Here is a 141484-nt window from a genome sequence, read left to right as displayed (position 1 = left end):
TGTTTTGCTTGGGAGTATCATGAAATGCCTGGTTTGAGTCGTGATCTTGTTGAGCATCGTTTACCAATTAAAGCCGGTTTTAGACCATATAAACAACCGGTTAGGCGTTTCAATCCCATTATTTATGACCGAATTAAAACTGAAATTAATCATTTACTTGATGCTGGATTTATTCGGTCTTGTCGTTATGCTGATTGGATCTCTAATATTGTACCTGTTGAAAAAAAGAATTCGGAGAAAATTAGAGTGTGCATTGATTTTAGAGATCTTAATAAAGCTACTCCCAAAGATGAATATCCTATGCCTATAGCCGATATGTTGATTAATGAGGCTTCCGGACATCGTGTCATTAGTTTTCTTGATGATAACGCCGGTTACAATCAAATATTCATGGCCGAAGAAGATATATTTAAAACGGCCTTTAGATGTCCGGGATTTATCGGCTTATTTGAGTGGGTGGTTATGACTTTTGGTTTGAAAAATGCGGGTGCTACTTATCAAAGAGCTATGAATTTAATCTTCCATGATTTGATTGGTGTCATTTTGGAAGTGTATATTGATGATATTGTCATTAAATCGGCCGGTTTAGATCATCATTTAGCCGATTTAAGAATTGCTCTTGAAAGGATGCGCTGGTATGGTTTAAAGATGAATCCATTCAAGTGTGCTTTTGGTGTATCGGCTGGAAAGTTTCTTGGCTTCATTATTCATGAGAAGGGAATAGAGATTGATCCTAAGAGAGTTGAAGCCATGAAGAAGGTTGAAGCCCCTACATGCAAGAAGGATTTTCAAAAGTTTTTGGGCAAGGTGAATTTCTTGAGAAGATTTATATCTAACTTATCCGGAAAGATCGATGCTTTTACTCCTATTCTTCGGTTAAAAGATGAAACTGAATTTACTTGGGGGGCAAAATAGCAAGAAGCATTTGAGAAAATCAAGATTTATTTGTCTTCACCACCCGTACTCAAAGCACCTAGGAGAGGAGTACCTTTCAGACTTTATGTGGCTGCTGAAGGCAAGGTTATTGGGGCTGTTTTGACTCAAGAGACCAAAGGGAAGGAATATATTATTACATATTTAAGCCGGCGACTTATTGATACGGAGACGAGGTATACATTTATTGAGAAGTTATGTTTGTCTCTTTATTATGCTTGTACCGAGTTGAGACATTATCTACTATCTAGTACTTGCATAGTAGTATGTCAAACCGATGTGATCAAACATATGTTACAGAAACCGATTTTGAGTGGTAGAATCGGTAAGTGGGCTTATGCTTTGGTTGAGTATGATTTGGCTTGTGAACCTTTAAAATCTATAAGAGGCCAAATTGTAGCGGATTTTATTGTTGAGCATCAGATTAATGACAAGCATGATTTAGAAGTCGGCTATATTACTTGCATACCATGGAAGTTGTACTTTGATGGATCGGTTTGTGATGATGGTCAAGGGATTTGTGCTATTCTTATTTCTCCGAATGGTGCTGTTTTTGAGTTTTCAAACCTATTGGAAGAAGAGTGCACAAATAACCAAGTTGAATATGAGGCTCTTCTATTTGGCTTGGAATTCTTGCAATCCATGGGCGTGAAGTATGTTGAAGCCTTTGGAGATTCTCTTCTGGTGGTGCAGCAAGTATCTAAGGTATGCCAGTGTTATAATGGTTCTCTAAATGCATATCTTGATAAATGCCTCGATATTATTTCCTCTTTCGATGAATTTATTATCAAACATATTCTGAGGGAGGAGAATGGAAAGGCAAATGCTCTGGCGCAACAAGCATCTGGCTATAATGTTACGAAAAAATATTTCAACAATCGCAAGCCGATGCAAATGAAAGCCGAGTGTCTGGTTCTGGACGCACCGGTCCGACCGGTCAGCGAAACCGGTCTGACCGCCCAGACCGGTCTGAATGGTCTAGAGACCGGTCTGACCGGTGATACAGCTGTTAGTTCTGATTCGGCCAAAAAAGATGATTCAATCGTCTCGGCCGAAGCCCAGGATTGGAGGGTTCCTCTTATGTCGTATTTGAGAGATCTTGGTCGTGGCGCAGAGAGAAATATTCGGCGTTTGGCTTTCAAGTATGTTTTAATTGACGATGAACTTTATCGTCGAACTGCCGAAGATTTGCTCCTCAAATGTTTAGACTCGGATCAGACTCGGGTTGCTATGGGTGAGGTTCATGAAGGTATTTGTGGTACTCATCAATCGGCTCCCAAGATGAAATGGTTACTTAGAAGAGCTGGTTTTATTGGCCCACCATGCTATCCGATTGTTTTAAGTATTATAAAGGATATGAAGAATGTCAGTGGTTTGGTGATTTGCAATTGGTGCCTGCTGCGTTGATGCATCCTATTATTAAACCATGGCCGTTCCGAGGTTGGGGGTTGGATTTCATTGGACAAATTAATCCTCCATCTTCAAAGGGGCATCGCTTCGTGTTGGTTGCTACGGATTATTTCACTAAATAGACCGAAGCGGTTCCTTTGAAGAATATGACGCATAAAGAGGTAATTGAGTTTATTACTGATCATATTATTTATAGATTCGGCATTCCACAAACTTTGACAATGGATCAAGGTACTTCATTTATATCAAAAGAGGTGCGTGCCTTTGCCGAATCTTATAAGATTAAATTGCTCAATTCATCTCCATACTACGCTCAGGCCAATGGGCAGTCCAAGTCTACTAATAAAATTTTGATCAAACTTGTCAAGAAGAAGATAGAAGAAAATCCTAGGAGGTGGCATGAAGTGTTATCCGAAGCATTATGGGCTCATCGTATATCTAGACAAGGTGCTACTAAGATTACTCCTTTTGAGCTTGTGTATGGTCAAGAGGCCGTTTTACCTGTTGAGGTGAATCTGGATGCATATAGATTAGCAAAACAAAATGACCTCTCCGCTGTTGATTATCATGATATGATGATGGATAATATTGATGAGGTGACCGACAAGCGTTTGAAGGATTTGAAGGAAATTGAGAAGGACAAGCTTCGGGTGGCTAGAGCCTACAACAAGAAGGTAAAACTTAAGTCTTTTCAGGTTGGAGATCTAGTTTGGAAGACAATTTTGCCTCTTGGGATGAAAAGCAACAAGTTTGCCAAATGGTCGCCAAGTTGGGAGGGTCCATACAAGATCGTCAAGGTTATCTCCGGTAATTCATATATGATGGAGACGGTGCAAGGTGAGCGTCTACCTAGAGCTATCAACGGGAGATACTTGAAGAAATTTTATCCTAGCATATGGCAAAGTGCATGAAGACAAAGATGGCCGGTATTATATATCGCTCTTAGTTTTGTTTTTAAACTTGTATGCTCTGTGTAAAACATGTACATCAGGATAGTTCTTGCTTTTTGGCTTGTGAAACTCACCAAAAAGCAGGGGGGCACATGTTGACAGCCAAATTTGGCATCTGCTGAGGTCGACCGGTCTGACCGGTCGGGCCGACCGGTCAGACCGGTCTGGTCTGTACAGTCCGAGTAGAATTAGAGTTTTTGTAAAGAGTCCTCATGTAATCCTATTCGTGAAGGGGTATGTCTTCCCCGGCCTATAAATATAAAGGCTAAGGCCGATTGAGGTTATTCTCAATCGAATCAATCAAAATATCGCATTACTTTTTGTCTCTCAAACCCTAGCCTTTTCCAACCCTAGATTGCTTTCTTCCTTCGTCTCGACGGCGTTTGAAGACGTTCTGAGTGGACTGCCGACCTCAGGAGAACCCTACGTTCACGAGCTCTGATGGGGTCCCTCCCGAGCTCGCTGTTCTAGGTTTCCAGCGAGCCCCTGCCTGCACCGGTCAGACCGGTCGGCGGTACCGGTCAGACCGGTCTGCCCAGGGTTTGGCGGGTGCTGATCGTTTTGACGATCGTCCGCGCGTTCTAGCACATTCGAGTGTGTTGGCGCGATTCTGTGTCAACATGTAGTATACCATATGGAGCTACATAACACTAAGCCGACCAATTTCTACAAAGGATAGCATGAACAGAAGTATCAAAGAAGGCACCATGTGTGGGTCTCCTGCCAGCTCGTTGGATGGCTGCACCAGCGTTCTGCTCCTTGCTGAGCTTCATTTGCAGTTAACTCAGTATGCAAACACCAAGTTGAGAAAGTTAAACAGAACAAAATCAGATTGGATCACCCAAACGAACATCAGACTCAGGGCACCACCCACATTATCCTCGGGAGCACATCACAACCTGGCATCGATCTACTGCAGTGTGGTGTCAAGGAGAGTCCCACGCTGATGCAGCTCTTCATTCGCATGGACCTTCGGTCAGGTAGTCACCCAACAACTCCCCTCTAGGCACCTCTGCAAATGAAGTAGCTAGTAATCATGTACTTATGTTATATATCGCAAGGTGAACCAAACAATTAATGAACTAATCAAACTGTCAAATAAACACCAGAAAAGAGGTAGATAGCAACTGCAATAGCTTCTAGCAAAAATTTCATCAATTCTATCCTGCAATCAGATTGTAAAAAAATTTGAAATAAAAGAAGAAAGATGGAACATCTTATCTGAAACAGTAAAACAAAGGATGTATGACGATTATTTACCTGCAAAATTACACCATGAGATTTCAGCCGCTGTTCAATTGTGAGCTGTCACGGATGAAGAGGTTGGAGGAAGGATTATGGCGTAGATTATACTTGAAAGAGGTTACAGGACGGGGCCCTGGACCTTGCCGGCGCGGCGGAGCCGTGATGAGCTCGACGTCGCACCAGGAAGGCAGGGCGGCAGCTTACAGATGAGAACAATCTAAAGCCTAGCTTCCTTCTCCCTAATCCTTGGCTTATATGACGCCAGGATACTAACCGACTCCTAACAAATCTCCAAACTAACTTATCTCTTAAGCTAAACACTAGATCTTTCAAACCAACTTATCTCTAATTAAATCTAGTCCTTGGCGCCCTCTTGGTGCTTCTTGCGCCGGCCAAAGGTCAGGCCCCACATGACATCTCTCCCTCCCAGGACAAGCAGCTCGTCCCCGAGCTGGAATTCTGGAAACTGCTGCACAAAGTCGTCCAACTCCACCCATGAGGACTCAGCCGCAGGAGCCCCCTTCCAGCGAACCAACAGCTCACGACGCTCCCGAGCAAGACGCCCCTTCAACACCGCTTCAGGCTCCACCACCACCCGGCCGTGCTGAATTGGTGATAGCACCGGTGGCTGAATAGGCGGCTCACCATGAAATTGCTTGAACAGGCCGACATGGAGCACATCATGAATCCGAGCTCCTGCTGGCGGTGCGAGCCTGTAAGCCACATCTCCAATGCGCTCTAGAACTCGGTACGGACCAAAGAACTTCGGCCCCAGCTTTCCTCTCCCGCGCACCTGTAGCTACGCCACGGACCTGTGTAGAAAGCGAAGCCAGACCCACTGATCGAGAACAAATTCCACCGGGCGATGGCGCCGATCATAGATTGCTTTGTAGTGTTGCTGCACCTGCTCCAGCCGATCATGCACCTCTGCCAGAAACTCATCCCTTTCCTTCATGGCTTTATCAACTACTAGAAGCCTGGCGTCTCCCGGAGTGTACGAGCGGACGGAAGGAGGAGGCCGCCCATACACCAGCTCAAAGGGTGATGTCTTGAGGGACTGCTAATAGGACAAATTGTAGCAGAATTCCGCCCACAGTAACCACTCCAGCCACTGACAGGGCTGATCACCGGTGAGACATCTCAAGTACATGGAGATTATCTTGTTCGTCGCCTCTGACTGGCCATCGGATTGCGGGTGGAAAAGCAGACATCATCTGCAGCTTGACGCCCAACAGGCGGAAGAGCTCTCGCCAGAACTCATGGGTCCCGATCGCTCACAATGGATGAAGGAATTCCGTGCAGGCGGACAATCTCCGCGAAGAACGCACGCGCCACTGACGTCGCCGTGTATGGATGGCCCAGAGGGATGAAGTGCGCCGCCTTGGAAAGCCGATCCACCACGGTCAGGATGACCGTCTTCCCATTCACTTTAGGCAGCGCCTCGACGAAGTCCATGGCCACATCCTCCTAGACTGGTGTAGGCACACCGAGCGGTTGGAGCAGACCACCCAACTAAAGGTACTCACTCTTGTTCCGCTGGCACACCGAGCAAGCACGGATGAAATCCTGCACCACCACACGATCATTGGGAAAATGGAAATCGGCCCGCAACTGATGTAGCGTTTTGTGCACTCCTTCGTGTCGAGCGCCGTGGACGAGCTCCAGGATGGCCTAGTGCGAACTGGACAACGCCGCGACGTAGACGCGACGCTTGAAGAGGATGAGGCCGTCCACCACCGACCACGGCTCGGGCTTGGTGCCACCGCGGATGGCGTCTCGCAGCTAGGGCAAGGCAGCGTATTCATTGATCTCCTGACGGATGTCGTCGAAGAGCGAGAACTATGGGGCCGAGAGCGCCAGTAGCTCCCCGGGCTCCTCGTTGCGGCGGGATAGAGCATCTGCCACCACGTTGAGAGCTCCCGGCTTGTACTCCACGACGAAATCGATGCTGAGCAACTTGCTCGCCCACTGGTGCTAGGGAATCGTCGTCAGTCGCTGGTCGAGGATGAAGCGTAGACTCCAGTGGTCCGTGCCGACCACGAACCGGCGACCCCACAATTACTGTCGCCAGTACCGCACCGCCTAGACCAACCCGATGAGCTCACGTTTGTAGGCAGCGAGCTTGGCGTGGCGGGGGGCGATGATCTTGCTGAAGAATGCGATAGAGCCGGCACCTTGATGCATTCGACGATGAAGTCACAGTCGAACGCCGGGAGCTGGAGCACGGGCACCGTCATTAGAACGCGCTGGAGCATCTGGAACATGCATGCGGCGTCGTCGTTCCACCAAAATCCCTCCTTGAGTAGGGAGGTGAGCGGTGCCGTGATCGTGCCGAAATCGCAGATGAACCTGCGGTAGTACCCCGCCAATCCGAGGAACCCATGCACCGCTTGCGCCGACTTGGGAAGCGACCAATCCAGCACTGCCAGGACTTTCTGCTTGTCCATGGCGACCCCCTCCACGGAGATGACATGGCCAAGGTAGGCCACCGATGTCTTGCCAAACTCGCACTTGGACTTCTTGAGGCAGAGCTGGTGATCTTGTAGTGTGCGAAGAACGGTGCGAATGTGGTGGAGGTCATCCGACCACGAAGAGCTGTAGATCAGAATGCCGTCAAAAAATATGAGGACAAACCGGCGGAGGAAGGGCAGCAGGATGTCGTTCATCATGGCTTGGAATGTGGCGGGGTGTTGGTGAGGCCGAAGGGCATCACCAAGAACTTGAACAGCCCCTGGTGAGTGCGGAACGCCGTCTTCTCCACATTGTCGGGGTGCATCAGCACCTGATGATAGCCGGGGCGCATGTCGAGCTTGGTGAAGAACTTGGCACCGCGCAGCTCGTCGAGTAGTTGCTCCACCACCGGGATGGGGAACTTATACTTAATCGTGGCGTCGTTGAGGGCACGGTAGTCGACGCAGAACCACCATGTGCCGTCGTGCTTGCGGATGAGCAGCGCTGGTGAAGAGAACGCGGACGACCTTGGCCGGATGACGCCTAGGCGGAATATCTCATCGCACTGCCGCTCTAGCTCGTCCTTCTGGGTGTGGGCGTAGCGGTACGGGCGCACTGCCACGGCTCTGGTACCCGGCTTGAGGCGGATGCGGTTGCTGAGATGGCGGCCTAGGGGAAGCCCTTGCGGCTCTACGAACAGGCCGGCAAACTCCTCCAGCAGGGCGTCCATGAGGTCGTCTCCCGGACCAGACAGTGCTGCCGCAGACGAGCTGGCATGGTGTTGGTGCCGCGCCACAGAACGCATCTGTCACCACGCTTGAACGCCATGGTGTGCTTTGCGAAGTCCCATAGGATTGGGCCTAGCGTGCCCAGCCACTGAACCCGAGCACCATGTCGTACTCGCCGAGGGGGAGGGCGTAGAGGTCGATGTCGAACGCCTCCCCGCCGATGTGCATGGTTTGGCCCAAGACCTGGCCTGGAGACGCGACGCGCTCGCCGTTCGCCACGGCGACCGAGAGGCCTGCGCGTGTGAGCAGGTGGATGCCTGCCCGCCGGGCCATCTAAAGGTCTACTTAGTTGTGGGTGTTAGAAGATAGAATGTATTGGGCTGGTTTGGGCTATAGGGACCTGGCCGCACAGCCCCTTTGGCCTGTGCGCCAACCCTAGTTTCAGGATAGACACGGCTGATTTCCTTGTTAGGCAAGGATCCCTTGATTGGTCATGTTTCTATAAACCATCATGATCCTTGCCTATATATGTGTAACCCTTGTTCACCATATAAAAATCAATCTATTATTCTTGGCCATCTTCTTTCATGGTATCACGAGACCGGGTTCCTCGCCCGCCTCACCTTACGTTGCCCTAGGCCGTGCACCAGGCCGCCCCCTGCGCCAGCGCTGCCTCCTCTCCACCCTCCCGATGGCCGGGACACCACCTCCCTCCCACTCTGCGGCCAACAAGGCTGCTGCTGCTGATGATGCCACCGCCCAGGCAGAGATCACAGCCGCCAAAGCCAAGGCTGTCACTGAATCTGAACAGGCCACCGCTGCCGCCGCTGAGCGCCAGGCAGCGCGCAGAGCACAAAGCTACGCGCCAGGCAGCGTGCGAGGCCGCCTTGGCCCGCGCCACTACCGCTGCTCAGGCCGCCGCCGACGCTGAGAAGGTGCATGATGCCGCTGCCGCCCGCGCCCGCGAGGCTCTTGCCTGCGCGGAATAGGAGCACGCTGCCATCCCCTCCTCTGACGACGAGGACGGCTCCCAGGAGCCGCCAAAGCCCGCTGATCTTCGCCAAGTCCTGCTTCTCCATGAGGTAGCCGTCATTGTGAACCTTCACACCCAAGCGGTCGCAGTGCAGAACATCCAGAGTCTCATCCACGTCACCCTCGACGTCAACTCCGGTAACTACACCCGCTGGCGAGATCAGTTTCTTCTCGCCGTCGGGAAGTTCTCTCTCCAGGAGCACGTCCTCTCCGACGAGGCTTCCACCGGCTATCCAGACTGGGCATGCATGGATTGCGTTGTCAAGTCCTGGATCTTCAGCACGATCTCCGACGACCTCGCCAAGACGATCTCCGTGCGCGGCTCCACCGCTCGCGCAGCCTGGCTCGCCGTGGAATATCAATTCCTCGACAACCGCGAGACACGCGCCCTCTACCTCGACGCGAAGTTCTGTAGTTTCTCCCAGGGAGATCTCTCCATCACGGACTACTGCTGTCGCCTCAAGCAGATGGCGGACGACCTCGGCGAGACCGTCACCGACCGTACCCTCGTCCTCAACCTCATCCGCGACCTCGGCGAACGCTTCTCCAACATCAGCCTGCATCTTCGCCACAGTCATCCTTTCCCCTCGTTCCTCAAGGCCAAGGACGCACTGCTCTTGGAGGGGCCTTGGCGCACCAGTCCTCCACGCCGACTACCTTCGTCGCCTCCCAGTCGTCCTCCCTTGCACCGGTGACTACAGGGGGTGGTGAGTCCCCTGGGGGAGGTGGTGCCGGCCACGACGGCGCCCCTCCATCGTCCAAGGGTTGCCGCGGCAAGCACGGCGACAAGAAGGGTGGCTCTGGGCAGCCTGGCCCCGGTGGCAAGGGCCCCCAGACTGCCTCGGGTGCCCCCTGGCCCACCTACTGGAACCCGTGGACCGGGACCATCCAGATGTGGCCCGGTCCGCGGCCGCCCCTTGCGCCGATCCCGCAGCCGCGCCCCTCCCAGCAGCAGCAGGCACAACAGCAGGCGCAGCAGCATGCGCTGCTGGCCTCCTCGCCGTCCTTCCTGGCACCCCAGCAGGTGCAGCAGGTCGCCCCGGCGCCCCTTTCCGCAGCTCAGTGGGCACCGCCGACCCCCGGATCCTACAACCCCATTGCTGGTCTTCCATCTTGGGACCAGCAATCCCTCGCCTCGACGTTCAGCACTATGACGCTATCCCAGCCATAGAACAATGACTGGTACTTCGATTAAGGTGCATCCTCTCATATGACTTCACAGTTACATGCCCTGTCTCATTCCTCAGTGCCCTCCACCTCTACTCCTTCGTCCATTGTTGTCAGTAATGGCTCCTTGCTTCCTGTCACTGCAACTGGCTCGACTGATCTATCCAGTTCCCTATGTCTTAATAATGTTCTTCTGTCCCCACAACTTATTAAGAATCTCATTCAGTTCGCCAGTTTACTACCGATAACAATTGCACTGTGGAGTTTGACCCTTTTGGTTGTTCTGTGAAGGATCTTCTGTCCAGGAATCTGATCGTCAGGTGCAATAGCTCTAGGCCCTTGTACCCGCTGCACCTCCCTGCTGCTCACTCCTTGGTCGCCGTCTCCACTTCCTCCCTGTGGCACCATCGTCTTGGACACCCCGGACATGAAGCTCTCGCCAAGCTCTCCGCCGTCATACCCTCTTGTCCAGGCGCCGGCGACACCTCCCCCTGTCATGCATGTCAACTTGGGCGTCATGTTTGTCTGCCTTTTAGTGTGTCTTCATCTCGAGCGTCTCATAATTTTGATCTTATACACTGTGATTTGTGGACATCTCCCATTGTCAGTGTTTCGGGATTTAAATACTATCTTGTCATACTTGATGATTGCTCACACTACCTGTGGACCTTTCCCTTACGCCTTAAGTCTGACACGTACTCTACGCTCACCAGTTTCTTTGCTTTTGTGCGTACTCAGTTCGGTGCCACAGTCAAGGCAGTTCAGTGCGACAATGGCCGTGAGTTCAACAACTCCAGCGCCCGCACGTTCTTGCTGACTCATGGCGTTCACCTGTGCATGAGCTGCCCTTACACCAGCGCCCAAAATGGTAAAGCTGAGTGTGTCATCCGTTCCACCAATGACATTATCCACTCTCTTCTATTTCATGCGTCAGCTCCCCCTACCTTCTGGGTTGAGGCTCTCCATATAGCAACCCACCTCCTCAACCTCCTCCCCACCAAGACACTGAACATGTCTACGCCGCACCAAGCCCTGCTTGGCTCCCCCCCCCCCCCCCCCCTCGACGTATGATCATCTTTGTGTCTTTGGTTGCTCACGCTATCCTCTAACATGTCCGCCACAGTAGCTCATAAATAATTCTCAGTTTGGTATATGCCCCTGATCACTCCTTTGTTTTAATTAGTTAGCAGTAATAGCTACGCATGCATTTGGTAGGTTACTCCAAGGGCCACCTGCATGTACAGCTGTATGTGTATTTCCTACTCCAGCGCATGCTGAGAAATGAGAGGCCCAAGCACTGTGAAGCGTGCATGCTTATGCAACAAATAAAGCAGATTTCGTCACTGTTGGTACCTTGTAGGTCCTTTAGGCAAAATGAAGCATGATTTCTAATATACGAGGGAGGGAGTAACTATTTAAGCATCTACATAGTTTCACCACAAATGACTACATTATTAACAAACACAGCTGAAAAGCAACTATAGTTCTACAGTTTAGGAGGCACTATTTGTGAAATAAACTGATAATTGCTAATAATGGAAAACTATTTCAGAGAAGCTACTAAGAAGACTATCACCAAGACCGATACACATACTCGACACCCAAGAAAATGAGATGCGTCAACTTGGAACAATAGTGAGCACCATCGATGCAAATCAGAAATAGAAAATAATGTGCCTCAGACAAGGTACCTGTATGTTCCCACTCCTTGCACTCGCAAGTGTAGCAGCCTTCCTTTTTGTCTGCATGAACTTTGAACTTGTGTTGGCCTCATGTTATTCTATTGGAATCATTTGTGTGGCATATTAGGTAGTCATGCTGTCCCCCATCCGAATCATTCTCGATCATGTACGCTGTGCACTCTTTCATTTTGTCTTCAGACTCCTTGAATACCCCACGGGTATATATCCTACAGAGTTGCACCTCGAATCTCCATCTGCCCCTAATTATTGTCTTGCTCTGCATCACCAAAAAGTAAGAAACTACACGGTCAAGGAAATCGAACAAATATTATGCCATACACAATGAAATTTCAGGGTGTATTTTACCGTTGAAAGGTAGGTCTCCTCAGCCTCCTTCAACAGCCTTGAATGCATGAAATTCATGGTGTTTTTTACAAACTTGTGTAAGGCGTTACCATTGTTCACAAATCCCTTCTTCATTGTAAAGTTTGTACTCTCGCTCCGCTGCGTGGATGCCATCCTCCTGCAGTAATCTTTCTTAAAATATGCAGGGATAAAACTTCTCCGTTGCTGGTACAAGCTCTCCGTTGTAGGATCATTCTGTAGATCAAACTCACAAATCAACTCTTTCCATGCCGCCTGTCACACCCGGTTTCTAAAAGAAAACCGAATGCATAACTATATGTATGCCAGGATCAAGTTCCATATATATATATAGTGATGTCATAATGGAATAATGAGTAACAATGCCACGTAAAAGAGACTTATAATGACTAAAAGCCTATCAGAGATGCACAGCTTTATCCTGAAAACGTCGGCTCCAGACTTCACAGGCAATCGACTGGGGGTTGCGTACGCCTAAAACTCAACAATATCTTTAGTAGACTTCAGAGCAACTTTTCTTCAGAGCAGCATTTTTAGCAAGTGTGAGTACACTTATAGTTGGTACTCAGCAAGTATGTTAGAAAACAAATAACATGCAAAGCTTAAACAAGGAGAAGGCTGGCTGAATAAAGCAGTAATCATTTTAAATAAGCAGTTGAGCATTAATAACCTATTTATTAAGTCATGAATGAAACATTCCCAAATTTATGAAATAAAAGATAGTTGAGTAGTAAATAAACTTGGAACATTAAACAACTGAATTAAAGTATAGATTCCAATTAAGTTATCATGTGAGGATCCGAGCCGCTCTTGACCGTGAGCACAGCTGATATATCAGTTTCACACTCTGCAGAGGTTGCACACTTTACCCACAAGTCTTGTCTCCCTTGATGCCCGAGGTAGCTAGCCTCTTAAATACTTCCGAGGTGAGTGGCAGGGATTCACTACGAGGCTTTTACAAAAACTCTCTAACAAGTAGTAGCCCGCTAAAATTTCAGCTGCTAGGCGAGTGTACCTCCCCCAAGGGCGACAAGCGGGGGCGGGGGGCTCGCGACGCTCGGCTCCAGTAGCGGCGCTGCTTCTTGCGCCTGGGCGACGGCGTGCTGAACGCGCTGACGAGCGGCAGAAGCGATGTGCGGAGCCGGCAAAAGGGCGACCAAGCTAGGGTATAGGATGGCGGCGCGATTTGTAGCGAAAACAAAGACCGAGGGCCCCAAGTGCACGCCTGGGGAAAACGATCCAACCGCTGCGCGGTGTCGATTCCAACTCGGTTGGGCTCGAGCGCAGCAGGCGGATGACCTTGACCTGTCAGGCTAACCTCAGCAGCATACCGCGGAAGCCTCGAGATGGTTATGTGGCTGGCGTGCGGGCGGATGTGGCGAGGCCGGATTCGGGCCACGTGTGCGGTGCCAGCGTGCGTGTAGCGTGCGTGCGCCGGTTGGGGGGGTCTACTGAGGTCAGCCTCATGGACGTGAAGCGGCCCAGGGCAGGTAGAAAACGAGGTGCTTTGGCTTGTTCACCGTACCTTTGACGTAAGTGACAAGCAGCTTGCATTGTTGGGTTTGACCGAACTCATGCAAACGTGAGAGGAAGCTGCGAGAAGACAAAGACTTGGAGAGGGGATAAATGTGACCAGATTTCAGAATTTTGCAGGCTAAAGATAAAAGTCTCCAGGGAATAAAGTGAGAAGAGGCCTTCCGCAGATTAGCAGATTAGCGTAGACACAAAAAAATGAGATATAGATGCAAAAGCTCATGGAACTTCGACCATGGCCAAGGACCTCTGGCCGGCCGTCTTGCTGGTGCTGCATCAGCCTAGGGTCGCAGTTGAGTGGCCCGGGAAGAAGCAGCTCATCAAAGCGGATGCCGGGGTGCTGCAGGCTTCCCTACTGCAAGAATAATATGTAGAAACACTCTGATTTTTTTTCAGAGGTAGACCAAAATTTCACCTGCTACTACAAATGGAGCGGTGTTACTGTAGCATCCGACCCACCCCTAGAAAAATATTTTTAGGGGTGAGTCACCCACTCACCCGCCCTTAAAAATGAGTGGCATTTTTAGAGACGGTTCATGGCGTCACCCGCCCTTGAGTTTTTCTATGGGCGGGTGACGCCATGAACCGCCCCTAAAAATAGTGGCATTTGTAGGGGCGGATCATGGCCTCACCCATTCCTACAAATACATTTTTAGGGGCGGGTGATGGCATGACCCGCCCCTACAAATGGTTCCACGTAAAAAAATTCATAACTTTTTCATATGATCTCGAATGAAGTCAAACTTTATATCAAAATTGTAGAGAATGACGAGATCTAAAACTTTGTAGTTGATAACTTTTTCATTTAAGGTCATCTGTTGATCCGAAAAATTATTATATGTTCTCTAATAGCTATAACTCAATAGTATCTCAAATTACTCAAGTCATACTTTGGGGTTTCCACAATCTTAATATTTATATACACTAAAATATACTTGACATATTTTTTTTTTGTTTCTGTAGATCACAATAGAGATAGTGTAGAAGTTTCATATTTTTTTAATGTGTTTTGCTATATGTAAATAATTAAATGAAGTTTCATATAGATTCTCCTCAATTGGTGCCACCCCGACCCTATCCCGAATAACTTCGTTCCAGACTCTATCCCTCCTTGTGTGCCCGTAAAACCACCGCAACATCCGCATATCTGCAACACTCAGTTGCTGGACATGTCGCCTTTTTGTAGGCCAACATTCAGCACCGTATAATATCACCGGACGAATTGTTGTCCTATAAAACTTGCCTTTTAGCTTTTGTGGCACCCTCTTGTCACAAAGGATACCAGAAGCTTGACGACATTTCAACCAGCCAGCTGAAATTCTATGCCTAACATCTTCATCAATGTCGCCATCCTTTTGTAGCACCGATCCTAAATACCGAAAAGTATCCTTCTGGACCACCACTTGCCCATCTAGACTAACGTCTCCCTCCTCATGCCTAGTCGCGCTGAAATCACACATTATGTACTCAGTCTTGGTCCTACTAAGTCTGAACCCTTTTGACTCTAACGTGCGTCTCCACAGCTCTAACTTCCTATTAACCCCTGCCCTACTCTCGTCAATTAGCACCACATCATCAGCAAAGAGCATACACCAAGGGATCTCACCTTATATATCCCTTGTGACCTCATTCATCACTAAAGCAATTAAATAAGGGCTCAATGCTGACCCCTGGTGTAGGCCTATGTTAATAGGAAAGTCAGTGGTGTTGCCATCACATGTCCGGACAAGCATCGTCGCATCCTTGTACATATCCTTAATGAGGGTAATGTACTTAGTTGGGACTTTGTGCTTCTCCGAGGCCCACCACATGACATTTCTCGGTACTTTGTCATATGCTTTCTCAAGGTCAATGAAGACCATGTGCAAGTCCTTCTTCTGTTCCCTATATCTCTCCATCAATTGTCGTATTAAGAAAATCGCCTACATGATTGACCTTCCAGTCATGAACCCAAATTGGTTTTGGGTCACACTTGTCACTCTTCTTAGGCGATGCTCGATAACCCTCTCTCAAAGCTTCATCGTATGGCTCATCAGTTTAATCCCACGGTAGTTAGTACAACTTTGAATTTCACCCTTGTTTTTAAAGATAGGTACTAATATACTTCTCCTCCATTCTTCCGACATCTTGTTTGACCGAAAAATGAGATTAAAAAAATTAGTTAACCATACTATTATTATATATATATTATATATATATATATAACTTATGTTCTGTAGCCGGCCACAGAATAACTCATTCTGTGGCCACCTAATCCTTCCGTTGTTCCGATCAAACCGCATCACTCGGCCTTCGTTGCGCGGCTCGGCTCGACTTACGGCTCTCAGTCCCAGCGACTCAGCCACAATGGCCAGCTCATTGTAATGATTAATTACACGAAAAACTATCCCAAAATTTATCGCGTTCCCCATCACGCACAGATGCCCAAACATCGCCGCGATGATTCTATCGCGGAGCAGGAAGCGGGATGTGCACTCCACCGGATCAGACACCGCCGCTCAGGCATTGAAGGGATCCCCCGATTGCCAAAGCTTCATCAATCTCATCAGGTTTACGGCACAAAAATCTGATTCCCATCCACCACCGGCTATCCACAGGAACACCGCATCTTGCAGCTGGAGGTGCCCCCAATGGGATCTAGCCATCTAGGTGAAATGCCGCTATGTGTTTTCCCGATGTTCTTTTTTGGATCTATCCGGTTTTGATATGAATATTTTGATCCGCTACCTCTACGTTTCAAGTAGAATAGCAGATGACATTTACTTCGTCATTTTCTGGCCAGATCGACAACAATTGTTGCTGCCGCGCGGGGGTTCGTTGACTGCCGCAGCCCAGGTAAACCAGTCATGATTTGAGCCATAATCACCCGGGGTTGGACTATCCCCATTTTTTTCGTGCGTGCCCATTGAAAAGCCTAGGATTGCTTATTTTGTTGTTGAGTCATCACTTTCTCGGTGATTTTTACTACTGATAATCCCCAATTTTGCTCACCCATCGTGGGTATTGAAGATAAATTTATCCATGCAGGCAAAATGAGCTTCCGATCAACGACAGCAGCAAAGGGATATCTGTCAGTTGCCAATTGCTATGCTATAGATGTTCTATGAATTGAGATAACATTATCTGGATTTCATAATTTTCAGTATCTCATTGGGTTCGTGGAAAATAGACTGATCTGAGTATTTTTATACACTGGTAAATTGATGAATCCACTACCAATCTTGGATTCTAGTAATCATTTATAAAGATTATCATAAATCACGTATTAGGGACATATATTCTAGTAAATCATTTCGAGAAATTCGAGTAAATAGATTTTTTTAGAAATCATAATTGATATATTTATTATGGTTAGACTTGCTTTCTCGTAACACGCAGTTGTTTCGTGGATCTGGCAGTCGGCTCTGGGTTTCCTAATTTTTTAGAAATCAGACAGATGCACTGGGAAGGCCAGGTCCAGATCCACCATGCGCATGCGCATGCCTCCTGGTTTCTAGAGACAGGGGGTTGTGACGGTGTGGAGGTGACGGCTTGTGTTATTTCGTCGGGCAGGCACTACACCAAACTGGAATTACCTTGGCGGCCATAGATTTACTTGGTGGCCGAAATGGAACCGCCAAGAAAAATATAGTTTCCTTGGCCATTTAAGTTAACCGCCAAGGAAAAGTATAATGCTTGGCGGGTGAACAGATACGACATGAAAATTGCGAGTTTCCTTGGCGATTTTTGCTGGACCGCCAAGAAAACCGACTATTTCCTTGGCGGGTTAACTTGGCAGCCAAGAAAAATGGCGCATTTCCTTGCTGGACCACCGAGAATACTGACTGTTTCCTTGGGGGTTTGGTTTGGCAGCCAAGAAAATGACGCAATTCATTGGTGGTCTGGTGTTTTAATTTGAAAAAATAACTACAGATTGGTAAAATAATGGAGCACATGAGGTTGGAGCCTATGTGTTAGGTTCTCACACACAAACCTTACTACTGCACTATGCACGCGGTGGTATAAATTCTTGGTAATAAATTATTGACAGTATTCTCAAATATCTATAAAAAAGGGTGCAATGGGGATCGAAACAGAGACCACATGCTTAGGAAAGGTACTATTTTTTAATATTATGGCCAACATAAGGTTGTATCAAAATTTAAGGTACATACAAGTTCAAAAACATTATAAGATACTCAAATATTGAAGTTTGACATGAGTTGTTGGGATATATGTGATAGATATACCCATTCGTGAACAATATATGATATTATTAAAACCATTTAAATTTTTATGGTAAGCTTATGTGCCAAAAATATGTCACCATGTCAATTTGTAGAATTTTATGACAAAATTTAGATATTATTATAATTATGATGTGATTATGAAGAGATAGAAGTTTTAATTATCATTAGAAAACAGTTGCAATTTTCATCTATCTCTAGTACATGAACTAAAATAGAACTTATGAGCCTAAATATAATTTTTATGCAATTGTTTGCATTTTATTAGAAGCACATGTAGTTCAATTTGAAATTAATTTCTATAACAATGTATAAATTCATTTTTATACGGTACTTTGCAATGTTATAATGCACTGAAAAACAAAAAAAGAAAATGGTAAGCAGGGCAAGGAAGAAACGAAATTGGCCTGTTTTGGCCCAAATAATATAACTATTTCTGACCGTTCATCGCCGATCCGACGACTGTAATCATGCTCCTACGATATAAATCGCTCTCTCAAACCCTAGCAGCTCCATTCCCCACTCTCCCCCCCCCCCCCCCCCCCCCCCCCCTATCAGCCTCACCTCAGATCCATTCCCCTTTCTTCTCCCAAAAAAAAAATCCATTCCCCTTTCTCCCTTCCCTCGCGGCAAGCGCGGACCCTGCCACTGCCGGCCGGCCGTGGACGGGTGACTGCAAGGTGCCCCGTGCCGCGCGACCGCAAGCAGACCTCCGCAGCTTGGGTGCTCGCTGCGGCATCCTCGAATCAGGCGGTTCTGCGATTGAGGCGGCGGCGGCCGCTGCAACCGAGCTCCGCATCGGGCCCTGCGCACCACAACGACGCGGCCGATGCTGGCTTTGCTGCGACGCTCCTGTACCTGGCAGGTGAAGTGCAGGGCGAGCTGGAGCTGCCACTCACGGCCGTGCGGCGTTACTCCCAGGGCGAGCAGATGCGACCCCTAGCCTGCAGCTCGTGCTTGTGCTCATTCCGCATCCTTGGCCTTTTCAGCCCTCCTCAGGTAAGCTGTCATGCGTCTCTCTCTACTTGATTTCTTTATATGACTAGGCTATTTGTAAAATTTGGCCAATCTCGGATCTAATCATTGCCCGTTGATTGTGTTGTGACCTGCGCTGGTGATTGAGGCAGTAGGTACAAAGCACACTGCACTTATGGATCTGTTTACCATTGCCTAATCTATTACTGAACTTATGCTTTCCATGTTCTAATCACTAGGTATCTAGTGTACGTAGGAGGTGTAGGGATGATAGACATGACAGCCTAGCTATATCAGCACAGGTGAATCAATCTTTTTATTGGCAAGGTAATAACAAACAATCCCCTGTGCTTGATCTGCGAGACATTGGCTATAAAAAATAGTTCATTTGCTGTTAGCTTTGCTAGTACCTGTGCTGTTAGCATTGCTTAATCTGCTACTTTTCTTGCACACGACTTGAGCAAGCTTTGGTTGATAGCAGAGGTGAATTAATAGCATGCTGTCACGAGGTCAGACATAATGTTTTTTTGGTATGTCCTAAAAGTTGCCTTTCAAGTTGCAGCCCTGAAATCTACAGCCTTTAGTGGTCAATATTTTATCTGAAAAAAATATGTATTAGTGGTGGATGTGGTTAGATTATCACTAGCAAACACTTTGTTGCACATTGATAGGACTCTTACTAGCTGTCTTTTTGGTTGCACTTTGCTCTAATTATGTTTAATTTTTTTTGTGAGCAGACAACATTTCTAATGAAAAGGTCTTTGCTGAGCAGCCAGAAGTCCACATGTTAGTTAGTTGAGAAAATTGCCAATTTGACATCAAAAAAATTGAACCTTGTCTATTTAACACCCAATCTTCATTTCTTATCTATATGTCTCCAAGACCATTTTTCTTTGCCAATTTAACACTACCGTGATCTTCTGCTAGCCATTGCCGTTAGAATCCCGAGTGGCCCACACGTCAGTCTCTCTCCCTTTCTCCTCTCTCTCTGTTGGCGTGGGGCGAGCCGCTGGCGTCGCCGGCGGACGAGCTCTTCTACAAGGGGAAGCTGCTGCCGCTGCACCTCCCGCCGCGCATCCAGATGGTGGAGGAGCTCCTCGACGGCCGCGATGACGGGGCCCCGTGGCGCCTGCCGGGGTCATCGCCGGCGCCGGCGCCGGAGAGTCCGCCCGCCTCGCGCGCGAGGTGGCGCGGGTGCTTGACGACTGTCGCGCCTCCCTCGCCGTGCACCAATGGAAGCTACGGGAGCTCGTGGCGATCTTCACCACCCTTGGAGGCAGCGGCTGCTTCCTCCCCGCCTTCTGCATTGCCGTCATGCCGCTCTTCGAGCTCTCTCGCCGGTCCGTGGGATCCGACCGCATCGCCTGCTTCATAGCGGCCGAGCGGGGCAGGGCCGGCGCGGTCGTCGCGGCCGAGCAGGGCGGGCGAGCGCGGAGTGTAGCGGCGGCACACGGGGCAAGCGCGGAATGGCGAGGGCGCAGGGCAAGCGCACGCCGGCGAGGGCGCGCGGAGCTGCGACGGCGTAGGGCCAGCGCGGAGCCAGAGAGCTCGAGTAGGAGATGAGCACGAGCTTGATGGTGTCTCGCGGGATGAGCTACTTGCCGAACCAGAACATTTGGGCTTGCCGAACACGGACCTCATGGTCGCCTCCAGCGCCACCATGGGCAGGGCGGCTCCGGCCAGTTCCTGCGGCGACGGTGTGTGCGAGCTCCGTCGGCAGCACAGGCCAGCGCGATGACGCGCATTCACGGCCGCCCGGGTCAGTTCCAGCGGCGGCGCAGGCCAGCGTGACGGCGCGCACGCACGGCGGCTTCGGCCAGTTCATGCGGCGACGGCGACGGCGCGTGCGAGCTCTCTCCGGCGAGCTCACGCAGCGACGCGGCGTGTACGAGCGCGCAGGCGGCCGTAGAAACCAGTGGTTGCTTCCCAACGGCGGGCCCCGTCATCGCGGCCGTTGAGGAGCTCCTCCACCATCTAGATGCGCGGCGGGAGGTGCAACGGCAGCAGCTTGCCCTTGTAGAAGAGCTCGTCCGCCGGTGACGCCAGCGGCTCCCCCCACACCAACAGAGAGAGAGGAGAAAGGAAGAGAGACTAACGTGTGGGCCACTCGGGATTCTAACGGCAATGGCTAACAGAAGATCACGGTAGTGTCAAATTGGCAAAGAAAAATGGACTTGGAGACATATAGATAAGAAATGAAGATTGGGTGTTAAATAGGCAAGGTTCAATTTTTCTGATGTCAAATTGGTAATTTTCTCTAGTTAGTTTAGTTGAGGAGGAAAATTGATTAATGATATGACAGGGTCCCTGCTTATGATAAGGTGACACTACTTAATCAATTCTTATGTTTTTCTTGTAGTATTTACTTAATGTATTGGCTAGCTTGAGAAGAATGTGCCTTCTATATGCAGGTAGCACCTTTTTTTTGCAGTATTTGCTTAATGCAAGAAGAGTGTTCAGATGAAATGCAAAAAAAGCGAGAAGGATCTTGAGAATTGGAGAAAGCAGGAGTTGCTGTGTAAAATAGGCTTGCTATTAGTCTCTATTTGATAATGTATGAGAATTTCTGGTATTTCAAGTTGTTTAGCTGGTTAGTCACTTAGTCTACAAATTTGTTTATAATTTAATATTGACAATGTCCAATTCATACAGTTATATGAACAAGCCTGATTTGTATGTGTAGCATTCAATTTGATTGATAATCTTTGGATAAATAATTGCCATTTGCTTTACATTGGATATGATTGGATGATATTTAATTGTATTGCATTTTTTTTATGGTGCCATCTGTTTTCTTGGCTGTTGGTAGCCACGGAAATCACATAATTCTTGGCGGGCAAGGGCAGCCAAGGAACCATATATCCTTGGCGGGTGTGGGCAGCCAAGGAATATGTTTTCCTTGGCGGGTTATGGCAGCCAACGATTGTGATTTGCGTGACAGTTGTTATATTTTCTTGGCGCTATGGAGATTTTGCCGTTGTCCCAGTTTGCCTGGCGGTCATACCGCCAAGGAAACCATACTTGGCGGCCAGCAGCCAAGGTAATTGAATTTGCTTGGTGTTCTTGGCGGATTTTGCTTGGTGGCCAGCCGTCAAGGATCATTTCCTTGGCGGTTTTGGTACTTTTTTTGGTGGTTTTTGGCCGCCAAGACAATTCGGTTTTGGTGTAGTGAGGTGTGGGTCAGGTAGGGTGTGCGGTGTGGTGGGCTAGCTGTTGTTTTATTGGGTTCCGATGTCTGGGCTATTGGGCTGAGTACACCCAAGGTGTAGAATAGCACTGCCGTGTATACAATATGAGATTATTGTAACTCCCTTCCAAGTGATTTACTATAATATTATGCTAAATATTTACTTGAATTATAGTGACGCATACTCATTTTGCATCACCATTCATGGGCTTAAATATTAAAGCCCATTAGAGAATATTTCCTTTGTTTTGGAATTTCCTTTGGTTTAATTGCTAAACAAAATAGGCCAAACACAAAATAAACCCAACGTCATCTCGCGTACAAAGCCCCATAATCATACTGCCACCGACAGAACACCGACAAATTCTTTATTGATGTTGCAGTGGTTAAGAACAGTGAAGACAAAAGTAAAACTACAGCCTCCTACTGTGGAGTCATACCCTTTTTTGAAGGACACTGATCCGGAACAAAGAAAAGCATACAAAGAAAAAGGGGGAAAAAATCAAAGCACAGTCAGGATCGGATGCCTAAAAAAGCAGGGATCTATTATCAATAATTCCTGCAACTGACGAGGACTCATCAACGAGATTCCATGATGTCCAGAGTAGAATTTCTAATCGCAACTGTTTGAATAGACCTTGGATCGCGAGCATGAATATCAAGTCCATACTAATTTTGTCACGTTCATTCTATTTCAACATTTAATAAACAGTTCTTCTATCCTCTTTTTATTTTGTGGTGCTGTCGATCCGATCATAACTTTAAGAAAAATCAAATAGCATACTAAGTCTTCAGCACATTGCAAGAGGCTAAGAAAATTGTAGTACACTTTATCCAAAAGTAAAAAAAAAAATTGGGGCATATATATGAATCACGACAGCATGTGGCCATTTTCCATAGAGTGGTGAAGTGAATTTTCAGCTACAATTCTTGTAGGAACACTGTAATGACTTTTGTCTCATTGTCCTTTAGATAGTTTTTTGCAAATGTGGTTCAATGGATAGTAGCTTTTTACATATGCCACAAGCCTTCATATTCACAAAATCGTTAAAGGAAGGAAGACCTTGGTACATGTCGACACAAGATCAAATCTTTATGCCTCTCGTGGCGTGTTTCTGGAGGCAAAGAATCCATCTCCCTTGAAGAGAAGAATTTAACAAGGTGGCTCGGAACAATTTTGTTGTGGGCTTTAGTGAAGTGTACATTTGACTTGTTCACATACCCTTACCCATCGCAGCTGCTGACAGACTATATATGTGCCCATGGTCCATGGACATGGAGAGGAAGAAATCTTGCAGGTGCCAATATATAATCGAGAACAAGCATACACACAATCGAAACCATTGGTTGATCAATGCCAACAATGGCATCAGACACCACTAGCAAGCAGGAGCAACCTTCCAACTCGCAGGACGTGGCAAGTGTGGAGTTGCAGAAGCTACCTTCCAGTTCCAACTCGCATGACATGGTGAATGTGGCGATGCAGCTGCCTCCAGAGCTGCTAATGGCCGCAAAGCACGGTGACTGGAGGATGCTAGAAGACATTATTATGGGCAGGGAAGGTGCAACGGTGCCTCATCAAGTCATCGTTGATATCGGTAGCGAGGAGGCTGTTGAGCACTATGGGTCGGACTTAGTCCTCCATGCTGTCGCGTCTGGTGGAGACAGCGAGGATCTCTTGACAACCTCAACGGTGATTTTCGGCAAGGCCAAGCACCTTCTTGGCGCGCGCAATGCAAGGGGTGACACGCCTTTGCACTGCGCTGCTAGAGCTGGGAACATCAGAATGGTCTCGCATCTCATTGAGCTGGCGAGATGCGAAGACGACGGCACCTCGAGGCTGCAAGTGGCGCTGAGGAAGGAGAACAAGCAAGGGGAGACAGTCCTACATGATGCGATCCGCTGTGCCAACAAGGAAATGGTCTGTTTGCTAATGTTGGCAGATGCAGAGCTAGCACGTTTTCCACGCAATGGCGTCTCGCCACTGTACCTAGCCATCTTGTTAGGACATGATGATATTGCAGAGCATCTGTATGAAAAGGATAACCACCTATCTTGCTCTGGACCCGACGGACAAAACGCCTTGCATGTTGCAGTTCTTAGAAGCGAAAGTAAGTGTCTTTCCTTTTTCTCCTTCTACCGAGTACTACTTCATGAATATTAATTAGTATAATAATAGTATGATATTAATTATATGATGTCTTTGTGTTTTTTTCCTAAAGTAGTATTTCAATTTGAGTTATTGCATCTGGACCCCTTCTGTTTTTTTTAATACTCTTATTAGTAGTTGTGTCTGCATGCCTATCCTTACTGTACACATGTAGGGATGACAAAGAAATTACTGGAGTGGAACGAGAACCTTATCAAACAAGGAGACAGATTGAGCGGAAGAACCCCTCTGCACTTTGCTGCATCATGGGGGCCTGAGACCATAAGAATGGCCATGCTACTATTAGATGCTGACAAATCTACAGCTTATCAATCCGATGACAATGGATCATTCCCTATACATGTGGCAGCCTTTGGAAACAACCGTGCTGTCGTTCGCGTTCTACTGAAAAAGTGCTCCAACTGCGCCCAACTACGAGACGCCAACGGCAGGACATTCCTCCATATTGCTGCATTCAAGGGCTACTGGTTATTTGTTTGGTGGATTATTTCTGTTTTCTTGCGACGAAACCCTAAGGGCGCTTGTCAGGTGCAGAGGTTTCCATCCATCATGAATATGCAGGACAATGAAGGCAACACAGCATTACACTATGCTGCCATGGCAGGGCGGTCCTGGACTATGTATCCTTTTATTTGGAACAAGGAGGTTCAGTTAAATCTACAAAATAACAAAGGGCAAACAGCGCTGGATCTTGCACAGAGCAGGAGGCCTCCAGGGGTTTTCTTCGGATTGGTACGTATTTTTTTTTATCTGTACTTCAGAATCTATGCATATAGGTCGTGCACTACCGGATTCGCCTTGTTTGCTGAGTGCCTAGGGCACTCGGCAGCAACGACCTAAATGCACTCGGCAGCAACGACCTAAATGCACTCGAGTGCCACCCACGGCATCCCACACACAGCAACCAAAGACTCGGTAAAGCCGACTTTGCTGAGTGTTTTTTATCGGGCACTCGGCAAAGACTTTGCAGAGTGTCCTGATGGCTCTCGGCAACAAAAAGTAAGGGACACGGGCAGATGACGGTGATGGCGCATTTGCCGAGTCTTGCAACGGGAAGGCACTCGGCAAAGATTCAAGCTTTGCCGAGTGCCAGGTGCTAGGCACTTGGCAAAGATGGAATAAAAAACAAAAAAAGGGCCACACGCCAGCGCTGCTACGGTGGACCGTCCGCTGCCCAAAGGCGGACCGTCCGCTGCCCAAAAGCGGACCGTCTGTCGTTCAAGAAGTTCGGACTTAGTGCAGAGAGTTTGGTTGTCCCGAACGTCTTGACAGGCGGACGGTTCGCAGATGGACAGCGGACGGTTTGCCGGAAAATGTTTAATTGCAAAAAAAATTAAAATTATCAAATGGCTGTCGCCACTGTGCTCGCCTCGCCGGCGCTACCGCCGCCGCTGTGCTCTCCTCACCGTGCTTGCTACTACCACCGTCGTCCTCGCCGCCGCTGCTCATGCCGCGGCCGCCGGCTCAGCACCCGCCGCGGCCGCGCACACCAGTCGCTGCGCCACCACGGCCACCGCGGACCCGAGCAATAGTGGCCACCGCAATCCTGAGCCGCCGAAGACCAGCACGCCACCGCGGCCCCGAGCCACCACCACCACACCACCGCGGCAGAAAGAGAAGGCGAGGGGTGGCGGGGGAGGGAGACGAGGAAGAGAAGGGGAAGGGCGGCGGGGAGGGAGACGAGGAAGAGAAGGGAGGGCGGTGGGGGGAGAAAAGGGATCCACCATGGCACATGATTGGTGCAGGGGAGCGCGGATCGATGACGTGGACGCCGCACTGGATCGATGACGTGGACGCCGCGCCTTATCCGTGTCTGGTTTCGCCGGCGGACCGTCCACTGCCCAAAAGCGGACCGTCCGCCATTCAAGAGAGGGACTGGTTTGATCGGTCCAAGGACCCAGTCTGACCGGTCTGTGGAGGTTCGGAAGTCCTAATGTTTGATTGCAAAAAAAAAAATTAAAATTGTCAACCGAGGTTCGGACGTCCGAACCTTTGACAGGCAGACAATCCGCAGATGGACAGCGGACGGTCCACCGGCTAACGTTTCATTGCAAAAAAATTTAAAATTGTCAAACCGAGGTTCGGACGTCCGAACCTTTGACAAGTGGACAGTTCGCGGATGGCAGCGGACGGTCCACCAGCTAATGTTTATTTGCAAAAAAAATTAAAATTATCAAACGGATCCGAAAAATTATCAAAATTTGGCATGACAGAATCTAAGTTGTGTATTGCCTATACAAAAAGTTTTGAAGTCAAACCCCAATTCGCGTGTCACTTTGACTCGAAATCTTAACAAATCCTTAACAACTCTATGAACTTCTTTAGAGATTCTTCAATTTGTAAGCAACGTACGTGTCAACTTTTGCGAAACCTCCCCAATTTTTTTTATCGCAGTCTGTCAGACCCGGGTCAGCGGGACTACTCATAGGGATAGAATGTTCTAGAGTAAGGGATAGCGTATGGATGTATCTTACCTCTTTTGTAACTACCCGAATAGACGTAGAACTAGCTGTAGTACAAGGAAACTACCCGGTCCTGTTGTAGTTGGACTCCAACAGTACTCGGCTAGGACTTTCCATGTAACCCTGTCCCCAGAGTATATAAGGGCGGGCAGGGACCCCCTCAAAACACATCAACACCTAAGGCAATACAAACAACCACACAGGACGTAGGGTATTACATACCTCGCGGCCCGAACCTGTCTAAATCCTTGTGTTCCTTTCACCATCGAATTCGGGAGTAGTTGATCCCTTGCTTACAATCCTACTGCTAAGGGTATCCCTAAGCAGGCTTGGCGGCTAAACACCAACAGCTGGCGCGCCAGGTAGGGGATTCGGTGAGTTTATCGACGAATTTGATGGCAACTTTCGCTTCCACCACCATGGCGCTTCCTCAAGGCGTCACCCTCATCTTCAGCTCATGGGTCTGCGTCGCCAATGGTTCGGGCGGCTTCAATAGCCACCTAACCGATCACATGGGCCCAGAGGCGACTCCATCGGAAAGCTGCAAGCCCACCGCCGGATCAAGCAATCTCGGTGACATGCTGCTTCCCAATCTCGCCAAGGAGATTGAGCATAAACTTGACACCAACTCGGGTTCTACTCGGACTCAAATTGATCTCGACCCAAGTTCCACTCATATTGGAACCTTTGGGTTACGCAACTCATCATCCGCTTATCGGCAGATGATCGAATCCATCTAATCCTCTTGCGGAGCTAGTCAGGATCAGACCGCACACGTCAAAAACTCTCTTGCCACCGCTAGTCGGGAGGCACCCATTTTCGACGTATACTCGGATTCAGATGAGTCACCAGACGACAATCTGGATCTAATCATCGATGCTTTGGCAAAACTTCAAACTAAATCCTGCATGGGTCACGCACCCACAGAACTACTCGACACCCTACGAGAGGTCGCCAGCATCGATGACCTACCATATCAGCACGGTACCCCCCTTACACCTATACGAGCAATTGGATCTGGGGGAACTGAACTAGTTGACTATGGGTCGGACCTCGACAGTTATACCCCAGCGCGTCAAATCTCCGTGATCATCCACATCCAGCAAGACCCAGATGCCCCTAGTCAGCATGATCCCAACGAAACCCCAAATCAGATCTCAGAAGACGAGTTGACTATAAACGCTCCACCTGATGAGGACGAAGCTATGTGAACAGCTTGCAGGAGGAAGAACCAACGAAGGGAGGAACGCAGGGTCCGAGCAGCTAAACCCGCAGTCAATCAAGCTGCAAGAAATCAACCGAATCACGGCTAGAATAGTGGTTGTGGACATAATCATGAGGAAGTAGCCGATTCCGGGATGGACGCTCTGGAGATCCTCAATGCAAGGCGTCATGCGCATCTTTCGGACAACTCCGACAGATTTCCAGCCCTCAGCAGCGTCTTCGACAATGTCCAGTACCCGAAGGACTTCAAACCGACCAACATCCAAAAATACAACGGTAAGCAAGATCCTGCTTAGTGGTTACATTTATACTCAACAGCTATCAATGTTGCAGGAGGAGATACTACTACCAAGGCCCTCTACTTCCCCATGGTCCTGGAATCTGCGCCTCTCACCTAGCTGGAGAGCCTGAAGCACGAGTCCATACACTCATGGGAGGATCCCAAGAAGGTCTTCATCGACAACTTTCAAGGATCCTTACACCAGGTAGCTACTTGTCACACTATCGCCATGTGCAAACAAGAGCCTGGCGAGCCCTCGAGGTCCTACGTCAAGCGCTTCTTCAACACAAGGGCTACCATCGCCAACGTCTCCGATGAAGACATCATCCACTACTTCCACGACGGCATCACCACCCAATCACTCTACCGTGGCTTCGGACGAAATCGCCCCGACACAGTGGTGAAGCTACGCGATATGATGCAACATTGGACAGATGAGGAGGAACAAGAGTGCAGTCACTTCCCGCGCCGTAACAACGACAATAATGGGAAGCGCAACAACGACCGCGGAGGCAGCAGTAACCAGCGGGATCCTGCGCGTAATTGTAAGCCAGGCGATGTCGTCGGGGCTATTGATCGCAGCTCGCGTGGTAGAAAAGCTGGGCAGCCTCAGGATCAGTTCGACAAGATCTTGCACAACAAGAAGTGCCCGATTCATCCCAAGATTAACCACTCGATGTTCGAGTGCACAATCATCCACAAGTCTCTTCAGTCTCCTCTGCCAGACACACCCAAGAAGAAGCCAAACAAGGATGACGACAATGATGACAAGAAAGACCCCGACGGGTTCTAAAAACCCGAAAATGTGGTCAACGTCATCTTCGGAGGAGACCCAGTCGACCGTCAAACCAGACGGTGATGTCGGCACCAAGACCATACAGCTACAAGAGGGAGACAACTCCAAAACTGCCATCATCGGACCAGGGCTGAGCGACAAATAGGAACTCAAACTCGTCAACTTCCTTAGGGCCAACTGAGACGTATTCGCGTGGAAACCAGCGGATATGCTAGGGGTGCCCAAGGAGTTGATCGAGCACGCACTAAAAGTTGACCCTAAAGCCATGCCAAAGAAGCAGCGACTACGACTTTCTCCCTGGACAAGCGAGAAGCCATAAAGAAAGAACTGGCAAAACTACTCGCAGCAGGGTTCATCAAGGAAGATGTGCATCGACTACACCAATCTAAATAAGCATTGCCCAAAGGATCCTTTCGGGCTGCCACGCATTGATCAGGTAATCGACTCCACGGCATGATGCATCCTACTATCCTTTCTAGACTGCTATTCTGGTTATCACCAGATCGCCCTCAAGGAAGAAGATAAAATCAAGACGACATTCATCACCCCCTTCGGGGCATTCGCCTACAAGACCATGTCCTTTGGATTGAAAAATGCAGGGGTCACCTACCAGCGGGCGATACAGCTGTGTTTCGCCAACCAGCTACATCGCAATGTTGAAGCCTATGTCGACGACGTCGTTGTCAAAACCAAGACCCAGGATCAATTCATCTCTGATCTGGAAGAAACCTTCAACCCTCTCTGCAAGTTTCGCTGGAACCTCAATCCAACTAAATGTGTCTTCGGCGTGCCCTCTGGAAAATTACTCGGATTCATCGTCAGCTACCGAGGAATCGAAGCTAACCCAGAGAAGATCAATGACATCATGGAAATGGATGCTCCAAAAACGATTAAGGACATCCATAAGCTTACAGGCTGCATGGCAGCCTTAAACAGGTTCTTGTCTAGACTTGGAGAACGGGGCTTACCCTTCTTCAAGCTCTTGAAATGGTAAGACAAATTTCAGTGGAATCCAGAGGCGGCGGAAGCACTCAAGGACCTTAAGCATCACCTCCAGTCCCCGCCGGTACTCATAGCTCCACTACCTGGAGAGGAACTACTCCTCTATATTGCTGCGACTACTCACGTAGTTAGCACAACAATTGTGGTCGAACGCCCGAAGGAAGGTCACGCTTACGGCGTCCAGAGGCCAGTCTACTTCATCAGCGAAGTACTTTCTGAATCAAAGGTCAGATATCCTTCTATTCAGAAAATTCTCTATGGAATCCACATTACTTCCAGGAAGCTTCGCCACTACTTCGATGAATACAAGATCTCAGTTGTTACTGATTTCCCATTGGCAGACATACTCCACAATCGGGATGCCACTGGAAGAATTTCCAAGTGGGCCGTAGAACTGGGAGCTCTCGAGATCAAAATCAAGCCCATGACAGCTATCAAGTCGCAAGCACTAGTCAACTTTCTAGCAGAATGGAGGGAAAATCAAGTTCCGGCGCCTGCCAATGTCCCCGAACATTGGGTGATGTATTTCGATGGATCACTCAAGCTCGAAGGAGGCGGCGCAGGAGTCTTATTCGTCTCTCCCAAGGGAGAACAACTCAAGTACGTATTCCAGATCCTATTTAAAGTCTCCAACAATGAAGCAGAATACGAGACACTCCTGCACGGGCTCCGCCTGGCGGTTTCCCTCTGTATCAAGCAACTACTGGTTTATGGCGATTCCCTACTCGTCATCCAGCAAGTCAACAAAGAGTGGGACATCAACAAGAAAATAATGGATGCATACGTAGAAGAAATCAGAATGCTAGAGAACAAGTTCTCAGGATTGGAAATCCATCACGTGGATCGTGATGATAATGTGGGAGCTGATGTCCTTTCCAAACTTGGATCTACTCAAGCCAATGTTCCACCCGGTGTTTTTGTCCATGAGTTACATCATCCATCAGTCAAGATCCAAAATCAACTTACCACCAACGCGGAGGCTTCAGCCACAGTCAGGGAGGTTATGATGATCGAAGAAGAATGGCAGACACAATTCATTGACTTCATCAAGGAAGTCAAACTTCCACCGGGTGTCGAAGCTAAAAGCACCCAAGCGGCAGGTATCATCCGACGAAGCAAAGGATTTGTCTTAGTCGGTGACAAATTATACAAGCGCTCAGCTTCCAACATTCTCATGAAGTGTGTCACTCTAGAAGAAGGCAGGGATATCTTACAAGAAATTCATGAAGGCGTATGTGGCAATCATGCTGCATCTAGAACATTGGTTGGAAAAGCCTATAGATCAGGTTTCTTTTGGCCAACCGCTGTTTCAGACGCTGAAGACCTCGTCAGAAGATGTCCTGGATGCCAATTCTTCGGCAAACAAGCCCATGTTCTGTCAGACCCGAGGCAGCGGGACTGCTTATAGGCATAAAATGTTCTAGAATAAGGGATAGCTCAAGGATGTACCTTACCTCTCTTGTAACTACCCGAATAGGTGTAGAACTAGCCATAGTACAAAGGAAACTACCTGATCTTGTTGTAGTAGGACTCCAATTATACTAGGCTTGGATTTTCCATGTAACCCTGTCCCCCCGGATATATAAGGGCGAGCAGGGACCCCCTCCAAACAATCAACACCTAAGGCAATACAAACCACCACACAGGACGTAGGATAATACGCAACTCGCGGCCCGAACCTGTCTAAATCTTTGTGTTCCTTGCACCATCGAGTTCCAGAGCAGTCGATCCCTACCTACAAACCCTACTGCTAAGGGTATCCCTGAGCAGGCTTGGCGGTAAACACCGACAGCTGGCGCGCTAGGTAGGGCGTTCGGCGAGTTCATCAGCGAATTCGATGGCCGGATCAAGCAACACCAACAACATGCCTGAGGGCACAATCCTTGTTTTCGGCTCCTGGGCATACACGGCCGACGGATCGGGCGGCTTCTCCAGCCACCTTGTCACGCCTAACGCGCCTAAACCGAAAACCACCACCCGACTTGCCGACATCCGCGAGTCTGCGGATCTCGACAAAAAAGAGTTCTACCTGAACTCGACTCGGACAACCCAGAAAATGTGTCAACTCCAACTCGAACTCTTGGTTCAGTCGAGTTCGACACAAACTCTGATTCTGAAAAACCTCACTTTTCCGAAACCCTCGGAAAATATGTGACAGACCTCAAATTGATCAAACGCCCGAAGATCAAAAACTCAGATCTACTCGATGGAGTAGACCGAGTTTCACGATCAATAGAGGGCTGCATCAAACTCACAGACATTGCTCTTGGCTCATCTACATCACAGCAGAACCCAGAAGTATCGAACCCGTCATAGAAAAGATCGGTTAATATACTCTCAGGGATCGATCGAGTAGAATCCAAACTCGCCGACTGCATTGAGATAGCTGAAAGCACCCTGCAAAATAAGGAGCAGAAATCTGGAGGAGGAATCTGTGGGGGATCTGGTGAGACAAACCCCCGGCTTGTCCGGATGGGACCGTCTATCTCCAGGATACCTTAGAGCCCTTCACCGAAACCTGCTCACAGTCGGACTCCTGAACCAGTCGAGTCCTCATTCGATCAAGACTTTGATCAATTCATGAACGGTCTCGGCAACTTCGAACCATTCGATGATTTCGAAGACTGGTCTGACAACGTCGACTTGTTCATGGATGCTATGGCCAATCCACTCGAACATCTTGACACTCTTTGGGAATTGGCCAAACTTAAAAAGGGAAAAGCCAAAGCTCCAGAACAACCCAATGAGTCAATTTTCGACAAACCTTGGATCAAGGAGCCTGAGGGGCTGACCCCACTCAATCGTGGCTACACTGGATGAACGAGAACGCCCTCCGTGCAGAGATGGGCATCCCACTTCTCGCTCACCCAAAGCACACGTACTCTAAAATCGGTGGATTAACCGATTCTAATTCCGAGTACTCTTCCAACTCGGAGAACGAGCTGGATGACCTAATCCAGTACAGCAAGCAAGTCGAGTCCAACTCGGCTAAGAACTCCAAGTTCGATCAGGACTCCCTCCCTAACTAGGTCATATATGCAACGCCGCAAGGACGGAATGTGCACCTAAGGAAGACACAAGGTCCCAACGCTTCTAGCTCGCAGCCAACGGATCTGCCCTTCCAGCAGAGCAACCCTCTAGACCCGTCCTCAAGCAAACAAGACCAAAAGATTCAAGATCGTTGCCGCGAAATCCTCATGGTTCGCATCTCTAAAGTCCAGGAACCTGAGGGCGATTCCACGGAGCGTCTCAACCTCAACGACTATAACTCTGATGATTTTGACGAGTACCTTTCCGACAATATGGAAACTACTCCTCCCACAATCACAGAAGCCCAAGCTACCATTAAGCAAGATCCGCCTGCACCTCCTCCAGCGGTAATAGTCACTGTGCAACTGGAAGAGCAGCATCCAACGGAAGATCTCCATGAGCGTCATCGCCTGCTTAACAAGAAAAGGGCGTTCAGGCGCCAACGTCTAGCCAATAGTCAGCAGGAACAACAGGGCAACAACTACGACTACTCCAACTACGACCTCCTTAACGTGATTAATGTTGGTTGTGACACGCACAACGTCATCATCTCAAGGAGAAAGGAACACGAGGAAGTCGAGGCTTACAGCCCTTCTTCCAACTACCGCATCCCACCAAAGGCTCCCGGATCGTTCAAGAAGTACAAGCCGGCAAACTCCCGACCTCAGGGTAAACCGCACACCCCACATCATGGAGAAACATCTCTCGGCGGAGCCAGGGTCAACAAGACTCTATAGCGCAAGTGCTTCATCCACCTGAAGAGTTCTCACACAATCTTCGAGTGCGACTTACTCCGCAAGGCCCTGTGGGCACCCCTCCTGAAGGAGACTCTACCTACAATCTAGTCAAAGCACTGTATCGACTAGTTGTATCTTCGAATAAGTTTTGTTCAGTCATGTAAACCATTGCTCAAGTCTAACAAGCAAGGGGTAGGTCTTAAGAGTCAGAGTCTGTCGTTTTACAACTACTGTAATCTTGACAAATCCAAAATAAAAGTTGATTTCCTCCGCAAATCGACTACTTGGCTCTCGCTCGTATGGCAAAATACCCCATCTCAAGTACCACTCCGAAAAGCTGCATCAGAGCAGCTATCGAGTAGTCTTCATGGTTTACTCTGGGTATTCTTACGACACCTTCATCTTGGGCAACCCGATGGGGTTCGTACCTAACAGTTATGTCCTAAGAGTTACTCCAGTCCTGGTTGAGGACACCTTACTCACCTCGCTCGAGTAAGTTTTGGATATCCTTCTGACATTTACTTCTTGGATAACCCGACGGGGTTCATACCTAACAGTTCTGTCTTAAGGATTACTCCAGTCCTTTGTTAAAGGACACCCTACTCGCTGGCTCGAGTAGGTTTTGGATATCCTGCTGACATTTACGTCTTGGATAACCCGACGGGGTTCATACCTAACAGTTCTGTCTTAAGGATTACTCCAGTCCTTGGTTAAAGGACACCTTACTCGCCTCGCTCGAGTAAGTTTTGGATACTCCTTCGACATTTACGTCTTGGGCAACCCGACGAGGTTCGTACCTAACAGTTCTGTCCTAAGAGTTACTCCAGTCCCGGTTGAGGACACCTTACTCGCCTCGCTCGAGTAAATTTTGGATATCCTTCTGACATTTACGTCTTGGATAACCCAACGGGGTTCATACCTAACAGTTCTGTCTTAAGGATTACTCCAGTCCTTGGTTAAAGGACACCCTACTCGCTGGCTCGAGTAGGTTTTGGATATCCTTCTGACATTTACATCTTGGATAACCCGACGGGGTTCATATCTAACAGTTCTGTCTTAAGGATTACTCCAGTCTTTAGTTAAAGGACACCCTACTCGCTGGCTCGAGTAGGTTTTGGATACTCCTTCGGCATTTTTGTCTTGGGCAACCCGACGGGGTTCGCACCTAACAGAGTTGCCCAAAGAGTTACTCCAGTCCTCAGGTAGGACACCTTACTTGCCCTGCTCGAGTAAGTTTGGGATATTTCTTGAATATTTACGTCTTGGTTAACTCGACGGAGTTCAATCCTAGCAGTCCTATTTTAGAAATCAATCCAGTCCATGTATAGGACATGCTACTCGATATAATCAAGTAGTCCGGGATATTTTCACTACAGTTGTATACTATCTGGGTGACCAAGCAAGGTCTATCCTAACTGGTCAACTACGAAAATCCCTCAAGGAATTCGAATAAGTTCTTGATAATCTAAAATAAGTTAACAAGAACCTCTTGTGTACCTATCTGTCAAGAGACATCTTTTTCTCCTTCCTAAATACTCGATAAGAGTTTTCCCCCCATTGGACAACAAAGTCCATGTGAGCTCCGCTCTATCAAAGCATTTCCTGTGGAAAGGAAATCTGCTTCAAGCTACGACTTTTCAACATTATTATAGTGCTTTTCCCACTTGGTTAATCCTGCGGGATTCAACCCTAACCGGTCAGCACTAAAATTCTGATTCAGAACCATACAAACTCGACCCCATTCGAGAATACTTTGCCTTCTAAGGCACCTACGGATACAATCCCTTGTATCTACTATTATAACTGAGTAGGCGCGATGCTGCCAACACTCAGGACTTTCGAAGTACAACTACTCGACATATTAAAGGATTTCACAATCCTACCACAGAATAAGTACTTAAATATTACACAAATATTCAATATTTGTCTAACAGTACTTCCGGCACGCTTGCCAACTCAATTACACTCAAACTTCAAGGAGACTCAGGCTTGCTCAGGAACTCCACAATTTGGTTGGCCACCACGGAAGTTTCTTCCAAATACTGACCGAACTGTTCCTCAGTACAGTCAGCTTTGGCTCCCTTCCCAAGTGTGTCCAGACGAGTGGTTGGCCAATAAGATTTCACCAGCCCGAGTACATGACCCATGTACTGACGGGTGGTTGTGGAGACATACCTTTCAAAGGCCTCGGGTACTTTATGAAGTTTCCCCGCCAGTGAAAGTTGTTCGCCTTCATTCCCTTCCGGGATCTCCATAACCTCGACTACTTCTTGGGCAGCATCCCTGACTTCTCGTAGCATGACAAGCTCTTGTTGCATCGAGTCTCGGGACTCTGACAGTTCTTTTAGCTGCTTCATGACTCCCACCATCTCCTGATCACAGTCCTCCTTGATCTTCTTGAGCTTTTCAATCTCATCTGCGTTTCGGTACATAAGAATCTTTAAATCCAGTACCAAGCTTTCCTGAATCTTTAAAGATTTTGCACAAGCTGTGTACTCGATTGAAAGAAAATCTTATAAACACCAAGCAGATTAACTAGTCGAACGCATAGTATATGCTAAAGACTAACCTTTCTTGGATTGGGAGAGCTTCTTAAGCTTCCCTTGGAGAGCAGCCTTCTCGGACGAGAGCGTCTTCACCCTCTCTTTCAGGGCATTTAGCTCTGTATCGTCCTGGGCTTGGTCACTCTCCCGCCCCAGCGCTTCCTGCAAAAATAAAAAGATCAGTATACTACTCGATCTATACTAAAGTATTCGAAGTATTCGACTACTTACCTCTAGTAGCTTGAAAGCCAGCTCCACTTTCTCTCGTGGGAACTCACTTCCCGATGAGACCTGGTAAGTACTCGCTCGCACATCTTCAATCCTCCATACAGTATTCCCTGTAATTTGGGAATCTAGCGGAACAATATGCTACTTAATCAAATTAAGAGCAGACAAAAAAATACTTTTTCAACAAAAGGTGGCACAAGTTTACATGCAGGGCTTTCCTCAGGCAGCTTATCATCGCCTCCCTCAGGAAGCTTCCCGCCACCGTCTTCCTCCGGAAGCTTGTCGCTTCCACCTTCCTCTGGGAGCTTCTCATCGCTCCTCTCGGTGTCTGGCAATGGAGAATCCAGAAGCATGGAATCTACCATGGCTTCAGTCTCGCGAGCACTCATCTCAGGAGTACTCGGGGGCTTCTCCATCGCAGACTTGGGGGCCGAGTCATCCTCAGTATCCCCACTCACCCCAGGACCGTGTCGCTGAAAAGACAAAGTAGTTATAAACTACTTGATACACAGGCAAATCCTACAATTACAAGTTTCAAGGAACTTACGTAGGACCTCTTTTCAGAGCAAGCCCCTTGATACCAAATTTGCGGGTAGGCTTCATGATCATGGCCTGCTTTCCCGCATCAACGGCTTTATTTACATCGGAACTACTCACCGAAAAAGTAGTCCTGGTCTCCTTTGATGAGTCCACTGTGGTGGAAGGGACAGTTTGTCCCACCACAGTATCATCCCCAGATGCTGATGTCCGTGGCATTTTAGCCGCCAGACTTGAAAAAAGCAAAAACATAAACCAAAACTTGCAAGTCGACAACTAGAAGTACTAGATTGCAAAACAACTAGCTACTCACCTGTCACTAGTAGTTTGGGAGGAGCTGCGATGCTTCCTCGCTACCAACCAAGTACTCCTTGGATGCCCAGTCTGGGTATTAGTACTTGGAGTAGGGCTGAGCTCCCTATCACTCTCTCCAGCTGATTCCTCATCTGCACAACCAAGGTTAAACATTAGTATTATTCATATGAAATCTCATATGGGCATACTAGGACTTGGTTAAACAGATCGAAAAGTCTGGAAGAATAAAACGGCGAATAAATGCCTAGTGGTGAAGGACTACTCTTAAAGCACTCCACGTCCTCCTACAGAAAGCAAATCCTATCAGATTTACACTAAGGAAAAGTACTCGATCACTACGTATCGACTACTCTTATCAAGTACCTGCTTCAGAGGACTCGCAACAGAATATGTGTCAGGAACAACTACGATTTTCTTTACATCCCTTAATAGTCGTCGTACTCGACTGAACGCATCATCATCCGAGATCTCTTCCTTCAAGTACCTTGATGAGTCAGTTGTTCCTTGATACTGGAAACCAAGTGTTTCCCGAGCCTGTAATGGCTGGATCATTCTCTTTATCCAGTCGAATACGACTGCCTCTCCAGTCAACATATTTTGCCTCAGAATGGCAATTCGGTCAAGTAGTTCAGGGATCTGACTCTCGTCGACTGGTTTTTTATTCCACTCAGGCCATTGGATAGGAGGGCCTAGAGTAATTGGTGCGAAGCTGTCCCACTAGTTCTCGACATAGAACCACTTGGGTTTCCATTCGATTACCTTACTTCTAAGACTATAAGGAACATACACTCTATCCTTCCTCTGCCTAAGTTGGAGACCTGCACCTCCTACTACATCTAAAATGAAGGAGTCAGGCTGCGGTTTCAAGTGGAAAAAGAATCGGAAGAGCTCAAAATGGGGCTCGATGCCCAGAAAAGCTTCGCACAAATGCACGAAGATCGAAATATGAACAAAGGAATTTGGGGTTAAATGATGGAGCTGGATCATGTAGTAGCGCAGGAGTCCAGAAAAGAAAGACAAACAAGGAAACCCCAATCCCCGTTCCAAATAAGGTGTGAAAGCAACAATTTCCCCCGTATTTTCATACGGATGATCCTCACCCAAGGCAGGACGCCATTGAATAATAGATCTAGGAACCAAAAGACCATCCGAAACTAAGCTTTCAAGGTCAGATTGGGAGCACTTACTCGTGTTCTAGCCTTCTTCCTGGGTTGGCTCTGCAGCCGCGCCCTTCCCCTTGCTCGCTTTCTTGGGGGCCATTCGAAAATCTACGGAGCGCTTCACGCGCATATACTGGCTAAACCCTAAAGGAGCGGAGTTGGGAAGCAAGGAGAAGCAAGAACTTTAGATCTAGGGGCTTAAGGGTGAGAACAGATCTAAAGCAGCAAAAGTAAATGGCGGCCGGTGGGGTAAAACCTAGTTACCGTTTCATTTTATAATGACGGTGATAGCACAGTAAAAACACCCAACAGGTCAACAGTCCGCGGAAAGAACGGGATTTTCTGAGACATTTTTTCTAAGATTACATTATGGAAAAAGAAAACACTCATATCCCGAGTCAACTACTCGACTCTTTTTTCCTCAACTGGGATTACATTCCAGAACAAGGAAAGTACTCGACTCAGTACAACTACTCGCTATTACAACTCGAGTACTTCTTCCTAACTAAACAACGACTTGGGTCTGCACGCACATCACCTGGATCTCTTGGAGCTTCTAGTCGATGCCTGCTGCAGCTAGATTGGCCCGAGGCCATGACAAAGTACAAACTTGTTATTCCCATCAAGGGAATAATGATACTTGTATTTTGGGAGGAAAGTTTCAAGAGTTTGGAGGCAGATTACAGTGATCACCTCGCAAGTCCTCTTGTAGCATCTTGCGGAGAAATTTCTCCTTCTCCCAGAATACGTTGTGACGAGATTAAGTCTCCCTACCAGAGATGTCAGTTCTTGGGCACCCAGAAACAGGCAACCCCAAAAGAACGACACACATACCTGCAACTAGTCCACAAAGAACCAGCCTCATTGGAAGATGCAAGGACATGATGTCTAGAATGGATCCAACGAGAGCATTGGAGTGGCAGGATGAGATAGTAGGGACTTTTCTTGTCACTCGCAAGTTCTCTTCTAGCATCTTTTGCTGGAAAGGACTACACAAAGTTCAGGAGGACGAGAGCAAGAACACCAAATGTTAGCCATGGTTTTCTGAGTGTTGATTCTTCTAAGAGACCTCTCTCCACCTTTATAACCACAAGGGAACTTACTGAAGGAGAACCCGTGGCTCTACAGTGGAAGCATTCATGGATGCATTCATGGCAGTATTCACGGAGGCATTCACGGATGCAGTCAAGGATGCAATAATGTAGATTCTCCAAATAGTAACGTCCCACGTGAACACAAAATAAAGAGCCGTACATCCCGGGTTTTATTTCTAAAGTTATTTCGAGTGCAATCAGTGTGGCATATCCAATTGTATCATTTTTCTAGGATTTTACCCGAAAAAGAAGTCTTTTCAGATACCGGATCTGATAAATCCTGCAAATATCCTGAAGAACAAAATCTGATGCCACGTCTTAAATCCTTAATTCCAAATCTTTGCTTGGGGGCTACCCGCAGTATAAGGGATTTTGATTTAAGGCTCGGGGGCTACGGGATATGTGCATCAGAAACTTATTTTTCAAATTTTTTGGAAAATAATTAAGCAAAAAGACTGAAGTGACCCTCAGCCTGATTTCGCGATTCAACCTAAGCTCGGGGCTACTCCATATGGAGCGCGAGTACTTCGCGCACCATATATGATCAAGATTTCAGGGCTTGGGCACCCCACAGCCTCGAAGCAACCGGAAGTACTTGCATGACTACTCGACGTATCATAAGGAAGGCCCAGAAGCAACCAGAAGGATGTTCTGACTACTTGAAGTACTCAAAGATGCCCACCAAGTACTCGATGCCTGCAGGACTCGACTGCTTATAGGCATAAAATATTCTAGAATAAGGGATAGCTCATGAATGTACCTTACCTCTCTTGTAACTACCCGAATAGGTGTAGAACTAGCCGCAGTACAAAGGAAACTACTTGATGTTGTTGTAGTAGGACTCCAACTATACTCGGCTAGGATTTCCATATAACCCTGTCCCCCCGGATATATAAGGGCAGGCAGGGACCCCCTCCAAACAATCAACACCTAAGGCAATACAAACTACCACACAGGACGTAGGGTATTACGCAACTCGTGGCCCGAACCTGTGTAAATCTTTGTGTTCCTTGCACCATCGAGTTCCAGAGCAGTCGATCCCTACCTACAAACCCTACTGCTAAGGGTATCCCTGAGCAGTCTTGGCGGTAAACACCGACATGTTCCAGCCCACAATTTGATCACAATCCCTCCGTCTTGGCCATTCGCATGTTGGAGTCTAGACATGATTGGACCTCTAACCACAGCGCCAGGAGGATTTAGTCATGTGTTGGTAGCAGTCGACAAGTTTACTAAGTGGATCGAGTACAAGCCAATTGCCAATATCCCATCAGACAGAGCAATCGATTTCATCCCCGATATCATACATCGGTTTGGCTTCCCTCACACAATCATCACAGATTTGGGTTCTAATTTTACCTCACAATCTTTCTGGGATTTCTGTGATAATTCCTGCATAGAGGTCAAGTGCGCCTCGGTGGCCCACCCACGGGCCACTGGTCAGGTAGAGCGGATCAATGGCTTGATACTCGATGGTCTAAAGAAGAGGATCTATGAGGCCAACTCTAAGCAGGGTGGCAAATGGATCCACGAGCTGCCTCACGTGGTCTGGGGGTTGCGAACGCAGCCTAGCAAAGCAACTGGACAGTCTCCTTTCTTTCTCACCTATGGATCAGAAGCCATACTACCCGCAGATATTATGTGGAAATCTCCAAGAATTGAGGCTTATCAAGAAGGAGAAGTGGATGAAGCTCAACAACTTGAACTGGATACAGTCGAAGAAGCAAGGATTAATGCTTTGACCCAGTCGGCTAGATATCTACAAGGAGTCAGACGCTATCATAATCGCAATGTCTAGCAAAGATCTTTTAATGTAGGAGATCTAGTTCTACGACGGATTCAAGATGAAACAGGATTGCAAAAGCTCAATTCCAGATGGGAAGGACCTTTCATCGTCTCTAAAGTTACAAGACCAGGATCCTATAGAATTACCGATGCTGATGGCAACGAAGTAACCTATTCCTAGAATATCGAGCACTTGCGCAAGTTTTATCCTTGATCCAGTCATATGTTAAAGGTGTCAGTTGATCTCTTTAATAAATTATTGATTCCCAATACCAATCGACTACATTAAAGGAAGCAATCAAGTTGAACACCTCCAAGATCGAGTACTACAAGGGTTTTTCCAACCAGGGTAATCCCATAGGATTCACGCCGACCAGGATAACCCAACATGGGTGTCCTATACAGTTTTTTCCCACTGGGGTAACCTTACAAGGTTCATCCTAACCGGATAACTATACAGGCTACATCCTAGTCCTCAAGTAGGACACCCTACTCGCCTCGCTCGAGTAATCTTTGGATATCTCCAAGAAGTTTTTTCTACTTGGATAACCCGACGGGGTTCATCCTAACTGATCAACTTTGGAGGTTACTTCAAGTCCTCAAGTAGGACACCCTACTCTCCTTGCTCGAGTAGTCTTTGGATATCTCCAAGAAGTTTTTTCTACTTGGATAACCCGACGGGGTTCATCCTAACTGATCAACTTTGGAGATTACTCCAAGTCCTCAAGTAGGACACCCTACTCGCCTCGCTCGAGTAGTCTTTGGATACCTCCAAGAAGTTTTTTCTACTTGGATAACCCGACGGGGCTCATCCTAACTGATCAACTTTGGAGGTTACTCCAAGTCCTCAAGTAGGACACCCTACTCGCCTCGCTCGAGTAGTCTTTGGATACCTACGAGAAGTTTTTTCTACTTGGATAACCCGACGGGGTTCATCCTAACTGATCAACTTTGGAGGTTACTCCAGTCCCTAAGATGGACATTCTACTCGCTCACTCGAGTAGATTTTGGATATCTCCAAAAGGTTTTTTCTATCTGGTTAACCCCATGGGGTTCATCCTAACTGATAAACCTTGGAGGTTACTCCAAGAAAGATAACTTACTCGCTCGCTCGAGTACATTATCTATGGCAACTACTAGTCCTATGATTTCGGAACAAGCTTCTGATAATGCATCAACAGGACGAACATTGATTTATACATCAATAGTATATGTTTTTACAGATCTAAGAACTATTACAAGCAAATCACTCTGCCAAGTTCTTTACGATCTCCTCAGCAATTGGCTCTGCTTCTTCACGATGCCGGAGGAAGTCTGCTTCTGGGCATTCAGAAGCAATTCCTAAAGCTATTGGAGCCAAGTTATGCTAGGGCCAATAAGACTTTACAATACCAAGCAAGTGAGCAATATAATTCTTGGTGGTAGCTGAAAGGTAGTCGAGGATCTTCCTGGGAGCTTCTTCCAAGCATTCAACCAAGGATTTATTGCTCGATGACCCTTCTTCCTGAGGATCCACCATATCCACAATTACCTGAGCCGCAACTACTAGTCGCTCATGTTCACTTGATGGACCTATACAATGAAGCAGGACTTCAGCAATCCTGAAAACAACTCCTATAAGCTACCAGGTGCGATTCGAGTACTTACAGGCTTTTGCAGATTGCAGTTGTTCATGGAGCTTCGTGTTCTCTTCTTCCAAGCTCTTGATTTGTTGTTTAAGAAGATAAGTCTCTCGCGTATGCTTCTGGTTGGCTGCATAATTCTCATTCCACATAGCAAGAGCTTCATCAATTCGCTTGGCAATCTATGCATCCTTTTCTGTAAGGAGTTTTTGGTTGTCCAAAGTCCTATACAGAGCAGTCGACTTTAGAAATGGCCGATTGGCAACATCCTGCAAGAAAAGATGATACTTCAGTTACAAAACTACTCGATGCAAAGGACTTGCAGAAAATTACACTTACCTATGTAAATTTGAAACTCCACTTCATGCAGTCCTGGAGCTTCTTCATATTCTTAGGGGTAAGAAGAGGATCATCAAAAAGATCCTTACCCAGTTCTTCTTGAACAGAGATTGGGAGAGACTGGAAGGGTATTATCCGAGTACCAGAACTACCCGATCCTCCATCCTTCCCTATAGCAGTTGAAGAATGAGGTGTCCATGCAGCATCAGTTGAAGATGGAGCAGTTTTTTCTGTCTCTGCAGATGTACCCGCTCCCAGGGTAGCAGCACTAGCAGAATCCTGAACTACTCCCAATATTGGCGAATCAGGAGCAGATCGAGTAGAAGATCCTGGGTTCTCCTCACACCAGTTGAGCAGATGCAATCTGAGTTTTCTCTTGCTCAGGGAGATGGTGAATCCTAAAGAAACCAGAATCAAGACCTAAGAAACAAATAATGATTTGGTATTTTTTGAGGCAGTCACGATACTTACTCAACGCTGCTGGTGCGGATGATTTTCTTTCATAACAGAGAAGGACCTAGGTTTTCCTTCTGCTTCTTCCCAATAACATCAGCTAAAGTCCGATTATCATCATCAAACTGGCCACCAGCAGAAGAAGTAGCTTCAGGTGGAGGTGGAGGCATACAATACCACACCTTATAATTTACCTGGAGGAGTGATCACATCAAAAAAGCTGAAGGAAGCAAATAGAGAAAGTCCTCGAATAATTTGTTGATGACTTACCTAGGTATTCTCAGGTAGATTTGCGGCACTAAACAGCACAGGAAAGACTGGCTCCTTATCAAAATTAGCGAGTACTTTGCAACACCTCTTAAAAAGATCAGAATAATTGATCTTCACAGGAGAGAACTTGGATGGATCCTCCAGACCTTCATATCTGAATCCTGGGTGAATTCTTCATTGCAAAGGTTGTACTCGACGACCTATGAAGGAATAGAACACTGCTTCTCCTGTCACGCCCCTTTTCTTCAGCTTCTCGAGAGCGCCCCGGAGTTTATCAACCTGACTTCTGCTAGGGCCGGTGTTCATCCAATTTGTTTGTGGTTTTGGGGCTCCAGGAACACGCTCTGGCAGAGGGGATTCAAAATTTCCAACGTAGAACTAATAACTTTTCCAGTCGATGTCTTTACCAGAAGGCTGATAGGAGAGGTTCTCGCCTTCACTCTCAGGACGGAGTACTAATTCAGCTCCGCCAACATTAGCAGGTTTACTGGCATTGGGAATTGGGTGAAGGAAGAAGAAGTATTGGAAAAAGTGGAAATGTGGCAAGACGCCTAGGTAAGCTTCACACAAATGTGTGAAAATGGAGAGATGAAGAATGGATTGTGGGGTCAAACAGTGTAATTGTATCCTCCAAAATCGCAGAAGAGCTTGCAAAAAATCTGAGATAGGAACAGCAAGGCTGCGCTCCACATTATCCTGGAAAATCACGGTTTCAAAAGTACCTTCGTACGGGCGGTCTTCTCCTTCGGCAGGACACCACTGGATTAAGGCACGACTCTGCAGCATCTTCAGGTTCTCTAGCTCCTGAACATCGGACTCTGTCATCTTGCATTTCTTCCAGTGCTTTGCAAGATCGGGAACTTCTTCCACTTGCACCTTCTCCATGGACTTCCTAGGAGCCATCTTGATGTCACGAGTGGATCTTCTAATTGACGCTCAGGGCCTGAAAGAGGGGCTCAGAGGAGCGGAAGACAAGAGAGGAAGCGATTACAGAGCTCAGATCTGAAATTGATGGCAGCCAGGAGTAAAAGGGGTAAAAACCCTAAGGAGTCACCGTGACGTTAAATAACCCTACGGGTAGCAATTTGGTGAATTGTTGGAAGATGAAAAGACAATCCTTGTTCAAACCAGTTCTGAGCGATTTTTTTGGAAACCATGAGAATATGATTTATTGCCACGAGCTTTGGATCCTTAAATCTAAAATTTGAGTTTACATTCAAGGCTCGGGGGCTGCAGACTACATGGCATCAGAGATTTATTTTTCAAGTTTTTTGGAAAATAAAGAAAGAAAAAGACTGAAGTGACCCTCAGCCTGATTCTGCGATTCAACCTAAGGCTCGGGGGCTACTCCATATGGAGCGCGAGTACTTCGCGCACCATATATGATCAAGATTTCGGAGCATGAGCACCTCACAGCCTCAAAGCAACCAGAAGTACTTGGAAGACTACTCGATGTACTCGATTGAAGACTCAGAAGCATACGATGGGATGTTCGGAGCACTCGAAGCACTCGAAGACGCCTTCTCAAGTACTCAATGCCTACAGGACTCGGCTATGAAGAGCTTGGGGGCTTGTCAGACCCGGGGCAGCGGGACTGCTCATAGGCATAGAATGTTCTAGAGTAAGGGATTGCGCATGGATGTACCTTACCTCTTTTGTAACTACTCGAATAGGCGTAAAACTAGCTGTAGTATAAGAAAACTACCCGGTCCAGTTGTAGTTGGACTCCAACAGTACTCGGCTAGGACTTTCCATGTAACCCTGTCCCCCCAGAGTATATAAGGGCGGGCAAAGACCCCCTCAAAACACATCAACACCTAAGGCAATACAAGCAACCACACAGGGCGTAGGGTATTACATACCTCGCGGCCCGAACCTGTCTAAATCCTTGTGTTCCTTGCACCATCGAATTCGGGAGTAGTCGATCCCTTGCCTACAATCCTACTGCTAAGGGTATCCCTGAGCAGGTTTGGCGGCTAAACACCAACACAGTCTCCACGTATGATATCATGATATCATGACAAATCTCATGATTTTTAGACTTCATTTGCTTTTTATAGAATTTAAAAATTATCTAGCCACATGTTCGTGGTCATGTTTCGTGAACAAGATGTTTGAATTTTCCTTTGAATTCTTTGACAATGCTTCAAATTGGACTCAATAACATGAATATCATTTTTCCATTCATTATACTACATTATTCGAAGCACTTGCAGTTCAAATTTGAATTATCCCCAAAATATCCTTTTAACAAAATAAATTAATTATATATAGCAACCGGACTGAGAAATATACGAAATTTTAACATGTAGTACCTCATATAGTATGAGAGCAGTGCAAAAAGTTTGGAGGGTAAAAGAGATAGTTTTTTTATTTTGCCGAGTGTCACATAAGACACTCAGCAAATGTGCTATTTTACCGAGTGCCTCCATTGCGACACTCGGCAAAGGCTCTACTTTGCCGAGTGCCATTAACGGGTTCTCAGCAAAGACTAACGGCCGGGATGGCCACCTCACGGGGCACGTTGCGTGCACGTGCGGATGTTTGCCGAGTGCTCTTTGCTTGGCACTCGGCAAAGATGTGTTTTGCCAAGTGCCCTTGGCTGGGCACTCGGCAAATCATATGTTTGCCGAGTGCTTATTGTTTGCCAAGTGTATTGTTTTGAGCACTCGGTGAAGATCGGCTTTGCTGAGTGCCCGACATTTGGCCCTCAACAAACCAGGCACTCGGCATACTGGCGGTTTCCAGTAGTGGTGTTTGGTAGGGCTTTTGCCCTAGCTTCATGAAGCTATTTTTTAACTTCTCCTACCAAACAGGTTTAGATGAAACAGCTTCGCCCGAAAAGCTATTTTTGAGCTTCTCTCACATGCAAGTTTTCAGGGTTGAAGCTGAAAATACTAGCTTCTCCCAGCTATCTCTCTATTTTTGAGCTTCTCTCACATGCAAATGCTTTTTTTTCTGAAAACAACTTTAGCGAGACACCTTTCTTGTTGTTCGATGACAACTTTAGGAGTCATGAAAAACAAATGTTCAGAAGTGTGAGGCACAACGACAACCAATCACATATATATAGTATATGAAACATACATAGCATTCATCTCGACTCAGCCCATGCGGATGATAACATGTTACCGGGAGGAGAAGAAAAGAGCCAGGATGACCAGTCAGCCAGACTCTCATGTAGCTAGGCAACTCCAGCTCAAATCTTGTGGTGCCACTCTCACTAGGATTTCTATGGTCAGTGCCGGCCAAGCGTATGTATGATCTAGGAGAGAATCCGGTCCAGCGTCCAAATGACGTACGGAAGGTTTTCAATGTTCAAAATGTTACTCTTTTATGGATTACTAAAAAAGTAGCACTAGGCTGTGTGAATGACGAACCTCCCCTTCATGGCACCTTGCAGGATCCAAAAATTAGGATACACAGGCTGCTACTGCGTGCTGGTGCTAGGTATGGTGTACGACATGGTGTGAAGGAGAATGCCCCTGTACTAAGTGTGGAGGAGGCAGAAAAAATTAAGGATTTCTCAACGACCATTGCCGTTGTATCAGTTCTCATCTTAACGGTTTCATTCACCGCAGCTTTCCAATTACCTGGAGGATACAGTACGGGTGATAATAAACCTGTAGGTACGCCGGAACTCGCCGGGAAGTACTCCTTCCAGGCATTCGTCGTGGCCAACAACCTTGCAGCTTTCTGCTCTGCCATGTCCACCATCAGCCTGATGTACGCTGGAGTGACCTCCGTTGGCATCCGCACACGGTTGAGGGCCCTCATCTTATCCGTCTTCCTCGTCAATGGCGCATCCCGGAGTCTCGCCGTGGCATTTGCATTCGGCACATATACGGTGCTGGCTCCGGTTGCTCACGTAGCTGCTGCTCTCACATGGCTGACAACGGGTTTCCTGCTGCTTGACATCGCCTGGTTCACGAGCACGATGGCCACGGATCAATTGGTGCTTCTTAACAGGCGGGGTATCCGAGCGTGCTCGGGGTTTGCGTGTACGATCGTGGCCGTCCCTTTAACGGTACTGTGGCCGTACGTCGTGATCGCCGGCTTCATAGCGTACCTTAAAGTCCATGGGATACACTGATCCAGTCTTTAACAGATGATGATCCAGACAAAACATATATATGAATGTGCGGACCAAACTGATGGGTTAAATTGTTTATCTGAATGAATGGTAATTATGTATCTGCTTCATTCATCGTTGATTGATTAATAAATAAGTATGGCTTTTTATCATTCGATTTGTATAATAAGCTTATTGTTTTCTTCCGGATATGATATATGGCCCCCATCTGTTTTAACGCAAAATTGCTTATCTGTTTGCGAAGTCTTGTGCCTGAAAAACTACGTGGAGATCAATATGTTACTAGAAATCTGCGGCAAAATGTTGTGTATTTTGCATTGGCCATCTTGGGCCTCTATTTCATAATGGTTGATATCATATGACGATAGCCTTAGTTAGTGGGAAATAGGAGTAGCAATTAGAAAGTAGAAGTGAAGTCCATTTGAACCACCTGTACCCCCCCCCCCCGTCTCTATTCTTGGCAACTCAGGGGGCGAAACCCAGCTCCGCCGGCGTCCATCGGGCAGCGGCCGCGTCCCGCGGCTGGACCGAAGCCGGTCAGCTCGCCCCCTTCCTCCCTCTCTCTTCCCTCCGCACTCCTGCCCCGAGCCCCAAACCGAGGTTGCGATGGCTGCCTCGCTGCCGGCGGTCGGCTGTAGGGGCCGGATCCAGCTTCCCCCAAGCCGGATCTAGTGTTCCCCGGTGTGGATCTGGCGGTCCCTGGCGGGGGTCGCTGGTGGGTCCGCACCGCCGCTCCTCCTTGCCGGCAGGCTCCCGGGCGGGTTCCCGCCACCGCCGTCGCCTCCTGCCTGGGGGGTTGGGGCGCGCCGCTGCGCCCAGCGGCCGGGCGTGCCGTGACACGCTTGCCTCGGTGGCTCCTCACCCTCCGCGGTAGGTGGCGTTCCGCGCTGCGTGCTGGCGCCGTTCGCGGGCTTCCTCTCGATGCGCGCCATCGTGGCGTCAGTGCACGCTCCCGCCAATGCTGCTTCTCGCCGCGACGGCGCCGCCGAGGCCGGGGATGTGTCCATATTGAAGCCGTCGGTGGTGGCCGATGTGGTGGCATCCTTGGTGGTGGGCCACGCCAACCTGCGGGTGCTGTCCTGGCTGGGGTGGTTGCTGCGGCTGCTGGTGGGGCGTGCCATGACGTGCCGTGCCGTGCATGCCTCGGTGGCCCCTCGCCGCTTGGTGGTGGCGCCGGTCGGGGTGGGGCTACCCGTCATTGTTCTGGCTCCCGTGCTCCTGATCCGGTCGTCGACCACCTGATCCGGCCCAGATCTACATTTCCCTGGCCAGGTGGTCCCTGGGGCAGTGGCCGCAGGTCGGAGGTGGTTTTGGCCTCTGTCGGCCTCTGCTGGCTGGGGCCGGTACCGTTGCCCTTCGCGTCTCCGGGGCCGCCGCCGCCTCCGGGCCTGCCCGCGTCGGCGCCCCTGCCGGCCGCCGCCGCAGCTTGCCCTCCCCTGGTGGCGTTCGCCACGCTGGGTCGACCTGGCATGGAGGTTGTTCCCTGGTGAAAACCATGTCCGGTATTCCAGACCGGCGACGATGGCGCCCGTGCATCATGTCCCTGCTGGGGGCGTCGCCACGGGACACCTTCATGCCTCCTCTGCCGGCCCAGCCCGGTGACCCCTCCTCCTGGATCGGCGAGTTCCTAGGCATGGCTATGGTGCCTCATGTTCAGCTCTCGGCGGCCCTTGGCTTTGGGTTGGATTCCCGGTGAAAACCATGTCCGATGCTTCGGATTGGCGATGTTGGCCCCTGGTGCGTCATATCCCTGTTGAGGGCATCGTTTTGGGATTCCTTCATGCTCATGCTGCTGGCAGTCTGATTTCTTTGCGGCGTGCCGTGGGTGGTCGTCTTCATCTGTATCGCCTACCGGTGCTCTATCGACGCATCATCACCATGTTCATTGGAGCTGCGACTACTACAACGGATGTTTTGTCGTCGTTGTGCTAGCGGATGCTTTGCCGCCCTTGCTTCGTTCGTCCGGCGGATGCTTTGCCGCCTTGCTACTCCTACTCCGACGGATGCTTTGCCATCATGCTTGCTACTTGTTGGTCGTCCTCGACGGATGCTTTGCCGTCGTGGTGATGTTCTGGTGGATGCTTAGCCACCCTCATGTTGTTACAGGGTTTTAGTCAGCGACTTGGTGATGGTGCACTTTGTGTAGATTCAGATGCTTTCTGTCGCTTGGTTCGTCCCTCTTTTCCACCAAGTTCAAGAGCAAGAACTCTTGACACAAAAAATGATGTTATGTGGAAGGGTAATTGGTTCAAAAGTCATCATGTAATTTGGAAATTTACTCCTTTCTAGTCTGTACCAGGATGGCTGATATGGAATGAAATAACACTACAACAAATCCAGCCTTCTATGACGTATTTCCTATGACAACAAAGCAATACATCATTGATTTATGATGTTTTCTCCAGATAGTATCATAAGAATTAGCATGGATTATATTAGTGATGAAAAGAAAAAACCATCACTAGTGCCAAGCTAAAACGTCATAAACCAACTCACCAAAGTGTTGTGAGGAATTACTATTGCCACAACCAATCTAAAATCTTCACTAAGCACTAGACAACATGTTATGACATAGTATTTAGCCAACATGTTATGACATAGTATTTATTGTCATAGTGTCTTCAATCATCACAAATGTCCCACCCAAAAATTACTATTTTTTTAACTTTCTCGCCATGTCTGATGCATTATTCATGTGTCATACCCCATATGTTTATTTTTATGTGAATAGAGGACATAAATAAATCATTGTATTTTATCAAGTGTTTAAAATATTAGTTAGGTAGCTGTGATTTTTTAAAGAAAAATACTATTTACTAAATTAAATTAATAATCAGGATTTTTTGTACCACTTTGAATTTCTTCAAAAAGTTTTTTTTTTGAATTTGAATCCAGCACGAACAAATGAAAATACAATTCAATTTCCAACTCAAAACATTATGTTTCTCTCTCATCAAGATGATCAAAAACATATATGGATCGTCTTGCTTGTAGTCTAGATGAACAATCTTAATGATTGGACCTTTCTTGGTCAATTAGCGATATTTGCTTCTCCTATTTTCTGATATTTAGCCAGAAGCTCATCAAAACTGAGCTTGGGGTTTTTACTCTTGTTCTTGTCATGGCCTTTACCTCCATCAGTTCTGTGGCCATTCTCCTTTTTATCCTCATCTTGCTAGACATGCATCATAGGAGGATCCCTCTGATCTCGAGGAAACTGGCTTAGCCGACTTCTAGAAACCGGCTTAGCCAGGTACAGGTTATGCTCCTTTGGACCTGATTGGCAAGAGTTCATTCGGTCATATGTGGATTGTGATAGCCCACCATCTACTAATGGTTGATAATCCATCTTCCTTGCATCAATTAGAGTAGATTGTTCTTCCTACCCAAAACCAGCCAGGCCAGTTTTCAAAATTAAATTAATAATAAGTAATATTCCCTGTTCAATGGGACTATCGGTGATAGGGACCCAGGGCACCTCATTGCCGTAGAAGAGCCCGCTACATCTAGGGTGGGTTGACGGTGGCCAAGATGAGGCCCAACCAAACTGAGGACAACAGAGGCTAGAGTTAGCCTACCTACTCTGTTTAGCAAGAAGGCTTTCCAGCCAGACAGGTGCCGATCGCAGGAGGCAATAACAAGTTGGCAGTCAGCAACAGAGAGCTTGTGCAGGGAGAGTGGAAGGCCAAGGTATGGCTGGGGGAAAGAAGCAACATCAGCGCCAAAAGAAGTGGCAAGGGTGTGGGCATCATCAGTTGATAGACCCATTGGTAGAAAGGTAGTTTTGTGGTAGTTAATTGATAGACCTATAGCTAGTTCAAACTCGACTAGAGTGTTCCTAACGGCACACACAGCAGCAGGGGATGCATTGATGAAGATTAGGGTGTCGTCCGCATACTGAAGAATAGGGCAGAGAGCTTCCTCGATCAAGGGATGGCGCACATAGTACATGGTAGAAGAGTGGTGCAATAGCTGTTTCAGGACGTCCACAACAATAATGAACAAATATGGGAGAGCAGATCACCTTGACGAAGGCCGTTGCGACAAGTAATCCATTTGCCCAGCATTCCATTAAGGAGAATGGCAGATTTGCCAGAGGATAGCAGATCAAGAATCCACCCACACCAAGTATCAGAGAAGCCATGATAGCTAAGGATTCGAACAAGGCTACCCCAATTAACGGAATCAAAGGCTTTATGAAAGTTGTGTTTAAGAACAATCGTGGAGGCGCAGTGGTAGTAGCAGGAGTAAAAGAAGATCAGCTACATAACTGTAACTCTCTGCAATGCTGCGGCCAAGAACAAAACTGGCCTGGTCACCACTAACTAGGGAAGGAATAACAGGTTGGAGATGTTTTGTCATTACCTTGTAGAGGGCTTTAACGGGACATTTTTTAAGGCAGATTGGCCGAAAATCAGTTGGGGATCGAGAAAAATCTTTTTTGGGAAGGAGGAAAATATAAGAGTGGTTTATCCGTTCAAGATTGGCCCGGTGTTGGTGGAAGGATTGAAAGAGGGAGAAAATAGCAGGAGCCACCGTGTTCCAGCAATTGTGTTCTAGGCAGACTTGATCTCATCTAAGACAATTCTTGGGCTAGGCCGGGATACAGGGAGTTCAAATTAATCATCTAGGAAGTAGCACGGGAAATGCCAGGGAGAGAGGAGTAGAAGTCATACAACAACTTGGCCTTCTGCTCATGTCTAGATATGTCCAATCCTTCATCTTCATGGATCTGAATCTTGTTAGCCCAGAAACGTTGGGTAGCGCTGGCATGAAAGAACTGAGTATTCTCATCTCCTTCAATGGCAGCTCGGACTTTGCTTCGCTGTCTTCAGTAGCTCATTTTTTCCTTAATCACGCGAATTAGGAGGACAGCGACCAAGTCACCAAGTTTGTACTCAGGGCGGCTCAAAGGTCTTATCTCCTCGATGTGGTCGATAAGTGAAATTACCAACTTGCAATCCAGTTTGCACTGAGTAGAGGAACCGCTGCACCTGCGCCATTCTTTTGCACACGTCCTCGCCCTCTTTAATCTAATGACAAGGGAGGCAGCTGGGTTAGGAGGGGAATCCTTGAGACTCCAGGATCTTTGGACCACATTTTGGAATTCAGCCCGCTTCATCGATGCATTTTCAAATCAGAAAATAATAGACTTTGGAATGATGGTGGAGAACAGAATCTTCAAAGGGACATGATCGGAGGTGGCACGAGTGAGCGAAGAGAAAGTGGAATTGGGGAGAGAAGCATCCCAGGCAAGATTGATAAAGACACGGTCAAGGCGTTCAAGAGTAGGTGTAGGTCGCCGATTCGACCTGGTATATTGTCTGTCCAGCAGAGGAAGCTCGATGAGACAAAAATCACAGATTGTGTCATTAAAAGTTCAGCCTCCCTAGAATGAAAGTTGTTATTGTTTTTCTCATGCACGTATCAAATCATATTAAAGTCCCCACAGGCCACCCTAGGAGTATCCCCGACACTAGCAACATCCTTGAACTCATCTAAGAAGGCCAGGCGCATGTCTGGAGTTGTAGGGGCATAGACGTTGATGACATAAAAAGAGAGATCAGAGGAGGTTTCAGATAAGCAGACAGTAAGGGTGGATGTGTTGTGGGAAAAATTTGTATAGGTAAACAGAGCATCATTCCAAGCCGTGATGAGTCCCCCAGAGGTGCCTGAAGCAGGAACGATCCTATGGCTACAGAGGTTGCGGGGTAGGAAGAAGCGAGGCTTGGCATCGTCAATCTTCGAGAGTTTAGTTTCTTGCAAGAGGACAATGTTAGGAGAAGCGAATAGAAGCTCAGAGAGGATGTCTTTGCACTTATCTCAGTTCCTGAGACCCCAAATGTTCCAGCAACACACCACGAAGGTTCTACCCATGTTCGACTTGAGGGACACCAAGCAAGCTAGAGGATGGCGCATGAGGGCCGCTGGTACCATTGGAGGTGTAGATCATTCGGAACCAGGTTGCACTAGCAACTCCTCACAGAGCTTGGTTAGGTCATCCTCGGAGGCTCCACAAGAAGATGCAACATCGGCCAGGGACTGGACATCATCTGAGGGAGAGGAAGGTTTAGTAAGGAGATGAGTTTTGGAGATAGCAGCCCTATGGCGACGGGATGCACCAAAGAAGTCGACAAGGGCCATCTGGACATGTTCGGCCTTCGAGGAGGGGTCTTCATACATAAGTTGCTCCTTCTCGATGAGGCGGGTGCTACGTCATAGCTTCTTGGTGGAATCGATCGCCTGCTTGCAACGAACACGATGCTTGTGGGCCACACTCTCGTGCTCCTCTTCGGAGGCAGCCCCCAACATGAACGCTGGAACGCCTTCTTAGGGGCCTAGCCCCTGAGCAGGGAGCTCATGGATGGCGAGAACACCCAGGGTAGCCGTGGCATCATTAGTCGTGACAACCTCCCCTCCAAAGGAAGTAGCTTCCTCTGGCCCTCCCTCATCAATGGCAGGCACCTCCAGTGGCACACTGTAGGTGCCATACCATGGGAGAGTCAAGAAAGGTTGCACGAGAGTGGGGGATAAGTAGCACGAGGGTAAGGAGTTGGTCACTCCACCAAGATGACGTTCCCCTCGAAGTGAAGAGGAGTGAGCGTCACGACACGCTCACGGTCCATGTGAGAGTCGAACACCATCACACCCATGCCACAAGAGGCCATCAAAAACTAGAAGGACGGCGAGCCACACAGCCATTCCATCACTCGCCTAATGAAGGGGAACGAGCAATGGAGTGCTTCGGCAAGATAGACGAAGGCATACTTCTTGGCTTCCTCATAAGACTCGTGGGATACGTGAACATCGGCGAAGTCGCACTGTTCAACAAGTGAACAGGGAGAAGGAGGAGGTGTTCTGGGGGAGCCGGGGCTGCTGGGCATGGATCTAGGATTATTGAGACGGTCCCTGTTGGCGGCCACGGCGAGCATGTCAGCATTGGTGGGGGCGCTAATGTAGGAGGGAGACTGGATGTGAAGGGAGTTGGAGGAGACAATGGATATGGCTGCGTGACGATGAGGATTTTTGCACTGGAAACTCTTGTGGCTTGTGCGGCGGCAGGAGGAACAAGTGATAGGATCTCTACACTCAGCAACCAGATGATCTGTTGCAAGACAACGACAACAAGCCAGCTTAGCTTTCACCATCGAATTTTTAGGGACCAAGGGGGCCTCCAAGTTTCTTATCGTATCCCAGGCCAGCTGACTTGCCAAGGCTTTGACTGAAGCTTGTTCGGTCCAACTTGGGGGGCCCATCTTGGACAGAAGCATTCGGGCTAGGTTTGAACCGCTGATGGTCAGCCAATGTTGTTGGCTCGTCGCCGTTGATGTGGAAGATAATCCCATCCAGCGCAAAAACACGGATCCGGCGCAGGAGGCAACCAACCACAGCCAATGTTACATAATTCAGAGAGCCATCTAACAAAATACGTAGTTGCCTCTCGCAAAAAAAAGAGTAGTTGCCATGTATATATATTGAGCATGTAAAGTAACTACATAAAATTTCGTGTTCGCACGTAGAGTTGCACATGCACGTTATGTACAAGTTTCAGTATGTTGGGCACGTACGTGCAACAGGGATTACTTGGATGAAAAAGCAGATAGTTTATACATGCTAACTAAATTATGTCATATTCAAACCTGAAACAATAAAAAAGATTTAGCATATTCAATAGATCTCATAAACATCTTTTGAACCTAAAAAAAGATCTTTATATCTAATACTTTCCTTATTTATCCTATTTTCTAAAATTGAAAATTAAATAAATAAATATATATTTCACCTATTACCTCTTAGAAAGTAATAGATAATTCTGACCATCCGATCTAATTAAACGAAGGGCTCATAGTCATTCGGGGAGTACCACAACAAAGCCCCTTACATAAAACAAAGAAAGTATTTTTCTCTAAGATACGCCAAGGTCACCCTGTATACATTAAGAGCTAGTCAGCTTGGGTAGGGTTCACCTCTGTGTCGCCTCCCGGGGCGATGGGAGGGGACCGCCGCCGCCCCAAAAAGCCTATAACGTAACAACCCACTCGTTAAACCTCCGTCACTATCGGCCGACGTGTGCTAGCGGTGGCCAGCGGCACTGGCGAAAAAAGCTGCACGTCCGCAGCCCATTTCTCTCCCTTCACTCCTCGCCCCCCCTCCCTCTTCTCCCTTTGTTGCATTTGGTGCTCAGGCGTCCTCAACGTCCCTATTGCTGCTGGCGGCCATTTCCTTGCGGTGGTGGCCGAATCTGTGCTGGGCGAGGCCGATTCTACTTGGCCAACAGCCAGTTCTGCTGGGACAGCTTGCCTTCCGGCAGGTGGCCTAGCGTTGGCGCTGGGTGTGGGCTTGCCTGGCTTCCTGCTTTTTTGGGCACCTGGAGCTGTGCTTTGTTTGGGTACCCATGGTCAATGGCGGAGCCAGGATTCATTGATAGGGGGGCCAAGTGATAAGATAAAATGAACATGCTCGTAGTGCAACAATAGACTCTTTTTTAGGACAATAGGCTCGTAGGTGTGTCGGGTACCGCAATAAAGGGCACCCTAACCTGGGGACTAAAACGCCCTCGAAAGCGCAAAACGCAATTAGGCAACCGGCCCACAATGCCAACCACCTTATCAGACCACACAGTCATGGCGAACCAAGGCAAGTCGTCTTCCTCTGATCTGAAGGGGAAGAAGGACTACTCGACGGCGATCCTGGAGAGGAAGAAGTCGCCGAACCGGCTGGAAGTTGACGAAGCCACCAATGGTGACAACTCCGTCGTCACTCTGCACCCGAACACCATGGCGCACTTCCAGCTCTTCTGCGGCGCCCAGATCCTCTCCAGACTCCCAAGAGGCCCAAAACGCACTCATCCCACGGCCCAACTCCGCGGTACGGCCCATCCGACGCCCCCTCGAACCCACGGAGCAATCTCTGCCTCGCTCGAGGCCTCCCCACCGAGGCCTCCAGCTGTGCGCACCACATCTCCGCCTCGCTCGAGGGTAGGAAACCTACCCTCGGATAGTAGGCCAACTCCGCCTCGTTCGAGACCCCCTCGGCCGAGCCCTCCGCAGGGCCTCGGCTCGAGAGGAAAACTCTGCCTCGCTCGAGGCTACCCCTCGACGGACGGAACAGCAACCCATCTGCTCAACTGACAGGCGCGTTTAATGCAAACTACTCCACTGCGAAGCGCGGGTGTCAGACGGTGTCAGGCCGCCATGCCGCACAGCGGGTGTGACCGGAGTCCCGTCCCCCAACTCCGATCACTGTGCTGCTATTCCCGGCGTTGTTCAGCCCTGAGCGAACCTGCGACGCGCTGTGCGGACACGCCTAACACAGCTCCTGCCACTGTGCTGCCAACTCCTCGTACTTCCTCTACTGCAGGACCCTCGGCGAGCATGGGCGCAACCCTCGGACGTGGTACGGACCTTGACTAGAGCAAGACCACCGTCAGCGGCACCCTCGGCATTCCACCCGGGACGCACGCGGAGGACAGTACGTTCTACAGAAGACGCCACTCCGTCCACTGGCGCCACAAGACGCCGGTGCATTCTCCGCAAGGCCAGGGCCGGCCCTGACTTTTTGGTGGCCCAGTACGAAAAAAATAATGGAGGCCCCCATTAACTATAAAAATATAAAAAGTCAAATTGGTAATCGGCATGACAAGTAGGTAGCAAATCGGCGATCTGTAGACAGCGGCGGCGTCTCGCGAGGATGTCAAGGAGGCACTAAAGCGTGTAGTTGGGTAGATATTGGAGAAGTTTTCCATTGATTTTCCTCTATCAAATCAGGGCGTGGCTTTATTCCTTCAATTGGACAGAGATGTCACGCCCAACAATATAGGTTACAAAATTTATGAGGATGTCATGGGTCTGTTTGGATACATAGAGATAATAGTTATCCCTCACCTTTTAGCTCCAAATTATCTCACCTGTTTGGATGTATGAGTTGGATGTATGAGGGATAATTTTAAGTTAAAGTGGATTATCTCTCCCAAAAAGTCTTAGCCCCTTCAAGAGGTGATAATGGGGCTAATTTAGTATGAACCCCACAAAAAATGTGAGTATACACACACACACACCTAGATATGGGAATGAGAGAGAGGGTGGGCATTAGTCCATGGATCCAAACAACCTACCTTGGGCTAATGCTTAGCTTACCAATTTAAGACTAAATATTAGCTCTCAAAATTAGTCCTGAGCTAATGTTCCAAAGCCCATGCCAAATACTTAGATGATCCGAGTCTCTTTCAATATCTAAATGAGCTGGCTTATAAGCAAAAATGTTACTTATAACTTGACATGCCTCATAACATAGAAATTTTTGGAGGCCCCCGATTTTTGGAGGCCCGGTGCGGTCGCACCGTCCGCACCCCTCTGGGCCGGCCCTGCGCAAGGCTAAAGGGCTTCCTAGGACGACTGTCACGTCCGACACCATGCTCCGCAGTGTACTCCCCACAGCTACCATCCACTGTTCTCCCACAATTCAGGGGGAGACGACGACTTCAAAGATCACCCCGTACATGTACTCCGTCCCTCCTTGAGCCTATAAAAGGAGGAGGCGGGCTCCTCCCCACGGAGGGCGTGACGGCCATTGCACACTCTCACGCACACGCGCTCCCTTGAGCCCGATATTGGCACTCGCCTCAATCACCTCTAGCAGAGACTTGGGAGCTTCCCTTCCTCTCTCGCCTCGCTTATATCCTCCTACTACAGGCACCCCGGTGCAAGATAATACAGTGCTCGCACACCCTGCTGGACGTACGGCCCCGTAGCCGGAACCAGGATAAACCTCGTGTCATTGTGTTAGCTCTTGCATCAACCATCTAGGGACCGGGACACGCAGCATCATTACTAGTTGGTGCTAGGCCACAAGGTCTGGACGCCGAAAGATGGGTGAGATACCGATCATGATTTAGATTCCTTGCTTGCTCGAAAAATAATTTTGGTGCAAACTCTTGTCGTGTGGAGCCAGTCTTCAGTGTTTATTATTAAGTGATGGTTGTTGGCTAGGAGTGAGGGGCGCTACATGGGTGCTATATTCCTAACAATGTAAGGAGACGCTGCGAGATAGGGTCAGGATAGGGCCACGTGTCGAGTGCCGGGTGGCAAGGTTTGGGGCGTCGACGCGGGAGTAGGGAGCGGCGAAAGTAATCTAGAGTTAAATATTTGGATATTTAGAAACCAGAGTTAAGTTGGCATAAAAATATGTTTATTATACTATCCATGATATCTAAAAAGTTAGATACAAACAAATTATATTAGCTAAAAGCCTAAAAATAATAATGATTACTCAAAGATCATACTTTTTGAAATATATAATTAAAATATATTGACCCAAGTAATAAATAAAAATCAGTTTTCTATGTCTACACTAGATTAGTGTGTTCTTTTATTTCTATATTTATACAATCATCATTATATATGTATTATAGTATAATTACACCAAGCTTTGGGGGTGGGGGGTGGGGGGGGGGGGCTTGCCCATGGTGGTTGGACATAGGGCAGAGCGTGAGCCTTGACGATGGTGTCTATGGGTGTCGTAAACTGTTACCAACCCAACTGGATAGCAGGATACAGGACCTCAGGGGAAGGGAGGTCGGATCAGAGAAGGTTGGGATAGGGAACCGGGTACGGAGAGAGATTGAGGAGGAAGAGGCACAGTAATCTAAGAAGGGTAATTTGATTTGATAATTTGATTGATGCCCCTCTTTGGCCTCATCCCGTCTCTTTTGTAGCCAGTGCGCCTGTCTTTCTTGGGCTCACCTGGCAGGTGGTCCCTGACATTCCCCTCTCCTTGAAATGCGGTTTGCTCCTAAGCCGCTTCCACTAGCTTCGGAATAGAGTTGAGACCATGATTTGAACCCCAGAATAGCAGGAACTTTACCTCCATTGCATCGGCCGCGGAATAGCACCAGCATGAGTGAGATGCAGAAGCACAGGTGGTGGCCAAGGGAACTTCAATAGCATGTCATAAGTAGCATCTCCTACTTCCATTCCATCAAACTGACACAAATGATAGTCACCCTGTAAATGGGCTGCAAACCAAACTATACACACACCAATCAATTCTCATTAGAGAAATTAATATTACCCACACCACCACCACCACAAACCAATCTAATACAAACATTTCAGCTCATGATGTAATAAACTATTAGCCAAACTATGATTACAACTCAATAAGAACATATTTCCTAAAAAATAAATTATAGTGTAGATTCTACCACACCATTTTGCACAGAGTAGCTGTCAGTTATACCGAGTCATCTCCAACAAATTTAAGTCAATTTCGATAAAATTTTATAGTGTGAACGCAAGATTTTATTTCTAGGATCCGGCTCTTGACGTGAGACCCACGTATAATTCTAGCCACACTGTTTTGCACAAAGTAGCTGCTAGTCATACCGAGTCATCTCCAACAAATTTCAGTCAAATTCGATAAAATTTTATAGTGTAAACACGAGGTTTTATTTCTAGGGTCCGGCTCTTGACGTGGGACTCACGTGTAATTCTAACCACGCTGCTTTGCACAGAGTAGCTGCTAGTCATACCGAGCCATCTCCAACAAATTTCAATCAATTTCGCTAAAATTTTATACTGTGAACACGCGGTTTTATTTTTAGGGTCCGGCTCTTGACGTGGGACCCACGTATAATTTAAGCCACGCTGCTTTGCACAGAGTAGCTCCTAGTCATACTGAGTCATCTCCAACAAATTTCAGTAAAGTTCGATAAAATTTTATAGTGTGAACGCGAGATTTTATTTCTAGGGTCCGGCTCTTGACGTGGGACCCACGTATAATTCTAGCCACACTGCTTTGCATAAAGTAGCTGCTAGTCATACTGAGCCATCTCTAACAAATTTCAGTCAATTTCGATAAAATTTTATAATATGAACGCGATGTTTTATTTTTAAGGTCCGGCTCTTACGGGACCGACATTTATATATAATTATACTATTTTGCATAAAGAATACATTTCAGCCCACCCCAATCCACTCCAATCCATATTTATATAGAATCCACTCCACCCCACCCATTAGATAATATAACCCATTTGAATTCACCCAAATATAATTCATATCAAAACACAATTCATTAAATCTATTTCAACCCAAACCATTAGCAGAATGAAATGATAGTACGTGCATATATTGGACTAGTAACTCCACCAACCATTAGCTTACCATCACTGGACTCAAGCAACTGGTGCTTCTTTTGAACTGGCCAGATACTGCTCAACAGGAGGGAATCAAACTGTGTGAGCCCACCTCGCTTCTACTGTACAGAATATGTTTTTTAGTGCCTCTCATCTGAGTACAGCTGTAGTATCTGTTTATACACACGCCCGCCCTACTCCACACACGCACACCACATACACACCCGTGTACAAACAGCCCTACAACTACACACAGATCTAACACCGTGTCCTTCTTGAGATCACCAGAATCCTCCGACTCCGTAGGCGACGGGCGCGTCGCATTCCCTTTCCACGCGCGAGAGGCAAATACCTGAAATTATTTAGAGAACTACTGTTCCCGGTGGGAAAACCCCGCCCGAGCCAGCGCTCGAATGCGAGGCGGTGGGCGCTGCAGCCAGCCGCTCCACCAACCGAGCTACCGCTCGTTCCCTCTACAGAATATGTTGGGAGCACAAAGGCCCCATTTGGTTTGTAGCGTGCTAGTGAATAGTGACAGTTTGACCCTAATTACGGTGTCAAACAAAGGCAGTTTACAAAACCAACTTCAGAACCCCGCGCTAGTGACCCTGAAGAATCTAATGAGTCCTTTGACCGCGTGATTTGAGGATGGTTAATGTAGCATCACTGTAGAAAATCATCGATTAATTACCGTCATTAGATTCGTCGCGAAAAATTGCACTCATCCCTGAAATTTTTTTGCAAAATAGACGTCATTTGGTCTTTCATGCGGAGACCAGAAGAGACGTGCCAGAATCCTAACGTGCGGAACCAAACGAGGCCAAATGCAGGTGGCTGCCAAATGACCTTGAACCAGACTTTTTTTGTTTGAACAAAGGAGCTCGCCACTGCTCCCGACCTCACCGGAGGCCTAATAGGCGTGCACGCCCCGTGTTCGAGCCCGGGCGGGTGAGCTCCCAGCCATAGTCTCTACAGGAGCTAGGCTCGGTCTGCACCTTGAACCAGACATAGTCTCTACAGTTGTAATATAGGTCGCTATCAAGCTGACAAGCCAAAGTATCCTGCAGAGCACATCGTCATGCAATTGCATAGTCTGAATCATTATGTTGCACATGCATCCAAGCAAAATAAGTACTCGCCAGCTCACAATTAGCATCTTGACGCTTCGAGTGGTAAGGAGATGCGGAAGGAAGAGAGGCCCTGCAACTGTACACTGTGAGTTGCAGAAAAGCGACTGGAAGAAAAATGGCTTGAGTTGGACTTCACCGCCATTGATCTCAAAGATGTTATGGCAAGTGGGCCGGCCACATGCCTAGGCCCACGAGTACTGAAGTGGGTGAACAGTACCAACGGGTACTGTAGTGTCATCATTGGTTAGGGTTTAGGAAGAGTCTAGAGATTAGATTGTTTAGGAGTCAAGTCAGTAGCCTCTATAAAAGAGACTATCATGTATCAATTAGAGGCAGGCAAGAAGTAGAAGACATTAATCTCAGAGTCTCCAGCGTGAGGGCGAGATCTCGACTACCACCTCGGCATTCGTGTTTATCTAGTAATCAATCCACATCAACTTGGTATTCAGAGCCTCCAATCTTGCGACACCATCCGTTTTCCGCCGCCACCACCATAAATCCCACCCAGTTCCCACCCCTAAATCTAATCCAGCACCTTGCTAGATTAGATCGGTTCATCGCCGGCGCCGCAAATTCCACCCACACCCCTCTCCAGATTGCTTCTACTCATCGACAAGCCATGGAAACAACCACCGCAGTCCCCAAGATCCGCATTCCGACCTTTGATGGCAGTACTGATCCATTGCTCTGGTTGCAGCGGTGCAACCAGTGCTTGGACGCATAGGAGACATCGGAGTTCCTGAAGGTACGGACCGTTTCCTTCAAAATGACAGGCCTAGCACTACGGTGGTTCGACGAGATCGAGAAGACCGTAGGCGTACCTACGTGGCAAGAGTTCACTGGCGTGGTCTGCTGACGATTTGCATCGGCTCCGACATCCGCACCCAAGCCGGCTGGATCCACTGTAGTTTCGCTGCCGGCGGCTTCATCTCCCTCCGTCGCCGAGATCCTCGCCAAGCTCGACTCCATTTGTGCATCCTCACCGGCACCCACTGCGGCCACAACGACAGGGGTGGCTGCCGCTGCATCACCCCGGACGTCGACGCCTCCCACGCCGGCGCTTCCCACACCGATACCGCCTGTGGAGCCGCCGGCGCCATCTACTCCACCGCCGCAGGCGACGGCACCTTCCCCTCCGCCGCAACCACCGGTGACACATGCTGCCCCACCGCCGTCTTCGCCCCCTTCGGTGGTGCTTCCGTCATCCACGCTGCACGCCGTGCCCCGCGGGGTCATGGCGTCCATGCCTGCGCCACGCGCGTCCTCGCCTCCTGGTTACGCTGCGCCACACGCGGTTTCATCTTCGTCGCCTCCTGGACCGCCGTTGCCTGCGCCATCGACACCGACGCCATCGCCACCAGCGACCCCTGGACCAGGGATGCTGTTACCGCCGTCCCTGCTACTCCACCGGTGGCGACAGGAGCTCCGCCGATGTCTCTGACGCCGCAGCCACCGGCGACTCCAGCAGCACCGGCCGCCGCCGTCGATCCGCTCGGGGAGCAGCAGCCACTGCCCATCATGGATCCGTCGCCGCTAGTCCATCGCCACCTGGCGAAGTCTCCCTCGTCAGCGCACATCTTCGTCAGCAGGGTCTCCGCCCGTCGCGGATATGGCTGCCCTGCCTGTCGAGGTACCGTCCGCGCTCCTCCTCGGGCCGTCTGTCGTGGCTTCCGTCTTCCTTCGCGGTGGATCCATCCCCGCCCGCCGCATCCCCATCCGTAGCTGTCCGCCCCGTCCGTGGCCGCCCGTGCGCCGTCCGCGCTTCTTCGTCGGTGGCCATCCGCACGCTGTCCGCGTGTGCCTCCACCCATACGCGGCCGCCCACGCCTCCGCGGCCGTCCGTCCACCTGCTGCCGGCCGTCGGCGGCTCTCCAGCGCCAAGTGCGGCCTCGGCTCCGGCGTCTCCCTCGCCTGCCATGGCCCCGGCGATCCAGTCCGCACCAGTACCTGCAGCCGTGTCCAACGTGGCAAGCGCGGCCCTGTCTTCAGCTTCCGCGGGCGCGCGCCCCTCGCTGTTGGCTGCGGTACCTCACCTGCTCCCTTCGTCGCCCGCGTTGGCATCCTTCCCGGGCATTCAGCATGCCTGGGCCACATACGCTTCACCGTCTCCACCAGGTCTGAACGGGCTTGGCCGCAACAGCGTCAACGACAGGACACTGCTGTACATGGCCTTCTACTCCCTCGCATCTGGCTCACGTTCAAGAGCACGCCCGCCGGCGTCAGGGCCACCCTCGGATCCTTCCGCTTTGGGCTCGGCTTCCGCATCGACGGCGACCTCCTACCGCATCTACGGCAAGGCCGATGACGACTTTGCCATCAGCGTTCGTGAAGGTGTCCTCTGCTTCCTGGACACCTTGGTGTTGTCTGGCGCCGATGAAGCGCTCGAGCACATGCTGGTGAACGTCCTGAAGGAGAACATGGGCCACAGGTGGCCTGAACAGCAACCTCGACATCATCTTCGCCGTGGCATTCCCTCTGCTTCTCTGCTGCAGCTACCACCACCGGCACCGTCATTGTCTCCACCGACGACCTCTCCTTTCCATGGCTTTCCAGCTCGAGGACGAGCTGTCTTCAAGGGGTGGAGAAGTGTTATGGCAAGTGGGCCGGCCACAGGCCTAGGCCCACGAGTACTGAAGCGGGTGAACAGTACCCACGGTACTGTAGCACCATCATTGGTTAGGGTTTAGGAAGAGTCTAGAGATTAGATTGCTTAGGGGTCAAGTCAGTCATCTCTATAAAATAGATTATCATGTATCAGTTAGAGGCAGGCAAGAAGTAGAAGAGATTAATCTTAAGAGCCTCCAGCGTGATGGCGAGATCTCGACTACCACCTTGCCGTTCGTGTTTATTATCTAGTAATCAATCCACATCAAAGAGCAAGGATGCTGACCATGGGGCTTGGAACATTGGCCATGTCCACTTCAACTTGGAGGCTTCAGATAGAAACAAGGTGGCGCCCTGAGTTGACTGAAACAATCCCATGTTCTTCTTCCTACTGAACCAATCCACTTGAGCAGCATTTTCCGAGTACTCAATGCTGTCCTTCCAACACTTCAAACTGAATTTCATAATGGACTGACATCATTAGGCCTGTATACGCAGAACAACGGAACACCCAAGATAGAGGTCGCTGCAAGTGCATCAAAATTGTTGTATCAACAAAAGATGGCCAGGGTGTTGGCCGGAGTGGAAGAACAGCAAGCGGAGGCCATGGTTGCTGAACTTGAGTAATCCTAACCTCCAATTCAGTAGTCTCATCGGGCGGAACACATGTGACACAGCCTCGCATCTAAACACCGATCAGATGAGTAGCGAAAAATGTGATGAGGTACCTGCTCTCCTCGCGCACTGCCAAATCCTTGAGGTCACTGACCAAGCTCAAGTCGACCTGCTTCCGGAATGGGGCCATAGAAGCAAGCCTGCTGGCGCGAAGTGATGCTGTAGTAGGGGAATTGCTGCTCCACGTTTCGACGAACTCCCTTGCTGCTTGAACGGAGTGAGCATCTGACTTGCTCGAAGGTCGAAGCAGCAGCTAGGTGTCCATCAAGGACGCTTCTCGTGGTGGAATAGGGATTGGTGAAGCTGTTGCCGCATCCTGTGGTGGTGGACGTCGAGGCTGAAGCGCCACTTCGCGGCGTCGCAGTCGGTCCAAAGCGCGAAGGCCACAGACTGCAGTGTGCTCGTTACGCACATGAACACCGTGCTGGAGTAGTGGAACGGGTAGTCCCTGCCAGGGTTTTTTTTTACCGGTAAAAAAAATTCAGCACCTGCCGATAAATGCGATATTTCGGAAATATTGAAATTTTGACTAAATTTAAACAAATTCAATTTTTTTAAAAAAATTGACAAAATTCCACCTGAAACTATCTCTAAACCCTCCACATCACATTTGCATATAATAAACAGCAACATATCACAAGTTATAACACACAATTGATAGATCCATAGCAGTCCCAAATAAGCAGCAACTACACCCTGACAACAACATATCCATGATAGCACTGTCCGAAATAAACAGCAACATATTCATGATAATGCAAGGTCCCAAATATTAGACAGTCTTAACAGTCCCAAACAGTAATCTTAACTCTTTTTTTTTTGCCAAAGGGGAAGTTGCATTAAACTGAAGAACAGTACAACCCCTCCTTTACAACCAGACCCACACGGAAAGAGCAAATTACAAGCAAGTCCCTAAGGATGGATATGAACCAGTTTCCCAATCTTAACACCACAAACTTTACTACCACTAGCACCTTTATCTACACAATCATAATTTTCATAAAGGAACTTGAATGTTGGAATAACCAAAACTGTTAAAGCAAACTGAAACTCACCATCTTCTTTGGTTACACAGGCCATACCACCATCACCTTTGTCTCCCTCCACATCATCACCACCTAGGAAGCAAATCAGATTGTCAACAAAATTACACGTTGTTCACAGTAAATCAGAAATCACAAGTCCTAAAGTTTATTTGAACAAAGCTCACATTCACCTTCATTATCAGAGCTAGCAGAGCTATTGTCCTGTGATTCAGCATAAACAGGGCTACCATGTGAAAATCTGAATCACAGTCATCTTCAAATAGATAGATGTGCATATTCATCAACAATTGGATAGCCCTTCCATTTCTTCTTTGGAGGCCAGAGGCTGGGTTAGCCCCCAGGTTCATAGAAACCCTAAGAGGGGAGTCAGGTTCTCTCTCTGATACGCCTGACCGGTAACGCCCTCACTCCTAGCGAGGTGCGTTACCTAGGATTCGAACACCGGCCCTCCTTTTGTGGAGGTTGGCATCTAGGCCAGCCGGGCTACCTTCCATTTCTTCTTACCGTCCTTCTGACCAAAATGAAGCTTCCTCTTGACTTTAGCCACATCTGATGCGTCCATATGTGTGCCATCCAACAACGCCGGACCTTACAATGCAGTTGGGCCAGGTCTGACGATCCAATGTGCATTGATCTGAGATATGGACCAACTTCGTTGATTTGGAGCTAAGTGGGCTGATTTACATTGTATGTACTGCATACACATAGAGATAAATGTGGTTTTATAGGCCGGACCTGGGCTGCCGCACCCACAGCCCGGGACCTAGATCCCACCCACAGCCCGGGACCTAGATCCCACAGATAAATGCAGTTATCCTGCTGTATTGCAAGGAATTTCAGACGAAACATTTGCAAGGAATTTCAGACAATTCCTAAGAGGATCAGGGAGATCCAGTACTTACTCATTGAAGTAGACAAACAGAAAGCATAATTCCTGTAAATTAGGAAAGAAATTATGTTCTCAATTTGTGAAACAAGTCCTAGCAACACTTGCATCTTGGAAATGAAACTAACTCAATCATTGAAACGGACAAAACAAACCAGTGGAGCTATAAGAAATCTGAAAGATGAACCTGCTCATGAAGCTGGCAGTAGTGTAAATTGCAAGCATACCAAACAGATGTAGCTATCCTGCGGTACTGTAATTGAGACCAAACATGGTATCCCATCCCTAGCATGATGACAGATTCAGTACTTATTCATTAAACATACAAACAGAAAGCATATTTCTATTTCCAAGTAAAAGAAAGGATCATCTTTAAATCCACAACAGCAAATCCGTGCTTCAATTGATCGTTTCAATTCCAATTCCACATACCAAATTCTATTAGTCAAGCATACCACGCAAGGAAGCCTGCGAATTCAACATCGATCAAGCAAGGGACAGAAGCACACATGTGTTTCAGAGTTACAAGTATTAGGTCATATAAAGGAAAACCCCTTCACAAATATTGTTCTCATCATGCCACGAGAGACAGTGCATGGCCATCCAAAGTGTGACATCCAAGACAATGCACAAGCTTGGCACTCTGGTCGAAACGACTACATTGGCCTAGTAGGTGGTGGGAGCACTACTAGGAGTAGAACACGTACTAACACGACGCCTCAGAACGCATGCAGTAGAAGGAGTACACTACTGACTGGATACACCAACTGACACGACTCATCAGTACTAAAATCAACACACCAGCAACCGGATCGAAGGCAACCTCGAACTGGAAGGGTCGGTCCTCACGGTGTGGCCACACTCAGCTCGCTCAATCGACCTCCTCCATCTTGCTCTCCTCGGCAGCGCCGTCGTCGAGGGCGGGCATGTCGGCGTCCTCATCCCCAACGGCGCCCTCGTCGTCGATGTTGAGGCCGAGCTTGAGCATCCGGTGGATCCTGGCCGCGAACGTGTTGGGGTCGTCGAGGCTGAACCCGGAGGTGAGCAGCGCTGTCTCGAAGAGCAGCATGACGAGGTCCTTGACGGACTTGTCGTTCTTGTCGGCCTCGGCGCGCTTCCTGAGCTCCTCCATGATGCCGTTGTCCGGGTTGATCTCCATGGTCTTCTTGGAGGACATGTAGGCGCCCATGCTGCTGTCGCGCAGCGCCTGCGCCTTCATGATCCGCTCCATGTTGGCCGTCCACCCGTACTCGCCGGTGACGAGGCAACACGGCGAGTCGACGATGCGGTCCGACACGACCACCTTCTCCACGCGGTCGCCCAGGATGTCCTTGATCACCTTGCACAGGTCCTCGAACTGCCTCTTGCGCTCCTCGCGGCGCTTCTTCTCCTCCTCCGTCTCCTCGTCCAGCTTGAGGCCCTCCTTGGTGGCCGACACCAGCTTCTTGCCGTCGTACTCCTTGAGCTGGCCGACGGCGTACTCGTCGATGGCGTCCACCATGAAGAGCACCTCGTAGCCCTTCTTCTTGAGGCGCTCCAGGAACGGCGAGTTCTCCACGGCCTTCCGGCTCTCGCCGGTAATGTAGTAGATGTCCTTCTGCCCCTCCTTCATGCGCGTGACGTAGTCCTTGAGCGACGTCATCTCGTCGCCGCTCTTGGTGGAGTGGTAGCGGAGGAGGTCGGCGAGCTTGGCGCGGTTCTGGTTCTGCGAGTCCTCGTGGATGCCCAGCTTGAGGTTCTTGGAGAAGGCGTCGTAGAACTTGGCGTAGTCCTCCTTGTTCTCGGCGATCTCGAAGAACATCTCGATGCACTTCTTGACGAGGTTCTTGCGGATGACCTTGAGGATCTTGTTCTGCTGCAGCGTCTCCCGGGAGATGTTGAGCGGCAGGTCGTCCGAGTCGACGACGCCCTTGACGAAGCCGAGCCACTCGGGGATGAGCTCCTCGCAGTTGTCCATGATGAAGACGCGGCGCACGTAGAGCTTGATGTTGTTGAGCTTCTTGCGGGTGTCGAAGAGGTCGAAGGGCGCGCGGCGGGGCACGAAGAGGATGGCCTTGAACTCCAGCTGCCCCTCCACCGAGAAGTGCTTCACGGCGAGGTGGTCCTCCCAGTCGTTGGTCAGGGACTTGTAGAAGGAGGCGTACTCCTCGCGCGTGATCTCCTCGGGCTTGCGCAGCCAGATAGGCTTCTGCTTGTTGATCTGCACCCACTCGTGGGTCACCTCCTTCACCTTTTTCTTCTTCTTGTCTTTGCCCTTGTCGTCGTCGTCGACCTCCTCCACGTCGCCCTCCTTCTTGTCATCCTTTTCCTCATCCTCGTCGTCGCTGATCTCCTTCTCCGTGGTCTTCTCCGTCCAGAGGTAGATTGGGTAGCTGATGAACTCCGAGTGCTTCTTGACGAGGTCCTTGATGCGGCGCTCCTCCAGGTACTCGAGCTGGTCGTCCTTGAGGAAGAGCGTGATCTTGGTGCCCCGGCCGAGGCGCTCGCCGGTGGTGTCGAGCGTGACGGTGAAGGAGCCGCCGGCCTGCGACTCCCAGATGTACTGCTCGTCGTCGTTGTGCTTGGTGGTGACGACGACCTTGTCGGCGACGAGGTAGGCGGAGTAGAACCCCACGCCGAACTGGCCGATCATGGAGACGTCGGTGGCGCCGGCCGCCAGCGCCTCCATGAACTCCTTGGTGCCGGAGCGCGCGATGGTGCCGAGGTTGTTGACGAGGTCGGACTTGGTCATGCCCACGCCGGAGTCGATGATGGAGAGCGTCTTGGAGGCCTTGTCGGGCACCAGGCGGATGAAGAGCTCGGGCTGGGCGTCCAGCTTGCTCTTGTCCGTCAGGCTCTCGAACCGGATCTTGTCAAGCGCCTGCACTCACAACAACCATTTAGTTATTTGTTCTTCACAAACCATTCTTCAGCAACAAGGATGAATGAAACAGAGATACTAGCTACTGTATGCAAGAACACAGACAGGGGAGGAAAACAGAGGAAACAGAGCAATTTACAAGGAAACGGGGGGAACGTACATCTGATGAGTTTGAGATGAGCTCCCGCAGGAAGATCTCCTTGTTGGAGTAGAAGGTGTTGATGATGAGGGAGAGCAGCTGGTTGATCTCGGCCTGGAACGCGAACGTCTCCGTCTCCGTCTCCGCGCCCCCGGCCATGTGCACGTCGGCCGCCGCCATGGCTGATCGATCTGCTCGACTTGGGGAATCGAAGGTGTGCGAGAACGCGATGGATCGCTGCCGGATGGATGCTTTGCTCTCTTGTCACGATGGCAAGCTGGGAATAACAAGTGGGCGGATTTATAGGGTGGGTGGATCGCGTCGGTGCCCTGGGGGGAAGGTTTCGCGTCGCAGGTGTTCCAGGGCCTTCGCAATCGTTCGTGCGCTCCCAACGGCGGCGCGCTCTTTTGTTGCTCGGCGCGGGCTCCCGTGGATTCCAGAGCCTTCTCCTCCGCTCGCGGCTGAGCTGGCCAGCTGCTGGGAGGAGTGGCGGTTGCAGCAGGTGTCCTGGAAGCTTCTGCGCCTATCTGGGCGAGACGGGATGCCACAACGGCGGTGGCAGCCAGCTAGCAGTGGACAAGAGGCCATGTTTGGTTGGAGGTTAGAAAAATTTTGATGAGAGAGAAATAAAGCTTTGACCACTAATTAGTGGTATTAAATAAAATCTAATTACAAAATTACCTCCACAACGGTGGTACTGTAGCAGTTGCTCTAGCTAATGAGGCCTTTGACCGTACAATTGGAGGATGATTGAGCGCGGTTACTGTAGCATCATTGTAGCCAATCATGATGAAACTTGGCTCATTAGATTCGTCTCGAAAAGTTACACCCATTCCTAAAAAGGTTTTGCAAATAAACTTTGTTTAGTACTTCATGCATGCATTCGTCTTTTTGTGCAAAAGTTTTCGTGGTTTTATCCAAACAAGGTTTTTGTGCATTCGTCTTCTGGCGCCCGCCCGCGGAGGGTTACTCAGGGTTCACCTTACCGACGGTAAAGCGATTTTCGCCAACTAGCGGTATCGGTAAACCGGCGGTAAATCGCCGAAAATCGCTAGAAACCGCTCGAAATGACAATTCAAATTAAAAAACCGGTAACCGTTGTTTACCGACCGGTAATCGATATTTACCGACCGGTAACCGTCGTTTTTAACCGGTAAACACCGTATGACTTTGGAAAATTAAAAATTTTGGCAGCATTTCACCGTAATTTTGTAAATATCATTACTGATGGTATATATCAAACAATTATATAACATTTACACATACATAGAATAGAAGTTCATATCCATAAAAATAGAAATTCACATCCATAGTCCATATAGATCATCACAACAATAGTCCATGCAAATCATCACAACCATAGTCCTCACAAACCATCATCGTCAATATATATAATACATAGTAGTGGTTTCCGGTCCAAATGAACAAATGAAAATATATGTACATATTTGAAATATGAACACACATATATACTTATAGCTAAAATAAACAAATTAACATCCAACTACCATGAACAAATGGATCCATATAGCTAATATGAACACATGTTTTTGAATATAGCTACACAACAAACATCTAAAAATCAATGTAAATTCAAGAAATACTCACAATGCAATGGTTTCCGGTCCAAACGCGCCGATTTCCGCTCGGAAAACGCCGAATACCGCTCGGGATTACCGGTCCGAAAGTTTTTTTATTTTTTTGAGTGCCCAAACAGTTAAATATTTGAACATGTTCTATATTAGAATGATGTATGTCATCTCTACTTTCTTACCATATTTTTTCCTTTTTTATTTCAAATATTTTTGAAAATTTTAAATTCGGGCGAAATTTTTCGAAATTTACCGCCGGTATGGGTTGCCGCCTAGTAGCGGTATCGGTAAAAATCGGCGGTAACCGGCGGTTACCGATCGGTAAGGAAAACACTGGGGTTACCTAGCTGGCCTATTTCTTTTGACCCATATAGCAGTAGGCAGTATAGATGAAAAAAATATATACCCTATGTTTTTATCTCGAAATTAGGAACTGAAAAAAAGGCAACGGCTCCCATCAGGCCGGCTGTAATTTTGATGGATCGTACGTTGCTCCGCTAGAGACTTTTTTATCTGTACCACTCGCTCAGTCCCATGTGCGTGTGGGTCCTACGTAACATTATCTCTTCCCCTCCCATTCTCCTTCGCTCTCCATCACCGGCAGCGGCGTGCAAAGCGGCGACGGCGACAGGAGGATCGATGCGGCCTCGCCGGCCAACCTTCCTCCAGCACACTTGACATCTCCTTCGCGTCGCGCTCCTACCTCCCTCCCTCCTCTGCATGACGGGTGGGCAGCTCCTCGGGGGCACCACCAAACCCTAATAGCTCCGAGTAGCCTCGATCCACTCCAGCAGAGCCGGCCGCTGGGCGAGGTGTCGCTTTCGCCGACAGGTGGCTTGCGGCCACAGCGTCACGGGCAAGGCCATGAATGGGAGAGGCGGGGCGTTGCAGATGACAGCTACGCACAGGACGGGGCACCGCCCGGCGGCAGGAGTGGGAGGGTGATTCGGCTCATCAGCGACTCGACATCGAGGTGAGTTGCTGCCTCAATCCGGTGCGAACAAGGATCAGGAACAGAGTGCTCAGAGCTGGTGGATTTGGGATGGGGTGGTGCTGTTCAACTTCGGCGACTCCAACAACGACACGAGCAGTGTGGCAGTGGTGATGGGGATCCGCACTGCGCCGCCGGAGGGGCGAGCCTCCTTCCAATGGCCCATGGGGTGGCTTTCCGGCGACAGCGTCATCCTCGACTTAATCTGCGGAGTAGTACTTCATTTCCTACCCTAACCCTCCCCACCCGTTCGTTCATCCTGTGATTTCCAGCAGCTCCACTGGCTCGCTGCCAATGCCCCGCAATGATGGGTCCTCCTCCTCCATGTTATCTCCTATACTGCTATTGCAGCCCCTATAAATCTACATATCTTTCCCTCTTTTAGTTATGTTGTTTGTTTGATGCTCTTAACTCTAAAATGCACTTCCCTCCACAAACACAATGATACCTCCACACTTTCTATGCAGGATATTTATGTTGGATCACCAAGCAATTTGTCCATTGTGGTATCGTTTTTTTGTGTTCTTGTTTTAGCAATCTTTGATATGTCGAAGATTTTTCCTATTTTGGTTCTACTGATCAATTTCTAAAGAAAAACATTAATTTTAGTTAAGCATCTTTTCTAGCTACAATTAAGCATTTTACTTATGGCGTTTTAGCAATTTTTAGACTAATATATTTTATTCTGCAATTATAGCTTAGGATTTTAGCATTTCTCCAATAACGGTTAAGCAATTTATATATCATTATTTAGCATTTTTGCAATTGAGCCATGGAGGTGAACCCGATGAAATATTACTAGAGGTATTTGTTAGGACTCCCTCTCCTAGTTCCTCTGAGCAAGTTTTTAAAACTCATAAGCTTGTTCGTGCGGTTCTTTGGAGATCCTTAGTATTCTGCAAGTTCGGCAATCTTTGTAGGTTTGTTTTCTGATTGAGTTCAGCAGCTTGAGTAGCACATTTGTTTGCAATTTCTCATTATTGAAATCTCATTTTTCATATTTTGTGTATGGTTTGTAAAAGTCAATTGAAAATACTTTTGTTCATGCTCTAATTTTCTCACATTTTCTTCGAACTTTGCTTATATGGTTCCAAAATGTTGCTTATTCTGCCAAAGAAATTCACGATTATTAGTTAGGCGGAGTAATACTTTTAGTTGAGCAATTTTTCGCAATAAAACAAGCAAATGCATATGCATGTAGGCAATTTTTATAACATTTTATTTTCTCGAATCCCTTTGTTGATAATTAGGATACACCAAGTAGTTCTTCAGTTTATCCAGCTTACTTATATGTGCTACATGCTGTCTGATGTTTATCCAGCTTATTTATGTGTGCTACATGCTATCTGATGTATTGCTAGTTTTCTCATTATATGGCAGATGATATGAGCTCTTAAGTTATACAAGTATGAAGTACAATAATGTGTGTTTTTGATAATATGATTGTAGTTCTTTCCTGTGAGATGCCTGCACGCAGCATCACAGAATTATGATAGTTTAATATTTGCCTGTGATGTAGTTTTTTATTCAAGGAAGGAGGGAGAGGCAAATCTATTTGTGTAAATAGACTTCTATAAACCAAATTGCTATGCTTATGACATTTGGCAGTTCTGTATAAGTGTATATTTAATCATTTGTATTCTAAGTAAAATTATATATTCTATCTACATAGTGTTTTCTATTTTTAGGAACCATCCCTGCAGTGAATCTTTTTCCAAAAAAAAGAAAGGAGACAAAAGATCTGATACTCCGATTGCCAAAAATGATAGGCTGTACGACCTGTCTAATTTACGGTCGGCCATACATTAGCCAGGTTATTGAAAAAAGTAACAAAATAGTCACTTTGGTCCTTCAACTTTGCTCCAAGGGTCAAGTTTGTCCCTTAACTTCTAAAAAGACCAATTTGGTCTCTCAACTTTTATTTTTAAGTCAAATTTGTCCCTATATTGATGTGATGCTCCATAATACCATGACATAGATGTGAAAAGTCATTTTTACCCTTAGTTCCTTCTCATACTCAGTTGCAATTATTGTACAGTTGTAATTGATCAACAATGGGTCACAATTTGTAATTCTGGCATCCAAGTCGATTGGGGAAACCGAATTGGAAGCAAAACTTGAAGAGGCAGTCAGCAAGATCAAGAGGCATATAGTATTCACTGCATCTTTGTAATTGCAACATGTATTGACGGTGTCATAATTTTTAAGAGCTCCGAAGAGCATAGAGAAATTAAGTCTCTCTTAGCTATTTTGCTCCAAGGTGGTGTTGGCCTGATGGAGATGTCTGGTGGAAACATGGAACGGTGATGTGGCAGGCAAAGTTTTGTTAGTGTTGTTAACCTTGTACGGCATGTTTGGAATACAATATGTAAGAATTTTGCTGGAACCTTTACAGTTGTACTAGAAATTCTGAACAACCATAGGAATCGACGTATCTTGTACAAGTAAATTAGTTAGGAATATTCCATGTGATCCTATATGCCGCCCTTTGTCTCTGTATTATTGTGTCTGCAATCTACAATTATCAATTAAGAATCACTACCGAAGACGTGCGCACGGGGGACAAGAAGGAAAACTGCTAGGGGAAGAAAAACCAACGTGAGGGAGAAAAAAAAACCGCGCACGCCTAGCGCCAGGCGCGATGGCGGTGTGGGCTCGAGGGTGGGTGGGGCTCGGGTACTGAATAATATTCATACCTAGGGTGTATGTATATATATATATATATCGTAACAACTAGTTTTTTGGGCCGGGCCTGATTTACTGAGACGGTTGAGTTACAATGTTCGTCTCGGTTAATGTATATTAACCGAGGCTGACATTTTAAGATCTCTGCCTCTATTAAACGATTTTGCGAGGCAATTTTTTTGTGACTGTCTCGGTTAATGAAAAATGACCGCCTCGGTTAATCGCAGGCATTAACCGATGCGGTTCGAAATTGTGCCCGCTTCCGAGGTAATTTTTAAAAGTCACGGTTAATATTTTTCTTGTAGTGCCGTAAGTTGGAACACAAATATATTGATAATAATAGTTCATCACATACATTTTTTTGTGCTAAGGCCACCTTAGAGCCTGATTGGTTTCCCGCATCCGGTCCTAACCAGGCTCGTTAGGTGCAAGTGCGCGTTGTTTGGTTACCTGCACGTGCTGGGCCTGGCTCCTTTGATGCAAGATCTTACCCGCAGCCTGGCTCCGGGGATACGAGAAAATCGGGCGGATCCCGTGATCCAGGCTCGCGCGGTGTACCATGCACGGGCAGGTCTGATTGAAATACTCTGAGCTCGTGCATGCAACTGGCCGACCAATCGCTGGCGCTGAGGGAACAGGATCTATACCTACAAGCAACCAATCATGATGCGCCTGCATGCGTGCAGCCTAGCCGACGGCGGCCTGGTTCATCCGTGCGAGCAACGGTGGAGCCAGGGGGGCTAGTAGGGGCCACGGCACCCCCTAACGGCACAAAAAATTGTTAATCCCCTCTCTTATTTCCAGAAAGTATAATTAGATAAATAATTCTACAGCAAAACTAATGTCTAGTAGCTCACATTGCACTTTCAATTAAAGGCCACCAGATTGCTCAAGAGGCAACAACTACAAGCATGCAAGAAGTAACGTTCTAAGAGCCAATTTGGCATAACTTCGTCACCGGCTTTACTACTGTCAAAGTGCCATTTTTAAAATGGTTTCATTATGAGGGCCGTGAATAAGCCGTAAAATGGCTTTGTCTACGTGACTGAAGCAAAAAATTGTAGCTCCTACGGCTACCGTGATCCGAAGCGAATGAAGCCATTTTACCAAATATTTTTTAAAAAATAGTTTCGGCTTAACTTCATCAAAAAACAGCAGTAGCTACTTCAGTAGGAGCCGTAGATTCAAGAAGACCTCGCGAGGATGGGGAGATGAGGGTCGCCAAGGGCAATTCTAGACATGCTGCGTGTGGAGGCAGAGACGCCACCACGCGCCCGCATCATCGCCATTCGCCTTCCCTTGGTCTTCCCAGCCCCCCTTTAGAATTGTTGCTGGCTCCGCCATTGCGTGCGAGCCAGGCTAGGTACGTCCAGCCATCCAATTAGGCCCTTAATCTTCACGATCAAATCATCTGTCTCCTGCATGAACAATTGAAAGATGAGCGACATTTTCACAAAACACTTGCATAGTTGCATGTATAAGAGAACATGGCAGCAGATTTGATGGTTCAGTATGCCTATTAGAATGTTAGCTGGTAGAGATTGATATACACATTGATGTAGCAAATTGACATATTCTTTTAAACAATTCTGAACTCACAGTCAAAATTCAGACACGAAATTTGCATAATACTTTCATGATGGATGCTATAAACAGTCTAGGACTAAGCATGTGCACGCTCAAAACTCACCTCTGTCTCCCATCCATCGACGACAAAAACATCCAAGCAAAAGTTATCTTTGGTAGAGTAAACATAAGCTTCCTGAATATTCAATCCAACCTCCGAGAGCAACGTAGTAAGCTGTAGAACAAGCATTTGCCGTAAGAAACTGGACACATAAATAAGAAGAGCAAGCTTTGTGAAAATAACGACTTGACGAGTACATGAAATGGTCAGTTGGACATTACCCGGCTTAGGAGCTTGGGCCTGTCAATGGAAGAGAAAATGATCTCATGGATAAGCATGGTTTTCAAACGATCCCTGCATAAAATTAATTAACTGATTTTAGCAAAGAAAATAAAAAGAGAGTCACGGATGTAAGAAGTAGAAATTTTAAACTGTGGATGTCTTATTTCTGGAGAAAAGACAGAAAGAGAAGGAAATAAAAGCAGCACTTTATAAGTGAGTCCAACTATTTCCACAAGAAGGAAGCGTAGGGAGGGAAGGATTGCAGATAAAGTGAAGAAGTACCTAGAGGAGGTAGACATGGAATCATTGCCGTCCACAGTCTTTCTCCTCTTGAAACTTAGGTCCTCCAACAACCTTTGACGTGGCTCCTCAAGCTCTTGATTGTGGCCAGTGTCGAGATAATCCGGTCGATCTGGCATGCTCTGCTCGCCCCGAGGCCGAGGCAGGGCATAGCAATTAGCAATACAAGACAATCGTGAATAAAAAAACAGAGCAAGTTTCATTTTTGGCTTGCACTTTAGAATCAGACAATTAATCATCATCTTGGCCGTTGTCAAATCAAATCAAATCGGATCAGATCATATCAGACTATCAGTGCTCCTTTTCTCTCTTGTTGCTGTTTCTGGGGGGCAGGCACAGACAGAAAAGAGAGGTCTTTTGGGGGTGAGTAGAGTACTAGTAGGCAGGCGGTAGTTAGTGGACCTTGATAAATCGCGCGTGGAAGACGGGTCGCTTCTCCGGGTCTGCGCACTCCTGGAGGATCTCCAAGTGCAGGAGGACGTCCTCGGCCTTGTCTTCGACGTCGAAGTCGAAGAGATACCTCCGGGGCAGCCTCTGGAGGTGGCGGGCGAGGCGGCAGTGGAAGGAGGGGTCCGCGAGCGTCTCCTCGTGTCTCCCCGTCAGGCGGAGGCGCTCGCAGATCCTCCTCTGCACCCCCAAGTGGAGGTCCGGCTGGGCCTCGCGCGGCGCCGGGGAGCTCTCGCCCGTGCCCTCCTCCTGTTCCTGCTGCACCTCTTCTCCAACGCGCCGCCATGAGCCATCGGCCGGAATCTTGGAACCTCAGGCGGTTGCGTTGCGTTGCGCCCGTGGGACCGGCCGGCCGAGTCGGGGCACCCTAGGATAATATTTATAGAGGGGCGCCGGCCAGCCGGCCGTCGGGGAGACCGCCGATTGGATTGAAGACGACAACGGACATGGAATGGAATGGCCCAAGCGCATATTTTAAATATATACAGTATTAATTAATTAACTATACTACGAGTTGCTTTGGATCAGTTAAAGCTTGTACTAAATTTTGGTCACCATATGATGTAGGAGTACTACTCCAATATGGGATGAAAAAATTATTTTTTTAGCTGGTTTCTGTATAATATCCCAATCCCATCTTTGGGATCCAAATATGACCTTACATTACTATGATAGCAGTTATGCATGTACGTTGCTATGGAAAAACAAATAAATAACACTGCGAGCAGCATCAATAAACTATATTGTAACCACATTGCGAGTACAGTCGTCCTAACTTCTTGCTTAGCACGCCTCGCTATGCATTTAAAATATATTTTAATACAAAGAATTAGTTATACATGTCAATACCAATTCCAAACAGTATATTGGAATACGGGCTTGTTTGCTTTTTTTCAATTTATAAGTCATAGGTCTCGTCACATCACATCACATGTTTAACCACCAATTAGGAGTACTAAATATACACTTATTGCAAAAATAATTTCATAAATCATGACTTAATCACGAGACAAATCTATTAAGCCTAATTAGTCCATAATTTGACCACTAATTGCTACAGTAACCATTCACTAATCATGTATTAATTATACCTAATAGATTTATCTATAGACCTAATTGCAACTTATGCAATTGGTTTTATATTAAGTTGGCATCTGAATATTCGAATTGGCATCCAAATATTTGATGTGACGACGGCTACTTAAAAATTCAAACGAGGTCTAAATATAAAAACGTATAGAACACATTGGATACTTAAGATCTACAAATCGATCTATCAATCATCTAGGTGTTTACGATTTTCGGTGTCTGTTATGGTTTTGGTTTTCTATAAATTCGGTGTTCCCTGCTAGGGCGATCAGTTGTGAGGGCTGGGACACCGAACAAACCAAAACACCGTTTACCTCTATTATTATAATCGGCATACTCCAGATGGCCAAACCTATATGTGACGGTAGCGTGTGATCTGCCCTCTCACAGGGCATGGCAAACGGACAGGGCTGGCGCGCGTAGAGCAGACTGTAGAGTGATTGCTGAAAGGTTTAATCTGTTATCAACCCCAACCCAACCAAGATCAGGCAGCCACTGTGGCACTGTCGTCCAGAAGAATGACAAAGCACTTAGCAGTTTGGCAAACAGAAAACGCATGCCTCCCTTAAATTCTGCCGTCTTCAAAGTAACTCCAATTGATTTGTTCCAACGCGAAAACCTCTTCACTTCGTGTACGTTCATCTATCAACACTCTGCTTCCAGCTGCTGCCTCTATCTATATATACGCGCCACAGCTTCCTTCGCCAGCATCACAGCTTTCCAATGGCACGCCACGCCAGCGCCGTCATCTCCCTCGTTATCCTCGCCTGCGTCATGGCAGCGACCAGCCTCACACCCCAAGCGCAGTCAACCCGACATCTCCAGGTGCCCGCCGCCGTAGACCAGGCGGCGGTGTCCTTACCCGGCGGCAGCCCCGACGAGTTCATGGAGGAGGCTCGTGAAGCAGCGTCGTCTAGGCCGCGAGAGCAGGCCACGGACGACGGCGACTCCTTCGGTAGCGGGCTACTGGCACCGGCTATTCCCACGCCTACCACGGCTGAGAGGGGGCTGGCGGACGATCCTGTCAGGAGGATCCTACCTTTTGACGAGCCGTACCATCCCAACATCCAACCGCGTTACTGAACTGAATCTTCCGTTGTGTCTATGAATGTTAAATGTGGTATTGGATTTAGGTGCCTAAACCATTTAAAGGGGTCCATCTAGATCCTAAACATGCCGCACCAGCTCTCGATGCCGATGTGGCATGTCATATGGTGATATGCTTATGAATATTTTAAAAAAGATAATCACCTTAAGTAATTTACTCCTCTCTCTCCCCGGCATCATTTCTCTCCCACTACCTCTTTCTCTTCTTTCCGGCATCATTCCCCTCTCTCTCCCCCTTTCTTTCTCTTTCTTCGCTCAACTCAAGTCAAGAAGAGCTCCTTCCGCCTTCAGCCACACCCTCTCTCTCTCCTTCTCCAACCACTACCGGAAAATATGTGTTTACCGTGTGCCTTCTTGTTTGCCGTGTGCAGCATTTCGAGCACACGGCAAACACATTGTTTGCCATGTGCCTATCAAAAAACACACGGCAAAACTTTTGCCGTGTGTTACAGATCAGGGCACACGGCAAATAATGTATTTACCGTGTGTCCTTCTATATAACACACGGCAAACAAAATTCCCCCTCGCACGAACACCCCATCTGGCCCGGCCCAACACACCCTCTCCCTAACCCTACCCCCTCACACGCCCTCCACTCCCGCCACCCCATCTCTCTCCCCACAGCCCCCCCCCTCTCTCTCCCTCCTCTCTGCCCACGCCGCCACCAATCCCTCCTCTCTGACGCCACCGCCGGCCCGACCGCTGCCTAGATCCGGTGCGGGGACAGCGGCTCGGAATGCCTCCGGCGCGTGGACGGACCCCTCCCGGCGTACTCCTCTCGCGTGATCACCGCCACGCCTCGCGCCACCCTCGTGCGCCCCGACCGCTGCTCAGATCCAGCGCGGGGGCGGCGGCTCGGAGTGCCTTCGCCGACCTCCGACGCGCGGCCGGCCCCCTCCCGGCATGGCCCTCTCCTGACCGGCCCTCTCCCGGCGTGGCCTCGGAGTGGCTTCGCCAACCTCCGGCGCGCGGCCGGCCCCTTCCTGGCGCCCGCCCGGCCCCCTGCTCTTCCTCCTCCGGCGCGCGGCCCCTTCCCTCTCCTCTCCCTCCACCAGATCTGGGAACGCGGGTGGTGCTCGACGTCGGCTGCGGCGTGGCCAGCTTCGGCGGCTACCTCTTCGACCGCGGCGTGGCGGTCGTGTCCTTCGCACCCAAGGACGAGCACGAGGCGCAGGTGCAGATGGCGCTCGAGCGAGGGATCCCGGCCATCTCCGCCGTCATAGGCTCCAAGCGCATGCCCTTCCCCAGCAAGGCCATCGACCTCGTCCACTGCATGCGCTGCCGCGTGCCCTGGCACACCGACGGTGGCGCCCTCCCCTCCTTCCCCGCTGGGAAGCCGCACCGGGGGACGGCGACGGCGACGGCGACTACTTCTTCCTCCGGTGCTCGACGTCGATGGTGGAGGCGCAGATGGCTCCTACGGCGGGGCAGCGAACGGCGGCGGCGGCCGCCATGGCAATAGCGGCGGGGGTGGGAGCGACGGCGGGGTGCGGCCGGCAGTGCAGCAGCGGTGGGGTGCGGGCGGCGTCGGGGTGCCGTCGGGCCCGCATGGATTTCTTTTTTTTATTTGCTATTCATTTTTTTGCCGGGTGTCGGAAAATGCACACGGCAACCTCTTTGCCGTGTGCCCGACAGAAGGCACACGGCAAAGGACCTATTTACCGACACTTGTATGCCGTGTGCCCTTTGCCGTGTGTTACACACGGCAAAGATTTTGCCGTGCGTTTTTCGGCCTTTGCCGTGTGCTTTTGGCACACGACAAACTAGACGGCTCCCGTAGTGAATATCTCTCTCCCTGGCCTCTTATATCCCTTCTCCCGCTCCTTTACCTCACCTATAGATACATTGGTGCTGAGAGCTCGCGTGGCACGTTTGGAATTTGGATGGGCATATTTAAACGGTTTAGGGAACCAAAATGCATTTTCGAAGTTTGGAGAGCTAGCTGACACAACAATATATATTTAGGGATCTGGGATGCACCGTTCGGCTATTTTTATTTGGAAGAATGAACGAATAATTAGGTTCCCTCTCACGCTCAACGGCTGAAGGTCCAGAATTTCCTAAACCAAAAACCTCTACTTCAAGTCAAATTTTCCGTCAACTTCAGCTAAAGAAAACAAGTTTTCCAAAAAATTTTTGAAGGAAATGGCAAGAGATTTGCTGTAACTTTTATTATTAGAAAAAAGAAGATTAAAAAAGTACAAGCCACTCCAAACCCCTCGCAACTGAAGCCCTGTCCTGTGTGGCCGAGTTCACACAGAGCTCAGAGCGTGACGGGGCTGAGCAGCGGCCTCCCGGCGAAGAAGGCCTCGAGGTTTCCGGCGACGACGTCCAGCATCCCGCGGAAGGACTCCGGCGTGAACACGGCCCTGTGGTCCGACAGGACGACGTTGTCCATGGCGAGCAGCTCCGCCGGCACGTCCGGCTCCTTGTCGAACACGTCCAGCCCGGCGCCGCCGATGACGCCCTCCCGCAGGCAGCGCACCAGCTCCAGCTCGTCCACTAGCCCGCCGCGGCCGACGTTGACGAGCACGCCGTCCTTGCCCAGCGCCTCCATCACCTCCCGCCCCACCACGCGCTGCGTCTCCTCCGTCAGCGCGCACGACAGCACCAGCACGTCGCTGTCCGCGGCTAGGGCGCGCACCGTGGGGACGAACCTGTAGGGCGACGACGGCTTGGGCGACCGCGAGTGGTAGGCGACGGGGCACCCGAAGGCGGCGAGGCGCCGCGCCACCTGCGAGCCGATGCGGCCGAGACCCACGATCCCCACGCGCTTGCCGCTCACCTGCACCAAACCAACCACTTGTCAATTTTATTTCTCTGCTTCCTCTTCTTTTTTTTTTTTGGTTTTGTTTGATGATCCCCCGCTAGCATTATGATGAGCACAGCTCCTGTCCTCCCTCTGGACTCCCGTTCGATGGCGCCCATCGTGCCACCGGTGCCATTCGGGGATGGTTGGTGGGCGGGGCGGTCGCCGGCGATCGGGTTGGCGGCAGGACGCAGTGGAGCTTAGAGAGTTCGGGTTTCCGAAGGTGCCATGCCCATTGGGCTTAGAGGCGGATATGGCGGCGGCGGTGGCAGTGGTTTGTCCGGCAGCGTGGGCGAGGGGGCGCAACAGTTGGTGGCGGCTGAGGGAGGGCATTTGCCACTGCGCTCATCAAATCCGCATTGGATGATCCTCCAGTTCGTGCTCTTGATTAGTTGGAAAGCACAAATCAGTGCAATAATAAAATTATCAATTTTCTAGCATAGTAAATTGATCGAGAACCTTGGTGGCGAGCGGGTACTCGCCGTGGGCCACCCAGCCGCCGCGGCGGACGTAGGCGTCGGCTGCGGGAACGCGGCGGAGCGCGGCGACCGCGAACGCGTCCCCGGCGTTGGTGACCCGGATCCCGCGGCGCCGGCACGCGGCGAGGTCGACGTGGTCGACGCCGACGGACGAGGCCACTACCAGCTCCAGCGCCGGGAGCGCGTCGATGAGGTCCGCCGTCACCGCCGGGAGGTCGATGGTGAGGAGCGCCCGCGCCGAGGCGGCGGCGGCCGCGTCGGCCCCGGCGGGGGGGGGGGGGAGGTGGTAGCGGGCGGAGAGGTCCGACTGGAACTCTGGGATGAGAGGGTCGGCTAGGAGCACGAGCGGCTTGCAGGCGCCGTCCTGGTCGATGCGAGCGGCGGGTTCTTGGGTCGTAGTCGGCGCCATCTCCTCTGGCGACGACCCCAGCCAGTCCCAGGGTGCTCGTTCTCTTTTTTCCTTTACTTCTACCCACTACTCCAAATAGGCCTCTTCTCGCAAGCAAGAAAGCCCATACATTGTTGATATCAATTGATCTAAATCAACTCACGATGTATGATTAATAAGCAGCTATTTTAGAATTAAAATGGTCTTGGTGGTAAGATTTATAAATGAATTGGCTGAAAAAATAGTTTCATAAACAATCCATTTTTTAATACAATTAATTAATTGTAATTTTTAGAGATTTGAAAATTCACCTTCAAAGTTTAGGGACCGAAATGATATATTAAGCAAGTTTGGGGGTCTGAAGATACATCTTGAGAGTTTAGGGGCTCGAATAACACCTTCGGACAAGTTTAGAGATCTAAAAATACATTTTGAGAGTTTAGAGGCTTAGATGACACTTTGAGATAAGTTCGAGGACCGGCCATATATATTTTACTCGCTTATGCATAGATCGATTTGGGTCGATCAACTGACACCTTCGTAATCAGGATTTCTATCATTAAGTCGGAGAGGAAATTTAGAAATTCTTATGGTCCTAAATACGAATTTCTATGTCATAGTACTACATCTTGTGCCCTATCCCGAATTTCTCTCATCGCACTGAATCTGAATGGTCCAGACTGCGTCTGACTCGGTCAACAAGCAGGAGGTGGCGTGGTTTCACAGGTCAAACTACTAACCTTGGTAGCGAGCGGGTACTCGCCGTCCGTGGCCCACCTGCCGCGGCGGAGGTACGCCTCGGCGGCGGCGATCCTGCGCAGCACGGCGATGAGGAGGCCCACGGCGTAGTCGGCCGAGTCCGCGGAGAAGGCGTCCCCGGCGTTGGTGACGGCGAGCCCGCGGCGGCGGCAGGCGTCCAGGTCGACGTGGTCCAGCCCGACGGAGGTGGCCACCACGAGCTCCAGCGCCGGGAGCCTGCCGATGAGCTCGGCGGTCACCTCCTTGAGCCCCGGCACGAGCAGCACCCTGGCCTCGCCCGCCGTGGCCTCGTCGGCGTCCGCGGCCAGGGCCAAGCGGTACCGGCCCTCCAGCACCGCGGCTAAGTTCGGGAACAGTGGCTGCACCAGGAGCACCAGCGGCTTGTGGTCGTCCGCCCTCGCGCTGGTCGCCGGCGACGACATCCTTCCGTTCCGCTGGGATAGGTAAGAGGGCAGGCTCTGATTTGGAGAGGAAAGAAGCGACAATCGCAAAGTCCTTTTTCTTTATGGTGGTGTGATGGGTGGGTGGCTGATAAATTATTCGTTGTCGATTCTTTCATAAAAAAATCACGGTCGATTATGCAACAAGTTTTTTCCCTTTTGCGAATGGTCGACTATGCCATGGATCTTGCAAGAATCAGGACAAGTTTTGTCAACAATTTTCAAGAACTGACTGACAGCATATTCAGCTCGGCTGCAACAGCAAATCTTGATGCTGAAGGCTACTACTTTATTCAGATGCGCGATGGCCGTTGGCACGCGATCCTACGGCAAACGTGCGGGCCTGCTCTGCTTAGTGGGACCAGATCCACCGCCCCCAACAGCCCGAATCCAATCCTCGGGGGCAGAACAGAGCAGGCCAGGCCAGGCCAGGCGATGGCTGCCGCGGCGGCGCCGGCCGCGAGGCCAGGGCTCCTCCTCCTGCGCCGCACGGACGCCACCTTCTCCGCGGCGCTGCGCGCGCGCTACCGCGTCTTGGACTTCTACGGCTCGGGCGCGCCCCTCGGCGCCTTCCTCGCCGCCGCCGCCGCGGAGCCGGACCCCCCGCGCGCAGCGCTCGTCGTCGCCGGCGGCGCCGTCCTCGTCGACGCGGCGTTCATGGACGCCGTGCCCTCCCTCCGCTGCGTCGTCACCACGGGCGCGGGAGTGGACCACATTGACCTCGCCGCCTGCGCGCGCCGCGGCGTCGCCGTCGCGGGCGCGGGCAAGATCTTCTCCGCTGCCGACCGCTACGTCCGCGCCGGGCTCTGGCCGGCGCAAGGGGACTACCCACTTACCTCCAAGGTTCGATTTCTTTTTCTATCTCCTTCCCAGCAGTTCTTGGCATCTTGCTTGGATATAGTAGTAATTTACATTTGCTGTAGAACAAAAATACAATCATTTTTTTCTGTCCACTCCAATTCAGCTGAGCGGCAAGCGCGTGGGCATCATCGGCGTCGGCAGCATCGGGTGGCTGATCGACAAGCGCCTCGAGGCATTCGGCTGCGTCGTCTCCTACCACTCGAGGGCGCCCAAGGCCACCTCCGTCCCCTACCGCTACTTCCCGGACGCGCACGCCCTCGCCGCGGACTGCGACGCTCTGGTCGTCGCGTGCGCGCTCAACGACGCGACGCGGCGCATCGTGGGGCGGCGCGTGCTGGACGCCCTGGGGCCGAGCGGCGTGGTGGTGAACGTCGCGCGCGGGGGGAACGTCGACGAGCAGGAGCTCATCGCCGCGCTGCGGGAAGGAAGGATCGCCGGCGCTGGGCTCGACGTGTTCGAGAACGAGCCGCACGTGCCGCCGGAGCTGCGAGAAATGGACAATGTCGTGCTGACGGCGCACGAGGCGTCGTTCACCGAGGAGTCGGCCTCTGACCTCCGCGAGCTCATGATCGGGAACCTAGAGGCCTTTTTCTCCGGGAAACCGTTGCTGACGCCGGTGCCTCTTCCATAGCTAGTATATTCTTTTTTACTGCAAGTGGAGTGCATTGCGTCTGGGTTTCAGTTGCAAGCACAATTCGGAATGTTCATGACCCAACAGATCCTATTGTATTTCTTTTTTTTTAACTTAAAATTGTATTTCAGTATGTCTACGAACTAGGTAGTTGCAAGCTGTGGCACTTTTGTTTCAGTTGTGATCAATGGGGTAGTAGAATGTTTTAAGATGATGAATAAGTCCAGTACTGCAGACTGCAGAGGCACGGCACCTTTCAGTGTGTGTATATGTTGCCAAGAAATTGTATCCAGCCAATACAAAATAAAGGAGAAAAACCAAATGTTTGTATCAGAACAGAACCCAATTGGATAGCTTCCAGCTTCTCAGGATAAGCTCCTCTGCCACACTAACTCTTCCCCACCAGCTACAGCTACAGGTAACAGCTGCTGCTGAATTTGTTTAGGTATGTTAATTTGCTGGTATCTGAATTTGTTTAGGTGCATCCAATATGCTGGACCGAATTGAGATCGACAGATGCCGCAAGTTTGACATCCATCATTCACTGATGCTAAGACTTGTGGTAAAGAGTCTGAGGACGTGCCTGGCATCTACCTGAACTCCTGAAGGCCATGTTTTGATAAGAAATATGATGGAGCTGTGCTGGTGGCTTTCTGGATACAGTCTAGCTGCTGACCAAGTAAAATGAAGTCGATTTCAAGTACAAGGAAGGTCGTTTTGAAGTTGGTACAAGTGCAGGTACGTGTTTGGCTCTCTGGTGAAATACAGTTAGTTTCTGGTGCGTTGGGCCAGCAATACCTGGTTTTTGTGCTTCATGCGTGTTTCTAATTGCAAACCTGAGTAACTGACATGGTATGTGAAGTTGGCTGTCCTGGCAGTTTAGCAGGCTGTCGCTTTGCACTGAGCTGTGAACGGTTTACAGTCCTGTTTTCAAACAAAATGGGAGAGACTGTAGTTCTAAAACATCAATCAGTAAATCCAGTATCACATCTCGCTGTTAGAGGAGTCAAGGGCCTATTGGGCCTTAGCCCACTAGGGTTAATTAGTCGTTTGCTTAGGGGTCAAGTAAACCTCTCTATATAAGGAGAGTAGATGTATCAATCTAATCAAGCAAGAAATTAGAAGAAAATCCCTTCTCTCTTGCCGGCCGTGGGCGAAGCCCCGCAGCCGGCGTTCCCAGCGCCCCCAACCCTAGCCGCCGCTCTCTCGCCCTCGCAGCCGCCGCCTCGTGAACAGTACCCGCGGTACTGTAGCACCACGGGTACTGTAGCGCGCCAGCAGCCGCCCCCTTCTTCCTTCACAATCCTCTCAATCCCACCGTGCTCATAACACTCACACTTCCTGCTTGTTCTCCTGCTCAGCATATACTCTGCTGCAGTCACAGCCCTTTGTTCCAGGAGTTTTCAACAGGTTATGTCGTTAACTATTAGAGAGATTGATCAGATGGAGACGTTTACTTCATCCTATGTTTGTTCTACTTTTTGGAGTTGTGCCACACACTGGAGACGCTATGCTAAATTAGCATCCTGTTTACGCTCACACGAGTGGCTAATTTATTTTTTTTTAGAAAAAAGGAAACGAGTGGCTAATTTAATATGTTCTTGTACTTGAACTGAAGGACATACAAATAGCTATATTTAGGTTACTGTATGTTCTTTCACTTCTGCATATCAGTCATGAACAAGTTAAAATCTATATTTCACCCGTTATCCTTGATTCCCTGTAGACCTGCGAAGCACAACGACATAAACAAAGTATATGTGCAGTGTAGTATGGGGCCAAAAAATGTTTGAAATCCAAAGCAAAAATTGCCGAATATTAAATGTAGACAGCATTTAAACTTCACTTTTGCAAAGGGCCCATATACCACAGTACGGCCAAAAAAATGATTGAAATCCAAAGCAAAAATAGCCGAATATTTGTTGGGCCTTTTTATTTGATGCTAGCCCGTGAGCGGCCCAGCATGAGAAGTAGCGTTAAGCAGCAGAAAAGAAAGAAGGGTTTCCTTTGTGACTGATGATGAATGACTTTTTCTTCTTAGATAAATAACTAAGCCCAGAATGTCGTATGATTGTTGCCACAAAATTCAAACTATGATATGATCCCTGTGCAGCATGGCACGCTAAGGTCTGGGAGCTCTGCTTTTCTTTGGCGCAGATCCTGCTATCGAGGTTTGGGGCGTGCCATTAATTTAACTTGTAATTGACAAAGAAAAAAGATTTAGTTAATAAACAACAAGAAGCGCATCAGTTGGGATTCCGAAGAGTTCCAAGAAACGCATCGGCCATGAAGTCCGATACTACGGGCGGGTCATCGGCTAGAGAACCGATTCAAGGGCAATAAATAAAGCAAAGGATAAACTTCATTACAAATAAAGAAATGCATCTAACCAATAGAACTTAATCTAACGTTATTATTAGTCGGATCGTCGGACCTAATCGAAACAACACCAACAGTAGGATGATAGATTAAATATAATTAGCCGATAAATCTAATTATAATGATGAGTATTCTTACTAGTATTTATTATGTGATTCGTCCCTTTGTTAAGTTGAATTCTTTGTAAGCATTGTAGTTTAACCATTTGCAAGATGGTCTCTGAAAAGGAGGAAAGGCAACTCGTCGCCACATGTACAGATCGGCGCGACCATAAAATTGGGCGAGGTATATATGAATGAGGTAGCTGAAAGCTGATGCAGCTGGCGCACGTACGTCAGGGCAGTTAAGGTTGTTGGCACGCATTTTAATTTGGTGGTGCGTCAGCAGTAGTGTGCAGCGCAGTCGGTGGATGGGAGCTGGCTAGGCAAATCCATGCCGGAGTGCGGGAATTTAGCTCGTTGGATGGGTCTGCTGGCATGTGGATCTATCCGTCCCACGCGTCGCGCGCTGCCTGCCCGGAACGCCTCGCTCCTACCTCCTCCTGCCCATGGCCCTGCTGTCAGCAAATTGCTACTACTCCCTCGGTTCCAAATTATTAGACATTCCAATAATTTTGAAGAGTCAAAAATTTTTATGTTTGACTAAATTTATATAATAAAATAATAATATTTATTATATAAACTAAGTACCATTAGATTCTTTATTAGTTATATTTTTATAGTACATCAATTTGATATCATAAATTTTTATATTTCTCTCTATAATTTTGGTCAAACTTAAGATTGCTTTGACTCTCCAAGATTCTTGGGATGTCTTATAATTTGGAACGGAGGGAGTAGTAAACAAATTTTTTTTTTGCAAAAGCTAGCTTTGAAATAATTCAATTCATTCGGGCGAGAAGCCATCAACTTGGAACTTTGGAATCGATTTAGGAAGGCCGTACAACCTCTAAGAAGCGCGCGCTAGAGATCATCATGAGCTGCATATCCGACGATCGATGCGATCATACACGGACGAGCTGAGGAAATTCGAACGAAGGCAGGCAGTGCAGTGCATGCTGCTGCTGTTGGTCTAGTATAACAACTCCGATCCATCCACAGGTATTCCCATCAGTATATTGTAGGAACTGAATTCCATGCATGTTGTACACCAATGTCTCTCTCTTTGCAGCATCCCCTCTATGTCTCAAAATATAAATATTTTTAAATCTGGTCGAATTCAAATTTGTTCAACTTTGACCATCAATATTCTTATGAATGAATATTTTAAATATTAACACTTATACAATAAGATAATTGTTTTCATAAGCAATATTATTTTTCTTATAAATTATTTATTATTTATAGTTAAAATTGAACATATTTGATTTTGACCAAATTTAGAAATACTTATATTATGAAACGGAGGAAGTATATATACAGACATGAGTACGCACGGTCGCTGGGTAGCTAGCGCGGGAAGAATGGAGGTACTGATGATTCAGTTGCATGCATGCACGCTGCTACAGCTAGCCAACATTGAATCCATTCACGCCTCGCACGCTGCTTCCTTCCTGAATCATATCCTGCTTTGTCCCTCCAGATGAATGCAATGCCTGCACTGCCTGCAGCTAGCGGTCCTCCACACCATCCCAGTCATCACCTACAACATTATTATTATGAGTTTTTTTTTAGCATAAGAGATCTGCATATGTTGAGCCAGCAGCTAGTCAGACTCGTGATCACAATGACGATCGTCCATGTGAGTTGCTGTACTTTCTTACCTCAAATGTCTAGTCCATCCCACGTCGTCCATCATCCACATGATAAACGGGACAAACTTCTTATATATATGCCAAGCTCTCACATGCATGAATTAATGATCAACGGTGGAGATCAAAATGTTTACGTACACGTGGCTTCCTAGAGATTGATCCGGCATTTCTCAAGAATAACAAAGTCACCATAGCCATCTTGGTCTCAATGAGCATGTCGCCAGCCACAAAAAAGTTGCGCCAGTTAAATTTTAAAATTAATCTAGAAAAAATATGACCATCCTTGCCGAATCGACAACTTGACCTACCTAGGTGAGCAGGTTACACCATAAAAAATTTTACCAGTGGAGCAACGCGAGTTCACATATCACAATATATATATTTCGTATCCGTGTAGAAAAAAGATTTGAAAGTTTGTGTACAAGGCACATACATATAATATTCTTCAAAAACATCTACCAACGGAAGACAAATTTTAGCGACGTGGACACATACCATGACCAAAAGTCGTCGAGCTTCTGCCGGGTCGTTGCGTTGCGTGTGCACGTGCATGCAACAGCATCATGAGTCCATATAGTTGTGGACTTGTGGCAGACTCGTGATGAGGGAATCCCATGACTCCACGCATGTGATGAAGTCCAACATCACTGACGACGAACCACGAACGTGATGGCCACACCGGCCGGCCGGCTAGCTCAGTAGACCTATATAGCTCACGTGATCGACGCGACTCAGTAAAGCTGCATTATCGAATCTTTCATTTTGTGCTGTCGTTGGCGTATATTTACGCGCACGTGCACGTGGTAAAGGATTTGAAACTTTTCGTATTTGAATTTTCAAAATTTACTAGATAGCTAATTAATAAGTACACGGCTAACGTATGGCCGGCCGTAAATTAGGCCGGCCGTATGGCATACCCTTTTTTGGCCATCTAGAGGTAACATGTTTCTCTTTTTGTAAAAAATTGCTTCCAGAGTGCAACTTTAGGATAAAGACAAAAAAGATGACATCAGCACATGCAAAAGCAATCTCAGACTTTAAAAAGCCGTAACTTTACCCTAGACCATCAAAATTAAAATCTAATTGCACCATTGAGTTGCCCTCAACAAAACCATCAAAACAAGATCTTACTTCAATATTTTTCGATGATATTTTTTCTCATGCAGTCCCAAAAAGCACTTTTGTTGAAAGTTGAAAGCATATCATAATAAACTCTGAAGCAATTTAGTAAATGTACAAACCAAAAAAATTGCTCGATTTTAGGCATGTCTTAATAAACTCTGAAGCAATTTAGTAAATGTACAAACCTAATTTAGTACCATACTTTTGCCTGATGAATGATGAAAAGAGCTGCCATTATTCATGTTACAAGATCTAAAATAAAATGAATTTGGCATCCTATTACAAGTGCATCTATGCTTGTTAGAAATTACAGTTTTGTCTACACAATTTTACTCCTGCACTTGTAGTTACCTCATCAGGTCCTCAATCAATGTGGTGCCTGCAACTGCATCATCTCGTCCTAATCTACAAGCACTTCAGAACACACAGCACTGCATCATCTCGTCCTAATCTACAAGCACTTCAAAACACACTGCACTGCATCATCTCGTCCTAATCTACAAGCACTTCAGAACACACAGCATCAACCCCAAGAAAAAAAGAACACAGAAATGTCATGCATCATCATGCATTTTAGAACACAATTTTTAGACCTACATAGTTACTTATTTATTTGTCTACTACTTTCATTACGGAACTATGTGAACCAGAAATTGTAAAATGCACTCAATATGTACTCCAAAGTGCCATATGTATTTACTTCTAATTACTCAAAATGTCTTTCAGTCTGCATCCATGTTCAAAATCTGGTAACCTGCATTGTAATTATAAAAAAAATCAGAGAGAACATTCAACTATGTAAGTAATGGAGGTCCAAAAAAACATTCACAAATTAGTAGGCAGTTGTATTAGCATTGCTGGCAGTTGTATGTTATCTATTTTCTAAAGGCAACAAAATTGCTTAATGAAATGTATTATTATGCCTAGATACAACAATAAAATTGCTTATTGGGAATCAATATTATTGCATTCGTAGAACAGTTTTATTGAGAACCAATATTAAAATGCCTATATAAGTCTGAAAAAAGACATAACCGATCTAATTAAAATGCTTATGAATCATAATGCAAAAATGCTAAATTCAAAATTAATAAATTACTTGATGATTTAGCAAAAGTTTCCATGGCTGAATCATGCATTACCAAGAGAACATAAAGGAGTTAAGGGCATAATAAAAGTCCCAGACAATACAAAAGATAAAACTGGTGTCAACAGTTTTCAGAGGTGCAGTAGACATATCACCAAGGCCCAAGCTAAGAGATGACAACCATAGCAATTGTGTACTAGCAACCTCTAGAAAGACTTAAAGATTTGGGGGGCAGACCTAAAATCTCTATAGTGGCCACACTTTCATGTGCACCACCTCCCTAAGACTATGATTTTCACTTCCCACTACATCTAAACCATCAGAAAATAATAAAGGCATGTTCTGGCAATGAATTTGTGCAAGGATTGAGCAAAATCACCACATGAAGTAAAATAAAATTGAAAAATAGCACAAGTGCAGGACCTCACCCCTCACCTGATCCTTTTAATAAACCACCCTCGTGCACCCTATTTGGAACTTCTGGAGCAGCAACCTAGCAGTAAAAAATAGTAGAATCATCTGACTGAAATGGTAAAATTGATAAGTTCAGCGGCAGCGCATATGCTCGCTGCCCAAACGGCCAAAATATTCCAACCCTTTCTGGAGGGCCACCGTCACCCAACCCATAAATTGCTTAGCTGGTTTAGCATAAGCTACTATCGCAAACACAAAAGTTCTTAGCTGGTATGATTAATTGCATGTTGGTTTAGCATAAGTTGCACACATGAAAAATCCAAAAAAAAACTATCAGTAGGAACACATGAAAAATGTTATAATCAGAAAGTAAAAATGCTCTAAACAAAAGCCAAAAAAAACTATCAGTAGAAACTACTTGTACTGGACATCTGAAATGCTTGGTATATTTTTCTAATGCATAAAAAATAGCAGATAAAGCTAAATACCCGCAACGTGTCGAGCAGCACACTAATTGTAGGACAAAGTGCAACATTGAAAAATGATGTTTCATTCTTTCTTCTTTTTATTGCAGCACAAATACTTTGGTTGTAAGAAGACCTCACAAACCTGTCAAATTAGGTCAAGAAGTTAGCAGACTAGCACCAGTACATTGTTTTGCCTATCAAAGATCATATTGTTGTGTAGTACAGAAACATATTGTTGCCTACTCAAATGTATTTGCATAATCTGGAATCATATTATTGGCTACTGAGAAAAAATTATATGCAATGCTTATGTACTGATGAGAAAAAGCGTAAAATTTTTCTAAATTGAACTGAAGAATAATATTTTGTCTAAATAATAACAGTATTTTGCCAGATTAATAACACTACTTTGCCTATCTTAGAATATAGAACTTTGCCAACTGAGAATAGTACTTTGCTAAAAGAGAATAGCATTGTTTCTAAATAAGAATATTACTTCTAATTATCATATTTGCTCATGATGCATGACAATGAACAAAAAGGATACTCTGAATTGTGTAAAAGGGTGAAAACCAAATAATCAGAGAGGATAAGTAGCTTACTGTTTATACTAATCACACTAGGAAGTAGTCATATTATTTTGACTGCACATATGACATGCCGAAAACATTGGTTGAAACCATAGAGATGATGCACATGCAAGATGCGATGCACTATAATATGAGTGAATGTCCAAAATATGAAGGAAAGTACAATGAAACTAGAACCTTTGGTCCTAGTTGAGATATTACTTTGCTTAAGCTGTAACAGCTAACAACTCTTTTACTTGATACGAGTAGTGTTTTACTTAATTGATATAGTACTTTGCCTATTTAATAGAATATTATTGCCTTCTAGGATCCGATTATTGCCCATGTACAACAAAAAGTATTGCTTAGTATAATAATATGGTTAGGAATTCCATGTGTTCAACCAATCACCATCATTTTGAATGCTGTTTAATATCATAAGTAACACATCATAAGAATTTGATTAATGTTCAGTAGAAATCTAATGACATGAATTAAAACATCTCATAAGTATCCTCTGTTCACAGAGGGCTCCTTCTCTTCCTCCCAAATCGATTTGGGTTTCTCCCTCTACCAAAAAAGTCTGATAAATAATCACCCAAATCAAATAGATTCCTAGCACAAAAAACAGATCATGTACAAACCATTTCTCGCCTTCGCATGGATCCGCTCTTCCACTAACTGAATATCCCTGCATCTCGACCGAAAATTCCCTACAAAGAATCCCCAAAATTCAGTTCGTTTCGCGACGAGAAATCAGAAGAGTATCGAAGAAATCCATGGAGGAGGGCGGGGGTTCGTCGGCGTGAGTGGAGGGCCGTGGAGGGAGGAGAAGGGCGGGGGGTCACCAGCGTGAGGGTGGGCAGCGGAGGGAGGAGGCGCCTTCTACCCGTTCGAGAGTGCGAGGGGCTCCCCGGACAAGGAGGAGCCCTCGGCGCGGTGGACGAGGGCGATGACGACGAGCGCCTCCTGCGCGGGCGAGAGCGCGATAGGCTTCCCGAACGAGGAGGCCTCGGCGCCGCCGACGGTGGCGCGCGAGGCCGACGAGCGCCTCCTGCACGGGCGAGAGCGCAAGGGGCTCCCTGGACGAGGAGGGGAGGCCTCGCCGTGGCGGATGGGGGCGGCGGCACCGAGGACGGCAGCAACGACATGTCCGCCCGCGGTGGCGGGGTCGTTCCAGGGTCTCGACCCAGATCTAGAGCGGGAGAGAGAAGCTTACATAGAGAGAGAAATGGGAGAGGTGAACTAATGAAATGAGTAAATGATGGATGGTGGATGGAGGATGGATGGAGCAGCTGTGCAGGAGCACAAACTTACGGCCTGCTGTTCTGAAGTCTTTACCAATTAATAATCAACGCTAGCTCAAGGGCATGCACCTCGGTCTGGGATAGATATGGACCCACCACAACGTACGTATGAGATGGAACTTAATTTGGATCGCACAGTGTCCCTTAATCTGATCACTGTAGCTAGCTAGCTCTCGCCCGACGGGGTGGTGGTACCAACCAAGGCACATTCATTGTGGGCCCATGCATGGGTTGACCCTGTAGTTAAAATGGCCTTATTGGGAAAAAAATTGGGTGGACACCGGGCGCACAGGCGCCCCCGTGCAACCGCCCGCCCAATGCCCGCCTTTTCCAATCGGACGACGCCTGCCGTTCGGCTCCTGCTTGCTCCCGCGCAACGTAAGGTGCCCGCTTGGCTTCCGCTAAACTCGCTTGCTCGGCTCGCCTCCTTTTCCTAGCCTCGTCTTGCCTCCCGATCGTAACGCAAGGCTTGAAGCCCTAACTGGCACTCGCGTGCAGCGACAGTTCGGTGAAGCCCTATCCGGCGACGGCGACGGGGGGAGGGGATCAAGCGGCGGTTCACGTCACCCGTGCGAAGCCCTACCCAGGCTAGGTGATGCTGCTAAAACGGCCTATAGTGATGTCCATAAAGGTAACCTGCAATTGTTGCCCGTCACCCCACCAGTAGAGGTGACGGGCTTTATCTCCGCGCGTCATCTCGGACCAGTTTGGGCCTCGCGAGGCCTCGCGCAGAAACGTGGCCTGTCACCTTAGAGAGAGCATAGGTGACGGGCCATGACTCAAGCTGCGAAGGTGACGGCATTTATTATTGCGTCACCGCGTCTAGTCGTTTATGCCAGAAACATCTAGTATGCAGTAGCCAAGGACATCCAGAAAATGAGTCATCACAAAAGGATATTACAATCAAGGACATGTTGTGATGCTCGTGTTCAGTTTAGTATCAGCAAAGAGGGAGTTTGGACAGTGCAAAAGGTCGTACTAGAGCACAACCAAGACAATAATTCAACATTCTGTATGGGGGCAAAGAAGGATCCAAGACAATAATTCTGATGTTCAAGAAAATATGTTGGAAGTATAACTGTGCTCTTTTGATGTTAAGGAACCTGCCATTTTTTTATTAGTTTGATAGTTTCTAAAATGTGAAACCTGATGGCAATGGCTCAAATTGAACTTGTCATCCATTTGAGTGAACCATATTATTCATATCCCTTGCAATGTTCTTTTGTCTTAAATTGAATCATCCAAAACAGAAACATGTCATTGTATACAATTGAACGACAGCCATGTTAAAAAAACAACCATATTTATTTCAGAATAATATCTCCTTTGTCATACATCCATACATTGTACAGTTTGAGCGCTACACTATATACATCAGATCCTATACAAAATTTGAGCCTTATACTATATACATCAGAATGTATACAAAATTGAGCAAGGGCTACTCTGTCCCCAAACAGCTTGTGAACCGCCTTTTTTCTTCCTTTGGTTCCTCAAGAGCAGCATTGTCTTCTAATGGCTCCGTGCTTGCCCTATCAACACTTGCCTCTCCCTCCTCCATTGGCTTGTCAGGAGTCACAATATTCTCTGAAGTTTTGGCACTCACCTCATCAGCCTCCATTTGTTTCTCAAGAGAAGCATTGTCTCCTGATGGCTCTGCATCTGCCTTGTGTTCCTCCGATGACTTCTGGAACAGCGTCAATTTGAGGTTCCGGTGGTTCCATGGCAGTTACTGGAATTAATTAATGATACATACATTTGCTCCAGATGTAGTCACGACCTTCAAACCAGAAGTACATGCATGAGCTTCTTGCAGTGTTGAGTAATCTTTAGCCTCCAGTTTCCGAGTGGCATTCGCGTATAGCCACTTGACCCAATCACCCACAAATCTGAATGCATATGCTGAAGCCAGCAACGGAAAGAGTCTGCTTTGTTTAGTCCTGTAATTAAGAAATGTAACCAGTTTGAATGCATTAGTCACCTGTTGATAATCGAAGGATGAATAATGTATCCATGTTAAGCGTAAGCAGTAGCACTGGGCAGTTGATTCACAAATTTATTCAGAAATTAGCAGAGAAAATGAATAAATGACAACACAAAAGGATAAGGCAGGAACATAGATGAACCTCAGAGCGGACGGATGGGGAGGCAGCAGCGCCCGCGCCCGGCCGCGGGCGGACCAGCAGTGGCGGAGGGGAAGAGCAACGGTGACACGGGGCCGGGCCACTGGGCGGGGAGGAGGCGCCGCCAGGCGGACTCGATGGGGAGGGTGGCCTGGTGAGGAGGCAGCTGCGCCCGATGCGTCAGGGAGTGCGGCTCGGATGCGTGGTAGCGGGGGCTCTGACGATGCCATCCAGCGAACAGGAGCGGAAGAAAAGAAGGCGGAGCCGTACAAAGAAGCTGAGCCGAGCCGCGTCTGCGTGAAGGAAGAGAGCCGTTCACTGCACCATCCGTCGGAATGGAGATCGACGGCATCACGGCAGGGAGCGCACGAGAGCCTCCATGCGCTCGGTGCGCACCCCATTTTTTCCCCCTTGTTGGGCCACTGGGTTCTAGAACGAAATTAAAACCTGCGTACCCAAGTTTGTACAGTACATCTCTCCCGAAATTGGCAAATTTTCGAGTGATTCATGCATTCCGGGGAAAAGAGATTGGCACCATTTTTGTGTGTGGAGCTAGAGCATGCATGCACTCGCTTAACCTGCAGTGCTACTAAATCTCTTTCTGTGCGTGTGGCACCGAACGAAACCGGATGTCCAACAGGCAAGGAGGAACATGCAGCTCAGCATAAATATATATAATCGTCAAAATTTAGTTCGTGAACTAAATTTACTATGTTACCGAATAATGTTCAATAATAGCTCACCGGTTCTGAACTACTAAAAATTTATTTAGTATTTCTAAATAGTTTAATAGCTATTGACATAGAATAAACTGCTACACCTCTTGGTAAGTTCGCATGCTTGCCATGCATTTTACCAAGTTAATTAGTTGCGCAGATCCATGCATCCTTAACTTGTCAATATAAATATAATCTCCAATAAATAAATTCGTAGCTGCTAGATGCCTCGACCGCAACAAAGGAAAGGAAAAAAAATGGGTGCGGACCGTCCGCACACAGCCTCCCTTGAGGTCCCGCTCCCGATGATCAACGCGTGGCTGCGGATTTGATCCGACGCTCGTGACCTTCAGGCTCGTTCTGCGGACGCTCGCCTACTGACTCGATCGGCTCGCGGCTCTTAGTTGTCGGTTCCCAGCCTCGGCTTGAGTCTCCATCAGATCAAGAACGCCCACTACACCGGGAGCCCTAACGTTTGGCAGCCACCACAAGCAAGGGCGTCTCCGTGTTTGATCGCAGCGAGCAAGGGCAGCCACCAGGCACCATGGCAGGAGAAGCTGACCCAGACATCCCAACCACTGCAGCCGCCATGCTAGTTGTAGGACAGGTGAAACAAAGCGGTTTCCAATCGTTTCCAATGGTGCCGTTTGCGCCTGCCCTAGCAAACGACAGGGAGCAGACAACACAGGTAGAATGCATCGTTCTTTTATCATCATAGATAGTGTTTCACAGGTATCTCTCGTTGAATATGTGTTATGTACCCTTCACTGATTTATGGCCATATGCTATAGAGTCCACAAAATTCCAGTGAGGACAACAACACAGTTGTGCATGAAGCAATATCAGAGAAAGCACAAGATGAGGTAACTAAATTTAAAAAGTAGCACATTATGAATCAATAGGTGGTTCATGAAATTGGCCAAGCTTTGATCATTCCTGAAGTTGGTATGGCTTTTGATTCGGAGGAGAAAGCTTGGGAGATGTACAACACCTATGCCAGTAAGGTTGGGTTCAGTGTTAGAAAGAATCATTCAAAGCTTCGAGAAGACAAAACTATATATCAGAAATATATAGTTTGCAGTAATGAAGGATATCGACGAAACAAGTCATCACAGAAAGACATTACAAGGACAGGTTGTGAGGCTCGTGTTTAGTTCAGTGTTAGCAAAGAGGGAATTTGGACAGTGCATAGAAGGTTGTACTTGATCACAATCATTATCTTGCTAGTCCAAATAAGTTGCACAAGCTGAAGGGCCAGCGGCGTGTTGCAGAAGCAGACAGGATGCTAATTAGTTAGATAACGGAAGCCGGGATGAAGCCAGCCCAGGTGTATGAGTTCATGAAGGAGTTTTATGGAGGAGCTGACAAAGTCCCATTATCAAGGATGGACTGCAATAATGCAATTGGCCTCGAGCGCAAAAAGTACTTAGAATCCAATGATGCGCAAACATTGTTGGAATACTTGAAGAACAAGCAAATAGAGGATCCTACATTTTTTATGCAATTGAAATAGATGAGGAAGATGATCGGATAGCTAATTTCTTTTGGGCAGATGGTCAATCTATCATGGATTATGCATGTTTTGGTGATGCTGTGTCATTTGACACCACGTTTCTGACTAATAAGTTTGAAATGCCTTTTGCTCCAATCCTTGGAACTAATCATCACAAGCAAACAATAATTTTTGGGGCTGCCCTGATATTTAATGAGACTATTGAATCATCTGTCCCTTCCTAACAGCAATGTCGGGTAAGCATCCAAGTAAAATTTTTACTAATCAAGATGCAGCCATGGCAGGAGCAGTTGCTTATGAATTTCCAAATAAGCCATCGTCTTTGTTTGTTTCACATATATGTTAATGCCGCTACACATTTGGGGCATGTAATTTATAAGCATCCTGATAAGTTTCTACCAGCTTTTAAGAGATGTGTCTATGAAGACAGATCAGAAGCTATTTTTATCCAGAAATGGAATGAATTATTATCTGAGTATAAGCTTGAGGACAATAAATGGATGAAAAATTTATATGATTTGAGGAAAAAGTGGGCCGCTGTCTACCGTGACTCTTTCACATCTGACATGAACTTAACTCAAAGGAGCGAAGGTATGAATAATGTATTCAAGAAAAGATTTTGTAGGAGACTTAGACTTTCAGAACTTCTTGCAGAATGTGATAAGGTTTCTGCTAGCCTTAGTGAAAATGAGTTAGACGCAGATTTTAATTCACGTCGGAAGACCCCAGTAACTTAGATCTCAAATTTGCCCATGTTGAAAACTGCAGCTGAATCATATACAAGGAGGATGTATTCGGAGTTTGAGGAAGAGTTTAAAGAACAATTTTCATTCTCATGGAAGTTGGTACAAATTGATGGGTCAATCTTAACATACAAGGTTGCACATATGCACTCTAATTGTGGAGCAACAGTTCAGTTCAGCACTGTAGATATGACCGTTACATATTTTTGCCGAAAGTTTGAATGTATAGGTATGTATGTACACACATTTATTAATAATTACCTATTGTTTCTAATATACTATGGGCGTATGTAATTGTCTATTTATCATGAAGGTATATTGTGCAAGCATGCCTTAAAAGTCTTAAATGCAAATAATGTGTTTAATTTGCCACCACAATACATAATGGGAAGATGGACAAATTATGCAAAAAGAGGATTCTATGCTGACAAACAAGAAAGTGGGAGGGAAAGTAACAAAACATGGACTGCACGTATCTCACGAATGGCAACATCCACAGCATTGAAGTGTTCAGTGTCAAAAGAACTTCTTCATGATTTGGAGAAAGGCATGCAAAACTTGGATTTGGAAGCAGATGCTTATTTGAACAAGATGAAAGAGAAATCTGATGAGGTTCCCCTAGTATCGACTATCACAGACCCATTGAAAGGCAAAATATCGTTTAAAACTCCTCATGTGGTAAAAACCGCAAAGCAAAAACGGTTACCAAACGTACTTGAAAAAGGTACAGGGAGAAAGAGAAAAAGTGCTAAGAAGAAATGTACTGATCCAATCTTTTTCTAGCTGATTTTGTTTCCAGCTTTGCTACTTCTATAGTTTTTCTTATTTTAACCTTTGCGTATAGGAGATCCAAATAATGCTACACAAAATAAAGATAAAAGTGTTGTTCCAAATCAATTCATCGTAGGTCATCAATTTGACTATTCCTTTTTCCTATTTTATTCACTTACAAAAATTTTTATGAACAATTTAGTATCTACTTCGTTTGATCGTCGTTGCAATTCTGCATTGCACTGATCCATTCAATCTTGATACCGTCAATTTAACCGGTCGGCTATTTTTCTACTGTCGCTTGTCCAATTTGTCTAGATTTTCACTATAGTTTGGACAATTTAACAACGATTTGGACATCTTGGGTATATGGTTTAGACTCCATCAAAAGGATCTAGAAATTCTATAAACTTAAGCGCACAAATATTTTTAGTCACATTGATTATGTTGCCACACAATCACCAAAATCATAATTGTGATCTAATGGGGCCATGTTTCTTACATGGGCCAGTTTTGAACAAATAATCCGGACCGGACGTAATTAACCCAATTCAGTATGTGATGATCGAGCAGCTAGCTGATGCAGATATGGATACCTGCTACATGTGAATGTGATCGATGCTCTACAGTACATGCACCAGATTAATTAAGTAGTTTATTACTTAATTATATACTGCAGGTACATGGTGTTAGTTGTTGCAGCTGGTTTGAACGAACGATGCATCCATCCAAATTAAATCAAACTAGTCTATCAACTCGTGCTCCCGCACAAGCTAGTTAGAGATATTCTAATATATTACTGCAAAAATACATATTTATTATTATGTAATTGTAATAAATGTGATAGGTTTAGTTACTCACAATTTTTCTCACTTCACACCACACCTCCATATATGTTTGATATGTATTTAATTGAATACTTTGTTTGAGATATGTGAGCAACATGAAAATTGGTATTCTTATCTGTTCTCTTATACATAAATATATAGTGACAAACACATTATGGTTAGTATGTTTATATAAATAATAACATAAATAATATATTAATAATGATAGGAATAACAATTTAGAATTTTATATTGATGCGCTTTAATATTTTATTATAATAACATAATTTTGATTCAGATTTGGGGTTCATCTTAACTTTTTATTATGTTATTATTGGATATTTAGGGGGTTATTTGATATTATTTTATAATGGGATAAGTGGGTAATTTATATGAAGATTAGAGGGTTACTTTAGATTAGTTCTTTATAATGGCAGAGGTGGGTAATTTAGATACATGTTTAGGGGGTTATTTTAGTTTATTTTTATAATGGCAAAGGTGGGTAATTTATTAAAAAAATAACAGATCCAATGGCTATTATGATTAGAGTTGCCGAATTGATGGCCGGATGTTTCTGATTTTTGTGAGAATTTGTAGGATTTCTCTATTTTTTTAGACTGTCCACCTAGGATCCTAGGTAGCTTCACCTGGATGCTTCAAAATGAACCTCCAATTAGTAATAGTAAGATAGAGCAATATATATATATAAAATATTTGGCAAATCTGACGGTACTACATAGACAGTGGTATACCTAAGCTTTAATTAGCTACGGCCACCACTGGATCCGCACGCTGATGTGCAGCATGAACGAAACGATGATGTGTCCAAATGGAGTAATTACTAGTAGGTATTAGCAGTAGTGCAGTGTCGTAAAAAAAGCAAAACTCTACATTTCTAAATTAGCAGGGGAGCTTGCTCACTGCTACCTTGCGCTGCCCTGTTCTGTTGTAGGCCCGGCCGCTTGCGGAGAGAGAGAGAGATTCCTTGGGATTTACCGTGGGCCAAAAAATCGTAGTACAAGTTGTTACTACGTAGTATGGTGAGTGCCGTGCGGCCAATGGGAGCGCAAAACGTCATCCCCTAGCTGCAGGATCGGAGCGAGTGTCCGTTATCCGCTAATTACCTCGATGAATTTAATTACTAGCTCTCGCTCGCTGCCATCACGCCGACCTCATCTCTCTCTCTGTCTCTCTCGTGGAGCAGTCAATCTAGGGTGATTAACGCGAGGCGACAGGCTGCCTGGGGATCGCATCGGATTAACTAATTAAATCAAATCAGAGCCCGGCCGGACATGGGTGCAGTGGGTCGTGGAGGTGAGAGCCGTTTGGTCACTGGAATCATCCCTCCCTCCCCTCCTCGTCCGTCGTCATATCGTCGTCACCTCTGCCACAGCCCCATGCCATGGTTCCTTTTATATGCAGCTTTGCATCTCTGTTGTCGTTGGACGACTGAGCTTTCCCAGGCCGGCCGGCTCCCAAACCTAGAGAAACCTACCGTACTAGAAAATCGTTGATCAGTGCCGGTTGTTGTAAAGCTTTTTTTTTGTTTCACCGGTTTTGCTTCGCTAGTAAAGCTGTTTTATTTGGGTGAATTACTATGTTTCCAAGCTAACTTTGCTGGGGTTGTTCAAAAGCTATGTATATGAGCTACGACGAGGATCTTTTAATTTCCGTGTACAAATGTTACTGCAGCTAGCTAGCACGCAGTACCTGATTTAATTTCCATTTACATTGATTGACACAACACAATGTACTACCAACGGTATGCTAGGGCCATCGGCGGCTAATGCATTGTTTGTTTTTAATTGTACGCCAGCAGGGGATATGCTGCGTGCCACGGTAGTAGTGTATAGTACTAGTATATACTATGCTGGTGCGTCAGCTTTCAAATTGGAATCACACACGCACATAAAGCACACCACGTGCCAAGGCGGATAATTAAGATACAATAATGCAATGGGATGACAGCATGCATGCGTGACCGCCCTTATTAGCTTGTTCATCTATATATATATATATCCTCTTTCAAATTAATTACTAGAGCATAGCTTTTCAACAAAAAAATTACTAGAGCATACTACTGTATATAACAAATTAAACTACCCAAAGCTAGCTTGCATTGCTAACAGCAGGGACCATGCATGCATGTCCATGATCGAGATGAGACCAGGCATGTGCATGGGGTCCTGTGTGGGTCGCGCGCGGCATCCAACCCAACGGTAGAAGGGCGCTGAAATTCAAGTTGATAGCTACTCACACACAAGAGGCAGCAGAGGCCGAGACAGACGGCATAATTAACAGCTTTACCCTACCTGTTGCCTGCTCTACTCTTCATTTTTCTGCAGTAGGAGATTCGTAGATATGGCTGCAATTCCCTTCCTCGCCCCCATTCAGAGCTGTTGTCTTGTTGACATAGATAGATTCCCAATGCTGAGCTCATCAGATCACCATCCCTGGTACTACTACTAGTGGACTGCAATTTCTCTCATATTTGTTATATACTTATATCCCGGCATCTCCCTTCCCAAGCTTAACTACTTCCTCACCAAACACACTACTTACTTGCTCCTTCAGCCACATATCCCTCTCTCTCTCTCTCTCTCTCTCTCTCTCTCTCTCTCTCTCTCTCTCTCTCTCTCTCTCTCTCTCTCTCTCTCTCTCTCTCTCTCTGTCCAACTTCAAACTTGCTCTGATCTCGCCGCCTCTTCCCTCCCTCCAGGAGATAGCTACCATACCAAGGCAACACCTCGTTGCTCGTACCACCAGAAACCATCACCTTGACAAGCCTTAGCTATTAGCTACCTTACCTCGGCAGCTAGCCCATCTTCGTCTACCCACCATCTATCAAAAAGAGCTAGTCCTTGCTGCAATTCAACCACTTGGCAACCTGCAGCATGGGGAGAACCAAGCAGCAGTCGTCGTCGTCGTCCTCCTTCTGGTACTCGCGGCGCCGCGCCTCCTCCGCGCCCGCCACGCCCTGGCCAGAGAAAGCGTCGGCCTCGGACCCGCCCATCGGCTGCATGTCCATGGTGCACTACCTCATCTTCGCGCCCGGCGCCGGCTGCGTCGGCCGCCCGCCCGCCTCCTCCAACGACGCCGTCGTCACGCCTCACGGCTTTCTCAGCCCCCGCCGCGACGGCGGCGGCGGCAAGAGCGGATTCGAGGCGCCCAGGAACAGCCTCGACCTCGACGCCGACAACCCCAACGACATCCAGGTGAATTGCATGCTTGCGTGCTTCCTACTGCATCCGATTGCTTAATTGCTTACCGAATCCGATTGCTAAAGAATAAATTCCCATTCCCTTTTAAATTGAGTTGATCTCCTCCGATCCATCTGTCTGCCTGTGCGATCAGATCGGCGTGCAGATCGAGCCGGTGTTCGACGCCCTGGCGCGGACCAACCAGCGCCGCCCAAAGCCCACCGCGCAGTCCTCCGAGGCCGAGACGCCCAGGACGCCCGGCCTCGTCGCGCGCCTCATGGGCATCGACGGCCTGCCGGACTCCCAGCAGCCCTCGCCGTCCGCGGCGCAGCAGTACAGGAAGCAGCCCGCCTCCTCCTCCAAGAAGGAGAACCGCAACTGCCGCTCGGCGCCGGCGTCGGCCGCCAAGGCGGAGAAGAAGAAGCGCGTCATCCCGGAGTCCATGAACCGGGAGCCGCTGCGGAGCCTGAGCTGCAACGTCGGCGGCGGCGAGGCGCGGTCCCTGCCGGACACGCCGCCGCGCGCGTCCACGTCAGCGCGGGCGTCGTGGGACGGGCCCAGGCTGTCGCTGCAGGCGCTCAAGGAGAGCGTCCTCGACCGGGCGGCGCAGTACATGTCTATGCCCAGCTCGCCCACGTCCTCCTCCGCCGGCAAGATGAAGAATGCGTGCAGCCGGCGGCGGCGGCAGGACGAGAGGGCGGCCAAGGAGCACGCGCGCGAGATCCTCAGGCAGGCCAAGGAGAACGTCGCCAGCCGCAAGTCCTCGTCCAAGAGTAGTAAGAGCAGATCCTCGTCGCCGGCGCCGGAGAAGAGGCGCAGCAGCGTCTTCAACGACAACAAGGAGAACGTGCTGACGAGCCCCGCCGCCCCAGCTCCGGCGGCTGTGGAGGACAAGCACAAGCTTGTCGTCGTCCAAGCAGCAGGTGGCAAGCCGATGCCGGCGGCGAAAGTGCAGCAAGGCACCACCGAGCATCCTCCGTCACAGAGCCCCTGCAGGGTACCACTGGCTCCGAGGCAGCCTCCGCCGCCGCAGCGGGCCAAGCCGTCGCGGCCGCCGCCCCCGCCGCCGCCGCTCGACCCGCCCACCAGAGCGAGGAAACCGGACGGGTGCGAGCGCTTCGCCACGCGGATCAAGAAGCAGCCAGCTGCCACCGGAGGACAGGCTCCCGCGTCGGCGTCACCGGTGGTGGCCCTGCCATCCGCGCCGGCGAGCAGCTCGGGGTCTGCCGCGGTGCCGCTGGAGGAGGACCCCGAGTACGGGTACCTCCGTTCGGTGCTGGAGCGCGGCGGGTTCATGCGGTCGCCGCCGCCCCGGCGGCCGTTCAAGGGCCACAACTCGGTGAAGTCGCCGGTGGACCCGATCGTGTTCCACCTCCTGGAGCTGGAGCTCCCCGCGGACGAGGCGCGGCTGGGCCCCCTCCGGCACCGGTGGAACCGGAAGCTGCTGTTCCACCTGGCGCAGGAGCTGCTGGCGGACCTGCAGCTGGGGCTGGACTCGCCGGCGCCGAGCGGCCCGCCGCTGCTGGGGATGGTGTGGCGGAAGGTGCGGAGCTTCCCGGCGGCGGACTGCCGGGTGGTGGGCGACATCGACTCGCTGGTGGCGGCGGACCTGGAGGCGGCGCGCGTGCGGCGGCTGGCAAGGCACCCGGCGGTGGCGCAAGAGGCCGCGGACGTGGCGGAGGAGGTGGCGGAGCGGGTCCTGGAGGCGCTCCTCGGGGAGTGCGTGAGCGTGGCCGTGTGCGTGGCGGAGGAATCCGGATCTGCCCCCGCCTGCGCCGGCCGCCGCACCTGACAGGCGAGGTAGCCGTTGCGGTGGCCGGGCGCGGAGCGTGACGTCAGGCGGGCAGCGGATCTCAACGGAAACAGCGGGGGCGGGCGCTCACTTCACCGCCATGCCCCCCCTGCTCTGCTGCTGCTCTGCAGAGGTTGGCTGCAGGCCACGCAGCTTCTGCCTGCGCAACGGTGGTGATGGGAACGTGGCGGTGCCTGCCGCGCATCGAGATGCGTGCCCCTGGCCTGCCGGTGCCGGTGCACAGTGAAGTGACGGCCGGCGAGGCCTACTTCGGCGGTGGATCGCCATCGCCTGTACGCGCTCTTGGGATTTTCTTTTGTCGGCGTTGGCCATGTGGGTGTATGTACATATACGGTCGTAGTACCTACCTCTTGGTGCGTGTCAACAAGAATATAATTGATGGGCATGGTGATAATAATGTGTGGTGGGGCCCGCCTACTACCATCTGGTACGGTACGGCCGATATATGCGCGGTGCAGAGGAGCGCAGCTGTGGTCAGGTCCCTCCGGTTTAAAATCCCAACCACCACTGTTCACTGCTGATCATGGCGCCTGTTTGATTTTCTTTTTTCGAAATGTATAGATCGAATGTGTGCACTCGTGCCCGTTTAGAATTCATTGTTTTTTTGCGAGAAAGGAATGTATCGTATAAAAGAGAGCAGTAGCACAGTACATCTCTTTTTTACAGAAAGGACCCTGAGGAACCGGCAAATTACAACAAGACCCCAACTGTTCTTCTTCTTCCTCAGTTCCAGCCATCGTCGTCGCTCACCAGTCCTCCAAGCTGCACAGCGATTCGACCAGCCTCCAGCCTCTCCCTTCCGGATCAAAGAACAAACACCAAGTATTGGAAAGCTGCAAGAAATCCTCGGTGAAAGACCATCAACCATTAGCTCCTTGATCTGGCCCCTCATCCTCCGCATAACCACCGCCCAACCAGAAGAAGCACAGTACAGCACAAGCAACACAGACATGCAACTCAGAAGGCCAAGAACCGAAACCTCAAGGAAGCCACCTTCAACTGCTAGAGCGGAGAGAAGAAGGGACAAGATCCTCCGTCGCAGACAAACCATCGGCGACTGGAAAGGAAGTCTCACGCCGCTGGACAAAGCAGCAACGTCGACAGCAAGGGCGACCCCAGATATGCAACCCCCCCCCCCCCATTCACAAGAAGGCTGGGAACAACACCTTATTCCGCTGACGACGGAGCAGGGGAAGAAGAGACCGAGGAAGTCCGCCGCTCCGGAACGCAGCCAGGACCATCCATCGTCGCCTCCACCCCCAACATGTAACATCCCGAAAATTCACCAAAACAAATTACTCGCTAAAAATAATTTTCAAAACTTTTTCGTCGCTGAGCTCGAATCGTTTCAGAATCTTTTTTTCGTCCGAGCTCCTAATCTCCCAAAGTCCTTCCCGGCGTTTTGCCGTCCGACACCGAAATCAATCGCCGTCCCTTCTCTTTCTTCTCCTTGTCCCGCGTGTTGCGCTGCGTGTCGCCCGACCGCCGCGTGTGGTCGACCGTCGCCGTGAATAACGCCGACCGTCGCTCTCTCTTTTCCTCCATCTCTTTTTTTCTTTTCTTCTCCTTTTCCCTTTTTCTTTTTCTTCTTTTCTTTTCTCCCTCCTTCTCCTTTCTTCTCTTTCTTTCTCCCTGCTCCCGTCCACGCACGCGCGCGCCCCTGCTCTCTGTTCACGCACAGGCCCCCTCTGTTCACCCACGCGCAGCACGTGGGCACGCGAGCCCGATGCTTGCCGCGCCGCACGTCGCTGCTCAACCCATCCCGTCGCTCTGTGCTCGCCGTACCGCCCGTCGACAGCACAGCACCGCCACCTCGCCGCCCGAGCCAGCACTGCTCGACGCCAAGCTCCACGCCGAGCGGCCCGACCCCTCCACTTGCACTGGTGCGCCTGCCCGAGCGGTCCCGTCACCTTGTGCCGCCTCGCCGCTCGCATCGCCGCTCCGCGCCGCTTCGCGACGCTCGCAAGCGGCCGAGCGGCATTAAAGCCGCCCGCCAAGCTCGCCGGCCGGCCACCACCGTGGACCCCTCCCTCCACCGCCTTTCCTCGCCTACAAATAGGCCCTCCGCGACGCTCTCCACCTCCGCAACACTCGCCCAGCCCCCGCGTGCCTCCTCCCTGGCCCCAGCACCGCCTCAGCAAGCTCCCACGCCGCCGCCCGCCGGCCCTCATCGCCCCACCTCCTCGCTACGCCCCAGCCCAAACCGAGGTAGGGGATGGATTCCCCTCGCTCTCCTCTCTATTTCCCCCTAGCCTCGGCCGCCGCCGAGCCCCGCAGTGCCGCCGCCACGCAAGCCGGCCGCCGCCCGTCGCCGTGGCGCCGTCTCTACAGGCTGCCACCACCCAAATCGAGGAGGGGAATCGAATGCCGGCGTCGCCTTGCCCCTTTTCTCCCTATCCCCCGGCCGCCGCCTTGCCCCCAGGGCCACGGGCCCATGGCCGCCGGCGCCCCATGGCCCCCTCCTCTGTTTTGCCCCGTCGGGAGGTAGAAGAAGGAGGGGCAAAATTGCCCAAAGGCCCCTCCCCTTCCCTCTATTCTTTAAAGAACCCTTCCACTCTCTTGCCCTTTTGCAAAAGAAACTCTCTCCTTTATTATATTCCAAAACAAACCCTTCCACCATGTAATCTATTTATAATAGACCCCTATCTATTTTCTATGGCCTCCCTGATCTTTTCAAAATTTTTAATCAAATCCTTTCACTAATTACAAACAAGTCCATGTATCCTTATTCAGCCCCTAATCACCTCGTTAGTCCATCATTCCATGCGTCAAAAATCCTCCAATCACCCCGAAACTTTACCATGTCATTTCTAAAATAGTTTCGGCCAGGCCATTAAGAAATCACCCGAAAATATTATTCCTATCTCCATATTTTAATTTTCTCTGATTCGAGCTCAACGATAAAGCATTTATTTCTTTTTATTTATTGTGTGTTTGTTTGTGTGCGCCGTAGACACTGATGTGAACGAGGGAGAACCTGTCGAGGACTTCGCCGAGCAGTACCGCGAGCTGGAGCCTGAAGAACCGTAACGCGACCAGGAACTCCCGGAAGGATTCGAAGACGGCAAGTTCAATCTCATCCTTTGATTGCATATTTTGACCTAGTTTTATAAACACAACCTATTGGCCTGTTTTACTAAATTGCATATGCTTTGACTGCTGAAAATATGGTTGGATAGCCACCCCTTGAGTTGTTATAACCATTCCTTGACCACCTAGATTAATGTCTAAATATGATTTATTCTATTTGGATGTTAATCACTGCTAGAGCGCCGCTTGGGACCCGATACTCATATTATTACACTAAAAAATGGTTACAACAAGCTTTATAAAAGGTAAAATGCGTGAGTGTTGAGACAAGGGAAGTTGGGTTATAGAAGAGTAAAATGTTAAGATGGGTTGGATGAATGGCATTCCCTGGGTGGATTGTCATACGTTAGAGGCTCGTACCGTTGTGGTAGACCAAGAAGGTTGGGAGATATCCATCCTATCACAACTAAGGACCGAGTTGATGTGTCATCTTGCCTAACTCAATTATCGTGCAAACCACTCGACCGTTGTGTGTGGCAACGGCTTAGCATAAACCCCACTAGTTAGTCTGATAGCCATCAGGAGAGCTGAGAGCAATGTGTGATCAAGGAGAAGGGATAAGATCGTGGTGACTTATGCCCCGGTTAAACCTCAGTGATAGGTCAATGACCCCTTGAGGGAGCCCGTGTTGGCTAGTCAGGTCTAGCTAAGGTGGGTAATGGCTTTGTTGGGATCTGCACCGACACTAAGGTGATCGTGCTGTGGTACCCCACTTGTGGGTAAAGTTGCACACCTCTGCAGAGTGTAAAACCTATTCAAATAGCCGTGCCCACGGTATTTGGGCGAGTTACGGTTTGGTCACACAACTAGACTTTTGGGAGGGATGTTTTCGTGGTGTGAGTTGTTTTTGGAAGGTGTCCGACAGTGTGCCGTGAGCTACTACAGATGGGGAGTCCGGTAGTATTAAAATTTAGATCCTTGGTGTAGGATCAACCCCACTCATTGTTCGGTTAAGCAAGAAACGGCTTTAAGAAAACTCTTTTCAAATATAAACCCCTGCATGTGTAAAATCTAGTTTTACTGCAAATAAACCTCAGCCTTATCCTTGATTTATCCTGTGCATATCTGTGATACGCCCTCCGTGGATGGCGTTGGACTTGTTGAGTACTTTTGTACTCACCCAATATATATTTGTGGTTTTTCTTCAGAAGAAGATTCGGACTTCGTTGTTGAAGATGTTGAGTAGAGGTTGCGTCCGCGTCCAACCTTGCCTGTGGTGTTAGCTCTTTGCAAGATGCTTCTGCTAGCGCACTATTCTGAGTCCGAGCTGGAGACCGTCTGGGTCGTGCTTTGGTGTATCACCGTAGCTGCTTTATTACTTATTATCGTTTGTATCGAGTATCCGCCTCCTCGGAGGTTTGTACGGTGACTGTACCATCTGTTGAATAAATGTGTTATCAACCTCCTGGGACTGATATTTGTATTATATTTAGTCTCTACTTATGTGGGGACGCTTCACTACACCACCGCAGCGCAAGGAGAAACCGCAAACCCAAGGGCCAACAACAACAACTCTCATAAGCAAAAGACGCCGCCATGGAGGCAAACGCGCCGTCGCCGCCGCCGCAACCGGGCAGTACTGCCGGCACACACTCCACCGGCAAAACCTAGCACTAACTATCTAGATCTACTAAGCTAGCTAGAGCTATACAGGCCGGCCACCAGATCCTGCTTCCCCTCCCCCTCCGCCGCCGGAGAGGCAGGTGGAGGGGAGGAGGAAGCGACGGGATCTAGCGCCGGAGCTCGAGTCGCGTTTGTCGCCCTCTCTCTCCTGTAGCAGGGGGAAAAAGGGGAGAACAACAAGAGCTGCCCGTTTAGAATTCATGATGATGCGACATTTTAGTAGTCACCCAAGCAGACTCCAAGTGTGACATGTTCACTGTATTTCTGGGGACAAAAAAAAGGAATTGCTTTGTAACTGTTTTACAACCATCATTAATGAGTCGTCTATTCTCAATAACCCTCAACTAATGAGGCTGCTTAATTTTTCAGGCCTCAAAAAGGTATCAACATTATTTAGGGTGTTGTTTGTTTCAGCCTTATGGTGTATTTGGTTGAGATTTGGCTTTTGGCAAAGCTGCTGTGAGCTGTGGCTTTAGAAAAAAGTAGCTGTGGGAAAATAGCTGTAGAAAAAGCAGAAGATCGTTTGGTGTATAACTGTGGCTTTTGAAAAAAGATCTACAAACAGACCCCACATGTCACTCATAGTACACACCACTCAGCCCTCTCCATCTCTCACAAACGAGTGGGGTCCACTCGTCATTTTCTTTCTTTTTTTCTCCCCGCACTACGGCACAAGCAGGGGATGGGTAGGGTTGCCGGCGAGCCGCTACGCCATGCTCGCCGCCCACGGCCCCACCCGCCGCTGCTGCCACCATTCGCGGAACCGCCACCGCCCGCGGCCCCGCCCGCCGCCTTCGTCCGCGGACCCGCGCACCTCCCCCGGCTCCACCCGCCACCACCGCCTGTGGCCCCGCCCTCCGCCGCCGCCGCCCGCGGCTCCTCCTGCCATCGCCGCCCACGGATGCAATCGTGTTTTTTTTTTGGTAATTCCCGGGCTGATAGATGCGGCATGGATCATTATTTGTACTTTTGAGGAGGGAATTGATGTCGTCGTGTTCCCTGCCCTAGCTGTGATGGTGAAAGGGAGGATGCACTGGCAGTGCCTGTCCAGCGTAAAATTCGAATTGTTGTCGATCGAGTACGGGAGGTACCACTTGTTTTTGTTCTCGCATTGTGTTTTCGGGCTCTGCGTGGGATGACTCTGTTTGCGCACCCATCCCTGTAAAATTCTGTCTCAACATATAGGACAGGACAGGTGGGCCACATAAAGAGTACTATATGCGTTCGTGCCATTGCTATTCTGAGTTTTCAAAAAAAAAATAGTAGTAGTATTCTGCTGAAAATAATGCTGACGTCGCTGCATTTTTTCTTTTGAACTTAGTGTCGCTGCGATATGATCCCAGCCTCCCAGGGATCAAAAAGGGTATATATATGCACAAGGGCAAAAAAGTTATCTAAATTTACGAAAAAAATCACACATGTAGATGATATGATGATACACAAATTTATAAAATATCATATATAAACTCGACTTCATTTGCGAGATATAAAAATAACAAATTTCAAGTCAAGAAGCTGTCCAAATGAATGGTTAAAAATTTATTATTTTTGTATCTCACAAATGAGGTCAACTTTGGATAAGATATTTTACAAGATTGTGTATCATCATATCATCTACATGTGTGATTTTTTTTGATGAATTTAGATGACTTTTTTTATCGTGGTTTGCACGAGTTTTCAATAAGGTTTAATTTTCACCAGATATGTTCCCAAAGTGTTTGCTATGTCAGATGGTTATAATGTACTGTGCCTTTGCTAATAAAATGGCACAACCATATTTTCCCCTCCATCCATGGCCATGGCAGTACGTAAAAGCAAAGCAGCAACGGACAACGAACTCAACTTGTTTGTCCTAGCACAATACATATATTAGGCTGATAATATGACTGTGTGTGTGTGACACTAATAGTTTTTCTTCCTCTCGGTGGCAAAAGAGGCCAATGCTTAGGTTTCGTCACACTTGCATAGGCCGACCCATATTTTATTTGTAGTATACTATAAATCAGGGCTGCATATATGATATGATGTGTCTACTAGATTAGATTATAAAAAGATTTTGTACTTGTACAATCTTCAGACTTGGCGTCGGCCGGGCATTCGGAAATCCAAGTAGAGCAGAGGTTTTTGTGACTGTGGAAGATGAAGCGGACGCGTGTCAAAGTGGGGTTGGCGGCGGTGAGATGAGTGGGTCCTGTCCATTTGATTCCAAATCTTCAACCACAGATTTCTTTCATTTCGGTTCGTGTAATGGTTTTCAAATCCATTTGAATCATGGTGGTGATTAGAATGATTGGAGAAAGTGCACATATATTTTCTAGGCGGCACTATTCCAAAACACATTTCTGGACTTAAACCAAATAAAATGGCCGGAGGGCCCGTTTGTGCAAAGGAATTTGACAAATAGGCTGCGACATGTGGGCTGTACTTATTGGGCTGGAAAAATGGATGGAACTAAATCTAACTCTTGTGTATTGGCCCATTAAACATAAAGCGAGAGGCCAACAGGGACAGCCCAAGAACGGTTAACTAGCAGTACCCCCACTTATTTTTTGTTTCCTCTTTTGCTCAGCTCAGATTAAAACCATTTTTTTTCTCGAACGTGAGCGAGAACTGCACATCAATATATATTAAAAAGAAAAAAAGAGGTAAAGAGCTCCTATAATATAAAAAATTACAGAATTGAAGGGTCTGTGACACTAACACACCCAGAAAACACTCTAAGCTGTCTGTGTTAGAAGATTGAAACACCGGCAACACTGTGCCTGCAGAGCTCGTCCATGGACACAATGGCCTTCCCCTCGCGTTGAGGTTTTGACCTCGGAGTGCAGGTCAGAGTATCTAGCAAAAATTTCACCCTCTCTTGGTTTATTCTCTGACCTCAAAACACTGCACTTTCATATAAGAAACTGGGGTATTCTCTTCACACAGATTCCATAAATCAACATGACCAAATATATAGTCATATAGGCAACACGAAACAAATTGCCCATAATTTCAGACTGCAGTATTCACTTTCCACAAATTTGCAACAGATCATATGCACCACAAATTAACATGACAATCGTCTATGCTCTTATGAAAAAAAAAAAGATGAACAAATAGAAGGATCAGCCCTTCAGAAAATAACAGAAACATACATTATGTGGTATCAGCAAGGTTGGAAATAGCGAGTTATGAAGTTTAACGGTAACCTTCTCTAAAAGCTAAGCTATAGCTATTCAATAGCGGGCTATAGCGAAGCTAAATCATTTAGCGGAATGATAAAATAATAAATAATCTCATACAAATTATAAGTATCGTTGGTCTAACACCTAAAATTTGAGTCTAACACGTCTCTTAACTACCCAACAGTACCCAATTGACATTTAGCACTGCTAAGTCTCACAAAAACCTATTTAGCGGACATTTAGCATGGCTAAATCTCATAAAACCTCATTTAGCGGATATAGTGGACAAATGTTGTATAGCGTAGCGGTAGATCTCCTAAAAAGCTATTAGCGGGCTATAGCGAGGCTATTTTCAACCATGGGTATCAGATAGGTGCGTGTATAATCATGACATTAAAAGTACAAGACATAAGGAAGGGATGGACTTGTAAAATCGATCACTGATGTCCCTGTAGTCTGTACATGACACTGTATAATTCTGCACTCTATTTTAACACACCCCATGATCTCTGCATAAATCTTCAATTCTTCGGAATATATTCAAAGTATCCACATTTTTTATTGATCATTTCATGAACTGGAATGGTAAAAAAGGTATTATAAACTACTTTCATGTGCTAGAGATTCTTTTATATTCTGATACACAAGGAGCCAAAAATTGGTTTATGATCCGTTTTTCTGCTCTAGATAGTTGAGCTTCCTAACTGAAACAGCACGATATGCATAATTAGAAAATTTTTTATTTGCCTATAACTGATACAGTGAATAACTAGCCCCAGTTAGAATTATTACTTTTCCTGATTGAAAATAGTAGTTTTGCCGAATGTGAACATTAGGTTATGGTTAATCAGATTACTCCCAATTGCAAAAATCTGACACATACATATTTCATTTATCAGTGATGACTACAACAGAACCAATGCATTATGTATGTGGCCCATTATTGATCAAGTAACACATACATAAATTTGCTATGTTGGCTAGCTAAGCAACTCTAGGTACAAAGCAAAATCTTCTCCCAATTTCTTTTGAACTAACAATATTAGCTGCAGTTCAAACATATCAGCGCCGAGCATCAAGACAACACTTTCTTAACCTTGTGTGCAATTGGGTATGAAACCAAGCAGTATGAAAAAAAGGTGGTTTAACCTATTACAGAAAGGTGGCCAGGTGAACAGAAGCAGGGTTATATTTTGATCATAGGGTGCATCTATTTTTCCTTTAGGAGTTTCAAAAAGGCAACAATATGATACATTGCGAAAAAAAGATATATGGCCAAATATTCTTAATATTTAGAAGAGAACAATAGTGAATCCACATGTATATGTTGATATATCTTCTCTATTGTGCTTACTTGCTTTCCTCTTTTTTGGGATAAAAATAGGGTGATATCAAAGTTGCAATTTCGTAGTTAGCATGGATGGATGAATTTCCAGCTGAGTACCGAGATCTTTGTAATGCAATATACAAGATGATTTAAGAAAATACCAAAGGAAAATCAGCATAACTATGCTGAAACTAACTACTAAAGAAATTTATAAGATTTCCTTTTCAAAATTAACCAGAAATATAAGCTAGATTATTGTATCATAAGCACATCACACCCCAACCACATAATCTCTCACCGATGGAATAGCCCCAAACAAGTGAACAACCACTCTTGGTCTTTGATGAATCTATTACAATCACCATTTTTTTCTGTGATTAAAAAAATTGCACCGCAAAACTTACCGAACTTCCTCCATTGAGCCGAGAAGGGCAGTCAACTCCATTTTTTTCTCTCCCCAAAATCAATGATCAGATGAACACATCAACAAGCTTTGGAACATCAGGTGTCTTTCAAAAAAAAAAAGCTTTGGAACATGGGGTGAGTAATATTGAAGGAGAAAGAGGGAAGAGACAAACTAGGAGAGAGGGAGAGCTCGAAATGATGAAGGTGAAGGCTTTCCCACTCCTAAAATTGATTTGGTGGCAACTGATCTGAACATCCATGGAGCACGCACGGTGCTGCATGTTGTGTATACCAGCACATGCTTTCGATCTCCCAAGGTTTCCCCTTGGGTTAGGAGTGTCACTTCCACCGGATTTTGGTGCTGCTCCATCATCCCTGTAGGGATATGGTGGGGCATTGATTTGGCGGCACCACTGGCACTCATCATCAATGAACCCCAAATCCTTGATGGCTGGAGTGAGTTGAAAGAAAGTGGTAGGAGTAAAAAAGATAAGGGAAATGGGAGAGAAAGAGAGACAGGTTGGTATGTGGTCCCTTCAGATGATGACAAAACAACTCAGACTTGAGGCTACTGTCTAATCCTAACATGTGCCAATGATCAGGATTAGATGTGGTCCCAGACAGCATGCAGGTGAAACAAAAAACACACTGGAAATTTAGTCATTGCCAAATACAATAAGCAAGAATTCACGAACACTGTTGGATGAATTTCAAAAGTTCATAATCAGTTGGATCTGGTAGTGACACAGACAGCCATGACTATGGCAGGTTCTTGTTTCTGTCTGAGCTTTTGGCTGTTGGTAGTGGTACTAACCTTACCAACTGTTAGTGGCAGAACTCAACACTATCTTTACCAATTGTCAGCGACAGAAGTTAACAGGTCCACACACTGGTGTGTTGCCTATGTATTAAGGGGGAATAGGAGTGAAGTTGACCCCCACATGTGTCGGAACCTTAGTTTAGCTTTCTGTATGAAGAAAAACAAAAGTTTCTGGCTATGATTGGGGAAATGATAAATTTACTGGAGAAGTCACTATCCAACTACTCTAGTAAGAAGCTTTGGCCAAAATATTTAAAGCAATGTGTTCCCAGGACAAGCCATGCTGGTGTTTTCCCATGGACATTGATCCATGCATCAAGAAAACACTGGTAGAAAAACAAGATCACCATCATCATACAAGAGTCAACCATGGTTCCTAGGGAGTTCATTTCAACAAAAGATACCCACCCATAATGGTATATTAAAGCCTTGTCGATCTGTGTGTCTGATAAGCATGATACCTACTAGAGTAAATACCAACAGGTTGATGGTATCAAAACAAGATCATTGGCATCTTACTAGAGTCTAGTAATCAACTTGGCAAAGATAATTCCAATCCTAGAGATTTCATTTCCCACAAAAGATACCTAACCCATCATATACTTTACACCACTGAAGCCTTGTCAGTCCATGGATCTGATAAGCGTTTTAAATACCTCAACCCTCAGGGCGTCTCTGTTCATCTTCGCCTGCACCTCCCTAATCTTGTGTTTCTTCACTTTGGCATCCAATTCACCTGCTTTTTGGTCATCGATAAGTTCAAAAGCCCTCTTCAGCACTGGTTGCAGAGTCTCGTCGTTGGTGATTTTATCAACTTTACTGGCAAGGTTGGGGAAAAGGCCCTGCAGCTCCTCGAACCCCCTGCGCACGCGTGCGCCGGCGCCGCCTGCTTTGGGAGGCATCGCACCGGCGCTGGAGCTGCGCCCTTTCTTGGCGACATTGGCCGGCTGGTCGCCCCAAATCGCCGCCGAGAGCTCGTACTTGCGCACCTCATCGGCGTCATCAGCGCCGCCTTCTGGCACGGGCGGACCCCTGGCGTCGCGCAGGTTGCAGTACTTGGTCCGGAGCCGCCGCACCTTCTCGTAGATCTCCGTGACGGTGAACTCCGCCTTGTCCAGGCGGCGGCCCTCGAGCGCGGCGTGGAGCTGGGACCGGACCGGCGGCGCGCCGTGGTCCGCGGCGTACGCGGCGAGGCCCTCGAGGATGCGGACCTCATCCGCCTCCGACCACACCCGCACGGGCCCCACCGCCGGCTTCTTGCCGCGGCCGGCCCGTGGCTGGGACGCTGCCCTGGGCGCCTTCTCCCAGGCAGCATCCGGGGCCGGAAGTAGGAGAATGGCTTCGCGCGGAGAGTCCGGGGCGCCGCTCATCGCCGGAGGCATCGATGGAGGCGAGGATCTTGGGGGTGAATGGGATTTCTGGGGTAATGGGAGCAGCAAGACCAAACGTTGCGGCGGCAGTCGTGCCGGATGTTGTGGAAGCTGCTCCATCGTCTACTTTTACAATTAATATAATATAAATACAATTAATAAATGATTTACATAATGTAGAATCCTTGCTAGGCCCAATCCAACTGGAAGTTCCTATCTAGCAACAGGCCCTACTAGGCCCGACAGTTGGTTAACGAGTAGCATTTTTCTGTTATCCCGTTTCATTTATCTGCTCGTTGATTACTTTGGCACGAATTTTTTTCCAGCAAGCAAGTGTTGAAAAAAGAGTAAATACCGCAACAAAAAGAAAGAAGAAAGAGTATTATTAGATTGTAAACTATATCAATATGCAGGATCCCATTTCAGCTTGCTGCTGTGTAGTCTATCTTGTCCTCTAATCTTTGCTTTGCTTTGCGAACCGGTATTCCGTTGTAATTCGCTTTAAAAGCTGGGTGAATTCTTTGTAGAAAAGAAAAGAAAAGAAAGAGTATAAACACATTTTGTTGCTTAGGATGTAAATTGTTTTTTCTTCTAATTTGCACATCTTGTCTTGCTAGTTTTTCTTCTAATAATTATCATAAGAATAATGTTTTAAGTCCTCTATGCAGTCAAATTAATGCTTTATTTTGGTTTATGGGTTTCTACTAGGATGAGCTGCGCACTTCACTGTGCCCGTAAAATATGTATCAACTGGGATTTGATTTAAGCTGGTCTGTTTAGCAAGTAGGGTGACGAACGGCACGGATGGCCTAAACTGAGATGTGTGTGGGACTGTAGCATAAAGTATACCCATGGATCCAGTTAAGGCTATCAAGTATATACATGATTTTTTTCATGCAAAAAGTATTTCGTGTTATTTTTCTATGTCCGATGATACCTTTATAGGGTACTTTCTTGGACCTTAGTCTCATATCTGTAGTTTCATACATAACTGATGGCATCAATATTTTGAAGTCAATCTTCATGCTGTTCAACTCCATGCATCGAGCATCGTGCAACACCATGGTAGGAATAAAATAAGTAGCATCGACTTCCCGGGTGAGAAATAATTGCAAGACATTATAGGTTCAATAGAAAACTGATTACATGATGTCTAGAGAAAAAATTTAACCGTAATTAGCGGTGTAGAAGTAGGTCTTCTATCAAGCTTGTCTAAGCCTACCGCAGGCCCTGTGCTACACAAGCCAACGATAGCGCTACAGTGGTAAGACATTGACACACATGCGCATGATGATCCGTAATAACAGCAAAACGTGAGCAGGCATGCCAGCCAGAGGACGCTAAAAAGGATGAGCAGCTACTCCCTCCAGGCCGTTTTCTTAGGCGTATCACCGTTTCTTAGAAAGTCCGATATATTAGGCGGTTGGATATATCAAGGAGTATTAAAGTTACTTGCCACGGGATTCAAAGCAGCTATTAACTCACTGGCTTGCCTCATGTTATCTTTAATGAGTATATTATGTTACCTGACAACCTATTCACTGATGCTCTTATTGAGAAATCAAATGTGTAGGTGGAGCATTTTTTTATATTAATAATACACCAAAAAATGATAATTTGTTGTTCAAGATGCACCTATTATTAATTATTTGCAAATTGTTGTTGATTCATCCATTGCTGAGCATTCTTCTCCAGTTGTGGAGCCTCCATGATATTCTATTATAGCTAATAGGATTAGAAGGGCTCCTAAGCCAATTAAAAAATTGATCGAAGAATACAATGTTGCTTATGTTTTGAGTATTGCAAAAGTGATTGATGGTATGAAAGTGATCGGGTGCTCGTAGCTTTAGAGGTGGAGAGGGTGAATTAGGTAACTTAAAAATTTAACATATGGCTCCAACTAATTTGCACATAAATAAACTTAAAGTATAACATACTATCTAGATGTGCAACTAGTTTTTCTTCTAATAATGATCATAATAAAAGTGTTTTTAGTCCTCTATGGAGTCAAATTAATGCTTTTTTGGGTTTATGGCCTTATGGGTTTGTACTAGGATGAGCTGCCGCCTCACCGCGCCCGTGAAATATGTATCAGGTGAGATTTGATTTAAGCTGTTCTGTTTACCCATGGATTCAGTTAAGGCTATCGAGAATACACACAATGCTTTTCATGCAAAAAGTATTTTGTGTTCTTTTCCTATGTCCAATGATCCCTTTGTAGGGTACTTTCTTGGACCTTACGGCCTGTTTGAATATATGAGATAATTTTTATTCTCACCTTTTAGCTCTAAATTATCCCTCATGCATCCAAGCAGGAGGGATATTTTTGAGCTAAAATGAATTAGTCTCCCATTAAAAAAATCCTTAGCTCCTCCAAGAGGTGCTAATGGGGCTAATTTAAGTGGACTCCATGAAAAAGGTGAGTCCTCCTTAGCCGTGTTGGTACTCCTTAGCCTAAATGAATTACTCTGCAAGCGCATAGAGATCGATTGTAGATTTCACCATGGAGTATACTTGGGTATTGAACCCAAGGAACGATGAGGCGCAACTAGATCTAAAACTACTCAACCGGACCCACTAGGAAAGAAGAGGTAAGAGCAAAGAGGGTCTAACTTCAGATAGCCTACTAAATTACCCAGATAACTTGCTAACTACTAAGTTGATCTACTTTGGCGGCTGGAGGAGGAAGGACTTCAGAAAGGGTGAGAGGGGAGTCCAACAGCAACCTGCAACTACTGCTATGAAAACACCCGAATGTGGTGGACTACAAAGGACGGACAGCGCTGTCACCACTTGCCGTCTACCACAGCGGTACCGTAGGGTCGAACACAACTTGAGATAGCTAACCAAGCTTAGGCACCACGACTATAACTATCGAGCTACTTACTTCTACCGTGTACTTAGGCAGAAAGCAACCTCAAATAAGTAGAACTTGCTACTTACACAGACTCAGGTTCCCGCAGATCAAAGGAAGTAACTAAACAAGTAACTAAAGTAAAAAAAGTAAAACTAGCGAGAAACTGAAGTTGAGACGAGGAACTTACTCAAAAAAGATATATTCCTTTGAGGTGGATACAAAATAAGGAGTAAGACCGAGAGACTCGGATCCGCTCCTTTAGCTTGGTTTTCACCAAAGTTTTCACCTCACACTCTCTGTAATCTACACTAAGGAAGTGAACTATGGAACTCTTCTTCTTCTCCAATTGATGGTCTCTTGAGAGTGAGGGGTGGAGCTCCTTTTATATTCTCCTGTATGAAACTTGGCATCAATTGTAAGCAGGTAAGGCGGTTGGACTTAGCTTTCATGCCAAGATGGAGCATCAGAGGCTGACATGTGGGGCCGACCGACCTCCCCCCTAGGCCGGCCGGCATGGGTTTGCTGTGGATTTCTCAACGCCTTCTCCTGGATGCTCCAGATTGCCTCATGAGGTCGGTAAACAGTTGCTTCGGTCCAACACAGGCAGGTGTGGGGCTGGCCGACCTCTCCTAGGGCCGGTCGGCCTGGCTCTAGCACCTCTCAGCACTCCGTTGCACCAACACGTTGATGGATGGTTGTACATTGTTTCTCAAGTCAGTTTTGGTCTTGATTCTTTGATTTGTCACTACAGGAGGACCCAACTTGTCTTGGTTCAAGCCTTTCGGTCTTAACTTGTGTTTCTTGTGTGAAACACCCTTTGCTTGACTTTGAACTTGTGCTCAGGACCATTCTTGTAAAGTTTCATGATGAAATTCCACAAGTGATAGGCCGACCGGCCTGGAATTGCTTCCATTTTGGCTCAATTTTGGATATATTGTTCCTGCATTCAAACACTCACCAAAACTTGTGGAACTTGTCAGCATACATGAATTTTGCAAGATTATGGCCCTAAAAATATGAAATTCGAAGGAATGTTGGTGGTAGAAATCATCAAAATCGAATGCCAACACACCCCCATACCTAGACTTTGGTCGTCCTGAGCAAAAAGAGTCAACAAAGATCGTGAGGATCAAGCAAAGTCCAGGGTTCATGAGTTCAGGTATGCATAAGAGTTATTTCAAAGCTTTCACTTCATACCTTGGATTATGTATGGCTAACACCGTCACGTTCACCTATTGATCCTCAGAATAAGTCTTATTTCGCAGTACTTGGAAGGTTTTCATGATTTTCAGAAATCAAGGCATACTATTCATTTCTCAAGCCACTCAATCGCTCATCTTGTTTGAAACTCATTAGGCTTTTTCGTGAAGCCTTTCCTACATCTAAAAGGTGATATGTATAGCTCAAGGTAGGGATAGTTGCGTATCTTCAACATTTATTTGCAAGTTCAAACATTATGTCTCTAAGTTGTTATGCCATTCTTGAACTCAGGTCAAGTGCAAGAGTGTGTGGAGATACATTTCCCTTGGTGGTATTGAACTCAAGCATCTTTCATCTTTCCCCTTGCTTTTTTTTATTGAACTAGCATGAATGTCATTCATTCTTTGTCTTTCTTCTTTTCAGGGGGCTAAGAAGCTGATCTAAGACCACAGTTGACGGACCTGGGATGATAATCGTGTATGTGAATGACCCAAGTAAATGAATGACCAAAACATGCTCAAGAGGCACTGATGTTTGAACATGCTAAAAATGGAGAGGATAGCTATAGGTTCAAAGTGTATGTATATGTATATGGCTCTATATAGGACTTTGGTAAAGTTGAGCATGAGGATTTGCCTTGTTTTGTTTTTCAGAATAAAATTCTTCCAAGACCTTGAATTAGGAACAAGCATGGCTCTCATGTAATTATATCATAAAGATCAATAGGCAGAAGATATGGTGATTCTAATCATGAGTTCCAAAGGTAGGTAATTGCATAGGAAATCAAACTTAGCAAGGACTAGTTACTCATGAAAAGATCTCATCTCTTCCTAGGTTTTCCTTTCACAATTTTAGATGAATTTATTCAGAACAAGTTTGAATGAAAACCAGGAAGGAAGGGGGAAAAGAAGTTGCAAACTGTCATCACACGAAGCAGCTCAATATTCGGCCGACAAGTGGGGACGACAGTTCTAGGAGAGGCCGATCGGCCTGCACTTGTGTCCAGAGCATGGGGTCCACTTCCCAGTTGTGCAGGATGGGCTTTAGGTTCTCCAAAGAATTTGTCTCCGTCATTTTGATGAAATTTGTAGGTCTGCCGGCTTGGTTTAGGCGCTTGGCCTGAGTTTGGTTCCAAATTAGCTCAAACTTTTCTGGAAGTTTTGTAATGTTCTCCTCATTCAAAATTTCTGCGCACTCGACAAATTGTGAGAATAGGGGTGTGGGTTGCACACCAATGTGCACCAACAACAAGTTACACAAGGGGGAAACAAACTCTTTTTATTTTATTGAATTCAAAAGGAGGTGCTGCTTATTACAAATGAATGAAACAAATTAAACAAGCAAATTTGAAAAGGGAAAAACAACACCAAACCTATACCTAAGACTCGATCTAAACCTAACACCCTACTTCGGGTCTGGGAATCTATAGAGATCCTCATTCCCTGTCGCCTTCGCAAGCCATTTGATCTTGAAACAAACAGCCTTGCGAAGGTTATCCACCCTATCCCCCAACTCCATCCGATCAGTCTCGGGCTCGGGTACACACTCATCCATGTTGTTGAGGCGCAGCCGGAGTGCAGCGAGCTGCTGACGGAGGGCCGCGACATCGGTGCCCTCTGGCTTCTCATAGTCAACATCGTCATCGCTGTTGGTGTAGGCGTGGATCTCCGGCGGACCACGGATTGGTGGTGGCTTGATGAAGCGTAGCACCGAGTCTGAAGCGGAGTCCACTGATTCCACCTCACCGCGATCCAAGGGCGGGCGCAGAACCTTTCCCGCACCGACCATGGCCCCGACCACACGGTAGCTTGGCCGACTAGGGCTAGTGGGGGAGTACTGCTGACGGTCATTAAGTGCAAAATATTACCGTCAACTATACTCACAAGAGAAGGAAAACCATGCCTCTTACTCACATATTTGTATCACTAACCTAGCTCCATAGTTGTTTTAGAGAATTATTGATTTCAGGAGCACAAGTCCGGAATAAGTAAAAAACACGAAGAATATGTTGGCGAAGTCACAGAATATCGCATCCTGCGTAGCAAGAGCAAAAGAGGCCCACCTGACAGTCCAAACCGACCAACCAAGCCCCGGCACCGACCATCTGACATTTGGACCCACCAGGCAGTGTACCAGAGAAGGACGGTGGCCAGAGGTGGTGAAGTGGGGCCGGCCGAACCAGTGGTTCGGCCGAACCTGCCCTGCTTCCCGTCCGATGCATTTTGGTGGGAAGGTTGATCTAATCCTCTAGAAGTCGGTTTGCAACGTTTCCATACAAGGAGATGGCGGGAACCGACCTCTCCAAGCTATATAAGGGGCCTCCCACCACTCTCACCACACACAACACATTGGAGAGAAAGAGGAGAGTCCACCTTTAGAGTTGCTTTGTGTAACACCCTAATTTAAATTTCAGCTTTTAATAATAAATTTAATTGGTTTATTTAATTTTCTAAGGATTTAATTTGCTTAGCTTGCATTTTAATCTAATTTTGTTGCCTAAGTAATTAAAAATTATTTTAGGGTCAACATGTTTGTGCATTCATGCTGGTGCATACTGTTAATTGATTGAGTGTGGTTTGAATTCAAAGTCAAATTTGAATTCAAATGGTTTGAGTTTGGTTTGAAATAGGAATAGAATAGAAAAGGAAGAGGAAAACCCTTAGCCAAAACCCCACTCAGGAAACCCAGCCCAGCCGCGGCCCGAACTCCATCTCTCTCTGCTTGGGCCCAGCACCGCTTTTTCCCCCGCTCAGCGCCCCGGCTTGCCCCGCGTGCCGTTCGGCCCAAACCAACGCGCGTGCCCCGCACAGGCCAGCCCGGCGTCCCGCATCCCGCGCGGCCCAATAGCTAACACCCCCCGCTCAGCGTGTCTCCTCTCGCTGACCAGCCCGACCCACAGGTCAGGCCCATCTCATCCGCGTCGCCCCGCCGCTCTGTGACTGACACCCCGGGCCCCACTGGCAGTTTCGTCCCCTCCGTGACGCGCTCGCGCAAACGGCCAGCCCGCGGCGTCCGCCCGTGATGCCCGACAACCTTCCATACCGAACCCGAACTCCCTGCACGACCTCCACGTCCGATTCGAACCTCGGTGAGACACGCACCGACCTTATCTCCCTTCTGCGCTAGCTTCTGTAGCCTATAGGCCACTGCAATGGTTAGAGCGCCGCACGCTGGCAAGCCCCGCCGCGCAGGGCCGCCGCTCGCAGCACGCGCCGCAACGAACCCCCTCCCCGAGCCCAGCCGTTGCCACTGGTGGATCATGCGTTCAACGTTGATCATCCCCGGCCAAACCCCTAGTTGATTTAGGCCCAGGAACACCCACAAGACCGAACTCCGGCGAGCCCGTGTCGCGCCGCCGCAGAGCAGAGAGCTCCGGCGCGTTCCGCCGCCGCCGTCACCCGCAAACCACCCTGGCCACCCGATCTTGAACCGACGCCCAGGATTAGATCTAAGATCCATCGAACCTGAGTCACTGGATCTAGATCCAACGGATCAGATCCGAAGATACCCCTTCGGCCCGGATGTTTTGCTAAAGAGCCCCTGCACTTTAGGAGAATAAACCCGCAGTCCATGTCTGTTGAAAAATAATTCCAGATCCGCCCCTGCTTTTACGTTTTACACCCTGAGTTCCTTTAAATTAGAACCCGCAGTCCACCCTTGGTAGTTTTGCGTGCTAACCCCTGCAGCTAAGGTTTAATTACATTTTAGTCCTCGGTTTTGCCCAGAAACCCCCTGGAACTCTAGTTTTCTTACAAATAGGTCCCTGGATCTTGTTTTTGGCGTAGATTATGCGTTTTAACTCCGTTTTAGGCGTTCTTTATGTCCACGCGATCGTTGTGACGCGTAGAATAGTTTTAGATTAGTTTAGTGTGCTGTTTTTATGTATTGATGTACTGTTTCCTAGCTTTTGTTAGTGTTTGCTTGTATGTTTATGTTGTGCATTGTTTTTGGCCATGTGTTCGTGAGTAGACGTTGAGCTGCCGGAGGAGTCCCAGTACTAGTACCCGGAGCAGCCGTCTTCCGACCAGTTTGAGCAGCAGCAGGAGCAGTACGAGGAAGGCAAGTATAACATGAACAACCTATCACTTTTAAATACATTTACATACTGCATTTTAATACTATATGCCTATAAGGACTTTCCTAGCCACTTTATATTCTTTATATAATTACCTTGGGTTGTATTTTGGTTAGTTATGCTAGGTGCCGCGCTATAACACATAATGGTCCTTTTTATTTAATTTGATTAATGGTTCATGCAACTTAATTCTGGGAGTGGCCCTCTGTGCTCCGTGCTTGGGTGGCTCACATCCCGTTAAAATATGTTTTGTTAGAAACATGGTTTAGGGGTCCAGCACGGTGCTTAGTGCTTGGTTGGCCACTCTCCATAAGGACCGGTTCATAGAGCGACAACCTGGGACAACAGCGCTACCACAAGACTGGAATGGGACGGTCTTGGCGTAATAATTAGGTCTTTTTGGTTTGGAGTAACTTACCTGCGGGGCAGGGGCGGTAAGCTTCTATGGCCCTCGTGCTGAGTGGCCTCGTCTGTGCTTCGTGTCTTGACACCCACTAGACCTGCTCCATAGTCGCCGATCCACCCTCGCGGTTACTCCCTACCAACGAGATTCTTTGTAAAGGCCTGGTAGTGAGTTTTCTAGTCATCTCACCTAAGGAAGTGTGATGAACAACTAGCATAGCTCACGACTTGTGGGTAAAGATGTGCAACCTCTGCAGAGTGTAAAACTGGTATACTAGCCGTGCTCACGGTCATGAGCGGCCCAGATCCTCCTTTTGATTAGTGGGGTTATCTTCCTTTGACGAGGTAGGTTTCCCCGGGTGGCTTGGTTCGGTTTGGTTCTCAGTAATTTCTTAATTAATTCTGATTAATAACTATGTAACTGGGTTAATGGTAATTCATCAACTTATAGTAAACAACTTTAATAAAATTTTGCCAAGACTTAAAAGCTAATGCAGTCAGTCAGCCAACTATAGAGCCTCAGAGTTTGTGTTATACTTGTTGAGTACAAGTTGTGTACTCACTCTTGCCTCTTCTCTACTTTTTCCTCTTGGATACTCTACTGCTGCCCAGTCCCTGCTGACACGAGGGAGTTCGCTCAGCGTTACCAGGACTACGAGGACTTCTAGGCATTCATCTCCCAGTCGACGTCCCTGTGGCGCCCTGCTCAGCTTCGAAGAGTTTTTATCGTATTTTGTACTTCGCTTCCGCTGTATCAGACATTTTTTTCATTAATGTAATAAATAACTTTCGTATTCGCTTTATTATGTCTTATTCGTGTTATGTGCTGTGATATACTGTTCATTCTGTTGTATATACGTGTGACTTGATCCTGGCACGTATATGATTGCTCGGTTTATGTCCTTTTATAAACCGGGTGTTACAGAGTGGTATCAGAGCCGTATCGACTGTAGGACAAAAGCCTAGATAGAACTGGTCGAGTTTTAAGTCTTCTTCTCTCTCAGCCTTGTCTGCTGAAACTATTTTGCTATTATACCCCTTGAATTCCAAGATTTTTACTCGTCTTACCTTGATTTCTCTCTATAGAATTAGTTTCCGTAGATTCTGGCCTGAAGAAAATCATCTGACCATCGTAGGTGTAAGTTAGATGACCCCTTTATAATAATACGATAGCATGTTCTGCGACGCGTTGTGTTAGTCGAGTCGTGTGTTAAACTCGGCTAAGTTGTGAAATTTGTATGCTTATTATTATGCTACATGTTTGATTTGGATTTTTGGTTGATTGCATAGTTTAGAGGTTAAATTTGTTTAATGAAAATCACTTTTAAGTTAAAGTTAACTAATTAATAAAACGAGTTAGATCATTGGGGGTAAAACTGTCCACTCTATCCTGTCTACTTTATCATGTTTAAGTCTTTCTTGCAGAAAAATATCGTATCCATCTGAATTTATTTCAGCAATATCCTTACTCATGAAATCTTTTGTCCAAAATCAGATGGTGAACACCAGGCGTGGTTCTGACCAGCAGGGGCAGAACAACCAGGGGCAGGACAACCAGGGGACTGGGATCCCGATGCCTCCGCCTCTGAGCCCGGAGCAGTACTTCCAGCTCCAGATGCAGATGATGGCTACCCTGAACAACACTGTTCAGGCACTTCAGCAGGCTCACACTCAGCCTCCGCTTCCTCCACCGCCACAGCCCCGCGACAAGCGTGCTGAGTTCCTGAGGGGTCACCCGCCGACGTTCTCTCACACGTCCGACCCTCTCTAGGCTGACGACTGGCTCCGTGCAGTGGAGCGTCAGCTGGACATCGCCCAGTGCGATGATCGGGAGCGAGTCTTGTACGCAGCAGGACAGCTGCGAGGGGCGGCTTTGGACTGGTGGGAGTCCCACCAAGTCCAGGACCGCGAGGCTCTCACCTGGGTCCAGTTCCGGGAGCGGTTTCGCAGTCACAACATCCCCACGGGCGTTATGAAGATGAAGCAGAAGGAGTTCCTTGCACTGAAGCAGGTAATCTCAGATATAATCATTCAGCATTTCCTTTTGAGCTAATACCCCCTTGAGCTATCTTTCTGAGTCATGAATTAATCTTTCGATATCTATCTGTCTTTTTCACTTCAGGGGAATATGACGGTCACGGAGTATTGTGATCGTTTTCTGCAGCTTGCTCGCTACGCCCCTGCCGATGTTGCGGATGACAGCAAGAAGCAGGAGCACTTCATGGAGGGTCTTGAGGACTACCTCCAGTACGCGCTGCTCAACCTCCGCTTCGACGACTTCAACCATCTGGTTGACAGCGCGCTCAACACTGAGCGCAAGCACTTGGAGATGGAGGACAAGAAGAGGAAGATTGCCCCCATTGCTTCCGGCAGCAACACTCGTCCTCGCCTCCAGCCGCCTCAGCAGTACCAGCAGCAGCAGTACCGGCCTCCCCAGCAGTACCAGCAGAGGCCGCAGCAGTACCCGCCTTGACAGCAGAAGCAGGCAGGTCAGGGCCCGAGTTTACCGGCACCTCTGGCTCGTGCTGCTCCACCAGCACCTTAGGCTCCACGGCAGGCAGCTCCTCCTGCCGGACAGCAGGCTCCAGCGACTCCTCGCGTGTGCTATCACTGTGGCCATCCGGGGCACTACGCCAACTCTTGCCCCCGGAAGGCGCAGGCAGGACAGCAGGGCGCCAGCACAGGGTCGGGTGAACCACGTGACGGCCGAGTCAGCGGCCGAGGCTCCTAACGTGGTTATTGGTACGTTCAAGGTCAACTTTCACCCCGCTACAGTGCTTTTCGATACCGGTGCTACTCATTCTTTCATTTCCAAGTCATTTGCCGAGAAGCATGGTATACCAGTTTCTTGTATGAGGACAGCTATGGTAGTTACCTCACCTGGGGGCCAGATACATACATGTTCTATATGTTCCAGAGTTAGTATGATCATAAAGGGGGTAGAATTCCGCACTAGTTTGATCGTCATTGATTCTTCAGGGATAGATGTGATTTTGGGCATGGAGACCCTTACCAGATGGGGAGTCCGTATTGATTGTGCTCAGCGGACAGTTCACTTATCGGCATTTGATGGCCAAGAGGTGATAGTCAGTGCTTCAGAGCCTTCTGGATTTCTTCATCAGATGGAGGCTAGACCCACGGACGATATTCGCGTGGTGTCTGAATTCCCGGATGTCTTTCCGGATGATTTGCCAGGTATGCCGCTGAACGCGACATCGAGTTTTCTATTGATCTCTTGCCTGGCACAGCTCCTATTGCAAAGCGGCCCTACCGCATGGCACCTATAGAGCATGAGGAAGTCAAGAAGACTATTGATGAGTTGCTAGCCAAGGGCTATATCCGTCGCAGCTTCTCTCCTTGGGCTTTTCCATTGTTGCTGGTAGATAAGAAGGATGGCTCGAAGAGAATGTGTGTTGATTATCGGGAGCTGAATGCAGTTACTATCAAGAACAAGCATCCACTACCCCGTATTGAGGATCTCTTTGATCTGCTTCGAGGTGCTCGTATATTCTCGAAGATTGATATTTGTTCGGGTTATTTTCAGCTAAGGATCCGTCCTGGGGATATTCCGAAGACGGCATTCACATGCAAGTACGGGCTATATGAGTACTCGGTCATGTCCTTCGGCTTGACTAATGCCCCGGCCTTGTTCATGCACTTGATGAACATGGTTTTCATGGATTATCTGGATGTCTTCGTGGTGATCTTCATTGATGATATTCTAATCTTCTCCAAGACAGAGGAAGAGCATGAATAGCATCTGAGGCTCGTGTTGCAGAGATTAAGAGAGCATCAGCTGTATGCTAAGTTCAGCAAGTGCGAGTTCTGGATTGACGAGGTTCCATTCCTCGGTCATATCATCTCCAAGGGAGGTATTGTAGTTGATCCAAGCAAGGTGAAGGATGTGCTCGAGTGGGAGACACCGCAGACAGTGAAGGAAGTCCGGTCATTCCTGGGCTTAGCAGGATATTATCGGAGGTTCATCGAGAATTTCTCCAAGATCGTGAAGCCTTTGACTTCCTTGCTAGAGAAGAATGTGGCATTCATATAGACTGATGAGCGTCAGAAGGCCTTCGATGAGCTGAAGAAGAGGTTGACTACAGCGCCAGTCCTTACTCTGCCAGACTAGAGCAAGAGGTTCACGGTGTATTGTGATGCTTCGAAGGATGGTCTTGGTTGTGTTCTGATGCAGGAGGGCAGAGTGATCGCTTATGCTTCACGGCAGTTACGTCGGCATGAGCTGAATTATCCCACTCATGATCTTGAGTTAGCCGCAGTTGTGCATGCTCTGAAGATTTGGAGGCATTACTTGTATGGGCAGCAGTGTGATATCTACACTGATCACAAGAGTCTCAAGTACATTTTCACGCAGAATGAGCTGAACATGCGGCAGAGAAGATGGTTGGAGTTGGTCAAGGACTATGACCTGGAGATTCACTATCATCCGGGTAAGGCCAATGTTGTAGCAGATGCTTTGAGCAGGAGAAGCTATGTCAACATGGTCGTGGCTTTCCAGATGCCTCCTGAGTTATGCGAGGAGTTTGAGCAGTTGAGTCTGGGTTTCTTGCATCATACTTCGAGTGCAGCATTCGAGGCAGTACCCACTCTAGAGGCAGAGATTAGGCAGCATCAGAAAGAAGATGAGAAGCTGCAGGAGATCCGTGAGTTGCTCAAGAAGGGCAAGGCTCCTCATTTCAGAGAGGATGATCAGGGTACCTTGTGGTACAAGAACCGGATCTGTGTGCCAGATGTGAAGGATCTCCGGAAGTTGATTCTGAGTGAGGCCCATGATACAGCTTATTCTATTCATCCGGGCAGCACGAAGATGTATTATGATCTGAAGGAACGTTTCTGGTGGTATGGGATGAAGCGTTCAGTGGCAGAGTATGTGGCTATTTGTGACACTTGTCAGTGTGTCAAGGCTGAGCATCAGAGGCCAGCAGGTCTGTTACATCCTTTGAAGATTCCAGAGTGGAAATGGGAGGAAATCACTATGGACTTCATTATTGGATTACCTCGTACTCAGAAAGGGTACAACTCCATATGGGTAGTAGTGGATCGTCTGACGAAGGTTGCTCACTTCATTCCAGTGAACACTACTTACTCCGGTGCTAGGCTTGCAGAGTTGTATATCTCTCGGATTGTCTGCTTGCATGGTGTGCCCAAGAAGATTATATCTGACAGAGGATCTCAGTTCACTTCACGGTTCTGGGAGCAACTCCATGATTCGTTGGATACGAAGCTGCGCTTCAGTACCGCTTATCATCTTCAGATAGATGGGTAGACAGAGAGAACCAACCAAGTGTTGGAGGATATGCTGAGAGCTTGTGCTATTCAGTATGGTACTAGTTGGGATAAGTGCCTGTCGTACGCTGAGTTCTCCTATAACAACAGCTACCAGGCCAGTTTGAAGAAGTCCCCCTTCGATGCATTGTATGGCAGAAAGTGCAGGACTCCTTTCTATTGGGATCAGATTGGTGAGAAGCAGCTCTTTGGCCCTGAGATCATAGATGATGTAGAGCAGATGGTTCAGGTTGTGCGAGAAAATCTGAGGATTGCACAGAGCAGGCAAAAGAGCTATGCAGATGGCAAACGGAGAGACCTGACTTTCAGTGTTGGTGATCATGTATACCTGAAAGTGTCTCTGATGAGAGGAATCCGCAGGTTTAATGTCAAGGGGAAGTTAGCACCTCGGTATGTTGGTCCATTCAAGGTGCTAGAGAGGAAAGGCGAAGTTGCTTATCGCCTGGAGTTGCCCACCAGCCTCTCAGGAGTTCACGATGTCTTCCATATATCTCAGCTGAAGAGGTGTCTGCGAGTACCCGAGGAGCAGGCACCACTGGATGGAGTAGATGTGCAGGAAGATCTAACTTATACTGAGCATCCGGTGAAGATTCTGGAGACATCAGAAAGGGTTACTCGGAACAAGCGCATCAAGATGTGCAGAGTTCAGTGGAGTCACCACAGTGAAGCTGAGGCTACATGGGAGCGAGAAGATGAGCTGAGGAAGACCTACCCAGAACTCTTTGCTAGCTAGCCTAGCTAAATCTCGGGGACGAGATTTCTTTAAGGGGGTAGGGTCTGTAACACCCTAATTTAAATTTCAGCTTTTAATAATAAATTTAATTGGTTTATTTAATTTTCTAAGGATTTAATTTGCTTAGCTTGCATTTTAATCTAATTTTGTTGCCTAAGTAATTAAAAATTATTTTAGGGTCAACATGTTTGTGCATTCATGCTGGTGCATACTGTTAATTGATTGAGTGTGGTTTGAATTCAAAGTCAAATTTGAATTCAAATGGTTTGAGTTTGGTTTGAAATAGGAATAGAATAGAAAAAGGAAGAGGAAAACCCTTAGCCAAAACCCCACTCAGGAAACCCAGCCCAGCCGCGGCCCGAACTCCATCTCTCTCTGCTTGGGCCCAGCACCGCTTTTTCCCCCGCTCAACGCCCCGGCTTGCCCCGCGTGCCGTTCGGCCCAAACCAACGCGCGTGCCCCGCACAGGCCAGCCCGGCGTCCCGCATCCCGCGCGGCCCAACAGCTAACACCCCCCCCCGCTCAGCGTGTCTCCTCTCGTTGACCAGCCCGACCCACAGGTCAGGTCCGTCTCATCCACGTCGCCCCGCCGCTCTGTGACTGACACCCCGGGCCCCAATGGCAGTTTCGTCCCCTTCATGACGTGCTCGCGCAAATGGCCAGCCCGCGGCGTCCGCCCGTGATCCCCGGCGACCTTCCATACAGAACCTGAACTCCCTGCACGACCTCCACACCCGATTCGAACCTCGGTGAGACACGCACCGACCTTATCTCCCTTTTGCGCTAGCTTCTGTAGCCTATAGGCCACTGCAACGATCAGAGCACCGCATGCCGGCGAGCCCCGCCGCGCAGGGCCGCCGCTCGCAGCACGCGCCGCCACGAACCCCCTCCTCGAGCCCAGCCGTTGCCACTGGTGGATCATGCGTTCAACGTTGATCATCCCCGGCCAAACCCCTAGTTGATTTAGGCCCAGGAACACCCACAAGACCGAACTCCGGCGAGCCCGTGTCGCGCCGCCGCGGAGCAGAGAGCTCCGGCGCGTTCCGCCGCCGCCGTCACCCGCAAACCACCCTGGCCACCCGATCTTGAACCGACGCCCAGGATTAGATCTAAGATCCATCGAACCTGAGTCACTGGATCTAGATCCAACGGATCAGATCCGAAGATACCCCTTCGGCCCGGATGTTTTGCTAAAGAGCCCCTGCACTTTAGGAGAATAAACCCGCAGTCCATGTCTATTGAAAAATAATTCCAGATCCGCCCCTGCTTTTACGTTTTACACCCTGAGTTCCTTTAAATTAGAACCCACAGTCCACCCTTGGCAGTTTTGCGTGCTAACCCCTGCAGCTAAGGTTTAATTATGTTTTAGTCCTCGGTTTTGCCCAGAAACCCCCTGGAACTCTAGTTTTCTTACAAATAGGTCCCTGGATCTTGTTTTTGGCGTAGATTATGCGTTTTAACTCCGTTTTAGGCGTTCATTATGTCCACGCGATCGTTGTGACGCGTAGAATAGTTTTAGATTAGTTTAGTGTGCTATTTTTATGTATTGATGTACTGTTTCCTAGCTTTTGTTAGTGTTTGCTTGTATGTTTATGTTGTGCATTGTTTTTGGCCATGTGTTCGTGAGTAGACGTTGAGCTGCCGGAGGAGTCCCAGTACTAGTACCCGGAGCAGCCGTCTTCCGACCAGTTTGAGCAGCAGCAGGAGCAGTATGAGGAAGGCAAGTATAACATGAACAACCTATCACTTTTAAATACATTTACATACTGCATTTTAATACTGTATGCCTATAAGGACTTTCCTAGCCACTTTATATTCTTTATATAATTACCTTGGGTTGTATTTTGGTTAGTTATGCTAGGTGCCGCGCTATAACACATAATGGTCCTTTTTATTTAATTTGATTAATGGTTCATGCAACTTAATTCTGGGAGTGGCCCTCTGTGCTCCGTGCTTGGGTGGCTCACATCCCGTTAAAATATGTTTTGTTAGAAACATGGTTTAGGGGTCCAGCACGGTGCTTAGTGCTTGGTTGGCCACTCTCCATAAGGACCGGTTCATAGAGCGACAACCTGGGACAACAGCGCTACCACAAGACTGGAATGGGACGGTCTTGGCGTAATAATTAGGTCTTTTTGGTTTGGAGTAACTTACCTGCGGGGCAGGGGCGGTAAGCTTCTATGGCCCTCGTGCTGAGTGGCCTCGTCTGTGCTTCGTGTCTTGACGCCCACTAGACCTGCTCCATAGTCGCCGATCCACCCTCGCGGTTACTCCCTACCAACGATATTCTTTGTAAAGGCCTGGTAGTGAGTTTGCTAGTCATCTCACCTAAGGAAGTGTGATGAACAACTAGCGTAGCTCACGACTTGTGGGTAAAGATGTGCAACCTCTGCAGAGTGTAAAACTAGTATACTAGCAGTGCTCACGGTCATGAGCGGCCCAGATCCTCCTTTTGATTAGTGGGGTTATCTTCCTTTGACGAGGCAGGTTTCCCCGGGTGGCTTGGTTCGGTTTGGTTCTCAGTAGTTTCTTAATTAATTCCGATTAATAACTATGTAACTGGGTTAATGGTAATTCATCAACTTATAGTAAACAACTTTAATAAAATTTTGCCAAAACTTAAAAGCTAATGCAGTCAGTCAGCCAACTTTAGAGCCTCATAGTTTGTGTTATACTTGTTGAGTACAAGTTGTGTACTCACTCTTGCCTCTTCTCCACTTTTTCCTCTTGGATACTCTACTGCTGCTCAGTCCCTGCCGACATGAGGGAGTTCGCTCAGCGCTACCAGGACTTCGAAGACTTCTAGGCGTTCGTCTCCCAGTCGACGTCCCTGTGGCGCCCTGCTTAGCTTCGGAGAGTTTTTATCGTATTTTGTACTTCGCTTCCGCTGTATCAGACATTTTTGTCATTAATGTAATAAATAACATTCGTATTCGCTTTATTATGTCTTATTCGTGATATGTGCTGTGATATACTGTTCATTCTATTGTATATACGTGTGACTTGATCCTGGCACGTATATGATTGCTCGGTTTATGTCCTTTTATAAACCGGGTGTTATACTTTGTAGAGTAGGCTAGGGAGTGTGTGAGGAGAAGCTCGGAGGAGTGCCGGAGTTGTCGACTACCCTCTACTTGTACCTCGGCGGGTACGAACCTCTTTCGAGTAAGTATCCGGGTCTTTGTCTACTTGGTGAGTTCTTATCTGAGTTAAGCTTTTGTTATCATTTGCTTGCGGGATCATCGTTCGTCCTCGTGACGAGTGTTCTAGTCTAAAGGCTCGAGTCGTGGACGGAGTCGGGGCTAGAGTAGTAATCGATAGCGTAGACGTGGTGTCTAGGCTAGAGGTTTCCTTTGTTTGCATACCTTCTCCACGGTCTGTCGGGGTAGGCGGCAGGTGGTGACAGCCCTGTCCGTCCTTTGTTGTCCCCCACGTGAGGGTTGGGTGTAGAGCTAATAGCCAGATACTCTTGGCAGACTAAGAGTAAGCCGGTGCCTGAAGTAAGCAAGTGAGAGCTGGTTCATCTCTCTTAAGTATCTCTTCTCTTAGACGACCACACTACCCCAAGGCCACCCTTCTCTCTTCCTTTGGGTAACCCAGTTAGAAGACCAGTACACCTCCGTTCCTCGTTGCCCGTGTATCCTTTCTTTTTACCTTTCTCTTTCTTTATTCCTTTTTCCATGGATCACCTTTCTATCCACCAATTCTCTGCTCCCAAGAGCGAGTTCTTAGAGCCACCAAAATCCTCCAAGCCAATCACAGCTCCAGGCTTTGAACTCCACCCTAGCTTCATAGCCATGGTTCGGGAACAATCCTTCTCTGGTTACGACCATGAAAATCCCAACGACCACCTCCGAGAGTTAGAACAGTTGTGCTGATGCTTGTCAATTGCAGGCATGGCACAAGAAACACTTCGGTGGAAGTTGTTTCCTTTCTCCCTTGCTGAGAGAGCGAAACAATGGTACGCCCATAACGTAGGGAAGGTAAATGGAGAGTGGTTTGAGCTAAGAGACATATTCTGTCTTGCGTTCTTCCCTATGTCTCGCATTGCTTCCCTACGAAAAGAGATCCTCAACTTTCATCAGGATGAGAAGGAGTCCATAGGTGCAGCTTGGGCTAGGTTTTCCAAGCTAACCCGTGCTGGCCCAGACTTGTCTATCCCCAACCACGTGTTGCTTCAACACTTCTGGTTAGGGCTTAGCAAAGAGTCTGCCCTACAGCTTGATGTCACTGTTGGAGGGTCGTTCATGCACAAAACCACTTCCGAAGCCGAGCCTCTTCTAGACCATGTCCTAGAAAACACCTCCTTCACCGAAGCCCTCCCGTTAGAAGAACCTTCAAGCCATGAGGAAGCCCTGCTGATTGAGTCAGCAACCTTAACTCTAAACCACCTGGACTCAACCACTGAGCCTTTCCCCGAATAAAAAACAATGGAGGAAGAAGAAATTCAGCCTCCAGAGTCCCCTTTTGAATTCGAGGATGATTTATTCGAAGATTTTGGAAACACCTCGAATTACCTCTACTAGAAAAGACCCCCAGTTCCAATTGGTCCTACTGAACCTCTCGATAAGGCTTAAAGAGATGGTTAGAGACCTAACCGCTATCATGAGCAGCGAATGGGTACAGGAGGGAGAGTTATCATCTGAACCACTTCAGATTATCGCCCCCTCTTTGACCATTCACTGTTTTATCCAAGGAACCTTGGGGGAGGTCTTATACAATCCCATGGTTGGAGCAAACATCATGTCGGCCTCCTATGCGTTTATGCATTTGGAAAACTCTTTGGTTCCAACCGAGAAAACCCTCAGGATTTGGGATAGTCCATGACGTACTTGTACGTCATAATGATTTTGAGGTTGCCCTTGATTTTCATATCTTCGATGTCTATGACTTCGATGTTTTAATCGGGCACCCCTTTGAGAAGTTGTTCCTAGAAGCCCCTCTTCTAGGAACCCTTGATGTTAAGCAAGGGAGAGAAATATTCTCAATCACGATTTCTCAGGCGAAGAATTCCCCCGCTGAACTCCTCCCCAAACCAGAGCCGGTTGAAGAAGTGATGGCCATTTCTCCCTTTGAGCCTTCTGAGTCATCTTTGGAAAAAGATGCTGAACTCTTCATTCAAGAAGAAGATGACTTAGGAGAGACTCTTGACCTTCCCACTGACGAACATCCATCACGACCACCAATCGAGCTAAAACCTCTTCCTTCTGACCTTTGCTATGCTTTGTTACACGGTGATACCGAAACTCCCGTCATCATTAGCAGTAAGCTTTCTGATGTGGAGACAACCAAACTCTTAGCCTTACTAGAAAAGCATAGCCCTACGCTCTGCACTCATCGTATCCCTGTAGACCCATCCTGCACACCTTCTAGGGAGCCTCAGCGTAGGCTAAATAATGTGATGAGAGAGGTTGTCAAGACAGAGGTCCTGAAGCTTCTGCACGCTGGGATAATTTATCCCATGCCTCACAGTGAGTGGGTGAGTCCCGTTCAGGTTGTGCCAAAGAAAGGAGGAATGACGATCGTTCAGAACAGCAAAAATGAGCTAATTCCACAACGACCCGTCACGGGGTGGAGGATGTGCATTGACTACCGAAAACTCAACTCGGCAACAAAGAAAGATCACTTCCCGCTGCGTTTCATTGATGAAATGTTAGAGCGGCTAGCGAAGCACTCTTTCTTCTGTTTCCTTGATGGGTAATCGGGTTATCACCAAATCCCCATCCACCTCAACGATCAGAGCAAGACCACGTTCACATGTCCTTATGGAACGTATGCATACCGAAGGATGTCATTTGGGCTTTGCAATGCCCCTGCATCATTCCAAAGGTGCATGATGTCCATCTTCTCAGACATGATTGAAGAAATTATGGAAGTTTTCATGGACAACTTTTCCGTCTAAAACTTTCGATCATTGTCTTGAGAATTTAGATAGGGTCTTGTAGCGGTGCCAAGAGAAGGACCTGACACTAAATTGGGAAAAATGCCATTTCATAGTCCGTGAAGGCATTGTGCTCGGACATCTTGTGTCCAAGAGGGTGATTGAGGTGGACAGAGCTAAAATTGAGGTCATAGAAAAGCTCCCACCTCTGGTGAATGTAAAAGGGATCCGTAGCTTCCTAGGTCACGTGGGGTTCTATAGGCAGTTCATTAAGGATGTTTCTCAGATTGCTAGGCCCCTCACAAACCTCTTAGCTAAGGATGCGCCTTTTGAGTTCACTGACGAGTGCCTAAGAGCTTTCGAAATCCTTAAGAAAACACTCATTTCGGCTCCAATTATTCAACCCCCTGATTGGACGCTGCCGTTTGAAATAATCTGTGATGCTAGTGACTATGCTGTTGGAGCGGTCCTTGGTTAGACCAAAGATAAAAAGCATCATGCAATCGCCTATGCAAGCAAAACCCTGTCAGGAGCTCAATTAAATTATGCCACAACTGAAAAAGAGCTGCTGGCTGTTGTCTTTGCAATTGACAAGTTTAGATCTTACTTGGTTGGAGCAAAAGTAATTGTTTTCACTGATCATGCTGCTTTGAAATACTTGTTCACCAAGAAAGATGCTAAACCACACTTGCTAAGATGGATCTTGCTACTCCAAGAATTTGATCTGGAAATAAAAGATAAAAAGGGAGTAGAAAATACTGTTGCCGGTCACTTGTCGTGTATGTCTATCACTAACATGCAGGATCTTCCCATCAACGATTTTCTACGCGATGACACGCTGCTAAAAGTGACAGATTCCTACCCATGGTACGCAAACATTGTGAACTTCATGGTTTCAGGGTACGTGCCACCGGGGGAAAATAAGAAGAAACTGTTGTACGAGAGTAGACGCCACCTATGGGATGATCCATACCTGTACAGGGTATGCTCAGACGGCCTGCTCAGAAGATGTGTACCAACAGCCGAAGGGATTCAAATCATTGATAAGTGCCACTCTTCACCCTATGGAGGCCACTATGGCATATTTCGCACCTAGGCGAAAATATGGCAAAGTGGTTTCTACTGGCCATCAATGTATGAGGATGCCCGAGACTTCATCAAGAGGTGAAGAAAGTGCCTGATGCTAGGTGGCATCACCTCTCGTGATGCGATGCCCCTCAACTTCGATCTTCAAGTCGAACTGTTTGATGTTTGGGGCATTGACTTCATGGGATCATTCCCAAAGTCAAAGGATTGTGAGTATATGTTGATCGCCGTCGACTACGTGTCCAAGTGGGTTGAAGCATTACCATGCAGAGCTGCTGATGCCAAACATGCCCGCAAGATGTTTCATGAGATCATCTTCCCACGTTTTGGGACTC

The 141484-nt window shown here is 47.8% G+C and overlaps 9 protein-coding genes and 3 long non-coding RNA genes across 16 annotated transcripts; 6 read left to right on the top strand and 6 right to left on the bottom strand.

Annotated features, from left to right (window-relative positions):
* Positions 1-8408: 8408 nt before the first annotated feature.
* Positions 8409-9920, top strand: LOC120643099. Its single transcript, XM_039919623.1, has 3 exons — positions 8409-8631; positions 8840-9250; positions 9349-9920. The coding sequence occupies exons 1-3, from the start codon at positions 8409-8411 to the stop codon at positions 9918-9920; spliced, it is 1206 nt and encodes a 401-aa protein (XP_039775557.1).
* Positions 9921-15866: 5946 nt separating this feature from the next.
* On the top strand, positions 15867-18130 carry LOC120639585. Its single transcript, XR_005661502.1, has 3 exons — positions 15867-16164; positions 16298-16350; positions 16543-18130. It is a non-coding gene; the product is annotated as an uncharacterized LOC120639585 (long non-coding RNA).
* A 161-nt stretch (positions 18131-18291) lies between these two features.
* Positions 18292-21448, top strand: LOC120639583. Its single transcript, XR_005661501.1, has 2 exons — positions 18292-21037; positions 21128-21448. It is a non-coding gene; the product is annotated as an uncharacterized LOC120639583 (long non-coding RNA).
* A 1635-nt stretch (positions 21449-23083) lies between these two features.
* LOC120643097 (ankyrin-1-like) lies at positions 23084-24882 on the top strand. Its single transcript, XM_039919621.1, has 3 exons — positions 23084-24014; positions 24228-24805; positions 24850-24882. The coding sequence occupies exons 1-3, from the start codon at positions 23258-23260 to the stop codon at positions 24880-24882; spliced, it is 1368 nt and encodes a 455-aa protein (XP_039775555.1). The 5' UTR covers positions 23084-23257.
* Positions 24883-68033: 43151 nt separating this feature from the next.
* On the bottom strand, positions 68034-70985 carry LOC120639582 (heat shock protein 82-like). The gene is made up of 2 exons (XM_039915449.1): positions 70540-70985; positions 68034-70379 (listed from the first exon to the last, which is right to left on the bottom strand). The coding sequence occupies exons 1-2, from the start codon at positions 70696-70698 to the stop codon at positions 68391-68393; spliced, it is 2148 nt and encodes a 715-aa protein (XP_039771383.1). The 5' UTR covers positions 70699-70985; the 3' UTR covers positions 68034-68390.
* A 5952-nt stretch (positions 70986-76937) lies between these two features.
* LOC120642849 (serine/threonine-protein kinase STY46-like) lies at positions 76938-78923 on the bottom strand. The gene is made up of 4 exons (XM_039919457.1): positions 77978-78923; positions 77695-77767; positions 77477-77587; positions 76938-77204 (listed from the first exon to the last, which is right to left on the bottom strand). The coding sequence occupies exons 1-4, from the start codon at positions 78235-78237 to the stop codon at positions 77106-77108; spliced, it is 543 nt and encodes a 180-aa protein (XP_039775391.1). The 5' UTR covers positions 78238-78923; the 3' UTR covers positions 76938-77105.
* Positions 78924-82598: 3675 nt separating this feature from the next.
* LOC120639580 (glyoxylate/hydroxypyruvate reductase HPR3-like) lies at positions 82599-85929 on the bottom strand. Of its 2 annotated transcripts, none has more exons than XM_039915447.1 (2): positions 83907-84437; positions 82599-83423 (listed from the first exon to the last, which is right to left on the bottom strand). In XM_039915447.1, exons 1-2 carry the CDS (start codon positions 84333-84335, stop codon positions 82902-82904), a joined length of 951 nt encoding a protein of 316 aa, XP_039771381.1. In that variant the 5' UTR covers positions 84336-84437; the 3' UTR covers positions 82599-82901. The 2 variants fall into 2 exon arrangements, with proteins under 2 accessions (XP_039771381.1, XP_039771380.1); XM_039915446.1 differs by lacking the exon at positions 83907-84437 and adding an exon at positions 85055-85929 and having other exon boundaries at positions 82700-83423.
* LOC120639581 (glyoxylate/hydroxypyruvate reductase HPR3-like) lies at positions 85901-87343 on the top strand. The gene is made up of 2 exons (XM_039915448.1): positions 85901-86356; positions 86478-87343. The coding sequence occupies exons 1-2, from the start codon at positions 85949-85951 to the stop codon at positions 87003-87005; spliced, it is 936 nt and encodes a 311-aa protein (XP_039771382.1). The 5' UTR covers positions 85901-85948; the 3' UTR covers positions 87006-87343.
* Positions 87344-92245: 4902 nt separating this feature from the next.
* LOC120642848 lies at positions 92246-95858 on the bottom strand. The gene is made up of 3 exons (XR_005662753.1): positions 94249-95858; positions 93782-93839; positions 92246-93013 (listed from the first exon to the last, which is right to left on the bottom strand). It is a non-coding gene; the product is annotated as an uncharacterized LOC120642848 (long non-coding RNA).
* Positions 95859-97000: 1142 nt separating this feature from the next.
* LOC120639579 lies at positions 97001-98487 on the bottom strand. Of its 4 annotated transcripts, XM_039915445.1 has the most exons (4): positions 98230-98487; positions 97860-98043; positions 97587-97790; positions 97001-97189 (listed from the first exon to the last, which is right to left on the bottom strand). In XM_039915445.1, exons 1-4 carry the CDS (start codon positions 98454-98456, stop codon positions 97157-97159), a joined length of 648 nt encoding a protein of 215 aa, XP_039771379.1. In that variant the 5' UTR covers positions 98457-98487; the 3' UTR covers positions 97001-97156. The 4 variants fall into 4 exon arrangements, 3 of the variants coding, with proteins under 3 accessions (XP_039771379.1, XP_039771377.1, XP_039771378.1); XM_039915443.1 differs by lacking the exon at positions 97001-97189 and having other exon boundaries at positions 97388-97790; XM_039915444.1 differs by lacking the exon at positions 97001-97189 and having other exon boundaries at positions 97388-97787.
* A 6961-nt stretch (positions 98488-105448) lies between these two features.
* On the top strand, positions 105449-108207 carry LOC120639578 (serine/arginine repetitive matrix protein 1-like). Its single transcript, XM_039915442.1, has 2 exons — positions 105449-106011; positions 106151-108207. Exons 1-2 carry the CDS (start codon positions 105691-105693, stop codon positions 107786-107788), a joined length of 1959 nt encoding a protein of 652 aa, XP_039771376.1. The 5' UTR covers positions 105449-105690; the 3' UTR covers positions 107789-108207.
* Positions 108208-118600: 10393 nt separating this feature from the next.
* On the bottom strand, positions 118601-119723 carry LOC120639577 (probable transcription factor At1g61730). The gene has a single exon (XM_039915441.1). It carries the CDS (start codon positions 119621-119623, stop codon positions 118865-118867), a length of 759 nt encoding a protein of 252 aa, XP_039771375.1. The 5' UTR covers positions 119624-119723; the 3' UTR covers positions 118601-118864.
* Positions 119724-141484: the final 21761 nt, after the last annotated feature.

This window comes from Panicum virgatum, chromosome 7K (assembly GCF_016808335.1).
Source record: "Panicum virgatum strain AP13 chromosome 7K, P.virgatum_v5, whole genome shotgun sequence".
NCBI classification, from domain to species: domain Eukaryota; kingdom Viridiplantae; phylum Streptophyta; class Magnoliopsida; order Poales; family Poaceae; genus Panicum; species Panicum virgatum.
Note: the sequence above shows the minus strand (reverse complement) of the source record. Positions and strands in the feature narration are given on the sequence as shown.

Coding starts and splice junctions, on each gene's coding strand:
- LOC120643099 (XM_039919623.1), top strand. CDS start 8,409: ATGGCCGGGACACCACCTCCCTCCCACTCTGCGGCCAACAAGGCTGCT. Junction 8,632..8,839: donor GCGCCACTACCGCTGCTCAG/GCCGCCGCCGAC, acceptor AAGCGGTCGCAG/TGCAGAACATCCAGAGTCTC. Junction 9,251..9,348: donor CGGCGAGACCGTCACCGACC/GTACCCTCGTCC, acceptor TCGTTCCTCAAG/GCCAAGGACGCACTGCTCTT.
- LOC120643097 (XM_039919621.1), top strand. CDS start 23,258: ATGCCAACAATGGCATCAGACACCACTAGCAAGCAGGAGCAACCTTCC. Junction 24,015..24,227: donor TGCAGTTCTTAGAAGCGAAA/GTAAGTGTCTTT, acceptor GTACACATGTAG/GGATGACAAAGAAATTACTG. Junction 24,806..24,849: donor CAGGGGTTTTCTTCGGATTG/GTACGTATTTTT, acceptor CTATGCATATAG/GTCGTGCACTACCGGATTCG.
- LOC120639582 (XM_039915449.1), bottom strand. CDS start 70,698: ATGGCGGCGGCCGACGTGCACATGGCCGGGGGCGCGGAGACGGAGACG. Junction 70,380..70,539: donor TCATCTCAAACTCATCAGAT/GTACGTTCCCCC, acceptor TTGTGAGTGCAG/GCGCTTGACAAGATCCGGTT.
- LOC120642849 (XM_039919457.1), bottom strand. CDS start 78,237: ATGATGATTAATTGTCTGATTCTAAAGTGCAAGCCAAAAATGAAACTT. Junction 77,588..77,694: donor GGCCCAAGCTCCTAAGCCGG/GTAATGTCCAAC, acceptor CTTGTTCTACAG/CTTACTACGTTGCTCTCGGA. Junction 77,205..77,476: donor TCGATGGATGGGAGACAGAG/GTGAGTTTTGAG, acceptor TTGTTCATGCAG/GAGACAGATGATTTGATCGT.
- LOC120639580 (XM_039915446.1), bottom strand. CDS start 85,495: ATGTCGTCGCCGGCGACCAGCGCGAGGGCGGACGACCACAAGCCGCTG. Junction 83,424..85,054: donor AGTACCCGCTCGCTACCAAG/GTTAGTAGTTTG, acceptor GGTTTGGTGCAG/GTGAGCGGCAAGCGCGTGGG.
- LOC120639581 (XM_039915448.1), top strand. CDS start 85,949: ATGGCTGCCGCGGCGGCGCCGGCCGCGAGGCCAGGGCTCCTCCTCCTG. Junction 86,357..86,477: donor ACTACCCACTTACCTCCAAG/GTTCGATTTCTT, acceptor ACTCCAATTCAG/CTGAGCGGCAAGCGCGTGGG.
- LOC120639579 (XM_039915443.1), bottom strand. CDS start 98,456: ATGGCATCGTCAGAGCCCCCGCTACCACGCATCCGAGCCGCACTCCCT. Junction 98,044..98,229: donor CCCCATCCGTCCGCTCTGAG/GTTCATCTATGT, acceptor TCTTAATTACAG/GACTAAACAAAGCAGACTCT. Junction 97,791..97,859: donor TGACTACATCTGGAGCAAAT/GTATGTATCATT, acceptor ACGCTGTTCCAG/AAGTCATCGGAGGAACACAA.
- LOC120639578 (XM_039915442.1), top strand. CDS start 105,691: ATGGGGAGAACCAAGCAGCAGTCGTCGTCGTCGTCCTCCTTCTGGTAC. Junction 106,012..106,150: donor ACAACCCCAACGACATCCAG/GTGAATTGCATG, acceptor CTGTGCGATCAG/ATCGGCGTGCAGATCGAGCC.
- LOC120639577 (XM_039915441.1), bottom strand. CDS start 119,623: ATGCCTCCGGCGATGAGCGGCGCCCCGGACTCTCCGCGCGAAGCCATT.